This window comes from Opisthocomus hoazin, chromosome 22, assembly GCF_030867145.1.
Source record: "Opisthocomus hoazin isolate bOpiHoa1 chromosome 22, bOpiHoa1.hap1, whole genome shotgun sequence".
Taxonomy (NCBI): domain Eukaryota; kingdom Metazoa; phylum Chordata; class Aves; order Opisthocomiformes; family Opisthocomidae; genus Opisthocomus; species Opisthocomus hoazin.
Genome location: NC_134435.1, coordinates 1,511,770 through 1,650,874, shown reverse-complemented (window position 1 = coordinate 1,650,874; position 139,105 = coordinate 1,511,770). Strand labels below are relative to the sequence as shown.

Below are 139,105 nucleotides of genomic sequence, written 5' to 3'. Positions count from 1 at the left end.
CAGTGTTTCTCTTCATGACAAGAACAAAACCAGAACAGCCAAGTGAAACAGCACTTGCTGCAGTGAACCCCAAACATGAGCAGGGTACCCTGCCGGTCTCTTAGAACTGGTATAAAGAGCAAAACGTGTATTTCCCACCATTCCTGTTGCCTGTACGCTGCGTTTATGTGGTGGTTTTCTTGCCTTGTGCTGACTGGTGGATTTTAGTGAACCGGCCTCGTCACAGCGTGTTTTAGAACATCAGGGTAAGGAACTCCAGGTGAGATCCCATCTGTTGTGATATTTCAGATGACTTGCTTGTGAGAAGCAGAAATATGGGAATCCCTTCCTAGGCATCAAGCAAGGCAAAACTCAAAATCTCTCAGTTATGTTTCTCTGTCTCATAACTTCCCAGGCAAGACAGGTTCTCTCATTCCCTCTTCTATATTTTCCCTGCAGGATAAATTGCTGAATGTATTATGAGATTATATTTAGATGGTGAGAAGGGTCTCCTCCTCTAGCAAAGTCACAAAAAGTATTTGTTTCAGCTACTTCACAGGTAATGGAAGATCTGGCAAGATAAAAGTATTTATAAAATATATAAATTTAGTACCAGTACGGGTGTAGGTCTATTCTAGTAAAACCGACGCAGACACTCAATATTTATATCAGTAACTAAGAGCAGACCCTGGCTCTATGTATTAAAATTCCAAGCTTGCGTAATATCAGACTCCTTTGGTATCCACCATATAAACAGACAATTAGAGGATAGGACAGAAAGCTGAAAGAAAAAATATGGAAATGCCAGTTTGAAGTGTTACTTGGCATTCGCATGAAGGAAGCTTCCTGAGCCTCAAATCAGATCAGTCTTCATTAGGTCAGCTGCTGTAAAAATACACTGAAAGGGATAAGGCATCCCCAAAATCTGTAATCTATATGGATGCCCAGCCACAGTTCCCATTGAAATAAAAGGTAAAAAACAGGCTTTATTGTTAGAATGCTGTTAACTGAACTTAATTTATGATCTGTGAACTTGAGATGAGCACCCCTTTTCTAGGGGGGGCAGCACTGGTGTGGCGTTGCTATGGGACTGGTGGTGTTATTGGGACTGTACCCGCAGCGAGTGCCTGCCGGGTGACCGTTCCCTGCTCCAGCCTAGAAAACTCTGCCCTATTTTTAGATTCTCAGCTCACATTTCAGCAAACGCCAAGTATCTCCGTGTGTCAACAGATCCCGAATGTCTCCTGGTGGCGCGTCAAGCATGTCGACGTAGCGGGGACGTCATTTGTGCGTGCAGTTTGTGGAAGCTCACATCGTTAAATATGTCACTGGAACATATTCAGTTGATTTAGAACAAACTGGGATGTTTTCCTTTCCTGGGCAGCCAGCCAGCAGGCCGTAGCGTACAAAGGAGCCGCAGCGGCAGGCAGAGGGGCTGTGGGCTGATGGCTGGGTGCGGGACGGTGCAGTCCCCATGCCTGGCTCGCAGTCCGAAGCCAAACGGGATGAGAGGGGAAGGCTGTCACCTGCACCAACCGCGTGTGCACATCACACAGAATCCTGCAACTTTCAGGAGGATTGTGGGTAGTCTGGGTGGAGAAAATAGGGGCTGAGCTCCTGTCCGGTGCCGAGCCACAGCCCTTTGCCCTTCCAAGATGGGCTCCCGGGCCCAAACTCCTGGATCTGCCGACTACGAGTACAGGCACCGTGGGGAAGGGCATGATGAGGAGTGACTGTAGCCACAACCCTCAGTCTCTGCAGACTTTGGGATTTGCTTTGGGATTACAGAGTTCAAAGTTACCCACTGGGTACCGCTGCCACTTCCAGTTATCATGGGAGCCCTTTCACAGAATCCCATCTATACACTTATGCCGATTTGTCTTTAAAGCTGTCTGTTTTCTTCCTGCCAGCTCTCCTTAGCAGGCTTTCCAAAGCTTGATTGCTCCGGTTGCTCCAGGATCCCCTGATTTCTGAATTAATTTGTTAGTGATCAGCTGTTGTTTGGTTTCAGTACTAACTCCCATCCCCTCTGTGTTCACAGGCAGTGATTGTATCCCCTCCTGTATTCATTTTGCTCGTACGAGGTCGGTCTCCATCTCTAATACCGACTGTCCGTTCCCCCGACCATCCTCACAGCGTCCCTGCAGGGGGGCTCCTCAATGCTTCTCAATGTGCGTGACAAGAATTAAGCGTAGTATTATTCCACGTACGAATGGCACCAACACTTTCCTGTCTTAGCTGGAGATAGATACCTCTTGCGTTTTAAGACACTTTTTTCGTCATGTTTGCACGATGCCTTCCACCCACAGCCATCCTCTGATCAGCCAGGTTACGAGCAACTCACTCCCCTCTGCCATTGTTTCCTACCGAGCAGCTTCCAGTTTCCAACAGATTTTTTTTGCTCTTTGTTCGTGTGTGCATGAACTTAATCTTTGTACCATTGAATTTCATTCCAGTCTTACTACTCCTGTCACTGAGATCATACAGTTTTGCATGCATAATACCTCCTAATTTTGTTACATCAAAGAACCTAATTGCAGTTTTAAAATTTCTCTCCTAAAGCCTTGCATTCTATGAAGGGATGCACACTTGCATGTAGCATTTATAATTTTTTTTCATTAATATAGCCACTGTTTCATATTTTGAAATCATATGACACGATCCTTACTTTATTGATATGTTAAAAATTCTCTCTGATGGACTTGTGGCTCAGTTCAGTGCCTCCACAGTTCGGTGAGGAGGCTGACACAGTAATGACAACCTGTCTGAACAAAGCCTCTCGCATTTTGCTGCCACGTTTCATGGACCGACACGCCGAGAAGCATCTTACATGTTTAAAATCCGTTCACACAGGCAGGCTGCCCCGAGGCACGAATTTCCAGTGCTAGGAAGTGTGTGCAAAACAACAAACTAGCCTTAATTACGCAGCTATGATGTATGTGTAATACACGACATCCAGGAGCAAATCATTCTTTCAGGAAACATTTGTATATTCTTCAGACTTACACATTTGTTGCTGTCGTGCCCATCACTTCCCAATATTGTTTTTCCCATATCCGTTTTTCCTCCTTTTTTTCTATTTGCTTTTGTTATGTTTCTTTGGGAAATTTTCAGTTGGTTGTTTTGAGTTTTGTTTGCAGGGCAGTTATCCAGCTCTGATCCTTCAGTGGCTGTGATGGCTTAATTTGTAAACACATGAAATCTAATTATCTCTCAAGTTTGATGGAAAACTATGGAAACTAGAATAAGAGGGAAATTTAACTTTTCAACGTTTATTTCACTGCAAATTCTTGAGATCGCTGAGCTGGTGAAAACGCCTCCATTTCGTAGCACGGAGGGGTAGGATTTTCCGAGAACCGTGTTATCAGGGGTATGATTCACGTCAGAGTTCGGGGCAACACGATACTCTGGATGCCCTCGGCTGAGGAGATTGCAAAGCCCGTTTCTGTTTGAATATCCCAGAATAGCACTATGAACCATACATTAGATGACATGCACTGGCTATTTAGAGCAGCCCAAAGAATAGCCTGTGACAGACACCAGCTAGGACTTATTTTAAGCCCGTATTCATTTTCGTCTTTGGCCAGCATTGATGAATTGCAAGACACGCCACTGTAAACAGAGTCTGAGGATACTGGGCGTACACTGAGATACAGCGGAGCGGCAGATTTGCAGTGTGTGAGCACTTCCACTGAAATCCTGCATCTACTGAGCATACAGATAGTAGAAAAAGGAGGATGCTTGAAGTGCCAGGCAAGGGTTTATCTGCGCAGCTCCCCAGAGGAGTGAGTTTGGGGCAAGTCTGGAGGCTGCAGGCTGAGATCAGGACTGACGAAGGCACAGATCGAGTAAAAGACTGAATGAAATCAAGATGAGGACACTTTGAAGAACAGACACAATCACCCAGAGCATACAAATTAACACAGATGCACCAGCCTTTTCCCCATTTTCTTTCTACCCGTGGTGTTTGAGAATTAGGTATTTGTAGTGCCTGCCACGCTACAGCAGACCTGTTCGCAGCTCAGAGCAGTGAAACGGTATCAAGTGTATCGACAGCAAATAATTCCTTCTTCAAAACATAGCCAAGAGTTTTAGGCCACATATTATCATTACATTTTTAATACGTTCTCTGACTCATGTTTTCTTATATAGAGCAGTGGTGGGTCAAATATATAACCGAATTCTGGAAGTCTTGAGCATATGATGCGATTAAGGAACTTTAATGCTTTTGCAGTTTTGTTTACATTGTCTTCAAAAGTCTGAGAATTTCTGAAACGTTTTGTTCTTAGAATAGTTGCCAACCATTTTAAGAGACAAGCTGTATCTTTAACAGCCTTTTTTTGACGATTCTTCTTCTGGGTTTTTCTCCTTAATTTAAAATAAAATTAGCGATTATTGTGATAACAAAAGAGAATGAAAAGTATTTGACTATTTACCACTTTACTGATAAGCAACAGAGTAGCAACACACACAATGTTCAAAATGACAAACACAGTATGTTTAAATAAGAGATATTTATGTCTGATAGGGATTCACAGATTACGTATTTAAGTGCAAAGGAAAGAGGCAAGTTACTTGCTCAGAAGAAGCCAAAGTCTCCCTTGATGTAAGAAATGAAATTATTTCCTTAAATTAATATGGCCTGGTGCTGTGCTACCTCATAGCTGAATTTTGCCTCGATGTTTCTTAATGTACCGAGACATTTCTTCTAGTCATACATCTCTGTTAAAAGCAAAGGTATCAGTGCTGTAAACCCAATTTGAAAATGTGCTAGAAAGCTTGTGAAAAAAATGATAAACATGCAGATTTCTCCCCATAATTTCCAGCATGTAAAGTTTATTTATTCTTGATTTTCATGGTCCAGGCCTTCTGGAATAACTAGATCCCGTGACAGAATTTTAAAAATATAATGTGATAAATACCTCTGTTAATTAAAAGCTGAAAACCGCTGAACTTAAAATTCACAAGTTGTTGGCAATTCCAGACCAGTACTAACTCAATTTCAGAACCTAAAGGACAGTTTAACACAGAAAGCTCAATCAATGTAACGACTTCAGCGCACACCCGAGCAGAGGACGCATCTGTGGGACACCACGAAGCCAATTCCAGCTTTGAAGTTCCTTGGTATCTGCGTGCTCTCGGCACGCTTCCTAAGCATCCGCAGCACATCGCAGCGACGTTTTCTGCCTCGGTGCTGGATCTGTCTGTGGGTTCGTGCCAGCCCGGTGAGGGGAGGGAGAGCAGCAGAGCCCAGGGGGGTCCGGCAGCAGGACAGGCACACATCCCCGTCCCCCCAGGGACCGGGTCAGGCGTAGCCCCCAGTGAACACTGCAGTGGTGGGGGGGCCGGATATCAAACCATCCCACAGGGGATATAAAAGGTAACAAAACTTGTGTCTGTTCTTTCTTTAGGGCCTTACCATCGTACTGGGGAATGGACAGAGATGCAGTCGAAGAATGTGCTTTCAGATCAGGCTGCCCGTTATTCCAGACATTTTTTCTTCCCACTCTTTCTTTCTCCTTTTTTTTCCTCTCACTTTTCACATCTTCTCCTTCCTTCTCTACGCATTTTACCCACCATATTGGCATAGGCAGGCTTCATTTCCCAGTTTATTTATATTATCCATGCTAACATAAGCAATGAAGAACTTAAGTCTTACCTTTTGAGTATCATTTGTTTTTAGATCACTCCTCTGAGGGTAATTGTCACTCTCTAATAGCAATTGTTTCAGACTGTTACAAATTTAGCAGCCAGCAAACACTGGTTTATTCTGAACTCCCATCTGGAAGGATCATTGCCACAGCGAAGGCCAGAAATGTTGACCAGGGTCTGATCTCAGCGGGCGTATCTATATTGGAAACTGGATTTAGATAAGGCAAAGATGCTTCTGGCATTCCAATTCCTTTCCAAATGCAAAGCTTGTCAACTATGTATAGCTGGTCGAACAGAGAACCCTGATCCTGTGTGGGGAAGGGGGACCATATGGGAGCAGCAGAGCGGATGTTACCCGCAGTGCTCCCCAGGCTGCAAGGCACGGAGCTGAGAACGGCGCCCGGACCATCGGTGAGCAGGCTCCCAGCACCGCTCCCGAAACCATCTCTGTGCACGGCTTTGTTCAAGCTCAGGGTGCGATGCTGCTTCACCGTGCTGACACCCCAAGAGGGGCACACTCACCAAATTAAGGATAAATGCCTTGGTACTGGGTGATGTGCGCAGTTTTCTGTGGGATTCTCAGTGCCCTCAGCAACGACCGTGTTTTTGTAAGATACTGAAAGTGAAAAATCTGTGGCAAAAGGAACAGCCAGTCTGAATGCAAATAGGATTCATCAGAAGTTATAGGAGGGGGAAAAAATATCAAAAAAAGCCTATATAGAATTAAAAAAGGCATATATAGGATCAGCTACTTTTCATGCCTTCAAAAGTCAAGCGTGGTCAGACTGGCAGGTAAAATCCAGTAAGCTGAGTTACCCCAACTGGTGCTTGGCTGTTTCGTTTCACAGTCGCTCTCTCTACTGCAAGTCAGTCTTCACCAGGGAAGAAACGATAATGTCTTTTTAAAGAATACATATTCCAAGAGTTAAGGATAAGCAAAGTGTCTTTCAGCTGTCACCAAATCCTAATTATTTCTTAGAAATATTTATTACAGTCTTTTCATGTTTTGTACACTAGAAGTCTCACTTTTTACAAGACAAAACATTCATAAAGTAGAGGAGAGTGGGGAGAATCATGGAATCTGTTCTCCTTCAGACAACGACATCACAACACCTCAGGTTTTGAATTGATTGATTTATTTTTCCCCCAGCCGAGGGGTTGTATGTGGTGCCCAGAACCGTCGGTTTGGGCTGGTGGGGCCCCTCTCTTCCTGCTCCCTCCCACACCCATGGCAGGTCCCAGGGCCGTGTCCCAGCCCAGGGTTAGCACCCCCTCGACACTGACCCCCTCTGCCGCCAGGCTCTGGGCTCCCCGGCCCCACCACTGGCAGAGTCTCCCCTTCTGGAAATGAAAGTGAAAAAAAAGTTAAAAAAAAAGAGGAAACCAGGTGAAGTTCCTCCTCGCTGTTCATTCTGCCTTGGGGATGTGTTGTACAATGTTCTCCATGCAGAGCAGCGGGCTGGTTTCATTCCTTGGCACCTGGCTCTACGCTCAAGGACATGCGAGGTGAAACAGTTCATAATTATTCTGTCATTAGCAGTGTGATGCAATTCCCAGCCCACCGACAGCTGCCAGAGCGGCGTCACTCAGCGCGCTGCCAGGAACGGCAAACGCGCGGGGCTGAGGCTGCTCAACCGCCGCGGGGACCGGAGTCCTTCCTGCTTTAAATATTGAATTTCTCTGCCTTGTGTCTTCTGTATCATTAAAACAAGGAACAGTGATGTAAATATAGGGCTGGGAATTTGGAAACATTCTGTTTATAACACATTACATGGCCGTGTTTTAGGCACGTTTTCTCTCAGAATGAAAAGCGTTCCCAAACATTAAGTTTCACACCATCCATGAATGTCAGACAAGTGTCAGAACTAGGTTTGTGTTAGGACGAATCAGCCAATCCCTTGTGCTTTCTGCCCAAAACGCTCCCCTTGGCAGAAGCCTCCCTCCCCTCCTCCCTGCTGGGTCCCCGGCGCCATCCACCCGCAGCCCACTCCCATCCGCGCTGCGGCTACAGAACGTGCTGGGGCTTTGTGGGATTTTTTTGGTGTGGTTTGTTGGGGGTTTTTTTTGAGCTTTTTAGGGATTGCTGATCCCTGAAAAAGGCTTTTCTCCAGCAGGCTCACAAAGTGCTCGGTGGCCAAACGCTGCCCTGGAAAGCACGATGCAGCTATACAAATACATACTGCAGTGATAGCGGCCCAAGCCCTGAAGGTAAATAGACTAATATTCAAATTTTATGTGTTGATTAGAGAGCGATTGTACTGCAAATCCTACTGGATGTAGAGAAATCATATGCGATATTTTGTCAGTGTCATAGGTGGAACCAAACTGTCTTTTAATCATCTTCTCAAACTGTGAAATTATGAACCCAGCCTTGGATTTTCTTCTGTAATTCTGAAACAACCAGAACACGGGCTGGGTCACTCAGACCAGTCGTGTTGGAACCACGGAGGTCTCCCGTGTTTACCTGAAAATTCCCACATGGAGAAATGTTTAACGAGGACTAAATACCTCTGTGTGCACACACGGACGGTTTAGATGTGGCGGTTTTATCTCCTGGGTGTTGCAGAGGGCTAGGAAAATCCAGCAAATGGCAGTTTCCCTGCTTCTTGCTGTAAAAGCCGAACGATGAACGACACGGAGACGCTGTCGCCTTGGCCGCTGCCTCCCTCAGCAAGACCCTGCAGCACTCGGGGCCCTCAAAACAGAGGAAGGGATTTCATTGTCACTTGGGGAGGGACGAGGCAGAATCACCAGCGTGGCCCTCGTGAGTTGATCTGCCACAAAGCCACAATATCCTGACAGCAGATGTAATGACTTGGGAGGCGTTCATCGTTATTCAGGAGGCGTTTATAAATTGGGAGGCATTTACTTATTTTAACCAGGAGGCCTTTAGGCCCTTTCCTGCAAACCCTGCACGTTTTTCCCGAAAATCGTGATTTTTTTTTTTTTTTTTTTTTTTTTTTAATCTCACGGCGTGCAGTTTTCCTTCAAGCCCTACCGATTACAATGAGGTGATGACGTCGCGGGGGCGGGAAGGAAATCAATTCCACGAATCGGCCTTTCTCCGCGGAAAGCCGCCTCACAGCCCCCAACCCCGACGGCAACAACAACACAAAACGCTCGACAGTGTTAGCTTTGTGGCTTTTTTCTCTGGTTCTTCTCAAATGACGCCAGAAAACGAGCTTTTTCAGGAGGAAAAAAGCCAGTCGGCGATGGGGCGTGTGGGGGGCGCCTGCGCGGTGGCCGCCCGCCCCCTCAGCCGCTCCTGCGCGGTAGCGCCCAGCTGTAATCTCGCGAGAGTTCCCTCCCGTCACCCCGGGCTCGGCGGCGGCGCGACGGGATCTTTCGAGAAGTCCCCCCGCCCCGAGGAGGCAGCGCCCGCCGCCGCCGCCGCGCATTTAAACGGGGCCGAGCCGCCGCTGCTCCTCAGGCATCTCAACCTCTTTCTTCTCCCCCCCCTGCCCGGCTCCGTCGCAGCTATGTCGGTGGTGGGCATCGATCTGGGTTTCCAGAGCTGTTACGTGGCCGTGGCCCGCGCCGGTGGTATCGAGACGATCGCTAACGAGTACAGCGACCGGAGCACGCCGTGAGTGGGGTTCCGGGGGGGGGGGGCCGCGCCGCCTTCCCGCCTCCCGGCTGAGGCGCTGAGGGAAGGCGCTCGCGGGGCGCGGGCCGTGGCGGGCCTCGCTGGGCGGGGAAGCGAAGCGGAGGGAGCCGGGCTGGGGGGTTGTAGCGGGCTGCCCGCTGCGGTGGGTCGGGAGAAGGGGAGTTCTCTAATGGCTGCTTAAAGAAGGCAGCGGTATCGTGCGGCAAACACGCAGAGGGGTTCCAGGTGACCCTCCGTTCTCCTTGCCTTTTCGTGTGTTACGACCAGCTCGTCCTCCGTGAGGCAGGGCTGTTGTGATTGAAAGGACAGAAGTAAAAGCAGCCGTCTGTTTCACTGCTGGAAGTCACAAAGCTTAATTTCCTATGCATCTGATACCGCACAGAATCACAGAATGTTCGGGGCTGGAAGGGACCTCCGTGGGTCACACCACCGCGGTTTGTTCTCCTGCAGTACAAGTCCAGTTTTCCCTGGTGCAGCCGGACTGTGAAGGTGAATGCTGAGCTCAGTGCTTAGCTCCAACTGAGCTCGTTGGCCTGCGGTTGGGTCAAAGTTTAGAAAAGCTTCTTAGCAGCCTTCCCTTCAGCCTGTGAGTGTCTTTGTTTGGCAAGGGTTCTCCAAAAATCTGCGCTCGTTTTGAGGACGGGGTCATCTTTAAACTTTCCCTCCAAACCAGCCACCAGATTGACAAGTTACAGGAATGGGAGGTGGATTATGAATAGGCAGCACAGCATCAGACACCTGCTTTCCTGGGACGGCAGCTGACCAAGAGTGCAGTTACTGGTGAAGTTGGCCTTGAAGCACATTGCACTTTACAATGTTTATAGCATATTCTAACTTGGCTTATATATGTAGGCCTTCAAACACATTTCTCAAGAAGAGGAAGTTTTATTTTAATAGAAATTTTATTTTTTATAGATTTTAGCTTAATCAGAAGCTGCAAAGAAGGAGAGCGGGAATGGGGTAAGACTCTTCTAAGAGTGAATTGCGAAATAAAGATGGAGAAGGAACTGCCAGTGTATCGAACCTGGAGGGGAACCACTTGGAAAGCTGTCTTAAAAGTGTTTCTGCAGCTTGCTATATGTCGTAGTGCAGATTTATTTTAAGCGGATACTAAAATAAATAGCTGTCTTGGTGAGACATATCCGACACAATGCATCTTTCAGGAAATAATTCAGTTTTGAAAGGCTGAAGTGAAATGGGAAAAGAATTTGCGTAATGAAAATCAGTCTTTAACAGGTCTTAATCTCCAAGTACAATTCTGAGGGAGTGTGGAAAACCATTCTGTAAGCAAACATATATATTAAAAGAAATTCTTCATGACTTCTAAGTGTCTGTTTTGGAAGCAGAAAGCCTGATTCAATAAGTCGGTAATTAGCATTTCTGTACGGTGAGCTCTGGGGGGTGGTCATGCAAGGTGTTGTGATAGGTTTCCTCAGGAATCGGCTTGTGGTCAGGGTTAAACACTTTTATATTTTCTATGATAACATCCAAGTTTTGGGAAGCATTAGCAGCTATGTGTTACTGTAAGAATTTGTCTTCGTAAAGTAAATGCTACCGAGCACGTTGCACTTCGTTCAGTAGCACAGATGACATTTTCACTGAATGTGCTTTTGGCTCTGTACTTGGCGTCTTCCAGAACCCTGTGAAATTTGAACTTGTACTTCCAAAAGCAGTGCAAAACACGTTTGTCTTTGAATATGGAAAAGTGGTAGAGAGAAAGTTAGTGAAAAATGAAGGGAGGTGGGGGGGAATGTAAGGTATTTTCATTATCCACATTAGGATTAAGGGAGTTGGATAACTGATGTTATGAAGCTAGTGCTGATTTTCAGTATAGAGGCAGTGTGTGGACAGGGGATGCCTTCCAAGGAAGTGAGGGCAGGTGGGAGGGTGAAGGTGAAGTAGTGCCTGCAGGTGTGTTAAGGAAGTACAAAGCTCTGCTTAAATTGCTTCATTAGACCTCTGATGACCTTCACTGTGATTATATGTTTCTACTTAAAATGCTATGGTTAATTATTTCACTTCCAGTAAATTTGTGTAATAGTATAATTTGTATTTAATGAGTTAACCTGGTTCCTGTGGTGAACTCATTTGAGGAGTGAGACTGGATGAAACTTCTTTCCCTCCCTCTTGACAGTTGAACTTGCCTCTTTGCTGGGTCCCTGTGTGGCTCCCCAGGGCTGAGCCACGAGCCAGGGTTGGCTTGGGAGAACAGTCGGGATGGGCAGAGAGGGAAGGGGCAGAGTAGAACCCTCCTGTCTGTCCGCCTGCAGCTCCTTGGAGGAGCTTGCCTGTTTACAAAGCCAGGCAGGGGTAAGCATGTTTAAGAAGAATGTATGCACTTAAGGTCTTTATTCCCAGCATGTAATACAGAAGCCTGTATTTCTGATTACTGTGCTGTAACTTTCTCTTGATACAGACTTCTACATTGAGGTTTCAGTCTGGCAGGTTTAAAGGGTTCTATAAGTTAGTGGATTTGTGGTGTTTGGGGACTGATGGCTTGTGAATGTAGCAGTGAAGGAGCTGGGTGTTTTTTGTGTGTGTTTTCTTTTTTTTTTTTTTTTTTTTTCCAGGATTAAAGCAACAATTAATGTTCATGTCTTAATTCCTTTCTGGAGACCAGAGTAGATTAACAACTAACTTCCTGCTTGGAGCTCGTTAGATTTCTAGCTGTATGCTATGCAGTTCCTGTTCCCTCAGTATGAGCCTTAGGGTCTGCATAGCACAGAACTTCCTTGCTTTCTGTTAACTAATCCATTGAATAGTTGCTTCAAATCGTAAGATTTGTTCAGAAATGTTAATTCAGTTGCAGCATATGCTTTAGGGTGGGCCTTGTTTTCATTTGTTAAGTTACTAATAAATTGGAAGAAGATATAAAACCAATGCAACAGTATCACTCTGTTTTTCAGTTCTGGTTTTGACGGTTTCTGGAAGACCAATTCTAAACCTCAGGCTGAGTTGAAATTTGTTTCTTGTGGCAGCCCGATGGCATAACTCTGCTGTACAGCAGATTCTTGACCTGCTGCACAGAGAGCAGCTCAATGATGCTGTTAGTGTGTTGTGTGAATAGTAAAGATCTGCTTGACTAATAGCAGCTTTTTTTCCCCAGTACGTTTACCACAATGGTATGAGGAACTTGGATTAGAGGGCTGGATTTAATTTTCCTGGGTCTTGTACAGTTGGTTAAATATGCAAATCAAGAGGCTTAATAGGAATGGGACTTTTTGAATCTTATCTTTTCAAGAACTGTATGCTGTCACAAAGTGGTTTGGAGTAAAGTATGATTTTTTTTTTTTTTCTTTCTGTAATCTGTATTACTTCAGTGAGTACATAAAACTCATAAACACTGGCCTTTCTCTGGAGGTTTTGTCTTCCTGCTCTTGAAGGGTTTGATTTAAAACTGGAAAACTTAGTTAGCACTTTGTACACATGTGTAGGAATAATTTTCTTAACTCCTGATTTACGTCACACATTTCTTCTGAACAGTTCAGTGTTTCCTGTATTTTCAGCAAGCAATTTATCTTTGAGTGGCTTGGATGTATGGGTAATTATTGTGACAAAGGGTGTCTATCCAGTTATTGCGTAGATGTAAAACTTGAAGTAGCGTGGGTAGGCTTGGTTTTAGTGCTGCTCTGCAGTGAGGAACATTGCTGTTTTAACTGAACTTAGACTGCCTGTTTCTTTCTGGAGTTCACAGAATACTCCATGTGCATGTTGCAATGACCAACTTTCTTAATGGACCAAGTACTATTTAAAGTATCTGTGGTCTAAATACTATCAACATGTCTTAACAAAAAGATATGCAGTGCAGTTCTACTCATTTACTGACTAGAAATTGTTCTTCTCATTATAGATCATGTATAGCCTTTGGACCCAAGAATCGCTCAATTGGTGCTGCAGCTAAAAGCCAGGTGAGCGTATAGTTTGGGTAAAAGCAACTTCAGTAGTCAAGAATCAGAGTAGCACCGTATATTTTTTTATCACTGGAGATTACAAATGCCTCTGAGCTGGCTTCCTAGCGTCTCCAGAACGGTAATGAACAGCTGAGCTTAGTTCAGCTGTCAGTGTGTAATGCTGCTTTGTCATCTTGGACAGAAATCTAAGGGGTGATCATTGTACATAATGAAATGTAAAAAAAAAAAAAAAAAAATCTCTCAAATTGTGATAAATAGTAATTTTTTTAGGTTGCAAATGTGAATTCTAAAGCTAAGCAGTAGTGTTTCATCCTACCTTAGCTGGTTCCAGCTCATGTGCATTATGATAGCCTCTAATTATGTGGCTACGTTCTATAGAATCCCATTAAGTGCATAGTTTTAAGTGCATAGTTTTGGCAGAAAGGGGACATACCTGAGTGTAAACATCTATGGCTTTCTTGGCTCTTTTGGCAGAGTTACAACCTAAATATCTAAGGTGTTCTGGCTCATACTTTGAGTTTCTGTTGGTGTAGGTAGGTAAATGTGATTTAAGGACTGAGAAGAAGTTAAGCTGATTTGTCCTGCTCATGACATTTGGGTCCTGCTGTATCATATCTTGTGTTGCTGTAAAACCCCTATAAAACATGATCTTTTTTTTGAAGTCCTCTACAGGAAGTGACTATTCAAACACTTGGTTTTTCTTAGCCTAAAATACCTAGAGATGTGTGAAGATTCATTATCTAGAATACAAAAATGACTGGACACAACCATGTTATTCAAGAACAGAAGAACTGTACTAGAACTAAATACAGATGTTTTTTCTGGAATTGAGTGTCTGCTTAGCTTAAAGAAATGCATTGATACAGAGATCCAGTAGAGATGAGGTATGTCCTGCAGAAACTAAACTTACAGAAAATCAAAACCAGGTTACTTAGGAAATAGACACATGACTGAAACTGAATCACAGGTAAATGTTATATGGTACAGTGCTTGTCTGCCTTGTCAACTGCTGTGTTTTGTTTCAGTATGTCTTGCTCTAGTGTAAATGAAAGAATGAAACAAGTTAGCTTGTTTTCACATAGTGCAAGTGATCATGATTTTTCACTTCTCCATTTGCACTGATCTCTGCTATTAATAAAAGACAATCTACCTTTTGTCAGTTAAATCAAGTTGACAGTATCATCTTGGGGCCCTCCTGACTTTTTAAAGCTTCATGACAAGGTTCTTGAGCTGTTTTGTGAGAATATGTGTGCGTTGACTGTCACATGCATGTGATGAACCTGAACTGGATTTTATGTCAATGTGCTTGTTGTGTTTGCAAAATTACTGGCTGCAATGCAGCGGAAAGGTAGGGTGGTAGGAAACAGGTAAATGGGAAAGACACTTTGCTAACACACTTAAAGAGTGTCCTGCACAGGCACTATGAAAATTGAGTGCTATTTTAATCAATTTTTGATACAATCTTGGCTCAGTTTTTCTAGTGTACATTTTATTTTAAATCTCAAATTACTGTAGGTTACCTGAGCAGTCAGAGGGAAGTTGCCTTCTAAGCAACAGCCCTCGTACTATTAAGATACAAGTGATAAAAATATTCTGGTGAGGGAAGCATGAGAACAAAACTGTCTTTTGTTTGAAATTCAGATGTTCCCATGACATGTTGTATTAAAGATTTCTTTTCCTCTAGGTTATTTCAAATGCAAAGAATACAGTACAAAGTTTTAAAAGATTTCATGGTCGTGCATTCTCAGATCCCTTTGTTCAAGCTGAAAAAGCAAGCCTTGCGTATGAACTTGTCCAGCTGCCAACAGGCTCAACTGGCATCAAGGTAAGTCTGGCATATTTGAGAGGGAGTCAGAGGAGGAAACCGGTGGAGTTTCCTTTTTATCTCTTCATTTTCAATCTGCTTGCTGTAGTTTGTTCTCTTGTTAATGGAGAGTCTTAAACAGGCAATAAGACTAATAATGCCAATAGTCTCTTCAGGTGTTAGGTGATGCTGATCTTACACAGTTACACAATTTCTATGCCTTGCAAAGCCAGTCGCACACAAACTGTTTTAGCAGTGCTTTTTTTCCTTTGCTCTGTGGTAAATCTGGAAGATTGTGATTAATAAAAATCTATGTCCAGAGTAACTTTGTATATGTGAATTCTTCTTGCAATTTCTGTGCATGAGCTAGGCTGTCAGAGATGGTTGTCTAGAGCTGTGTTACTTTTTAAGCTTGCTTTTAATAAAGACTGTTTCTTGTAGGTGTTCCTTAGGTTTGTAGTAAGTGGTTTTTACTGTACTGTAATGTATGTACACAATTTCTATTTGAAGGCCATGTATATGGAGGAAGAAAGAAGCTTTACTATTGAACAGGTGACAGGAATGCTTCTTACCAAATTAAAAGAGACTGCTGAGAATGCGCTTAAGAAGCCTGTAGTTGACTGTGTTGTTTCTGTAAGTATGTGATAGTAAATAAGTCTTGCATGTTTTGTTGGTATCATAAACTGAAGACTGCAGCATTAAATTGCCCATTAAACTTGAAGATTTGGGTATTTGTCTTTTCTGTTTGAAACTGAATCTTAGACAAGTCCCCTCTTCAAAGCTAGTGTTAATCTGTTAATGGTAAAATGTCTTCAATTGCTGCTTATTAGCAGCATAAATGATACTTGATAGCTGTTTCTAGTTCTTTGCTCCTAAAATGAGTGGCTTTTGAGAGGAAATGGGAAAAGATTCACAAAAAGTAACTTTGTCTTCAGGTAATGTTTTCTTTGCCTTTTTCTCTGTTGCAACTGAAATGAACATTAGATTTGAAGAGTACCTGAGCTGTGCTCTGTACCAGCTCTCTGAACAGTTGTAACTATTGGCTAAAGATGGCTCTTCTAAATGTTAATGTGAGCTGTCTGATCTTCTGGCAGGTTCCTTGTTTCTACACAGATGCAGAAAGGAGGTCTGTGATGGATGCTACACAGATTGCTGGTCTCAACTGTCTGAGACTAATAAATGAAACAACTGCAGGTGATACCTTGATTTCTCTCCCTCACTTAGTATTGTACTTTTGTTAGATAAAAGGGCTTTTAATCTGTCACTGATCCTGTTTTAACGCATCTGTTAGGAGGGGCCAGTGCTGTTTAGTGTTTTTCTCTGTTCCTTTAGCATTGGGAATTTTGTTTTGATGAGAGAACCAATTTCTGTATCTTGAAAAGGAAGCTGAAATGCTAATGCTGTTTACTGATGTACTAATTTCTTAAGTAATTACAAAACTGGATGTCCCTAACTACTCTGACTCTTCTTTCTGTTTAGTGGCCCTTGCTTATGGAATCTATAAACAAGACCTGCCTGCCTTGGAAGAGAAGCCACGGAATGTTGTTTTTGTGGATATGGGGCATTCTGCGTATCAAGTTTCTGTTTGTGCATTCAACAAAGGAAAACTGAAAGTAAACAATCTGTTATGCGTTCTTTCTAATTACCGGTAGAAATACTCATCAGTTCATACGTGGACTGTAACAGGCAAGGTTGCCTGTCTCTACGTAAGCATGTCCAGACAGCTCAATTCGCATTGTTAAAACTGCGATTTGTCTGGAGTTACAAGTAGGGCAGGGAACTAGAGGGCTTCTGAGTGATATGTGGAGGAAGCAAACATGCCTTAATCAGCAGACTTTGGCAAAGAATAAAGAACCTGGAATAAATTACCTGTTCAGAAATTATCATATCTGACTGGATGCTGCTTTCAAAAAATACTGTAGTTCAGTTGTGAGATCCAGCATTAAAACAGGAATTCCTGGGATGGTGCAAATGACAAACATTTTTTTTTAACAGTCACTGTGGTGCACATGTAAAAGAGCAAAAGCATTCTTAGTTACTTGAAGCTGCAAATGGAAGCTAAGTGTAAGTTGCCAAAGCGTTACTATTTTCTAGCAAATACTAATGTTTTTTTAGTTGGCTCTTTTAAGATTGCAGTTTGGATTTTTGCAGTTGCAATAACTTTCTCTTAATTGGCTAGAGAAACAAACACAAACTTTAAAGCACGGGGTAGTGAAATGAAGAGAAGGCCAGGGTTCTGAAAACACTAGTCTTGTTGTAGTTCCGCTTCCTTTATCAAAAATGGGCACCTATTTGCAAGAGTTAGTAACACTTGCTCTCTTCATGTTTTATTTTTAGCTTGACGTAAGCATGTTCCACCCTTATGAGGCATCAAATATTAAACTGGGATATGATTCAAACTGACAGTGGCTAAGCAGAGTTTGGAAGCTCTGGTCTGCTTACAATATGAGTTACTGCACAGATTGTGTTGCTAAGCCTTGCCCTATCTTCCTGAATGTCTTTTAGCAGATGTGTTATTCTCCTGGAGTTTTTAGCTGCTGTATGTAGGCACTGCAATTCTTGTGCGAATTACCAGTCGTGAAGAGGTCTAATATTCGTGTAGCTGCCAGAATTCGTGGTAATGGTGGTTCTTTCTCCAACAGCATTTTGACTGTAACTAGTATCAGCTACAAAAGGTGTAGGATAATAATTGTTTAGACTTTGCTAGGCTTTAAAAAAAAAAAATCTCATGGTGTGTATACAACTATTACAGCAGTTGCAGTCAGCATAAACTATCAGATGTTAGTGATGCAGTTGCTACTTAAATTGCCCTGAAGTATAAGAGTAGCTTAATTGTTGCCAGCTGTGTCACAGACATGTGAAAGATGAGTATGGGACATAGCTTTATCATTTGGGATAGGTTAGACTTGTGGAAAAGGCTTGTTGAAAGAAACTCCTCACTGGTGATGGCAAGGGCAGAGTAAAAATGAACTGTACTGGATTTCTTCTGTTGTGGTTGCACCACTACAACTCTTCCTCCATAGTAATGTTGTGATACTTGCTTTGATTTAAAGCTGGACTGTATTTGAAACCAAGAAATGCTTTGACATTAACTGCTAATTGGTTTCACTGAGGTGATGAGAAATTATACTGTTACTGAAGAGTTCAATTCTTTTAAGGTTCTTGCCACATCATTTGATACAACACTTGGAGGCAGGAAGTTTGATGAGATGCTAGTTGAATACTTTTGTGAAGAATTCGGAAAGAAATATAAACTAGACATAAAGTCAAAGATTCGTGCGTTGTTGAGGCTGTACCAGGAATGTGAAAAACTGAAGAAACTGATGAGTGCTAATGCCTCTGATCTCCCAATGAACATAGAATGCTTCATGAATGACATAGATGTCTCTGGAACAATGAACAGGTAACACACTTTTACAAAGCTAAACTTTATATAGAGTGCCCTTCACTCAAGCTGCTTCAGTCGAGAAAGAAACTTGGTATACCAGATCTTAGGACTGGAGGGAGGTGGGAAGTGTAAGAACAAGGTGTGCAGGGGTGCTGCTCTAAGTTACAATGTTTAGAGACCGGTCAATGACCTTGAGTTGGGAGGGAGGGCTCTGAATGTTGCAAGCATGCCTAGATTGCTAGAACCAACTTTGGCTGGGGAATCTACTAAATGAGTTTAAAAGTAGGACTGGGGAGAGAAAACCTTGGAGTATGTAGTTAAAATGCCATTTTTTCAATTTTGGCATCTTGTATTTGCAGTATTAACTTGCTTATGGTGTGCTATAGCTTTATTTATGGCTTCTTCCAACAGAAGCAAATTTTTAGAGATGTGTGATGGGCTCCTTGCAAGAGTAGAACCACCCCTTCGCAGTGTGCTGGAGCAAGCCAGTAAGTGTACGCGCATTCTGTATCCGGCATGCAGAAGAGACATCCATAATGCAAGCTTCCCTTGGGTGTTGGCAGAACTTGGGCAGATCAGTTTAGCACAGCTAACAACTTCTTGCTTAGCAGTTACGGGCTTCTTGAAACACTTTCACACAAGCCAAGATCTGAAATTCTTACTGCTTAGAAACTTGGAGAACAAACTTAAAATAATGGTTGGTCTAGTAAAAGTTCTAGCTTACAATGTCAGCATATTTCTGTAAAGCAGAAACATTTATTCTAAAAACTAATGTCTGCCTCTTTTCTAGAGTTAAAGAAGGAAGATATTTATGCAGTAGAGATAGTTGGTGGTGCCACAAGAATCCCTGCTGTGAAAGAGAAGATCAGTAAATTTTTTGGCAAAGAAGTCAGTACAACTTTGAATGCAGATGAAGCCGTTGCACGAGGTTGTGCACTGCAGGTAAAAAGTGCTGTTTGTTTTAGCTGTGAGTATTTTAATTGAAATTCGTAAATACTTGAACCATAGTCCACAGGTAATGTGAAAGGTAATTCATGTGTATGCTAGAATGGATTCAAACGAGCTTCAGGAAAGCGGTTGGAAGAATGAGGATACCAGCTTTAAGTGGTTCCTTTGTGCTGTCTGAGCCAAATCAGTGGATCAGTGTAGCTTGTTGGAGTGAAACATAGACTCTGCTTCTGCTGTGCCTGGAAGCTGGGAGTCTGATAGAGCTCACAGGGTGATGTTTTTCCCTCCAGGCTCCTTTGGGGGCCTAGGTTAAATGGGGAAAAATTTTTTACAGCACTAATGATAGACTTGTGATATGGCAATTGATTAACAGCATGGATGGAAATGAAAGCTTAGGTTGTTGCTAATGGAAATATGTCCTTAGCTGGAATTGGTTGCTCTTAAATGGCTTAAGCAGTAGTAAATACTCTGTAGGTACTAGTGCTACCATCTCTTGAAGACACTTTAATTTTGCTCTCATCACCTAGTTTCTCTAAATGTTGATATGTGCCTACAGCTCTTCCATCAGTGATACAGACTAGCTGTTGGAATCTACTTAAAAAGAGATTTTTGTGTTACAGTAAGCAAAAAGCCTGTATAATACCACTCTAAAAAGGACCTTTAATTGAGGTTTTCCAATTTCTTATGTTGGCACTAAAACCAGTTCAGTAGCCTAACCATAGCAAGCCAAACATGATGGCTCTAAATTAAAACTTGTGTATTTCCCTTTTTAGAGGGAGAAGATTGTGACAGCTTCCTGAAAAGGAAGGGTACATATGAGCTTCTAGTGCAGGTCCTCAGTCCATCAGTATTAGTCTCCCTTGACCTAGAGTAAATCTACATATTAAGCAGCATAAATAGGTACTTGCTGAATTAAATTACTGTTCACCTGAGGTATGAATGTTTGTAATATGGCTCTTGTGCTCTTTCAGTGTGCTATTTTATCCCCGGCTTTCAAAGTGAGAGAATTTTCTATCACAGATTTGATACCATATCCTATTTCTTTACGATGGAACTCACCAGCAGAGGAAGGGTTAAGGTAAAAAAAATTGGGTGTTCAATCTTCTTGCATGATTACATACAGCTTCAAACTAACTGATTACAGCTACAGTAAACAACACTTTTAGAACAATGCCTACTTAACAATTCAACCTTTGATACTTTTTCTGAAGTTAATGAGAGTAGAAAACAAAACTAAGGATGGGTGGCAACTTAGCATTTCCTACATGGCTATTATTTTAACCTGGGAGGTTAGGAGACTCTTTTGTCACTTTTTAAGCTTTTTCTTAAGGTGTTAGAGTATCTGGAAGAGTTTTGTTAACTATCAGATGCCTCATTCCACATGCTGAACAAGTGCTCTGTTTTCTCTTGCAGTGACTGTGAGGTGTTTCCCAAGAACCATGCCGCTCCATTTTCTAAGGTCCTCACATTCTACAGAAAGGAACCTTTTACTCTTGAGGCGTACTACAGTTCTCCTAAGGAGCTGCCCTACCCAGATCCTGCTATAGGTTAAGACCATTCTGTAGCTTCAAGCTGTATCAGTAGTCTTTTATACATGTTTCAGGACTTCTTTCTATGTAATTATATGGTCTGGAAAGTGCAGTGCACTACAAGTGCTGTAGGGATAGGTTTCCAAAGTTGTGGATCTGTAGTAAAATGAGTGGAGTAGCATGAAGTTTATGGACAAATAGGATGCTCTTCATTTAGCCTAATGTTGGAGCAAACCCGAAAGGGGCATACTGAGAGTTGTGCAGTCTCTTACTATGATACAAGTTACGCCAGCTCTTCCAGCACACAGTAGAGATTTCCTAATTGCTGTGTATCCTAGCATTGGCAAAGAATAGAATTGTTTGGTTTGAGCAGGATTTGCTGTCCTCTGAGTGCATCAGTGATCTGTTGTCAGCAACAGGCAGGTTTTACTTTACATTCAGTGATTAAGTTAATCAAGTGGTATGTGTTTTTCTTTTTTGGGATTGTTTAGCTCACTTCTTGGTTCAGAAGGTCACTCCTCAAACAGATGGATCCAGTTCAAAAGTGAAGGTCAAAGTTAGAGTAAATATCCATGGCATCTTCAGTGTTTCAAGTGCGTCTTTAGTGGAAGTTCATAAATCTGATGAGAATGAAGAGCCTATGGAAACAGATCAGCATGCAAAAGATGAAGAGGTAATTGCTCTTAGCTACTTAAAAAACTGATGAAGCACAATTGGCCGAGTTCTGGAAAGGTTTTAAGCCTTGTGTAAGGATTTAGTAGATGTGTCCAACTAAAATAGGATGATGTGATTAAATACTAATTGAAGTATGGTTACACCAGTGTCAGATCTCTTGAAACCAGGAGTGTGAGGTATAAGTGAAATCCTTAGCCGTGCTAGGAGTGTTGCTTGCTTCAGCGAAGACTAGAAGCTTATAATTTTTGCAGTGAGGTTCTGTTTCAGTTTTATCCTTTCTTTTGCCTAAAGAACACTAGGTGTAAGTGAAGTGATCAGCCTAAGAGCTGGAGCAATGATCTGTGTATGCATTGTTTAATATGTCAAACTGGATCTCTATGAATTGCAGAAGATGCAAGTAGACCAGGAAGAGCAACAAAAGACTGAAGAACAACAGCAGCCCCAACCCGAAAATAAGGCAGAGTCTGAAGAAATGGAGGTAATGTGAATATCTGAGAACTCTGTTTTCTGACAGGATGCTTCTGGAAGATTCATGAGAATATGTAGTGTGTGAGTGTGCCTGCTGCCTTTGTCTGTAGCTCTGGAAGCTGAACTTTTATTGGAGTATGTTGGTAGTGTGTGTTGTGATTAGAGCTTTAGAAATACGTAAATGGCATGGGTGACTGCAGACCTGTCAAGTGACCTAGTACTGATAAAATGGGTGAACTTTTCTCTTCATGGAAGATGTAGTTTATTTTTCAAGAACTTAAATACTAGAAAAGTGTTCTACTGTCAGCACCATCACCCTGTGAATGTAGTTGGTGTGCCCAGGAAAGGTCGGTAGTTGCATACATTATCTCTGACTCTAGCAGCTGAAGTGTCAGAATGAGATAATGCACCTCAGCATCAGAAGTACACACTAACTCAATACTTTTTCTGTTATAAGTCTTAAATACTCAACTGAACTGACTGGTGATGCTGTGTTTACTTTGATTATATTTCTTTAATGCAGACTTCTCAGGCTGACTCAAAAGACAAGAAAGTGGATCAGCCACCTCAAGCCAAGAAGGCTAAAGTAAAGACTACTACCGTGGACCTTCCCATTGAGAATCAGTTGGTGTGGCAGATAGGGAAAGATATGCTGAACTTATTCATTGAGAACGAGGTAAACTCTTACTTGCCCAAGCTGAAAATTTCATTAGCTCATCTCTGGAAATGTTGCTGTTTGTTAAACATGGTTAATGGTTCAGGGTGACCAAGGAAAGATGAAAAGGGTGGGGGGAAATGCAGGTTTTTTTTCAGGTGAACAACAGGGCCCCATGGAGCCAAAATATTATTCCTGTTAGGTGAATGCTGTAACTCTTCCTGAAGAGGTGTTCTGCAGGAAAGCTAGTTCACAGCTAGTTCCAGAACCACTGCAGTTACAGGGCACCTGATGGCTGCTGCCATTGGGGTGCAGGTTCCTCGACTGTAACAGGATTGTTCTGTACTGTATTGGATATCCCACCAAAACAGAAGTTAGTTTTTATTCATGGTTTGTGTTTAGAACAGTTCTGTAAACCACAGGATTTCAACTGCTTGAGTCAAATGTAAGCCTTTGCTAACAAGGTATCCTGGCAATAAATGTTAACTAGCTTTTCAGCCAACTAATGTGACAACTTGTTCACAGGGTAAAATGATAATGCAGGATAAGCTTGAGAAAGAGAGGAATGATGCCAAGAACGCGGTGGAAGAATATGTGTATGACATGAGAGACAAACTCTGCAGTGTTTATGAGAAATTTGTTAGTGAAGATGTAAGTAGTTCTTGCTTGATTGTCTTCCAGTATATTTCATTGCAATGAACAGTTGTATTTTAGTGACCCTTGACCTGTATCAGATACTATGTTTCCTTAGACTGTATTTTCAGACTTTACATTTGGAGAAACAGCTTTTAACTATTCTGGCTGTGGAGATAACCTTCTAAATGTGGCCCAAGTACAAGCAGATGCTGCCTAGGATACATTGGGTGTTCTTTTCCAAAACAGTTGCAGTAATTAGGACACTATCAGAGCATGTGTTTTCAGACAATCAGACTAGGAGCGCTTGCACAGTCATTTTGAGGCAACCTATTCTATTTTGGCGCTCTGTCAGTGTTTAGGAATAGTTTAAGATTAAAAAAAATATCACACTGCTACCCTACCTAGGAACCTGATAGGTGGGATTAGTCTGACTAAATATGGGCACCTGTGTCTGAACAGGTTGCCTAAAAGTCTCTTGGTGTTATTAATTGGCTTTCCCTGGTGCATTGAAGGACCTTGGTGTGTAATCAATACAATTCTAAGCTAGATGACTAAACTAGTCAGATGAATCCCTCAAAACTCTTGATGAGATCTCCATTGATAATAAAGGGAGCCTTGCCAGCACGGTGTCGGCAGAGCCTGGATGCCCCAGTTTCAGCTCTGATGTAGGGAATTGGAGTGAGGTTGATGGCACCTTTGCTGAAGATGAATTTCCCTCTGCTCTGAGTTGCTTATATAGTGATGGAGGGGGAAACAGGCGTTAATGTGACAGTATTGATCTAAACTGTGGGTGTCATAAATGGCCCAGCCTCCACCACAGAGCCATATGGAAGAATATTGTGCTTCCTATTCTTCACTAAAATCGAATAAAGAGGTTCAGACAGAGTTCTCTAGGTTTTGAAGATGTAACCCTTCCAGAAAGGTTTCAAGCATTGGTTAATGCCATCTGCCATCTAACAGAATTCTCACCTATTTTGTATGGATTGCTTCAGGATCGGAATAGTTTCACACTGAAGCTGGAAGATACTGAAAATTGGCTTTATGAGGATGGTGAAGACCAACCCAAACAAATTTACATTGATAAATTGACAGAGCTGAAGGTAAGTGGTTCTTGCATTCCCACTGGAACTTACTGATTCTGGAGAACCTGGTTCCAGCAGGGAGCTGCCCCAGGTCTTCTGCTCAGAGATCAGCACTGGTGACAAACGGCTTAGCTTGCTTGTTGAGCGTGTGAGGAGCAGATCTCCAGTAGGCCCATAATGATACGGGGTTGGGGGAGACTCTGCCTTCCCTGTACATGGAGTGAGGAGCAGGAGTTCCAGGGAGTTCGGAAGTGTGGATGTACCCTGCTGAGTCTCATGGGATTGTATTGTGATGCTGCATGGTTTTTGATATCTGTTGTACTTTGTTTCAGACTCTGGGTCAACCGATTCAGGCAAGATTTCAAGAGTCGGAGGAAAGACCAAAAGCATTTGAGGACTTGGGGAAGCAAATTCAACAGTACATGAAAACTGTTCATGCATTCAAAGCAAAGGTATTTCCATACTTAATTTCTGGCAAATGCAAGGAAGTGGTGTGAGTCTCTTCTGCAGGAGCTTACTTAAAGTACAGACAAAAAGCTGCTGTGACCTGCTGGCTGGCTTCTGGGTTCCTGATATGTGCCATATTTTCAGAAGTAGCTGTTGGCTTGAAAATCTGTCAGTCTCTTTTCACTGGGTGTTGATCTCCTCATGGAGGGATAATGCCAGCAGCAGTAGAGCTGTGGGTGATCAGTGTAATTGCTCTGCTAACTGGAACAGCCTTCTGGCTCCATGGTCTTTCCAGTATTTTGAAGCTAAAACTCTGAAGAAATAAGCATGCAGTTGACATGTTCGAAATGAGTATTTGCACAGCTGCTGCTGCTTTGGCTGTTCCAGGATGAACAGTACGACCACCTCGATGAAGCGGATGTAGCGAAAGTGGAGAAGAGTGCAAATGAAGCGATGGAGTGGATGAACAACAAACTTAATCTTCAGAACAAGAGAAGTCTTACTTTGGACCCGGTTATAAAAGCTAAAGACATACAAGCTAAAACTAAAGTAAGTCTTTATGTAATTCACTGAATTTCTGTGAATCGTTCTGTTCCTTGGTCTCACTGTTTGTGCTTGGTTGAAAACTCTTGTTGGCTTGAAAGTGAATTGGAACAACAGGCTCAAGTGCAACTGCTGGTAGACAAAAACATTTCTAACTTTTTATTTCTGTGTTTTTTTCTAGGAGTTGACAAGTGTTTGCAACCCTATAGTCACCAGACCCAAACCGAAGGTGGAACTGCCGAAGGAGGAGCAGAAGCCAGCAGAACCCAATGGACCAGTGGAGGGGCAGGGTGAGGCTGGCAGTGCACCCCAGGATGCTGAGCAGAGTGCGGCCCCTCCAGCCCCCCCGGAGAAGAAGCTGCCTGAGATGGACATTGACTGAAGGGCAGCACTTGCTGATGTTACTGCAGACTACAATAAAGCTTTAAGTTGTCAACTGTGTATGTTCTGGATACAGAGGGGAGCAAGTGACTGCCTCAGCCCTCCCAGTCGCTCTGGGACAGGGTGGGTCAGTGCAGGGCAGAACATGCAGGTAGTTACTGCTCCTAGGAGTAGCTCTTTCTTCCTGTTACTGTGTTTAGATTTTTGGTATTTGTCTTAAACCTACAGAAACAAAAAGCTGATTCTTCCTGTTACTGTCCAGGGTGAGTCAGTCCAGAGTAGCGAGACGGCACCTGCTGAAGCTTGCTTTCTGTTGTGGATCACAGCAGTGCCTGGTAACGCTGGGGCTGCTCCTCCTGCAGCTTCACTCAGTGTCGGCTCACCGGGGTTTAGTGCCGCAGTCCTGCTTCCAGGCTGCGGGTTGCAGAGCAGGGGCTCTACGTCTGCTCTAGAGCAGCTCTGTGCCCTTCCTTGGGGGGATGCTTGCTTCCACGAGGCCTTCATAGGAATGCTTGGGCTTTTGTTTAGAGCATTCCTTTCTTTTTTTCTCCCTTGGAAGAGAGACGTGACACACTTGGTGTTTTGTTTGTTTTTCTATGACCTTTCTAGAATGATTTGCTTCTCGTACTGATGTTGCTGAGCTCGCTGCTGTTAGTCTGTACGTGTCAAACCCACTGCTGAAACACCCCTTGTGCTCTTCCAAGAAATAAAGGCACTAGGTTCTCCTGGGTCCCCTTCTCCAGCTGGTGATTGCGGGCGGGGTGGCAGCGAGGGCTGCGTCCTTGGCGCTGAAGTTGTGCTTTCCAGACCTTCGTCCCGACCCGCCTTAATGAAGTAGGGCTAATGAGCGCGGGGGGGGCCCGGTGCGTGGCGGCGAGCGGAGGGACGGCCGTTCCTCCCGGCCGCCGGGGGCGCTGCGGCTTCGTGGAGCGGTGCTTCCGGCCGGCAGCTTCTCTGCTCTCCGCGCCGCGGCGCCGGCCGGGCCGCGCCGTGAGAGGCTGAGCTGGGCCCGGCCGCGCCTCGCCCTCCCCGGGCCCGCGGTGACCGGTGAGGCGGGCAGGCCGCGGCGGGGGGTCGGGCCGGGCGGAGGAGCGGGGACGCGGGCTGGCGGCCGGCGGCGCTGGGCGTGCGGGCCTTAGAGCCGCGGGCGGGGTGGGAGAGCGAGCGTGGGGCAGCGGGGCCTGGAGCTTGGCGTTGAATTCTCGCCGCTGCTCCCCGCAGGGCCTCGCTCGGGATTTTCCCTCCCCGAGCGCGGCGGGGGGGTGTTGGCCTGGGCGGGCCCGCAGCGGGGGCCGGACTCGGCGCGGGGGCCCCCGGCAGCGCTGCCCTCGGCAGGCCCCGCACCCTGTTCCCCTTCCAAACGTTAAGGAAATGCCCCTCTGTCACTTGCCGTCGGCGCGTTTCACTGTTTTTCCCCCTTACAGCTGTCTTTAGCCGCTAACACTTTGCTTTTTGACTTTCCACACTCTGTTAGGGTGTTTTTTTATTTCATAAAGCTACCAATATTTTCCCAACCTGCAAAAAAGCTTAATTAAATGCAATTATATATAACTATATAATATTATTTAATTATGTAATTACACATTGTTTTCTGTCAGTTACTCGCATTTCTAAATCTTCCTACAGTAGTATAACACAACTACCTCAAACTAATAATTTGAATAGGAAGCGTTAACGTGATTGATCTCGTAGAGTGCTGTTAACTCCGCAGAAAATTTAAATGTCTTCAGAAGACAAAGAAGCTCAGGAGGACGAGCTGCTGGCTTTGGCTAGCATCTACGATGAAGATGAGTTTAAGAGAGCCGAGTCTGCCCAAGGAGGAGAAACAAGAATTTGTCTGGAGTTGCCCCAAAACTTCAAAGTTTTTGTGAGTGGTGAGTTGAGGTGCTTTGCGTTATCCTGAAATTGGTTTTTACCCAGGTAATTTTCAGGTAGGTGCTGAGGTGGTCTCTGCTCCGGCGAGCTGTGGGAGTGCTAAAGCCGTGGCTGCCCCGGTGCCTGGGGCAGTGCTGGGGTTTGCGTCTGAGGGGGTGATTGCATCCTCATACACGTAACCTCCTCAGTGAACTTTAAAATTAGAGGTGAGTAATAGTATTGCTTTGGAATAATTAAATTCTTTTTTCTTTTTCTTTTTCCCCTCTTGAGGGTATGTCCTCCAGGTTCTTGGTTTGTGCAGGGTCTGGTATTCCACAGCAGTGGCGCTCACTGATGTAACCGCATGCATACAACCCCGTGACATTTTACTGCACTGAAGAGTTTTGTTGTTTAGAGTTGAATAAATTGTTTTAAGCCCAGAAGTCTATCAGATGAAAAGAGCTATCTGTCATAAACAGTTACAGTTCATTAGTTTTCATTTTCTTGTTGTTTCTCAGACTGTCTCAATTCCCTTCGATTCAGGCAGTTCCACGGAGAGCCTCCAGAGCAACGGCTTTGAATACACCGTTTGCTTCCTGCCTCCCCTGGTGCTGAATTTCGAGCTGCCACCAGACTACCCGTCCACCTCCCCGCCGGCGTTTACCCTCAGTGGGAAATGGCTCTCCCAAGCCCAGGTTTGCAGAGTAGTTTTAGTGTTTTAGCAGAGCTTTTGTGATCACAAGTAAGTTTGTCACTAATGGTGCTCTGGGGGATGTGAAGGCCATAGACAAAAGTAAAATTAAGACCTAAACGATTACATTGCTCTTTCAGTTGGCTCTTCTCCTGTCACATATTTGTTCTTATTTGGTCGCCATTCTGAGGAGTGAAAGCTTGCACCTGCAACCATTACTTTGATACGTGTTTTATCTATATATAAATCCTCCAGAGTCTGAAATCTAAGTATGCACTGAGGAGGACCACGGGGGAGGAAAACGGTAACGAGTCATCACAACTTATTGAAACCTGGAATTGTCTTTCTTTTCCAGCTCAGTGCTCTTTGCAAACATTTAGACAACGTGTGGGAAGAGAATCGAGGCTGCGTGGTCTTATTTGCCTGGATGCAGTTTCTGAAGGAAGAAACGCTGAGTTACCTGAATATTTCCTCCCCATATGAGCTAAAAATGTGCTGTCAAGGGAGTGGGCAGAGCAGGACGCCTTTGATCCCTCCCGATGCTGAGAAGGATTGTGACGGTGCAGCAGGCTCTGCCGCAGCTGAAGAAGAAGTCATCGACGCGAGGGCTGTGCAGGATGTGGAATCGTTGTCGAGTCTGATCAGGGAGATCTTGGACTTTGATCAGGCTCAGAGGAGGAAGTGCTTTAACAGTAAGATGTACTTGTGCAATATCTGCTTCTGTGAGAAGCTGGGCAGTGAGTGTATGTACTTCACCGAGTGCAGCCACGTGTACTGCAAAGCGTGCCTGAAGGACTACTTCGAAATACAGATCAGGGATGGCCAGGTCCACTGTCTCAACTGCCCAGAGCCGAAGTGTTCTTCTGTTGCCACTCCTGGCCAGGTAATACGAGTGTGCGAGCAGTGATGGTAGAGTTCTGCTGACTTACCGATAACTGCAGAAGACAAGGCGTGGCTCTTTCTGGTGAGCACTGGGAATAGGCCTGCAGAAGGTTTTTTCATACCCCGAGCCACGCAGAGGCATCAGAGCTAAAGGTGGGCCAGAAGGCACGTGCGTTGCCAGCTCTCCTGGTACTGGCGTTGGTCAGAGGCCTGAATCAGGGTCCCATTGCGTTTGACACCGCATGCTTTTCGTTTGATGAATTACTATTAAAATAGCATTTCTAGGAGTATTTTCATGAGCTGCTGGAGAATAGAAAGTGGATTCATCCCAGCCATAGGTACTTTTCCATTGACTTGCTGTTTTTTGCTGAAGCTGGCAGGCTCAGAACGTCAGATGCATGTGATCTGTCTTTGACCTTGGTTTAGGTTAAAGAGTTGGTTGGAGAGCAGCTGTTTGCGCGTTACGACCGCCTGCTTCTGCAGTCTAGCTTGGACCTGATGGCGGATGTCGTGTATTGCCCTCGCCCGGGCTGTCAGACGCCAGTCATGCAAGAACCAGGCTGCACCATGGGCATATGTTCCTGCTGCAACTATGCTTTCTGTACTCTCTGTAAAATGACTTACCATGGGGTCTCTCCATGTAAAGTCACCGCAGGTGAGTCGTCGTCTTTCAGAACTGCGTCAGGAAGCAATTAGGTTTTGTGTGAAAAAAAAAAAAGAAAGTCAGAAATTAAGCCAGGAAGCTCATCACCACGTGAGCTTTCCAAAAGATCAGACAGATTCATTGGGAGTAGGTCTGTTGCCAGCTATTAAAAATTAGTCCTTTGATGACCTTGCACAGCTCAGGAGGCCCCTAAACTGCTGACTGCCAAATGCTGAGAGGCCACAGCAGGGGAAGAGTAATTTTGTGTGCGCCTTTTTTTACCTTTTCCTATGAATCCACTACTTTCTGTTGTCAGAGTTGACACAGGAGTCAGGTGGATGCTCCTCTGACTGCTTGGCCTCAAAATCCCGTGACGAAGATTCATTAAATGTATTCTTAGAAAAAATATTTCAATTTTTCAATTTATTTGACATGGTAGACCTGTTCGAATTCCATCAACTGGTCTCTTTTATAATGAAACAGTCTAAAGCCGTTGAATTTTGAGGTAGGGGGATTTAACACTGTCAGCTTTTGCTTATGTATTCTAATGTTTTACTTGCTTTTTAATTAACGCTTGTCAATTCATTAATTAACGTTTGTTTCTTTTGAGAATACTTTATGCTGTTATTAGCTGGACTTCTTTATATAATACATTACAAAAGCTCTTTTGTTTTGTTTTGTTTGGGTTTTTTGTTTTGTTTTGTTCCCCAGAGAAATTAATGGATTTGCGAAATGAATATTTAGAAGCAGATGAGGCAACTAAAAGATTTTTGGAACAACGCTATGGCAAACGAGTGATTCAGAAAGCCCTTGAGGAGATGGAGAGTAAAGAGTGGCTAGAAAAGAACTCCAAGTCTTGTCCTTGCTGTGGTACTCATATAGAGGTAAGCGTGGAGGGGAAAGGCTGAAGTAACTCTTGACAGAAGCAAACACAAGTTAAGTCAGTATTTAGGCGGGAACAGAGATTTACTTGTAGCCACCAAGTCCACCAGGGAAGGTAAATTTCTAGGAAATGGTAAGAGAACTCTCCATTTCTATGTGTGGTGTGTAGGAAAGGAGGTGGTGTTTCTGGAGCTCAGGGACTTGAATAAATCCAGCAGCTGGTGTTGTTCGGACTCCAGCACTAAAAAGGTCCAGGCTGACTGTGAGTCCGCAGAACCCCTTTGTTTCCCACGTGTTTCAGGCTGCCGCTGTTTCAGACTGCAGCCAGGAGATAAAACTAGCTTCAGAAAAATGTTAATTTCCAGTATTATTGCAGGTAATTTACAGTTGTGTGATTCTAGCTCCTAGGTCTTTTGAACAGCGAACAATATCGGTGTTGTGACAGAGTCGGGGTTGATGGGTTTTTGGGGACTGTTAGCGTATTGAGGCAGGCCTGAAGACTGACACGGCAAGATTTTGTTACTGCTGTTTCTTGTTTTCTTCCCCTCAGAAACTAGATGGTTGTAACAAAATGACGTGTACGGGCTGCATGCAGTACTTCTGCTGGCTTTGTATGGGTTCTTTGTCAAGGGTGAACCCGTACCGGCACTTCAATGATCCATCTTCCCCGTGCTTTAACAGGTGTGTAGTTCCAGGTATTTCTTCCAGTGCCCTGCCACTTATTTTTCTGCTTTTTCTTAGTCTCTCCCAGATTATTCTTACCTTGAAATTTGTAGCTATACAGTTCAAGACACAATTTCTTCTCTCAAATATTTACACTTACAAGGACCCGACACTAACAATAAAAAAATCAGGAGTGATTCAGGGTATGGTTTTGCTTTTTAAGAAATTTTAGTTTAAAAATCTGGAGAAGTCTTCTGGGCCTGTTCCTGGTGCTCTATTTGCCACCTCTGACTGAGAGACAGCCTGTAGTGAAACGTTTCCTTGCAGATGTTCAGGTGCAACACGAGGTTTTGGGTAAGTAAAGCTCCTTCTGCAAAGCTGCCAACTTGCCTTACGTCGTCACTCTTAGGGGTGTATCGAGAGGCAAAGGATGCCGCTGCTCTCTGGACAAATGAAACGCTGGCAGGTCAGAGAGGGGTAATAATGGCAGCCTCTAAGCTTGTGTGTATCCTGCTGGGTTACGTGCCCATCGCTGTGATGCAGAGTGCCTGGCTACGGAAGTCGAAATACCAGTAGTTGACTCAATCCTCCACCGTCGTTCTGCTTTAAGAGATGTGGCTGGCAGGATTTTTTTTTTTTCTTTCTTTGGTCTTCTTTTCAGCATTCCCTCTTCCCCCAACAGTGGGTTTTTTCACTTCCTACCCTGGTTTCCTTTCTATTTTTCTAGTGTTGTTTTTTCTTTCAGTTCAGCTTAACCTCTACCTATCTTGACTAAGCTCATCTGTTTTATTAAAAAAACATTTTCTTCCCCATCGTTCCCCCCTACCGTTTATGTTAGGGTTGTTTGCCCTGCTCCGTATCGTCCGATTAGACTGCAAGCGGTTTGGAGCAGGCAGGCGGGGCTGCTGATTATGTACTGCCTGAGGACCAACTAGGAATGGCAGCATGCTGGGTGCCTTTTCATACGTTTTGGATTATGAATATTTTCAGGGGTTTCTTGAATCATCGTGTTTATAAGGTACTGTAAAACCCTCTGGTGTAACGTGCCAGAGAAGTGCAGAGTAGCTTATTTTAGTCGACTTTGAGGACTGCGGTGTGGGTGTGGTTTATGATACTGGAAAAAATTGCAAAACTTGCTGGTTTTGTATTTTCTGTCACATTTATATTGTTGTTTGGTGTTTTTTTTTTGTACGTATTTTACTTTTCTTACATCCTGATGTGAATTACTGGCTGTCTTGCAGATTGTTTCAAGCCATGCATGTTGATGGTGGGTTCTGGGAAGATGAAGATGAAGACTAGTAGCTTTCTCTAGCAACAGAAGCTGAACAAACCAGAGACGGATGCTTTCCAGTTTTTTTGTCATTTGTTTGCTTTTCACTTCCATTCTGTGACAGAAGAATGATAACTGCGTTGCTCTGCAGGATGCTCACACTTCAGAGGCTGTTGCCAAAACCAAAAGAGAACACTTTACCCATCCTGTGGTCAGGATCACCACTGAAGGCCCTAAAAACCATACCCATTGCTAAAGATAGGTACCACCAGTCAGAAGTTGGAAAATTACTGGGAAAATGTATACTAAGAGGTGCCCCTTTTTGAAAAGCAGACACAAAACTGAAGCCCCAAAGCAGAGACATTTGGGGGTTTCCATGAGGGAGACTGACCTTTCGAGGATCTTGGCGTATCCACTGCGGGTTTTAGGGCAGTTTTGTTTCAGCTGTAGCGCTCTTTGTGGAGCTCTTAGCAATGCTGCTTGGACAGGGAGAGTTTCTGGTACAATACAGAAAATTTCTGCAGTATTCAGCAACCGAGGCTATTGTTTCTGTAGCATTTCCTGACCTGTTTCTCAGAAGAGCAGCTCATTGCTCTGTCACTGGTACTTCTAATGATGATTGATTATCCCTAGCCTCCTCCTTCCTGGCTGCAGTGCCTGGGTCTTTGCGCTGCTGTGTGCTTTGGCAGAAAATGACCAATGACCATTTCCAGGAATCTGAATCCGTGTGATCGCTCATCTCGGTGTTGCTGTTGTATTCACTCACGTTGCCTCTCCTTGTTTTGACAGTGATGAGTGCTAAGGCGACGAGCTGAGTATGTGGCCAGTGAGAGGACGAAAAGTATCAGTCAGATATTGAAACGCATTTTTATGGATACATAGTTGAGATTCACATGAATTCTTCAAGATGGGGAAAATTACCTCGACTTTTCAGATCATGAAGTAACTTATTTTTTACTAATTCTTCATGTAAGAGATTTGATCAGTTGACAGTTTTGCTTCTGGACTAGATACCTGATGTCCACCGCTCTTGCACTTCACAATATTTCAAAAACCATATTGTTTCCCCCAAAAGCTCGGTAAGTAGTTTTTTGAGCATGAAAGTAATTACTGGAAGGAACCACTAATTTTTTAGAAGTTTTTCCACTTGCAGAATGGTCTAAAAGTGTATTTTGAAATTAAAACTGCATGTGCTGCATTCAAAACAACTAGCAGGGTCCAGATGGATAGCTCAGGAGCTGGAAGGCTTCAGAAATTCAAGGTGAAAACCTCTCGCTCAATTTTGACTCTTAGTAAATGAATTTGTACTCTGATATCTGTCCCCAGTCAGTGCCAATTTAGTTGCATTCACAGAGGATAGAAGTCTGTGCTATTAGAATTGGCAGTGATTAAAAAGATAGGAGATGGTAAGAGCAGATCTCTTGTCTTGGCTTAGGCTATAGGACAGCGTGTAGGGAAAGGTTCCATTGTGTATGGTTTAAATTGTGTTTCCTGCACCTTTCACATGCACTAAATTCACTTTAAGACAGTAAATGCAGTTGTCTCCCTGGTTGTCTTCATTACGGCGTGTCTGTGGCCGCGCAGGTCGGCCGTGGGCCGGAGCTCAGTTCGGCGTCTGGGCGGCGATCGCCCAGTGCCTGTGTGCCGCGGGGCCGAGGCGCCCGCTGGCGTGGTCTGCAGGGTGACACAGACCGGACCCGCGCAGAGCTCGCGCGCGAGGCTGGCACAGGACGTGTTCTGCTGATGGACGTCTGGACGGTTACGTACGCGAAGGGCCCTCACGCCCCAAGGGCGCTGGTTTGCCCTGGGCGATGCAAGCCCCTGCCTGGCAGATGGTGGCCGTGGTGACACCACTGTGGGAGCACTGTGCTGGATGTGGCGGCCAGCTTTCAGCTGCAATCCCCACGGCGGTTTCCACTCTGGCCACAATTTTTAACTCCACAGGCCGAGTCCAGAGGCTTCCTGCTTTGAGAAGGGCCTTTCCTCCCGCTAAGCTGCATGTGTGGGCAGATGGGGAACATTTGTGAGAAGTGGGTGTGCTTCAACCCTGTTTTCCTGCCTGGATGGAGGAGCTGGTGTTGGATCCCTTAAACCTGCCGGAGGCTGGCCAGGTCCCTTCTGCCAGGACAGAGGTGGGCTGAGCATGGGGTCTGCACACCAAAGGGTACGTTGGGATGAGAAGCCGTGGCTGGGGATGTCTGCCAGAGCACAGGCGCTGTGGTGAGGTATTTCAAGATGTGGCAGTGAACCACCCCTGCTTTCAAGAGCTTTGTGTGGACAGAGGAGGAACAGCGACGTAGTCGCCACCACGTCTGTGAGTTCCAGGCACGTGGGGACCTGTGGGCAGGAGCTCCCGCACTCTGTGGTGAGGGAGAGGAGGACAAACCTTCTGAGGAGGGGACAAGGAAGGACTGTGCTCGTGGGATAGTCAGCTGGAAAGGTAGTACAGCTAACACCAGAACCTGTCTTCACGGACAGAGCAAGGCAGGCAGCTCCGGTAACATGGCACAGATTTTTCCTCTGTGCATACTTTCTCCTATTGTAGACCTCACTTTCTCCATTTCTCTGCAGACACAGAACGAGCCCTAGATTATTTGGAGACACTTTGTGGTAAAAGAGAGTGAGCTGTGACCTTTTTTCTCCTTTAAAGATCCCCACTTTTTTATATGACATGGCTGCTGCCTGGCAGGACAGCCCCTCTGCCGGTGTTTGGTGCAAAGCCGCCAGCAGTTACGAGACAAGGGGGGAAGCTCCTGACGCAGGGAGCCGCAGCAGCTATTTCTACCAAACTGCTTTCACTACAGCTTTGGTTCTAGGTGATAGAGAAGTCTTGTGCAAAGTAACAGGGCTTTCTCATTCTTCAGAGGTTGTGGTGCTGCTGTTCAAAGATGGCATCGCGCTTAGCCTCATGAACAGTGCCAGGTTGGACTGGCACAGTGAGTCTGAGCACCAGACACAGGCAGTGTGACCATTCAGAAAAAAATTGAGACATTACAGATCAACAGCTTACAAAATTTCTGCACAAAGAAAATAAATGCTTGCCAGCTTGTCTTGCCCCTCACTCGACAGCGTTTGATAGGAAACCCAGGAATGACCTGGGTGGGTCTTCCCCGTACAGGCTGTTGACCACTGCTGTGGGGCTTCTGTGACTAAACACAGGCTGAGGCCAGAGGGAGCAGACTGCTCCCTTTGAGGCTTACTGGGCATTTCCTTGTAGCAAGGCAAAGCACGGGAAGGAGGGAGAGAGAACTTTCAGGCTCTGCGCTGACACAAATAACAGTGCTGAGCAGCAGAGAGAGAGGTCATTTACGCTTAATCTGAACAAGTCTGCCCTCCTGTAGTACTTCATGAAGCACCAGGGCATACAAAATTCTACCCTGAGGCTGAATAGGTAAGGCTTCTTGCGTGACAACAAATAAGATCACGCAGATGCATAAACTGCATTGTTAATACAGCGCTGGCAGATGCTCCTTGTAGCCTCTCGTTTGCTGAGATGGTCTCGGGTCCAACATCCAGCTCAAAGTGGGGTTCAGCCAGGGCTTTATCCAGCCAGGTCTTCAAAACCTCTTGAGGACAGATTGCAGCTCCCTGGGGAACCTGCCCCGCTGCTTGACTGTCCTCACGGGTGGGTTTTTTTCCTTCTATCCAGTCTGAGCATCTTGTCTCAACTCCAGCTCCCGTTGTCTCTTCTCATCTTCCCCCCATGCGCTGCGTCATCTCGATGACCTCCTCGTAGCTGTGAAGCACAGTGCTATGAGGTCATGCTGAAGCCTTCCCCTCCTCAGGCTTAACAGGCTCAGTTCCCATTTTCAATGACTATAAAGTAAGAGTGTGTAAAAATGACTATAATGCAGAAGGCACTTGTCCTAATTGCAAGGAAGACATCCCAAAGCAATTACTGGCTCGGTTTCTACAAAATTGTACTTCCGTATATCTTCACCTTTACCTTTTGGGGCCTTCAGTCCACGTGATTCCAGTTGCTTCATAGATTAAAAACTCACTCGCCGTTGACTTTACCTTCAGAGAGTAAGTTAGTGGCAGAAGTTTGTGGAACAGAGTGCACTGGATCCCATCCTCATTTGGTTAATTAAGGCAGGTGTTTGGCATCTGTCTTTTTAATGGAAAGAAGCAAGCACATAATCGTTTTGCTAATTTAAGAACACATACGAGTTTCTGCAGCAATTCCCTTTCTTCACAGCTGGCTGTCACCAGAACAGCTGGTTCAGCACTCCTCAGAGCAGCAGAGGTTCATCGCTGTGCGGCTGCTTAGGCTGGCGGCTTTCTGCTCCCATCTCCTTCATGCTCCACAAGGGCTCCACAAGCTTGTTGTGGACCAGCGTTAAACCTAATGTAGCGAGTAAAAAGATGACTTCAGTAGACATAATAAAGCAAAATTCTCATTCTTTGGATGCTAATGAAATTAGGCATTACTAGCGTCCTTGTTCCTCTGCTCCCATGCCCGCACAGTCAAGCGTTGCCTTTGCGCTGTTATGGTGGTTGTGCGCCTCAGCCGTTACAGAACGTGCTCCTTTGGGAGCTGATCAAACAGAAACAGACATGCAAAGCGTGGCTTGTGCCACCTGAAAACTGAGCACAGCAGCCGCCCGGCCTGGTCAAACACTCACCTTGAAAGTACTTCATGGTCTTAACTTTGAGTTCCAGCGTGGTGTCCTCACCGCACACAAACACCGCGTTGGGGTGCTGCTGGAAAGCAGATGCTGTCCACGTGTGGTTGACGCCTTCCTCGATGGCTTTGTACAAAGCAAAGGCTTTGTGGGCTCCTGCGATAAGAATCATCACCTGGGCTCGGAGACACAGAGGGTGGCAGTTAGGGTGTAGACGGCGCGTTCAGAGAGAGCACACCCGCGCCCTGCTGAACCAAGGGAGAGCCGCCCCGGTCCCTAGCAGGGGGATCTGTCATCCTCTGCAGGGGCACTGTGTGACAATTGGTTGCTCTGGCTGCATTATATTTGCCAATTAAATCATAGCCTGGTGGGTTATGTTAATGACCTGGATCCTTTGAGCTCCCCTGTTAGGCACCTGTATGCTGAGACTTGGCAAGTTCAGTCGAGGTATAGACGCAATTAAAGCCATCCCACACAGTTTTCATGATCTGCTGGTGTAGCGTCAAGTGATCCAGTGATTCTTGCAGTTCTTTCCCCAGATGAGATTCTTAACCAAAGGCATCCTCCCAAGCCTCTCTAGCTCCCTGTGGATCACAGCTGTACTGCAGCGTTCCACAAACGTAGGTGTTAGCAGAGTGAAAAAGGAAGACGGAGCACGAGCCCTTCCGCAGCGCTGCAGGAGAGCAGGAGGAGCAGGTGTTCAGCTGCCTGTGGCAGGAGAAGCACACGCTGGCCTGCACCAGCAGGGTGCAATGCTGCTCTGAGGCTGGGTGACCTGCAGCTGCGCTGGGAAGCCCTGCTCAAGAGCCACCGAGTCACTGCTTTTCTCCTAACCTCTCTGGCATCCATGACAGTGCCTACTCCGACCGTCAAAGCCATTGTGGGGACTTTGGAGAGGTCACCATCAAAGAACCTGGCGTTAGCCAATATGGTGTCCATAGCCAAGGTCTTCACTCGCGTCCTGGACACCAAACTTGACCCGGGCTCCTTGAAGGCGATGTGACCGTCTGGGCCAATACCTGTGACAGAGACAGTTTGAGAAGCAGCTCCGTGGCTGTAGCGGTTGCTGTAGGAGGCAGAGCCAGCAGCACTCCTATCAGAGGGACATTCAATGCTTCAGGAATAGATACAGATCTAAGAAAAACACTTGCAATTTTTCTGCTCAAGCTTAAATTTGCTTCTGGTAGGAATGACAGCAAAAGCCCCCTCTGAAGTCAACAAGGACTCTTCCCTAATTGCGCTGGGACAGCAAGCAGATGGCGGAATGGTCAGGCAAACCGACAGGAAGAGCTTGCGCTGAGCTCCTGCTGGCTCAGAGGACTCTGACTGCTCCTAGCAATTTCCTGTTAGCACTGGCAACTGCAGTACGATTTGTGTTCGGTGCAGTTCTAGCCCTGCCTGTGTCTCCTGCTAAGCGTTTCCTGAGCAATTCGCTTACTGGATTGCCATGCTGAAAACTGGGGGAGCGCTGCACTGGAAGACAAGGCTGCCAGCACCCGGGGCGATGGAGTGTGGTTGGCTTTCCCTGCACATCCGCTGCACTGCGCTGAAAACGAGCTCTCCTGACAATAAATGAGAGAGCTGGTGGAGGAACGGCAGTGCTGCCTGCCAGTCCTTCGGGTTTTCACCTCCAACAGAGTTCAGTTCCTCCAGCTGCTTTGGTTTTATCCTCAAATGCATCACACTCTGCCTGTAGATCCGGTGCATTTCCATCCAAAATGTGAACGTTTTCTGCTGAGATGTCAAGATGCTTAAAGAAGTCATTCCACAAGAAGGAATGGTAGCTTTCCGGGTGATCCCGTGGGAGACCTGGTAACAGAGCACGCACGGGACTAAGACCAGCAGAAAGAATATCACGCAGAACAGAAACCACCTGTACGCGCTTGCCGTGGCGGTGATGGAGCACTGCCTTCTCTGTCATTTGTGACTCCCTCAACTCACCCAAGTTGTTTTTATTTCCCTAAATAGCAAAATTAAATCAATCACAACAGCTCCTATGAGATGCACGCTCATACTAACATGCAACAGATGTTCCAGAAAAGCAGGCACACGCTGTGCCTCAGCTCTTCCTGCCTTTTCAGCGTTCCGCCAGCTCGCGTTAGCAAGAACGATTAAAAAACTGTGCCGAAGCCTGGGAAATAACTTGCTGCATAATTTTTTCCCCTTGACTGCTACGAATCCACACTGGACTGCCTATTCCCTAATGCTGCTCGATTAGGATTGTTCACAGAAAAACTTCTTGGCCAGAGTAAAATTAGCATTAGCAAATATTTGTCTTGTACGTTTTTTCACCTTTGGAGCTTTAGGTTTGCCCACTAATCTGTGCTCTTTCTTCTGAAGGGGCTATTTCATCACCGCTTCAGAAACGGACCGGTCCCTCGATAGCCCTCTGCAGCTCCCTGACAGGAGGTTGTGGTGAGGCGGGGGTTGGTCTCTGCTCCCAAGTAACCAGCGACAGGACAAGAGGAAACGGCCTCAAGTTGCACCAGGGGAGGTTCAGATCGGATATCAGGAAAAATTTCTTCACCGAAAGAGTTGTGAAGCACTGGACCAGGCTGCCCAGGGCAGTGGTGGGCTCCCCATCCCTGGAGGGGTTCAAAAACCGTGTAGACGTGGCACTTGGGGACATGGTTTAGCAGGCGTGGGGGTGGATGGTTGGACTTGGTGATCTTAGAGGTCCTTTCCAGCCTTAATGATTCTGTGATTACAACAGTGAACAGAGCGTGACCTGCTGACATTTGTGAGGTTCCTGACGGCAGTGGCATCCCCAAAAGCCCTTCCTCCTCTTGCCCCGGCTGCCTTCAAGCTGTGACGGAAACATTCCCGACCTCTGCTTGCAAAGTCTTGTTTCGCTGTTGAGATGCAAAGCTCTTACTTCAAAGTTAGACAGCTTTTCACTTTCATTAGAAGAAAGAGCAATATACAAATTGCTTTGCTAGGATCCAGCCTGTGCAGTTCCTTCTTATTTTAATAATTTAAACGACTGAGTGCTCCTGATACTGTCTCATCGCGGATGCTGAGAAGTCCTGGCTTGGTCTGCATTCGGATGGGGAAGGATGGGTGTGACGGGCCGTAGCCAGATGGCTGTGGTCAGACACGGGAAGAGTTTTAGGCCACAGAGACGAAATAAATGGCAAGCACCATGTGTTCCATCAGCCGTGGTTACCAGCAGGCAGGAAGGTACTCCCGTGGCTGCAGTGCTGGGTGGAGGGCTGACAGCGGCGGCATCCTCGGCTCTCCCGCTGTGCGGGGCAGCCCGGGCTTCGGTTCTGCGTGAAACGGCTTTGCCGCTCCTCCCATCGGGGTCGTATCGGTGCGATAGCCCCATCGGTCCCCAGGGCACCGAGCGCCCGTGGGTTCGTAGGCGCAGGACAGAGGCGCTGGCGAACGGGGGGCTGCGCCTCGCTGGGATGGAGGGGCGGCGGGGACCTGGCTGAGGGCTGAACGCTTCCCGGCCTGGGGCTGCCTCGGTCCCTTCGCCAGGCGCGGCCGGCACGAAGGGAATGCGCTGAGCCTTCCTCCGGACCTGCACGCCCGACGCGGGAGTCGCGGTGAAGAGAACGTCACCGTTACTGCGGCGCACCCGCGGGTTCTGGTGTGCAAAGCCAGAACTGCTGCAGCCCCTCAGCTCTGCAGACAGCCCACATCGCATGGCTCAGCGTTACCACGGAAACGCGGCCAGGGCTCGAAGATCTCTGAAAAGCAAATACTGCAGGCACAGACCGCGTAGGAATCGATCGCGAGAGACACCACGGGCTGCCCACAGCGGAGGGCTGCAGGGCAACAGGCGCGTCCCTGCCTGGGGTGCCATGCGGGCTGTCGGGTTTGCCTGCCATCGGGGCGGCCCGTGGACAGGCGTCACCCATCCCTGCCACCAGCCTGGCCTTCTTTGCGGCACTTTGTCCCCTCCGAGGCACGGAGAGCTGCTGCGATTTGGGATCGGCCTTACAGCACCCTAACACGCTGCTCAGGCAGCCCCGGCGTCGCGGCTGGATTTGGTTTAAACCCCAGTGCTGTGGGGACTGCAGAGGGTCTGGCTCTCGCTTTAATCTCCCGTGCAAGTGGCTCTGGCAGATGCGGTGCACAAAGACGCAGGAGGCAGCCGGCGGCTCCCAGTAAAAGCAAAACGTGTTTTGATGCGAGGAACAAACTGCAACGGTGCAGGAGAGCCAGGCACGTGCATCTGCCCTGTGCCGCCCACATCCCGTGTATCTGCAGACTTTATGCAGTCTTAATGTTGCTTAGGAGTTGCTCCAGGGCTGGGTTTTATGTGTGCCTGGCATGCTGGGTATTTTTAGGTATGATAATTTATGCGTGTTATTGTTTCTGTGTTTCCAGCTAGCTGTTCAAATGTTGAAGAACTTCCTGGTGTCTGAACAGGCTGATTTTCCTTCCTTGCAAAGGCAGCAGATGGAAGGAAACAAACACTTCTCTGCAGAAGAAGCTGAAGTTTAACCACGGGGTTCTAACAAGCACAGCATTTTCTTTTTCTCTCTGTTGAAGTGATTAGAGCCAACAGCGCTCAGAGACTGGGGCTTTTGCTGCTGGGAGCTGCTTGGGAGCACTGGGATTTTTCTCCTCAAAAAAGCAACAATTAAAAAATTATCTGCATAAATGACCCACTCTCCAAATCCTGTAATTAAAGAGTCTTTTTAACATCCACCATCTGTCACCTCTTCCTGCTCCAGCATGTTCCACTTACCTTCTCACCACTGTTAGTAATAAAAGGAGAAACGAGGTTGCCTGTTGGATAGATCTGGAGGGGAGCTGCTCTTTTCTGCAAGCCCTGCTCATGGCTCAGCTCTCCCAGCAGCACCCAAATCCCAGTTAGGAGTTTGCTGGGGGGTCGCAGCGAGCCGATGCACTAAGGCAGCTCCAGAGAGCACATGTGCCAGTCCCTGCCCGTTTTTGCAGATGAGGCTCCCATGGGAAAGCTGGCAGAGCCTCGCTCCTCACCGGGTCAGAAACTGCTGGTCTATGCAGTATGGGATTTAATTAACCATTGGTTAATTGTGATTTCTCCAGGAGGCTGAGGAAATAATGGAGAGACAGAGATCACTGGTGAAGTCAGTGCGTTAGGGCTGCAAAACCCCAGCTCCAACAGAGGCAGCTACGCTCGGCGAAGGCAGTTCGGAGCTCAGCTGCCCGCCTTGCCCCGCTCACAGCCCGAACTCGGCTTGGTCAGTCAGCGTCCGAACCTCGGTTCTGCAGGAGAGGAGCAGTCCTGCTGGGAGAGTCTTCCACCTCAGGGCTGCTGATGTCTTCATTCCCCTTCCTTACAACACTTATGGCTTCCTGGGGCGTAGTTTTGTGCGCCGGTAACCAAGGCGCTGCTTGCCGAGAGCTCTGCCTGGGCTGTGAGAGCGCGGGTGGTTGTGCTCGCTGTGGAGGTACTCGTTGTTGCAGCGGAGCCGACGCGACCGAGCAGCTTTTGTTGTTACGACAAACAGCCGCGGCAAACGGCAGCTGCGTTCGCGTTCAAAGCCGCGCACAGAGATCCACGCCCGCGTCTGCCGGGGCTGGCCGAGGCGTGGGGCTGGCCGAGGCGTGGGGCTGGCCGAGGCGTGGGGCAGCTTGGCCAGGGCCCCCCGGGGCTTTTAGAGGCCGTGTCCGAGCGCGCTTGGCCGGGCGGCATGAAGGCAGGTGCATCGGGGGCTGCGAAGCCATGCTGCCTGTGAAACACGCGCTCGCACAGCGCTGTGGCCGTCGCCGATTCCGTTTCTCTGAAGAGGTGGCGAAAGAAAGACCCAGCAAGGCTCTGACTGTGCAGGACTGGACTGCAGATACATCAGTAACGTGGCTTTAAACCAACCTGAGACGAGAATAATACTACACCGTACCGATAAAGCTTTCAGCTAGCAAAAAGCTAGAAGAAGATTCAAATACAAAATGGTTCAAAGTATAAAATATTAAGAACCTGAAGAACATCAAGGTATACAGTGGTGTCTCGAAGTATGCCTAAAGACTGTTTTCATACCAGTAAATTGCTAGAAACCATGGACAGCTGTATCAAAGATAACTGCAGATAAGAGACCCATCTCCCACTTCTTGCCCTTTCTGTACATTTTCACAGAAATCTGCCGCGATGTTTTGGGGAGGAACAAGTTCGACAGCATTTATTAATCATTAACAAATCACTTCAGCCTAATTATGCAACTCGAATTCAGGATGTTATTCCACAGTGTGAAAACAAGGCATGACGTATACGTGTATCCAAACCGCACAGTTCCACTTCTTGCATGTTAAGTACGTAAGCCTCTGGGGGCACGGGAATGCCGCTCACTTTGTGACTGATAGTTGATGACAAAGAAATTCTTTCAGTAAGAGTGTAAGTATGCCGACAACCAGTGAACGCTACAAACGGTGAGTGGGACGGAAGGAGCCGAGCGGACAGCGGCAGCTCAGCTCCCGGCCAGGCCGGCAGCGCTCCGTTGAGGTTTTCAGGGCAGCCCGGTGAAGTTTGTGTTGATACCAGACAGGGATCACACTCATAATGAAGTTTCCATCTTCCGTGAGCCCAGCACGGCGACTGGGAGGATAATCCAGCCCTTTAGTGAACCACACTTCACCGTCACTTCGACTTTTTGTTAACCTGCCGGTTGCAGCCTGCTTCCATGCGATTAGGCTGTTAAGCTCCGGAGAGCTTCGGAGGTGCAGTCTGACCCATTAGCTCGTGTGAACGTTTTGTCTTTGCTTTCTTCTTAATTGGGCCATTTGTCACTAGAAGATTAGAAGAAATATCCAGTTTAAACGTCCTGCCTATTTCTTACTAGTCCAGCTTTAAAACGCCCTGCCTTTGAGGTTTATTATTCAGCTTTTAGAGTTCAATATTTATTACAAAGTGTAGATTAAAAATGTTCCCTTTATTGCCCAGTCATCCCCAGTAATTAAAGGAGCACTAGCACAGCACTAGGATTTCAGGAGACTCACTGTGCTGCGGGTCTGTAATACTTTCAATTACTTTCAAATACTTTTGCAGCACATCCCATGCGGAAGTCACTAAAAAGCAATGACTTCAAGCTTCAGAACGTCTCTTGGGAGAAAAGACATTCTGCACGGGGGGAAAAGGCGAAAAACACAGAGGCGTGAAGTGATTTGCCTAAAACCATGTGGGAAATGAAAGCAGAACCAGTCCTGTGCTGTAACCACAGCATCGTCTTTCTACGGAGCTTCCCCACCTACCAGAACAAAGTAAACACGCAGAAAGCAGCTGGACCAGACTGCCGTCACCCCGCTGAATTCGGGGTGCCCGGACTAGCTGGCCTGGTCAGGCAGCCCCAAAACGGCTTCGACACAAACTCTTGCTCCGTTTCGGCAGGATACATCCCAGCACCCTTTCTGAGGACACGTACAGGTTGCTGCTTATTTTAGTCGCTACGATGTCCAAGTCAATCAGCGTACAGCTAATTCCCGCTGTGGCTACAGCCTTACTTAGGGCTATAATCCCACCTCAACGGCAAGTAAATCCGTGCATGTCACCAGGACAGCTGCTCACTGCGGAGAGGTTCTCAGTGTAGAATCTCGTGGAAGGGTGAAACCAGAGCCTGCCAGTGGCTGCAGCTCTCGCTCCAGCTCCTTCCAAGGCAGCTGTGCGTTCTCCTCGTGTCCCCAGCGTTTCTTAGGAGTCGCTTTTTGAGGTTTTACCTGGCTGAAATCCTTGACCATTCCCACCTCTCCTAATGAGCTGCGGTGTTCATTCATCTCACTAAGACGTCGGTGAACGACCTGTTCCTGCCCAGGCAAAATACAGAAACCCCCCAACCTGATCACGGTACTGAGTAACGAGCACTAAGGCGCGTGTTTATGGCGGAGCACGCAGCTCAAACCCATGTCCCCAGGTTTAATCGCTTGTGCCTGCATTTGCAGCTTGGAATCCCAGCGGGGCTGATTCAGCCCTCCTCATCCCAAAGCTGATCGGTGTAAGTCTCATCAGCCTTAGGGACTGATGTGGGCGCTTCTGTGCAAGCCCGACTGGAGCGGAGCTGCGCACGTCGGAAAGAAAGGTTACGCAAGGCGGGGAGTCTCTCAGCAGATGTAACATCCGACGCGAAGAACCTCTGAATAAACAAACTTCTGTCTCCACATGGTTTCCTACGCGGGCTTCTGTCGGGGCGAGATCCTGGATCGGCGACGCCGTCTGCTCTATGCGGATACGAAGGGCCTGACGGCGCTGCCGGGGGACTCGGCCAACACCTCGTGTTCGCTTCGGCTGCGGCGCGGCGCCGGCCTCTTCCCTGCCCGCGCGGCTACGTGCCGGCGCGATGCCGGCGATGGCTGCATGCGACCAAGGCTTGGTCACTGGGCTTGGGGCAGCGCCGGTTTCTGCCAGCAGAAGCCTCGCCGAGGTGGCGTTGGTTTTCAACGTGGGTTTACATTTTTTTTTTTTGGGTGTGTAGTGATAGGACAAGGGGGAACAGCTCTAAACTAAAAGAGGGCAGATTGAGATGAGATATTGGGAAGAAATTCTTCCCCATGAGGGTGGTGAAACACTGGAACAGGCTGCCCAGAGGAGCTGTGGCTGCCCCCTCCCTGGCAGGGCTCAAGGCCAGGTTGGACAAAGGAGGTTCTCTTCCCCCTCTACTCAGCCCTAGTGAGGCCCCATCTGCAGTGCTGCGTCCAGTGCTGGGCTCCCCAGTTCAAGAAAGATGAGGAGCTACTGGAGAGAGTCCAGCGGAGGGCTGCGAGGATGAGGAGGGCACTGGAGCATCTCTGCTACGAGGAGAGGCTGAGGGAGCTGGGCTTGTGCAGCCTGGAGAAGAGAAGGCTGAGAGGGGACCTTAGAAATGCCTCTAAATATCTGCAGGGTGGGGGTCAGGAGGATGGGGCCAGACTCTGTTCAGTGGTGCCCAGCGACAGGACAAGGGGCAACGGGCACAAACTGAAGCAGAGGAAGCTCCAGCTGAACCCGAGGAAGAACTTCTTCCCTCTGAGGGTGACGGAGCCCTGGCCCAGGCTGCCCAGGGAGGCTGTGGAGTCTCCTTCTCTGGAGATGTTCCAGCCCCGCCTGGCCGCGGTGCTGTGCAGCCTGCTCTGGGTGACCCTGCTTGGGCAGGGGCTGGGCTGGGTGACCCACAGAGGGCCCTGCCAACCCCTGCCATGCTGGGATTCTGGGATTCTGTGGACGGGGCTGGGAGAACCCTGGGCTGGTGGAGGGGTCCCTGCCCGTGGCAGGGGGGTGGAACTGGGTGGTCTGTGAGGTCCCTGCCAACCCCAACCATTCCACGGTTCTATGGTCCTGCCTCCCTGGGTTTCCTTAACGCCTTCTGTGGAACGTAATTATAAATAATACATAATTAAACACGGAGTTTTGTCATACCCACGCGGTGCGGAGAGGCCTCCTCAGCTCCCCCGCGGAAACGGCTGCACCGAGAACCCCCCCCGCGCCCTGCCCCGCTCTGGGGGGGTTCGGCGGCCCCCGCCCGCCTGCAGGCCGCGGCCCGGGCCCGTCCCCCCGGGCGGGGCGGGAGGCGGGAGGCGGGGGGCGGGCGGGAGCGGAGCCCGCAGCGCCCGTCGGGAGGCGGCCGGGCAGCGCCGCCGCCGAGCCCCGCCCGAGCCCCGCCGAGCGCCATGGCGGCCGCCGAGCCCGGCAGCGGCCGCTACCAGCAGGTGAGGCGGGCGCGGGGCTCCCTGCGCCGCGACCGGGGCGGGGGGACGGAGCCCGGGGCCGGGCGGGGACCCGCCGCCCCCCGCTGCCCCCGCCGCCGTGCCCGGGGAGCCGGGCGGGGCCTGCGCCTGGGCCTGGGCCTGGGGCGGTGCCGGGCCCGCGGCTGCCCCCGGCCTCTCCGCGGGGCCCGGCTGGGCGGGGGGCCCGCAGCGGCCGCGGGGTGCTGGGTCCCGCCGGGCCGCGTCCGCTGGAGCCCGGCGCGGGGTTTATCCCGTCCTCCCGGGCGCTCTCCGTCGGGAGGGAACCGCGGTCTCGTCGCGGCAGCCGGCGGGCTCGGTGTTTGCTGCGCTGGAGGTGTGAACGCCGACGAAAACTCGGGTGTTTTTCGATTTTGTTCTGCGCAAAACAGAGGTGTCGGCTTAGGAAGGCGAATCTCTTTGTTGTTGTGCTCGGAAATGGCAGGTAAGGTAGCCAGGCTCCTCGCTGATCCCAGAGTCACAGCATGGCAGGGGTTGGCAGGGCCCTCTGTGGGTCCCCCAGCCCAACCCCCTGCCCAAGCAGGGTCACCCAGAGCAGGCTGCACAGCACCGCGGCCAGGCGGGGCTGGAATATCTCCAGAGAAGGAGACTCCACAGCCTCCCTGGGCAGCCTGGGCCAGGGCTCCGTCATCCTCAGAGGGAAGAAGTTCTTCCTCGGGTTCAGCTGGAGCTTCCTCTGCTTCAGTTTGTGCCCGTTGCCCCTTGTCCTGTCGCTGGGCACCACTGAACAGAGTCTGGCCCCGTCCTCCTGACCCCCACCCTGCAGATATTTAGAGGCATTTCGAAGGTCCCCTCTCAGCCTTCTCTTCTCCAGGCTGAACAAGCCCAGCTCCCTCAGCCTCTCCTCGTAGGAGAGATGCTCCACACATGTCTGTTACAAAGGGCTCCGGTTTCATGCCCCGTCGCCTTGACCCCGTGGAGATCGGCGACAAAATGTGTGGAGGATGCTGTGGTGTTGCCCCGCGGTGACTCGGTACCGGACCGACCAGCACAGTCCCGGTTTCCTTCCAGAGAGACGCGTGAAGCCGCCGTTTCATGGCTCCCACTCACCCATCCGGCAGACGCGGGGCAGCGCCGGCCGTCGCTGGGGAACGTAGTTCGGCGCGGGGCTGTGAGGGCTGGGGGGGCCACCTGCGCCCCAAAGAATTGACATCGCGGAGGGCGGATAGTGGAGGCCCTGTGAAGCGAGTGTTGTAACTGGGGCGTGGGGTCGCAGACTCACACATAAATACATTTAGTTTTGTGTAGCTGTTCAGAAGCTGCCGTTTCGCCTCGCCTGCTGCCAGCAGCCCGGTGCGCGTGGCGTTGCGCAGTGCATTACGGCTGAACGGGCTCCTGCGCGTGTCTGGCTCCAAAACCCCCCGCAAGCTCTGGAGGTAGAGCTGCGGGGTCGGCGTTCGGCCGGAGAGGAGGGGAGAGGGTGGGAGAGGCTCTCCAGCAGCGAATGTGCCAAGGTTTGTTCCATCCGTTGAGACTTTCTGTGTGTGTGAATGCCCAGTTAAGGAGCGCGCCGTGTGCCAGCGGAGGAGGCCTTGTACGGATAACCGTAAGGGCTGAGCCGAATGTGGGATCCGGTAAGCGGAGGTAGCCTGTGGAGATGCAGAACAAGCTCCTTTAACCTGTTAAGTTGTTGGGTTATGAGGCGGTGGAGGAGAACGGAGAATTTTGGAGCTTGGTCGTTGTGGGGGGGTGATGGAAGTGCCGCCTTTCTGGAGCGTGGTTCGTGGTGGTTCCCCTGCCGCCGAAGGCGACACGGCGTCCGAGCGTGCCGGGGCGGGCGGACCCTGCTCCTGGAGCGTCGGCCGTGTGGTGTGTGGCGAGGGTGGGCACTGTCCGAGCGTGTGAAGTGTGGGCAGGGTTCCCTGAGCGTGTGCATTTTCTGGAAAAAGGATGAAAGTTAATGAGGATGATCCGAGGCCGGCAGGAATCGATAGCTGAGTTTGAAGCCTGAACCAACCCCGCTTCCGCCCTGCTGCCCACGGACGAGGACGGGTGGGCCGGGCACCCCTGGCAGCTAGATGACCCACAGAGGTCCCTTCCAACCCCGACCATTCTGTGATTCTGTGAAAGTCACGCCCTGCGTCTGTTTGCCTGGCGTTACAGGGGCGTGCAGTGGCGGATGCTGCGTTCCCTAAAGCTAACTTCCTAGCCCTTGTGCTTTGTGCTGGCCTTGGATAATCTGATAAAAAATAGCCTGCGGTGACGCCTTTGGATGATGTGGCCGTCTGATCTGACACACCACGGAAGGGCAGCGCGATGAAGTACGAAGCTAGAGCTGCAGAGGAAGGCTCTCTGCGTCCCCTGGCCCCGCTGGGTCGGGAGCAGGGGCTGGGGCCGCGAGCGGGAGCCGCGCAGGGTGACCGGGGCAGGGTGACCGGGGCAGGGTGACCGGAGCAGGGCGCTGGGCTGGTTCCTCCTCCGCGGGCCTGGTGACAGGGCTGTGCTGGCGGGAGGTGGGCACGGGAGGTGGCGGGGGGGAAGGCGGGCTGCGGCCGTTATCCCGGGCAGTGCTGCGTCCCAGCAAGGGGCACTGGGAGGCCGTTGTCCTTTAGAGCTGCCTTTGGGAACGTTACACGGGGACGTTGTGAGGATTAGGTGGCTTAAAGCCTGGTGAGCATTACCCCTGGATTGTGCGTCCGGTGGCGGTGCTGTTTCTCATCCTAAGAATAGAAACTAGCCTCCATTCTGGAAAAAACAGCCAGGCTTTTCAGAAGTTCATTTTCACTGTGTGCTAACCGAGGCATGCTCTTTACTTCAAGCATTTGAAAATATCTGTGGTGTGTAAAAGTGGTGTGAACCCCCCCCGAAAGCGGTGGGTGTGTGAAACGATGAAGACGTGTTCCTTTTTAAGCGAGATTTCTTCCAGTTCCACTTGTTGAAGGCTCACGTGCATCGTGAATCATTTCACAAGGGGAGGTGTCTATGGGAAGCATAAGGAAGAAAGATTTTCTGCATTTGTTTGGTTTTCTTTCAGCGAAAATGTGGAAGAAATAATGTTGCTGAAGATACAATGTGAACGCAGTTCAAATCCGTGGAGGAGCGCGGTGCTGACGTAGTGTCTGGGAAGGCTGGAGCGCAGCGGGGAGGCAGGCACAGTTCCACCTTGTGCTTACCTTAGGCTTGTTTTCAATTTTTCAGTTGAAATGGGCCCGCAGATCGAAACTAAAAGATGAGAATATACCCTGTTTTTTCATGTCAGCAATTAGAATCAGTGATGTCAGTGGCTGTTGGTTTCCTTGGCGAGGCGCTGGCGGTGTGCGGAACATGCGCTCGCTGAAGATCCGGGCGGCTGATAAGAACAGTAAGGAAATTTCCAGGGTAGGTTGTTTTCGCATTTTATTTATTTTTTTTCTTTTTTATATTCAGACAAGCAGAATAGAGGTGTTGCTGGACATAAAAACAGTAAAGATTTTTTAAAAAAAGTTGCCGAGTGAGGTCGGGTGCCTTGCACCGCCGCTGCCCTTGGGGCACGCATGGCCGAAGCTGCCCGGTGCCCAGCCCGCTCGGTGCCCGCCTGCCGGACGCCTCCCTGCTTTGCTCCTGGAGGCAGCAGTACCCAGCGGGTGGGTTTGCAAGGTGCGAGTGATTCTGGGTGAAAAAGTAACTACAGAGTTAAAACACGTTTCCTTTCTGAAACTCAAAGGACTAGGGAAAGGCGATGAAGCAGTAGTAGTCTGGTGTCATCACGCAGCTGGTGTACCAGGAGAAAAGACCTGAGATGGTATTTGTAAAAAAAAGTCTGCCCAGCGACAGGACAAGGGGCAACGGGCACAAACTGAAGCAGAGGAAGCTCCAGCTGAAGATGAGGAAGAACTTCTTCCCTCTGAGGGTGACGGAGCCCTGGCCCAGGCTGCCCAGGGAGGCTGTGGAGTCTCCTTCTCTGGAGATATTCAAGACCCGTCTGGACAAGGTCCTCTACAGCCTACTGTAGGTGACCCTGCTTCAGCAGGAGGGTTGGGCTGGGTGACCCACAGAGGTCCCTTCCAACCCCGACCATTCTGTGATTCTGTGCGGGTGCATTTTTTGGGAGGGGGACTGGAGACGCGCTTTGCAGTCCGTTATTAAAAAGCAGGAGTAGCTCAGGTTGGCAGAGGCCTCGAGAGGTCGCTCCCCGGAGCAGGGTCCCGGGGAGAATCGGTTCCACAGTGCGAGGCGTGGGCAGGAGCGTCAGCATCTCCCGGGGCAGGGCTTGCTGCCACGCGTGTTGCCACGCGCCGTGCCGTGCCGGGTTAACAGCTCTGCCGTTAAACGAGCTGGGAGTGCCTGCGGGAGAAAACAGTTATTTGCTCATCAAGGAGAGGGCTGGTGCGCGTGGGTTGACTTGTCTAATAGCTGCTCGTTATTCCTGCTGATTAATAAGCTGATACTCAGTCCTAGGAATCTGCAAAAGTCGGGATTTCAAATCAGCGGATGTTTCAAGCGAAGCGTACGTCAATAAAAATCGTTCTCTTCTCCTTCAGAGCTGGCAGAAACTTTGGAAAGGCCAGGGATAGGGAAGGGGAGAAGTGAGGGATGCGGGAGCTGAGTGTAGTTGGTCTGTGGGCAGGCTGTCGCCTTGCTGGGGTACTCTCCAGTTTAGTAGTGATACACTGTTTTTTTTGTTTTTTTTTTTTTTTTTACATTTGGCTTGCAAAAGTTACGATTTCATTGTGCTGAAAAAATCAGTCCTGTCACCTCCTAAAAAAAATATCGATTCTCTTCCTAAATATCTGTCGTTAGCCTAAATATCTGCCTTTTTGAAAACTCACCGAAACCATAGTAACAGCAGCAATGGGATCTGGTTGGGGTTATCCGAATGCTAGGATTCCTCGGGGGCTTCTGTGCAGCTCTGCCTTGCGTGCCAGAACAGAAAATAAGAACTGAAATGCAGTAAACATGCGTGATGTGCTGCTGAACTAATGCACTGCTGACGGGACGTGGCTGAGGTGAAGCTCGTGGTAATTCTGGTTTAGTTGAAAGAATGTTTGCCTGCAGCCTAAGGACCGGGGGCAAGGGGAGGTTAAAAGCAGAGATGGAAAGCTGTCAGCAGCCCGCGTGCTGCGTTTAGAAAATCTGGGAGAACCAACAAAGGTGTTTCTTGGAAGTGCTTTCTTCAAAGTTTACGTGGAAATACTTCGAACCATTGTGTAGGTTTTGAACTTGAAGGCTGCTGCGCGGGGTGGGATCCACCCGTGACACGTCTCGGGCCGGGGAGGTGGCGGGCAGAGGGGATGCCTCGCTCGGAGCCGGGCTGCCGATGGCGTTTCTTGGAACGTCCATGTCCCAGGCCCTTACCCTCTTCTGCTAGGCGACTTTCTGTTGTGCCAGCGACCCGGCGGAAAAACCACAGCCAAACGTTTGCTTTGATAACTGCAGGCGTTGCTGTGAAGACTCTTTTAATGCCACAAAGGCAAGAGTCAGGCTTTACACACCGAAACCCCCCAGCGAATCAAAGAAAGAAGGGCCCGCAGCCTCAGCAAGCCGGGCTTTGGTCAAAGACGGCTCGAATCGTGTTCTGTGGGTGCGGGGGAATCGCCCGCAGCCCCGCGCGGCACAGCCTTCCTCGTGGCCCGCGCCCGGCGGAGGGAGCGGGCACGGCCGGGGTCTGCTGACTCACTCGTCCCATCACGTGAGCCCGTACTGCTGTGCTAATAAGCACTTAGCTGAGTTTTAGATGCCTGGAAGCATTAGAAAGGCTGGAAGGCATTTGTGTGCCGTGTCTATTAGAGGGAAAATCTGCTGTCTGTGACTGTACACCTTCCACAGGCTCTAGCTCAGCTGGAGAAAGCGGCTCCGTCTGTGGTGTCGCTCCGAGTTGCAGTGGTTTGAGGCCAGCAGCAAGTTCAGCTTGCTTTCGCCCACACGACGCTGTGTGAGAACACGTCTTTCTCTTTGCCATCGAAGGAAGAACCTCAAAAGAATTCCAGTGGTGGGAAATGATATTGCACTCAACTATCCGTGTCCTCTTCTGTTTCATCTCTTGCAGTGTTGAAGATTCTATTCTACTACTCACAGCTAGTGCTTTCCTTTCCCCCTCCGTGGTGACTGGACTTTTAGGCTGTGTGTGTTCTCTTTCTGACAAATGTGAGGGGTTGAAGTTCTGCCACCCCCTCGCTGGGAGAGCAGGGAAGGCCGGGCGTGCGGTGTCCAGTGTCCCCGGCGTGTCGGAGCCTTTCCTCCTGCGGTAGCAGCCTGGGTCCTGCACAGGCAGAAGGAAAAAAGGGGAGGATTACTGCATTTTCATGGGTAGACTGAAAATAAGCATGGTGGAGCGTTTTCTGAGAATTCGTAGACTGCAGAGCTGGGAGAGACCGAATCAACTGGTTTGAGTCTGCGTTTTGTGGGATTATCCCTTCGGTTGCCCCTCGTGCTGCGTGCAGGCTGCTCCTGAATTTCTGCAGCACTGCTCTCTCTATTTTTTTTTTTTTTGTAATCTTGTTTTAATAGGCAATTACTTCACCGGTTAGTTTGCATTTTCTTCTAATGACTGAACTCCATGGGGTTTATAAAATAAGGCATTTTTGTTCCTTGGTAAGGGCTCACGCTGAGTTAGCTGGTTTGAAAAAGATGAAGATGCATGGCTGTCGTAGGAGTTGCAGCAGCTTATCTTGTTAATTGCTTGGCGCCCTGAGGCTAATTAAAGCTGCAGCCTTGGAGGTAGGTCCCTGCCACCTCCGCCCTGCGTGCCCTGCGTGCCCCACGGCCCCGCGCCCGGGGTGCAGGGACGGCTTGGGGTGCTGGGATGGCTTGGGGTGCTGTGGGCTCGCAGCTGGCCGGGGACCAGCGTTTCGGGTGTCTCCTGCTGACAGCCCCAGCAGCTGTGCTAGGAGATGCTCTTGCTGTAGTACAGATTACATTTTCATCCGGATGATTTAATTAATTCCTCCTTCTTCAAGGAAGCGGCTCAGCTCGGTGCCGTGTGGGGTGTTCTTACCCCGAAAGCTTGGGGCTGACCAGCTCTCTCTGTGTTCCACCTCCCCTGTCTGGAAGGGGTGACTGGGGAGAGGGTGGAGGCTCGCTGTTAGGTGATCTTCATCTGGTGGGGAGCGTCCTGTTTCTGTGACGTGCCGTTGTTCTGGTACAGCTGGAGTGGGTGACAGCGCTGCTGAATTTTTTCCAGCGCTTCCCAGTGTCGTTCCTTCCCCTTTCCCCGTCTTGGCTGACCCCGTGGACCTGCCAGCAGAACTCCTTGTGTCACTGCCTCCTAACCCACGCCAGTTCAACCTCGCCGAGTTGGACTCCTTTAACAGTGGGTGTGTTTAAAGCCGCTTTGATGCAGCCGGAGTAGGGAGCTGTGAGCCGTGCCGGGGAGCACGGCGTCTCCGCGCCGAGGAGGTGACGGCCAGCGGACGGGGGGCTGCGGAGAGCCGTGGGGCTGCCGAGAGCCGTGGGGCTGCCGTCACTGCTGTGCCTGCTGGCCACGTTATGGCAGAGAAGAGGAACCGGGCCACGCTTCCCTGGGCGTCGGACCCGGGTGTCGAACGGTTCGGACACGCAGCAGTGGTTTGGATGCAAACGTTCAATGAATTGCACTCCAACATCCCAACAAGTCTTGGCTTTGACCTCCACAGAGGACAGGGATGTCGTCTGGTCTTTGGTCTGAGGCAGCAAAAAGAATAAAAACTCGAGGCGCAGAACAGTTCTGTATCAATTAGAAGTGTGAGCTGATTTGTTTGGGGTTTTTTTCTTGATAAGACAGAGAAGTAAAATGAGAACATATCCCCACCCCCTCACCCCTCTGCATGAAATGCTTGGGAAGGACTGGAACGGCAACGTGTCTCTCCAAAGAAAAGAAAGCAGAATATCACGGATGGCTTCAGGAGTGTCAGCAGGGGTGTGCAGGAGGGGCGGTTCGGGAAGACTCTAAGGAAGAAGCTGCAGGGTTGCTGCTGTTCCATGGTGATTCCAAAAGAGGGTACGGAAGTACCGCTCTGCTCAGGCGAGTGGGTCGGTCCCAAGGTGCTTGTTGCAGGTCGAGGGAGGTTCTCCTTCCTCTCTACACTGCCCTAGTGAGGCCCCATGGGCAGTGCTGTGTCCAGTTCTGGGCTCCCCAGTTCAAGAAGGATGAGGAGCTACTGGAGAGAGTCCAGCAGAGGGCTGCGAGGATGAGGAGGGGACTGGAGCATCTCTCCTGCGAGGAGAGGCTGAGGGAGCTGGGCTTGTTCAGCCTGGAGAAGAGAAGGCTGAGAGGGGACCTTAGAAATGCCTCTAAATATCTGCAGGGTGGGGGTCAGGAGGACGGGGCCAGACTCTGTTCAGTGGTGCCCAGCGACAGGACAAGGGGCAATGGGCACAAACTGAAGCAGAGGAAGCTCCAGCTGAAGATGAGGAAGAACTTCTTCCCTCTGAGGGTGCCGGAGCCCTGGCCCAGGCTGCCCAGGGAGGCTGTGGAGTCTCCTTCTCTGGAGATATTCCAGCCCCGCCTGGACAAGGTCCTGTGCAGCCTGCTCTGGGTGACCCTGCTTGGGCAGGGGGTTGGGCTGGGGGATCCCAGAGGTCTCTTCCAACCCCTGCCATGCTGGGATTCTGTGATTCTGTGAAAGGAGTTGTCTTTCTGCAGAAAACCTCAGCTGCTTTGTTGATGAGATGGTGAGAAATGAAAAGAAGGAAAGAAATCAGATGGCAGCTGATTTTCTAAATTCCTTTCTGGTGCGTTTGCTCGTGACGCCCCTGGCCTGGCGCTGCGAAGCCTGCGCTGGCACGGCTGCTGCAAGCAAGCCACGCTGTGTGTTTGAGAAGCTGTGTGGGTATTTATGTAGAGCCCGTGGGAAGCACCGTGCACAAAATAAACTGTCTCCTTTTCAGCCATGCAATGTGAAAGGTTGAAGGGAAATGGCAAGATTCATACTTATATGTGTCGTTACGTAAGGTATCCATGAAAAACCCCTCCCTTAGCGAAGCCACAGGCAGCGATGGAGGCTGGTGGGCATCCTGCCATTTCCCTGACTCCACCCGACGCAGCTGCAGCTCCGAAGCAGCGTGAGCTGAGGCACCTGAGGAGGTGCCAGGGAGATGGAGAGGTACGGAAGAGATGTATGCGGTGCTTTGTTGAAGTCCAGGTGTGTGAGGATACGATGTAAGAGCACGTTAAAAGTGAGATGGCATATCGATCATTTCAAGGGGGAGTCTCCTTCTCTGGAGATATTCAAGACCCGCCTGGACAAGGTCCTGTGCAGCCTGCTCTGGGTGACCCTGCTTCGGCAGGGGGGTTGGACTAGATGACCCACAGAGGTCCCTTCCAACCCCTACTATTCTGTGATTCTGTGAGTGCTTCGGGGGGACGCCGGGCAGCGGCTCGAATGTCCCCTGGTGCCGTAGAACAGTCTTCTTCTGGAAGACTCGGTTGTGTGCAATTAGAAGGACAGGGGTAATTTCCCAGAACTCAAGAAACCCCTCTAACCTCTTTCGTGTGTGGGTCTGCTCAGCTGCAGAATGAAGAGGAGCCAGGCGAGACGGCAGCGGTGGTGAGTGATGCCCCTCCGCCGTACAGCAGCATTTCTGCGGAGAACACAGGTAAGCGTAGCCGCAAGGGAAGAGCTAGGTTTGCTCTCGTCTTCTTTCTGACCTCCTTAATTGTTCTCCGTGTTGACGGGTGGCGTTGCAGCATCCCCGCTACGGCTGCAAAGCCTCGGGGCTGATCCAGAGAGGCCGTTGTTACTTGCGGCTTAGGAGATGCATTTTGGCTGCGTTCGCCTGATGTCATCCCATCGAGTGGCGTTCAGGTTACAGTTCGCAGGGTTCTTAGTAGATTGGAGACCGAAGGCTGTTAAAGTGCTGTGAGGATTTGTGGTTCCCCTGTCATTATTTGGCGTCTGGATGATGCTGTGCTCTTTCCAAAAAGGACTTGTTACTTAAAAGGGATTAAAGGATTCACTCTTTCTGCAGTTTTCACTAAGGGCTTGGTCGTAAGGATTATGCTGCTGCTGAATCGTCACACTGTCGTGACACTAATAGCTTTCAGCAAAGCAGCTTGCTCTGTGTTGGTTGTTATCAGAGTGTTTTGGCTTAGGTAAATCTTTGAACTTTTTCCCTTCCAGAACTTTTGTAGTCGATAATTCAGATAGGATTGGTGAATCAAATGCAACATAGCGTCAGTCCCTCGCCCAGCCAGCCAGCTTTGGCTGGAAGTTTGGATGTGGTGTTTCTGAAGCTGCCTGTTGTCCTGCCTTGGCACACTGACCCTGAAGATGTCCCGTTAGGTCTGGTTCCTTAGGGCGTCTCAGCGACCGGAGCTCAGAAATGCTGCGTTTGATTTGTGTTCCAGTCCCTTTCCCCTCCGTCAGAAAGCAATTTGGAGTCTCTCTCTGGAAATATTGATCGCCAGTGGCCTGAGGCCTGCGGTGACACTGCTTTGACTCGCTGGGGATTCCAAAATATGACTACTTCAGTTCGTTGAAGTCGGGACAGGCACAGCATGTGTCATGGCTGTGAAAAGAAGTACAGCCAGACGTGTTAAAGAAGTGCTCAGCGTATCACTTTATATTAGAGAAGGTGCTCCCATGTTTCTCATGTTCTGTTTTGGGATGGCAAGAGGCTGGAAGGGTGGGGAGGGGGCGGGAGGGCAGGCTGCGACAGTCGGGGATGCTGGGCTCTTCTGAAGTCATCTGAAACGCTTCTTACTCCCAACACAAGGAGCTGACAGGTTACCTTCCATGTGACTCTTTTTTTCTGCAGCTTATTTCGACTACAAGGATGAGTCAGGATTTCCTAAGCCTCCATCTTACAACGTGGCGACAACGCTGCCTAGTTACGATGAGGCAGAGAGAACCAAGGCTGAAGCCACAATTCCCTTGGTTCCTGGAAGAGTGAGTACGCTTGGCTGGCTGCGCGTCCTCCGCGTCTCTGCTGGAGGATTTCTGCTCTAACTCCTGCTGATCAAGTATCACGGCGTGCTTTTTTTCTTTTCTTTTTTTTAAAGCTTTCTGGGGCGGTGATATTTCACACTCCCAAGAATTCTGTGGGTAATTTTGTTGTTTTTTTGTAATTTTCCTCTGGGCGGCTGTGATGAAGTAAGGCATCTCAGTGATGCCAGCGTGTGCTCTCCGGCTTCGTTTGGCAAGCTGACAGAGGAACAGTACTGCATCCGTGTGCGCTGTCACTGTTTGTTTTTTGTTCTTTAAAAAAAGGTTTCGGATTACTTGTTCAGACATCTAGCATATCTGCCCTTGATACTCCTGCCGCTTACTTAGTTGACTTCTCCAGAGGTCGGTTTAGCTGATGCAAGGATGATAAAACCATTCTGTCAGAATAATTATCTTTTCATTTTTTATTTCCTTTTGTTTTTTTCAACATCATCTCTTGTTCAACCTCTTCCTCCCCCCCTGCTAGCATTAGACGTCTACTGCTCGTTATAGTTCTTCACAGAAGCCAAATTCCTTGCTGAGATAAGTTTAATTTTTCTGATGAGTAGGGGAATTCTTTACAGTAAGAACAGGAACACGCCCAATCTTGACTATTTAAAAAGAAATAGAATACTGCCAGTGACTTAATATTTCATGCCCAGCATCATCTCGGGCTGAGAAGCAGGAATTTTTCCTGCTTGCATTTGGAGCCTTTTGAGATTTGAGATTCCCCCTGCCCCCATGGGGGGCTTTCCTTAAACGTAAGTGAAGCATTTTGTACCCCTCCATCGTACGCCGCTTTTTGAGGGCTACCCGATTTGCTGGCCCTTTCTTGAAGAGCCGAGATCGCTGTGTGGACTGCATTGACCTGAATCCACCCACGTCTTGTCGCCCTTTGATCTGCAGGATGACGACTTTGTGACACGGGATGACTTTGACGACACCGACCAGCTGAGGATAGGAAATGATGGCATTTTCATGCTAACGTTCTTCAGTAAGTACATGGTGGAACTTAGTATTTTTCAGGCAGCAAGCCAAAATAGCTAGAGTTATTTTCATGCTTATGTTTATGTAAAAATTGTGTGCAGGGGTTTTATGTTTGGGTTTTTTTTTCCGTTGGAATATGAAGAGGGCCTGACCTGCTGCTTCTCTCCTGCTTTCTCAGTGGCATTCCTCTTCAACTGGATTGGATTTTTCCTGTCTTTCTGTCTGACTACTTCAGCTGCGGGACGGTACGGGGCCATTTCTGGGTTTGGTCTGTCTCTTATTAAGTGGATCCTGATTGTCAGGGTAAGTTGCCTAGCGCAAAACCACGGACATAGACACTGCTGCTCTCTCTCCCTAGCTCGTTTTTTCGCACTTCTGCTGAAGTTAGTTATAAATTTAGCTCGTTATAATGAAACAGATTTTGAGCTCCGTATTTGCTGACAGCAGAGCTTTTTCATCATTCTCTTCATACGCTGGAGTTATTATTGTAGTAACAGAGAACAAGGATTGCACACCCAAGTGTGGGTCCCTCTGACAGAGCCGCGGTGTGGGGTCAGAGTGCGTGTGCCAAGCGATGGCAGCGACCTGACCTTTGTAAAACATTTCTCCGGGCGCAGCCAGCCCTGCCGTCAGCACGGGGCTCGCTCTCTCCAGCGCCACGTTCCTTGGGCGCTCCTCCAAAAAACGAATAATCCTGCACAATGCGGGATAACCTCGGGCACGGCTGCTGAGGAGGGGGACAGGGACCTGAAAATGGGGAGGTGTGAGGTGGGCTTCTCTCTGGAGGAGGAGGAGGAAGAGGAGAAAGAGGAGGAGGAGGAAGAGGAGAAAAAGGAGGGGGGAGGAAGGGGAGGGGGGAGGAGGGGGGAGGAAGGGGAGGGGGGAGGAGGGGGGGAGGAGGAAGAGGAGAAGGAGGAGGAGGAGGGAGGAGGAGGAAGAGGAGAAAGAGGAGGGGGGAGGAGGGGGAGGGGGGAGGAGGAAGAGGAGAAAGAGGAGGAGGAGGGGGAGGAGGAGGAAGAGGAGAAAGAGGGGAGGAGAAAGAGGGGAAGGGGGAGGAGGAAGAGGAGGAGGAGGCGGCCGCCGGCCGGGAGAAGGCGGCGGGTGCCCTCTGGCGCGGGGTCCCTGCGGCACAGGCAACGGGGGAGGGGGGCTGCGGGGGGAGAGAGAGGAACCTTTGGTGGGGGGGGAATACAATAAAAAAGTAAAACTCTTTTTTGGAGTGACTGCGAGAAAAGATGAGAAGAGCTTTGTTTGGAGCGCACGAAAATGGCCCACAGGCATCCCAAGGCAAATTTTGAATTTCAAGCAAAAAAAAATAATCTCGTTAGCTGTGCAGAAGTAGCGAGCGTGAGTGTCAGGGCTGTCACTTCATACCTCATCTCCTTGGGCTAGAAGTTTCAGTTTGTAAAGACAGCAGCTGTTACCTTTCTCTGTAGAAAGTTAAGATTTTGGGGTCATCTCGTAACAGTGGTGTGCAGGGCCGTTTGCTGGATGAAGAGGTGTGACAGAAACGGGTGACCTGAACTGTGGGTTTGATTTAAACTTTGATAACCTTTTGTTAGGTTTTTAAACTTGAATAGAACAAAAACAAAACAGATACTGTATTTACCAGCGACATAGCGAACTGCGGCACTCGGGCAGTGTTGGTGCCCTTCACTCAGTCGCCGGTCATCTGCCCAGTAGAAGGTCTCGTTAGGGGGTCCCACAGGTCTGGGAGTTGTTTCCCCGCTGTCCTTGGCTGCCCTGGCCAGCCTCCCAGCGCAGTTAGCGGGATGCGCTGCCGCGGGCCTGGCCTGCCCTGTCAGGGGCTGCAGCTGTGCCTTGGAAGCATCGGGGAACATAGGAGCATTTGCACAGGGGTGTCTTTCTGCTCCACTGATGGCAGGAGCTGGTGGCTGGGTGTTGAATCTGCTCCCTGCCCCTCGGTTAGGGTGGCTCTGACATGCACAGGAACACCCTCAGTGAAGGTTCGGGGGGGCAGCTTGTGCCCCGCAGCCGGGGCAGTTGATGAAGTGCAGCGTTCCGTGAGCTCTCTGGTGCGCAGCGGGCGTGATCTGGGTACTGCTGACGTTGGTGGGAGTGGATTTGGGTTCACAAACTGCCATGTGCTCTGACGTCTTTCTTTTTTTTTAGTGCTCTGACTTCTTTCTTTTTCAGTTGCTCTGACTTATTTCTTTTTTTTTTTTTAGTTCTCCACCTATTTTCCTGGTTACTTTGACGGCCAGTATTGGCTTTGGTGGGTCTTCCTTGTGCTAGGTGAGTGTTTCTTCTGGGGGGAAGAGGGAATGCCTGCTTAAAACCCTGTAACGTGCAATTAGGGCTTTTGTGAGCATGGCTTTACTGGCTGTTAAAGTATGTGCATATAGATGGAAAACTGAAATGGGACCCTGAGAGTACTCCTCCTCTTACTGAGTGCCTTCTGGGTTTTAAAGGTGCACATAAACGCTGTCCTTGTGTTGTCATTTCTTGGTGGCAGCATCCTATTTGTCATCCAGAAGGACTACAGAAGAGAACGGTGCTTGTCTTCATAGTAACTAATCTTGTAGCCGTTCTTAAAACAAAAAAAATAAGGAAGAGTGGGTTGTGGTCTTTCTTTTTCTTCCTCACCCCCCCTCCTTCCTTTGGAAGTGACTGGATCTCATTTGGAGTCAAAAGTATTGTAATTGCCTGAAACTGAAAGATTAGGTGTCACTGACACCAGAGAAATCTTGCATTTAATCAGCTATTGTGCATCCCAGCGGCCAAGGTCCCTCCGTACGAGCTATGGTGAGCTGAACTGCTCCTTTTCTGGCTGAAGAAGCAAAAGCTGTGTTAACTGGGCAAATGTGTTTCTTCCATCCAGGTTTTCTGCTGTTTCTCAGAGGCTTTATTAATTATGCAAAGGTTAGGAAGATGCCAGATACTTTTTCCACTCTCCCCAGAACCAGAGTTCTCTTTATTTACTAAAGGTAAACTTTCTGCTTTCCTGAATTTGTTCTGTTTTGCTTTTAATTCTATTAAGTGACTCTGTTAGGCGACACTTTGCTTGAATATTTTTAGAACAGAAGAGTTGTTCCTTGGTGTCCTGTACGCAGCTCCTGTTTGTACAGAGTCCAGTCCGGCTTGGTGGGGAGCAGAGGAATAGTTGCCGTTTCCTCCCGAGTCTTTCCTTGAGGAATTGTATGTTCGTTAGATTGCGTAGCTCGAATGGCAAGGAGGAAGGCTTTGCCCCGTGCTGTCGCGCTGGACGTGGCGGGTGCGCCTTGCAGGACAAAGAGCACGCGGTGGGTCCGCGGCGCGAGTAAAGGTCCCGCAGCGTTGGGAGAGGATGGTGCGGGTGGCTTTGGCTTGTGTCCCAGACAGAGCAGTTTGTCTGAATTTTGCGTGCCGTTCGCATTTTCTGCCAAGTTGCGGAAGCAGTCGGACTCCTGCACACCTTTGCCCTCTGAAACCCCCGCCCACGTACTTTGGCCTGGTGTCCTGCCTGAACGTCTTTCAGAAACCTGGCTGCCTCGCAGTCTTGCCCTTCCAGGCTGAACCTTAAGGTTGCTGCCCGCTTAATGGGGCTTTAAAGGAGGAGGCTGAAGCAGCAGAACCCTTCTGGTGTAATTTCCTGCTCGCAGCAGATAATGGCCTGGCATTAACTGTCCCTCCCGGAGGGGAAGGAAATCCTGTAATAGGTGGCTTCCCAGATGGCGAGCGCAACGTGATGCTCCCTTTAGGAACATCGTAATAATGCTAGATTTCCCCGAGACGGGGTTGAAGCAGTTGCAGCTGGGGCAGCGGCGTAGAGACACCAACCCCCCCCTCAGCTTTGCGCTGGGGGTCGTGCAGTTGTTCAGCTTTGAAAACCGAGGCTCGGTGTTTCCAGACGCGCTTTCCTTTTATTAGGAACTGCAAATTGCGCAAGGTTCTGCTCCGCTCCTGGTCTCTAATGAGAACACGCCACACAAAACGGCCATTGTGCAGTGTTTTCCAGCTTGAGTTTTCCACTGGTGATAGTGTGTAAAAATAGTTCAGTCAATTTATTTAAGTGTTTCAGTACTGTTTAACGAAGTTACGGTTTATGGCCTCCTCCAGGACTTGTAATATCCTCTCCAGTTCCTGCTGAATCACCAGAGGGTTGATTTCCCCCGCTTGTATGGTCCCGTCGTGTGAGTGTTCAGGCATCAGCTTTATCATCTGCAGCTTGTGCTCACTGAACAATTTTTTAAATTTTGCTTCTTTACTGAAACTTCATTTATTAAAGGAACTCTGTGGTTTCTTGTTGCACCAGCTTTTCCTATGCTTGGAGTTTGAAATTACAATTTCAGAGACCTTGCTTGACTCCTTGCTAATGAGGATGGAGGTGTAAAAGTTTTTCAAATTTTTATTTTTGTGTTTATTTTTTGTCATTTTGGAGCTTTCAAAAAGCACTCTCTCTTTTAGGTATACTGAGATAAATGTCCAGGATAATTTCCAAATAGTACACCTTTCACACTCCCCCTGAAACGAAATCTTTAATCCTAAATTATGAGCAGGGAAACCACGGAAGACTTGGATTTTCGGTGTGTTACTGTTCTTAAGATTAGATTTCCTCTCTAGGGCGTAATGAAAAGGGCATGGGGAATGATCGTTTTCATTTGAGGGCAGGGATAGTTTTTAGAAAATTAGGAGGGGATGAGGAGAGGAATAACCAGTGCAAACCAGAAAAGAACAGCTGGTGACAGTGGAGGTCTAATGGAGAGCCTGGTGTCTGCAGTCCAGCCGGCGCGGGCTGGCGGTGGGCGTTCTCCCCGGAGCCGCCCGGCCCGAGCTGGACGATGGGTGCTGGTGGGTTGCGTGGGTCTCGGGCTGCGCCAGGGCTGGGCAGCGTGGCTGGAGCAGAGAACTCGGGAGAGCTGCTGTCTCCTTCCTGCCAAGCGCTGCAGGAGGAGAGAAAAGTCGGGGTCACCCGGGGGGGTGCAGCAGCCAGCGACCGAGTCAAATCTTGGTCTCGGGGCGCAAATGCAGTGTGATTTCGTGCACCTGTATGGTTTCACGCCGGTGTTTCTAGGAGCGTTGTCTGGTTTAGTGCCTGTTTTCCCCTAAGGAATTTTCACTCTTCAGAACTGTAAAAGATGCACAAAACGACTGAGCGCTGAGCTAGAGTCGCGTCGCTGTGTGCTGAGGCACTGCGTAAGCCCCGAGACATCCTGCGCTTTGTGAGCTGCATCCTTCTGTTACCCGGAATAACAGCCTAACCGTAGTGTCCGTGTTCAATATCCTTCTCCGACAGATGTTTTCTGGCAAGTGTCTTCCTGCGTTAGTGAATTCTCCCTCAAGAAGCGACAGGACACCTGCAGGAAGTGAATCATGACCCTGGAGCAGAAGAAAAAATAAGCACCTGCTTTAAAATAAATAAATAAAAGTACTGTTAAAAAAAAAAGAGGAGAAGCATTTCTTTCTATTTGTTTCTAGGTGTAAAATATTAATAATTAATGCAGAATTCTGTAACCATTGACTCATTAGTGGCTAATGTTTGAAAAAGCTGTTGCAGTCGAGTCCGTGGCGTGCTGATGAAGCCTTCTGTCGGTAGCTGCTGTGTGCGGTGGGTGGCACGGCGGGGCCCGGCGCGCTCGATCTCCTCCTCGGCGCGGGCGGTGGGTGCTGTGGGTGCTGTGGGCGCCCACCCTCTGCCGTGCCCTTTCCGAGAGGAGACGGGGGGCCGTGCGCTGCGGAGTCTTGGGGTGTGATGGGCGCAGAGGAGGATTTTGAAGGTGGCACAAGCATTCATTTTTTTAATAGCCTGTATCCTCAGTGTTGCAGTGTACTTAACTTTCACGCTACCTACTTTCGGACTAGATAGGGATTTTCACGGTACACGTTGGTAGTGTAAAAACAAAAGATCGCGTCGCAAGTTTGTATAAAAAATGACATCCCCCCCCCCTTGGCTTGGGACTTAGGAGACCATTCCTAACATCCCTGTGATTCTTGCTTTTATAACTTGTGTTAGCAGAGACTATGATGCGTTATAAATGTAGATTTGATGTGCACTCTGTGCTTTCTGCCAGGTGGTAATTCACTTCGGAGTTTTACTATGTTAAAACTGTAAATAGAGCAGAACATTAATAAATGTCACTTATGTAGCAATTTTTGCTGTAGCTTAGTGTTTACTTTCGTTTCAGTGCTTTGTTGCGCCTGGTTATTGGTTACAAACGCAGGATATCGGTGGGAATTCCATCACTTTTCCATGGAAGGTGTAACACACATCTCCACTTCGAGGTGTCCGTCCTCCCGTGTGTAACCGGGCGTTCAAACCCGCCCCGTCCGCGGTGCCAGCCTGGCAGCCCAGGGAACGGCCATTCCCTGCGTGTTGGCGGGTGCTGGATTTTTGCAGGGTTCCACGTATAGAACTTCCCTGCCTCGTGGCTTGTTTGTGGCTTTGGTCCGTGGCTGAGCTTCCCGTGTCGCCCTTGCAAACAAGCCGTGGGGCTGACACAGGCAGATGGAGGTTAGCCGCTTTCTAAGCAAGAAGTGGTGTAAATCGAAGAATTATGGGGTTTATCCTGCAAGGCAAAATCTGTAGCATTAGGGAACTCTGAATCACATTTGCCCAAACTTGGTAGATCAGCCTTGTGTTTACTCTCGTGGCATCTGGGCCTTATTTGGTCTTGTGCATTCAGGGAACGGGAATATTTGGCATTCCTCGTTCTCTGTGCTGGGGGCTGGAAGCTGCAGAGCCCTCCTGCTCCGCCGCTCCTCTGCCGGCAGCGGTGCCGGGAGCCAGGGATGCGCTGCCGGCAGCGGGTGGGGGACGGCGTCGGAAGAAGCCCTCGGTTGTGTTCTGCGGGGGTCATGGCCAACTCCAAGCTCAAATAATTATTTTGGGTCCGTGACAGCTCTGCCACTTCATACCACGTAAGTGGCCGGTCCGTGGTCATCTGCGGTGACCAGGTAAAGCCCTCTGGCCTTCCTGCCTGCCTGCTGTCAGCCGGGTTGTCTGCTCCTTCCAGCGTTGTAAACCTCCAGGCAGGTTCAGGCAGGATTCAGGCTTAATCCCCCTGAGACCTGTTTCATCTCTGGCTTGTGGAGAGCAGCACGCTCCATCCTTCCCCGGAGAGGGGACTTGGCTGTGCTGGCTCGGCCCTGATGATGGGCAAGGCTCGTGACTTCCATGGAGCTTTTAAAATGCGCTGCCGCGCGCGCTGACCTTTGCGGAAGACCTGGCGATGCGGTTTTTCCGGAAGCTCGCTTGGATGGGATGGTTTGCATCTCTGGAACGTCAGCGTCGCATCGCTGCTCCCCCTCACCACCCCGCTTTTCGCCTGGCTCACATTCTGGTAACCCCAGGGGTTCCTGGGCTGTGGCTACCCATCCGAGTCTCGCTCCGGCCAGGCTGGGATCAGCGCGTGGAAAAGCTGGGATGCAGCCTCGGAGCGAGGGAGCGATGCCAGCAAACAGGGGAGCTCTCCTTTGGCCGTTGGCCTTGGAGGGGAGAACAAGAAATGATCACAGAGATCGAGATTCTATAACAAATCACCCTAAATTTAATAATCTCACCATTCCTGTGCAAGAAGCACCAAGCTCTCCAGTGTCCTTGTAGCAAGCTGTGCCTGGGAGAGGGATGGAGGCTTCGCGTGCTGCTGAGCACAGGCGCAGGCAGCGGAGCAGCTGTGCGGGGGAGAGAGCTCCGACGGGCACGGGCATCGCTCCCCGCTGCCCTTGGGCTTGCGCTTGGCCTGGCCCAGCGCTCGCTGGTCCTTCCGAAGCCGGTGCCGAGGTGCTGCGGGGCTGCCAGGTCTCCCAGAGTCACAGAGTCACAGAATGTTTGGGGTTGCAAGGGACCTCTGTGGGTCCCCCAGCCCAACCCCCTGCCCAAGCAGGGTCACCCAGAGCAGGCTGCACAGCACCGCGTCCAGGCGGGGCTGGAATATCTCCAGAGAAGGAGACTCCACAGCCTCCCTGGGCAGCCTGGGCCAGGGCTCCATCACCCTCAGAGGGAAGAAGTTCTTCCTCGGGTTCAGCTGGAGCTTCCTGTGCCTCAGTTTGTGCCCGTTGCCCCTTGTCCTGTCGCTGGGCACCACTGAACAGAGTCTGGCCCCGTCCTCCTGACCCCCACCCACCCTTCAGATATTTGTAAGTCTATATTAGGTCCCCTCACAGCCTTTTCTTCAGGCTGAACAAGCCCTGGGGTGGTGGGGAGCGGGCTCCTCTGCAGAAACACTGGGTGTTCCCCACGGAGGCGGCGGCTGGGAGGACGGGGAGCTGCCGGCCGGGACGCCGTGGCTGCTGGCGCAGGGTGTTCCGTGGTAAGTCTCAAAATGCTGGAACTATTTTGCATCCGTAACAGCCTTACGCGGAGAAGCTCGTCTGTGTTACAGGGGAGTCGCTTCTTTTTTTTGTTCCAAACACCAGAATTGTTTGTACGATTCATAGAATGGTGATTTTTGATTTTTAAAAATAGTAAAATTGATTTTTAAAAATACTTTGCAATCATTTGAAAGTTGCTCTAAGGTTATTTTTCCAGGTATTGCAGGAAGCTCATCTTGGGGTCCGATTTCCAGTGTCCATGAGAGAAGGCAAAGCGGCCCAAGGGGAGCAGGGTCAGGTAAAGGGAGAGCAGCGCAGGCTGGAGGAGAGCGGAGAAGGTGGGACGGCCACGGAGAAAGCGACTGGGATCTGCCCGTTGTCCCTGCTCTTCCGCCTGCTCCACTGGGAGCTCGGCCTCCGGTGGAAGGATTGGTGCTAATTGTCCATGGCATCCATGTGAAATAGAGGATTAAGCTGAGGAAGAAAACCACTGATTGGCAGACCTCCTACTTTCTTAAAAAAGACTTTTTTCCCCATTCCTCTTGCTCAAGCTGATATGCAATTATATTTCCAAGAAGTTGATAAGTATTGTTAGTTTTGGGGTGACTTCTACAAACGTTTTTGCTTTACTGCAGAAGTCCGTCCTCACAAGAAAGCCGCTGCAGTAAATTCATCAAGCCGAGGACCGAGGCATTTTGGGTGGCTTCGTTAGTGGCAATGATTCGCAGGCGGGATTACCGGCGCCCTTCCTCCGGGCTCTCCTCTCTGACCTGCCTGTGATGGCGGAGGGGGTGCCCAGAGACCCTGGAGCAGGGGGTGGTGGGGAGCACCTGAGGCAGCCCAAAGCTGCCACCCGGCTCTGGTGAGGCCTCATCTGCAGTACTCTGCCCAGTTCTGGGCTCCCCAGTTCCAGAAAGATGAGGAGCTGCTGGAGAGAGTCCAGCGCAGGGCTGCGAGGATGAGGAGGGGACTGGAGCATCTCTCCTACAAGGAGAGGCTGAGGGAGCTGGGCTTGTTCAGCCTGGAGAAGAGAAGGCTGAGAGGGGACCTTAGAAATGCCTCTAAATATCTGCAGGGTGGGGGTCAGGAGGACGGGGCCAGACTCTTTCCAGTGGTGCCCAGCGACAGGACAAGGGGCAACGGGCACAAACTGAAGCAGAGGAAGCTCCAGCTGAAGATGAGGAAGAACTTCTTCCCTCTGAGGGTGACGGAGCCCTGGCCCAGGCTGCCCAGGGAGGCTGTGGAGTCTCCTTCTCTGGAGATATTCCAGCCCCGCCTGGCCGCGGTGCTGTGCAGCCTGCTCTGGGTGACCCTGCTTGGGCAGGGGGTTGGGCTGGGTGACCCACAGAGGGCCCTTCCATCCCCTGCCATGCTGGGATTCTGTACCGGCGGGGTCGTTAGGCTCCCCCAGCCCCGTCCTGGTGACGGCCGAGTCCCTGCGCTGCTCCGGCCGGTGACCTGACAGCAGTTCAGCATCTCTTGCTCAGCACTGGCTCTGTGAGGCTGCCGGGGTTTTCGTGTTGGGCATCTCCTTTGTCCAAGGGGTTGTATCAGGAGTCATCCGTACCGTGGGGATCGCTGAGAAAATACTACGCTGGGAGTCACCGTGGCCTTGGACGATGAGGAGTTTCTCCCTCCTGCGAACGGCTCTCCCCTGGTTTCCTTGCCAGGTAACCGTGTGTCGATTTTTGGGTAATCTCTTGCCTGTAAACACCAAGGAACTTTTTGGTGTGGGTTTGGTTTTTTTTTTCAGATTCAAGCCAGCAGAAGTCATGCTCAAAGTGTCAGCTGGGTGTGTGATTTTTGCACCTTACCCCGTCGGGTACGTCGGCGGAGCTCCTCCGGAGCGAGGAGCGGACGTCAGCGTTGTCCCTGCGGCAGAGCGTGCTGACCTCGTCCGAGTGTCCCAGCCTCGTGCCCCAGTGCCCTCTGGATATGTGCTCTGTGACAAAACGCACTTTAATTTTCCGTCTGAACATGAGGAGGAACTTCTTCTCTCTGAGGGTGACGGAGCACTGGCCCAGGCTGCCCAGGGAGGTTGTGGAGTCTCCTTCTCTGGAGATATTCAAGACCCGCCTGGACAAGGTCCTGTGCAGCCTGCTGTAGGTGACCCTGCTTCGGCAGGGGGGTTGGACTAGATGACCCACAGAGGTCCCTTCAAACCCCTACTATTCTGTGATTCTGTGATTCTGTGATTCTGTAATTAGCGTCCTAGGCTTGCTTTACCTTCACGAGTCTCAGAAATGTGTGAAAATGCAGGAGAAATGAATAGGAAAGTCCATGTTTTTCCCTTTTTTTCATTAACCGTTGGATCCCTGTAGCAAGTGCCCGTTCAGGTGAGGTCCAGGACTTCCCGAGCCGCGTCGAGCTCCGGTGGGGACGTGTCCGTCAGTGTTCCCGCGGGAAGGCAAAGTGACTCCCCGCCGATCCCTGCCTCCCCAGGAGAAGCAGCTCGGGGCTGGAGCGGCTCTCTCCGCGCCTGGGCTTTGCCCACCGCAGAAATGGGGGTCGGCTGGCTGCGAAGAGGCGGCTCCGGGCATAGAACTGGGCTCTCAGAGTTTGGGTGACGGAAGAGAGATGCAGGAAACGGTGGCCCGGAGGCTCCGCCGTACGACGGCGTTCCCAGCGCGTGGCTCCCGGAGGCGATCCGGCTGAGCAGAAGGGTCGGGCTTTGCTGAGGCGTTGGGATATCCCCCCATCCCACAGCCGCGGCGGGGCCACGGAGCCATTCCCGCAGCGGGACTCCCCTTCCCGGCTCCATCCCTGCTAGAAAGTTCCTGTGACAGCAGCTGGGGAGGGGAATGGGGTGCCGGAACGTAGCCCCAATCCCCAAGCAGCGATGTAACCCACTCTCCCAGTAACTGGGACTCAGACCATGGTGAGAAAACCGTACCCAGCAGCCGGAAAATTTCTCCAGGCTTTTAAATACAAAATAGAGCCGGTGCCTTTGGCTGTGCTTCGGGTTTTTCTCCACCTCGCTGAACTGCAGCTGCCCAGGAGCAGGGGCTCGGGTCGAGCTGCTGCTTCTGGGCACCCGCGGGCAAGGGCGATGGCGAGGTGAAGGGAAGCGCCTTGGGGCAGCGCAAGCGAGGTGCTGCTGGAGAGGGGCCACGGCCGCTCGGTCCCTGCGCGGCCGCCCTGCTCCCGGAGGGGTGGGCAGGGAGCAGCCCGCGGGACCCCTGCACTCGCCGGGCCGTCGCCCCGCTTCAGCCGCTCGCTCAGCTCAAAGAGTTCCTTTTTGCTTTTTTTCTGAAATTTTTGGGGAACGGACAAAAGCCGGTCAGGGAAAGAAAATATCAGAGCGCAAGGGTTTAGTTATTGTTTAACGTAAAGAATTGGTCCCAGGATGTGTCCTAGAAACTATTTTTAAGGTGTAGGACTTACACAGACACAAGCCCTGTTTTGCTAAGTTTAAAATACGTTGATAAAACCTAATAGCAGTGGATATAAGAAATGAAGCAAAAGGCGAGGATCCCTGCCCGGGGTCTGGCGTGTCAGAAGGAATCCGTGCCAGGAGACAAATGATGCTCTGTCCCAGGCCGAGGGGATGCAGCAACATCCGCGTCCCAGGGCCAAGTGGGGTGAAGTACGAGAGCACTCCGGGCTGCTTTTTAAAAAATCGAATTACTCAGCAGAAGTTATGCTGAGTAAGAAATCGGTGTTTCCAAATTCCATACCCATCGTGTCTCGGTCAGCTCGAATGGGCTCCCGAGCCCTGACCTCGGGTGTTTGTCGGCTGAAGCCAGCTGGGCACCAGGAGATGGTCCTGGGAGCATCCCTCGGGCAGCGCGGGGTGCCGGGGAGGGGTGCTGGGGTGGTGGGCGAGGGCTGCAGGCCTCCTGCCCACGGGCATCACCCCGGAGCGGTGTCACCTGTGGCAGCTCCCGGGGCTGGAGGGGCTTCATGGGCCAAAAAGCCCTGCGCCCGCAGCCACGCAGACAACACAGGCAGCGGCTCGGAGGACCATGAGCAGAAAATCCCATCTTCGAGCAGATTTTGTGTTTGTTTTTGTTGTTGCTTCAACCGAAGCGGCTGGAGCGCAGCAATTAAAGGCTCAGTGGCTCTAATTGGAATAGGTTTAAACTCGAGGTCAAAATCCCTTCTGGCGCTTCCTCTGCCTAATAACCATCAACAGAAATCAAACAGATCCCACCGGCTCCAGCCCCTGATCTGCACCCAGCAAAGGTCGCGGGGCGATAAGGGAGCGAGCAGCGCTGCGGGGGGACGCCCGCCCGAGGGGTGCAGCGCCCGGGGCTGCCGGGGACGGCTCGATGGCCAAGCACCGGTGCTGGGGACGCGCGACGGCGGGGCAGTCCCGGGGCTGGGGGATGGAGAGGGGACGGGGCATCTCGTGCGCGAGCGAGCGGTGCCAGCTCGTGGGACGGGGCTGGGGTGGGTGCTCAGCGTCGCCCAGCCCGGCCGTTTCACCGACGCCGGTTTCCTTTGCGCGGACGAAGAAGCCGAGGCCGAGATGGGGGTTGGAGAAGGAGCGTTCACAACCCAGCGCTCATTCCCGGGCGCTGGGCGCAGTGCGGGTGCGGGGCTGCACCCCCAGCCCACCCACAGCTGCGGCTTCCTGCCACCCCCGAAGGTCACTGCCCTCGCCAGCTCCCCGCTTTAACTGCTTTTCTAATTATGCCCTAATCTGGACCTTTAAAGTGATCTGGGAGGAGGAAAAAAAAAAAGAAAAAAGAGAAGAAAAGGGGTTGCAGATGTGCAGCGGTCAAGCACGGCGAGGCTGGGGTGCAGCCGGGTGCGTGGGGGGCCATCCCTGCCGGCTGCAGCTCTGCCCGTCCGCACCGGGATGCCTCCAGAAACTTGTCACAGCATCCCAGAATCCCAGCATGGCAGGGGTTGGAAAGGACCTCTGGCATCACCCAGCCCAACCCCCTGCCGAAGCAGGGTCACCCAGAGCAGGCTGCACAGCACCGCGTCCAGGCAGGGCTGGAATATCTCCAGAGAAGGAGACTCCACAGCCTCCCTGGGCAGCCTGGGCCAGGGCTCCGGCACCCTCAGAGGGAAGAAGTTCTTCCTCGGGTTCAGCTGGAGCTTCCTCTGCTTCAGTTTGTGCCCGTTGCCCCTTGTCCTGTCGCTGGGTACCACTGAACAGAGTCTGGCCCCGTCCTCCTGACCCCCACCCTGCAGATATTTAGAGGCATTTCTAAGGTCCCCTCTCAGCCTTCTCTTCTCCAGGCTGAACAAGCCCAGCTCCCTCAGCCTTTCCTCGTAGGAGAGATGCTCCAGTCCCCTCCTCATCCTCGTAGCCCTCCGCTGGACTCTCTCCAGTAGCTCCTCATCTTTCTTGAACTGGGGAGCCCAGAACTTTTGCCTACAGATCACATCATTTTCATGTTTTCAGGCCCTTTGCTGCTGCTCCCCTCTCTGCCAGCCCACCACACGCCTGGTGCCGGCTCGGTTCAGGGGATCTGGTGGTGAGTTACCGCGCTGTGCCCTGGGCTGAGTTTGGAGGGTCTGCTTTCCGGGCAAAGACAGCCCCTGCACTGCGGCCGGCTGCAAGCCGTGGCTGCCCCGAGCTTGCCGCAGTGGCCGTTCACCAAACGCGCTCCAGCGTGGGATGGAAACACGAGGTCCTGGGCCAGGAGGACGGCAGCGGCTGCTCGTCGGGGCTGCGGCACGTGGCTCACCCGTGCAGCATCGTCCTGCCCCGAAAGCAGCTGCTCCCGCTGCGGGTGCCGGGACGGGGAAGCTGGGGCTGCCCTCCCGCTGCCGCCGGCAGAGACCCTGGCAGCAAGAGGAGCACGCTGTGGTGCGGTGCCAGGGCTGGGGCTGGTGGGCACTGCTGTGGTCGCAGACACTGCTGCTGCCGCTGGCTTCGCGCTGCTGCCGGGGGCGTGGAGCAGCCGAAACACGGAAACCGAGCAAGAGCGGTGCTGCCGTGTGCTGCCGTCCGAGGCCGTGCAGTGCCATGCCGTGCCGTGGAGACTGTGCCGCGCTGTCGGCTGCCTTGCAGGGCTGTGCCGTGTTGCAGGATGCCGTACAACGCTGTGCCATGCTGCAAGATGCCATGCGAGGCCGTGCCATGCTGCAGGATGCCGTACAGTGCCATGCCATGCTGCGGGATGATGTACCAGGCCATGCCATGCTGCAGGATGCCATGTGAGCCCATGCCGTGCTGCAGGATGCCATGTGAGGTCATGCTGTGCTGCAGGATGCTATGTGAGCCCATGCCATGCTGCAGGATGCTATGTGAGGCCGTGCTGTGCTGTGGGATGCCATGTGAGGCCGTGCCATGCCAGGATGCTGTACCATGCTGCAGGATGCTGTACAAGGCCATGCCATGCCATGCCATGCTGCAGGATGCCACGTGAGCCCGTGCTGTGCTGCAGGATGCCGTGTGAGGTCATGCTGTGCTGCAGGATGCTGTACCAGGCCGTGCCGTGCCGCAGGAAGCCATGTGAGGCTGTGCCATGCCATGCTGCAGGATGCCACGTGAGCCCATGCCGTGCTGCAGGATGCTATGTGAGGCCATGCTGTGCTGCAGGACACCGTACAATGCTGTGCTGTGCTGCAGGATGCTGTACCAGGCCATGCCATGCCATGCCATGCTGCAGGATGCCACGTGAGCCCATGCCGTGCTGCAGGATGCCATGTGAGGCCGTGCTGTGCTGTGGGATGCCGTGTGAGGCTGTGCCATGCCATGCTTCAGGATGCTGTACCAGGCCATGCCATGCCATGCCATGCTGCAGGATGCCGTACAATGCCATGCCATGCTGCAGGATGCTGTACCAGGCCATGCCATGCCATGCCATGCTGCAGGATGCCACGTGAGCCCATGCCGTGCTGCGGGATGCCATGCGAGGCCGTGCCGTGCCCTGGCTGGAAGGCAGCAGCCGCAGCCGCCCCGGCTGAGCCCCGCAGCGTTCCCGGGGCAGCAGCCCCAGCCCGGGGCAGGCTGCGACACAGCTGCAATCGCTGCCGACTCCCTCCCACAGCTGCGCCCGGGGTGGGAGCACACAAAAGCCCCGGCTGTGTGTGGGTGCTGCTTGCTCAGGGGCTGCCGTGCCTGCAGTGGGTGGTGGGGAGCCCTGCGTGGGGGAAAGCAGCTCCCCTGTGCCCCAGCCCTGTGCTGGGTTCCCCGAAGAGGCTGTCACCTGCAGCAGCACCATCCCTTGCTGTGGGGCGTGCTCCTTATTTCTGCAAGGTCATGGCCTGAGATACTGCTTTATTTCTCCAAGCTGCAGACAGGTAAGTGGGACCAGCACAAAATCTGACTGCTAACGTGGAGAATTGTTAGAATTGGGAGCTGGTTTGGGTGGTGGGGCTGTTGCTGGGCTGGGTGCTGGCTGGGGGGAGTGGCTGGTGGCAGCACGCTGCGGCTCCAGGGCAGGACAGCAGAAGCGCATTCACTGAACGCTACCCAAAGCCCTAACCTGGACTTCACAAAAAACCCAAGACCAAAACCCCAGAAAACCCCACCCACCGATGCCCAGCAAAGCCAAAGCTTGGTTGAAGTCTCCAGGTGCGATCAATAATGCAGGGAATAACACAGAGCTTATTCAAAGTAAATTCAAACCTCTGAGACAGCTGTGTGTTGAAACATAAGGTACAGGACACCAGTGGTGACAGAACTGGGGTTGGCTTTGGAGTGATTAGCTGATGTAGACAGGAGTTGGTTCTCCTGAGCGTGGCTGGGAGCAATTTGTGCCAGCGCTCTGGGTTGCAGCTGGGACTGGTCTCTCCTCAGACCAGCCCCTGGTTTCAGGATCAGGCCAGGGGCTGGGCACAGGGGGCTGTGGAGCCTGGAAGGGTAAATTCTCTTCCCGATGCCAGAGGAGAGCGATGAGGGGTGGGATCTTGCACTGGCCAGTGCTTGGTGTGGGCTACCAGCGCAGAGCTGGTGCTCTGACAGCCTCCTCTGGCTCTTCCCAGTGCCGTCGTTGCAGGATGCTGCCAGCGATTTCACCGGTTCTTCATTTCCAGGTGTCTCCGCGGCTCCGTGCGAGGCGATGGCTCAGGTCCCGGCGGTGGAGGCTGCAGAGCCGCCTGGCTTTGCCCAACCCTGCAGAGCTGGTGGAGGTGAGCACAGCACCGGCGCGGAGGGACCCAGGGGTCCGGTTCGTGGCAGCAGCTGCTTCTGCTGACGCCTCCATCGAGGTGGACCAGGCTTGGCGTTGGGGCTGGGGTTTGGGAGCAGCAGAGCGGCAGACGCTGCGGTGCTCTGCGGGTGCCTGGGGTGAGCGAGGACCGGCTGCTGGGGTGCCGTGATGGATCCGTGGTTTCTAGCCGGGTGCAGGACCTGCTGCCTGCAGCTCGGAGCTGCTCCTCGGGTCCTTTGTGAAGATCCTTTTGTCTGCTCTGTCGTGGCTGGGTAGCACAAGTTTGGACCTAAGTATTCCTGACTAGGTAAAGTGGTTTGGACCGTTGTAGTGGAGCGCTTTTATCAGGGAACTGGGAAGCGCATTCAGGTCAATTGTATTTCTGGGCTTGTTCAGCCTGAAGAAGGGAAGGCTGTGAGTGGACCTAATATATACTTATAAATATCTCAAAGGTGGGTGTCAGGAAGATGGGGCCAAGCTCTTTTCAGTGGTGTCCAGCGATAGGGCAAGGGGCAACGGGCACAAACTGAAGCTGAGGAAGCTCCAGCTGAACCCGAGGAAGAACTTCTTCCCTCTGAGGGTGACGGAGCCCTGGCCCAGGCTGCCCAGGGAGGCTGTGGAGTCTCCTTCTCTGGAGATATTCCAGCCCCGCCTGGCCGCGGTGCTGTGCAGCCTGCTCTGGGTGACCCTGCTTGGGCAGGGGGTTGGGCTGGGTGACCCACAGAGGGCCCTGCCAACCCCGACCATTCTGTGATTCTGTGATTCTGTGATGATTTACCCGAGGCGCAAGTGGGAGCACCTGGAGCGGCGAGGCAGGGACAGTCCCCATCGCCTCATCCAGCCACTGCTTCCTTGGCCCAGCACCCGCAGGGCATCAGTGTCGAAAAGCAATGGTCCCGGTGCGGGGGTGGTTCGATGGGTGGACTGGCAGCGAGCCCCCAGGGCAGGGTCTGCCCTGCTGCCCTATCCAAAAGGAGCTGCTGCTCGGCACGGGCGGGAGTTCCAGTTTCGAATGGTTTTCCTGCGGCGTGGGGTGCAGAGCGCTGTGCCTGGGCTTCAGGCTGAGCTGCTTGTGCTTCATTCCTGCAGTGTGTTCTCGTCGGTGTCCTCCTCTCTTGCTGGTTTTAGTTTGTTTGGAGCAAAATCCCCTAAATTCTCGGGGGATTTCACTGCCCTCTCAAGCTCTAAGGACGTAAAGGGGCTCCAAAGCGCTCGGGGTAAACCCGGTGCCGAGTTCTGGCGCCGGGCAGGGACGTGGAGAGCGGACGTGTCAGGTGCCAGCAGCCCCTTGTCCTTTGGCCCCTACCTCACGGCCGGCTCTGTGGAAAGGCTTTTATGCGACAATCCAGATTTTTCCCAAGTTTCCCCAAACTCTCCATCTGGAAACAGGCAGGAAGAAGCCCTTTCTGGGCCCAAACTCCCCACAGCTGCTGGGGATACTCCAAGCAGAGCCTGCACCAGCTGACAGCAGGCGAGAGCAGTGAGAGGAGGAGGAGGAGGCAGAGGAAGGCTTTGCCTGCTGCCTTTCCCCCCGGCGATCCCCTCGTTGTCCCAACGTGTGTCCTTCTCACCCGGGCCCGGCTTGGCTCTCCCCAGAGCAGCGTGCCCGTGTCACCCCGGTGCAGGGGGCTTGGGCAGCGGGCAGGACTGGCTGGCCACCGGCGGGCTGCTGCAGCCCGTCTCTCATGGAACGGGCTCTGAGAGTCCAGCACGCGCCGAGTGGACAGACGCAGGCAGGAGAGCTTGATTTTTCGGAGCTGCAACACTTCTGCTAAGCAAGAGCTCTGTTTATGACCCTGCTAATTGAAGTAAATTGCTTTCTGCAATCAAATTGGGAAGTTCCCCTTCCGATCGTGATGCGAGCTGTGCTTTAGTACATGATTTCCAGTATTTAGTCTGCTTTTAGTGCTCTCCCTTTAATTAATTTCGTGTATTCAGTTGATCTCTGCGAGCGTGCAGCGGCGATGTTTGAAGGGCTCTGTTGCTTTTGAGAACGGAAGGTGGACAGGAGGGATTTCTGTGTCTCGCGTTTCTTTTTCCTGTCCCCCAGCCTGTGTCCCTCGGTGCGTTGCTGAGGTAGAGCTCGGATAACTCCACGCCTGCTTCTCTCAGCCACGAAACCCAAGCCGTGGCCGGTGCTCTGAGCGTGGGCTGCCGGATCCCTCCGGGCTGCGGGCTCAGCAGGAGGAGGAATCTCTTTAATCCGGTCCAGCAGAAAATTACTATTCCAGATTAGAGATTAAGACCATCAAGTGGGCATGAGTCATTCTGTTTGCTGTGGTCACAGTTTCTCCTGTCATTAATCTTACGGCCTGTTTTCACTGCTGTGCTGTGAACGGGAGAGAAGATGGTTGGCCATCCTGTAGATGCCGTCTCCCCGGTCCAGTAGCTCTCGCCCGCTGCTCCTCGGGCCGTGCACAATCGTCAGTACCCTTTTTAAATTATTTTTTTTAAATTCTTTCTGTTCTGTAGAATATATCAATGTTGTTCCCAAGTGTTTTGCAATAGCTGTGTTGAAGAACAAGACCTTATCTACAAGCAAACATATACTGTTAAAATTTAAGTAATGCAGAGCCCTGTTTAGTACCAGTTTCTTTTGGTGAAGTTTAAATCAATTTTGAGTTGGCATAGAACTTGAAGGAAAAAAGCCCTCGTGAACTGAAAGAAGAAAATGGACAAAATACTCCACACATACACAACAAAACCAGCTGCTTTTGATGCTGAAGATGGAGCAGTGTTGGTGTCTGTGGGTGCGAACCCCGAGGCAGAGGGACTTGCCTGGGCGAAGCGGCTCTGGGGACGCTGCGGCCCCGAGGCAGGAGCTGCATCTCTGGGTGCCATCGGGGTGACTGGAGGTGCTGGGGGGCTGACGGGTGACCCTGGCAGCATCCCCAAAGCCACAGGGGATGCGGGTATGGCTGTCTGCGGAGGGACCCAGCCCCGCGCCGACCCAGTAACTGGCAGGCAGTCACCCGTGTGTCCCCAAGCAGCTCTTCCCGGAGCATTTGCACTTGGAGAAATCGGAAGAGGGGTGGTGGGGTTTGCTGGGCTGGGGTCGGTTCTGCAGCCAGCGCCGGCTTTGTGGCTCTCCTCAGGCTCTTAGCTCAGGGCTTGCGGGACCACGCGAGCTCTTGGTCCACCTTACGAGCAGGTTGTGTGAAGAGAGTAGCTCCGTTTCGTCCTGCGATTTCAAGGTCTGAAGCCAAATCCACCCCTGGGGCAATCCCTCTGTAGGCACTGACGCCCAGCAGGCACTTCCCAGCCTTTCGCTCTCGCTCGCAGTAAGAGCAGATTTGGGTTGCTCGTGGAGACTTGAATTACTGTCGCTGTGGCCAGGAGTCAAGAGAGGGGCCGGTTGCATTCTGGACCGCAACGGCTCTGTACTGTGATGACATGATCAAAACGTTAAGGATCCTTCTTCTCGGGGAAACGCAAGAATCCACAACATCTGGGAAGTTTGTTTGTGCTTGTGTTGCCTTCCTTCGTGCCTTTGTTCGTCCCTTCCAATTACTGCTTCTAAGTATAAACTTGAAACGGAGACAAGGCCGAGTTTGTGGGGAGCATATGGACAAATGGAAAATAAACAGCATGAGGAATTCCTGGCTAATGAGCTCTTGGATGATAAGATACCACCAAAAAAAAAAAAAGGAAAAAGAGAGAGGTCTGAGCTTCAGCTCTAGTATCACGAGAAGAAAATGTCACTAACGATACCCACAGCAGCAGATCTCTCTCGGGGTCTGCTCGGACCCCAGCCTGCAGAACATGTCGCTGGTGGCACTGGGCTGGTACCGGACACCCGTCCCAGACTCCAGGGCCAGCAGCCAGATTCAGGGCATGGCGATGGTCTTCAGCCACCGGCTCTGCTGGGCCACGGCCCCGGAGCCGCGTGCTGGGGCGATGGAGCAGTCGCGTCCTCCCCGAGGCCGGCCGGGCAGTGCTGGCCAGTGGCACCGGCTCCGTGCTGGCTGTCCCCGCACGGCACGCAGCTGCCCCTCGGCCTCTCCCGATGCGTGTGCAATTAATTACTCCAGCTGAACAACAGGAACCCAGTCCTTCCTCCTGGAGTTCAAGGTTCGGGTCTCTCGTTCTTCCTGGCAGAAGAATAGATGTTTCCTTACACTCGAGGCAAGAGCCCCCCTGCTAGCTTCGCTATTTATTTGCGGTTAGGCGGCTGCTTGGAGTATTTTTGGTGGTGGGGTTTCTGATTAGCAATTACCCTCGCTGCAAGGCGAAGTGTCCATCTCTGCTCAGCTTAGGCGCCCGGATCTGACCCTCGGTGCTTCTGAAACTCCCTCGGCTTTCGCTAATGACCATTAAAACCCCCGGAGCAAACGGAAGGCCAGCGCTTCACACCCCAGCGTGTGCCTTGTCCTTCAGCGCGGTGACTTGCACGGACAGACCCTTTGTAAGGCAGGGGGTCGTGCTGGGGGACCAACGGGCAGAGAACATGCCCAGGGCTGCGAGGGATCGGAGCAGGCGGTGCAGCGGGTGGAACAGGGAGGCAAAAGGAGGAAACTCCTGAAAATAAAGAGAATAGAGACGTTTTCCAGGAGTGTGTGTGAGCGTCGAGGAGCTTCTGCCCCGGCAGCCGGTGCAGGACCGTGGGGCTGTGCTGGGCACTGGCTGTGGTTTGGGGGGGGTGGGGTAGTTTTCAGGCTGCTTCTGCGACCCAAAACGGCCGCTGTTCAATAAACGCAGCACTAGACCGTTCCCTTCCAGAGGGCAGGAATGCAGTACAAATACCTCCATCACTCTCTTCTCTCTGGCCAAAACATTATTTGGGCATTAAACCACGCTGACCAGGATGAGGTGGCAGCTTTTCACCCAACTCAAGGACAATTAGTTAAAAATCAAAGAAGCAAGCGCATTGTTTGTTACCGGTTTCTGCTTTTTTCCAGGGGAAACTGGGATTCTTTAATTGGCTCAGCTGGAGAAAAAACCCCAGATCAAACAGCAAGTGAGCTGGAACAACAAAGGAATGTCCTGGTATTTCTTTTTCCAAGTTTAGCAATGGAAGTCAGGGCAGCCTTGGGATTTGTGGAAATTCCTCCGTGCATTGTTAGGAGGCAGAGGAAGTGGTTTAAAGTTTAGCTACTGGTTTCTGCGTTGCAAAGTGGGGGCCGGTTTCCACTCACCCCGCTCGGGCTGTCCGTGGCGTGGCTGGCGAGGCTGCGAGCGGCTGCCTGCCGCTGTGCAGCGAGAAGCCTTCGACGTCTACCTCCTGCCCACGGCGACTGTGCAAACACCTGGGGGGGGTCTTGCTGGGCCCCCCACCCCGCTCCCGGGGCTCTGTGGTGGCTGGCAGCCTAGGAAAATAAGTGGAAACGTTTTTCCGTTCCTGCTGGTATTTCTTTCTTGCAGCTGCTTGGCACAAGGGGAGTTGGAGAAGGTTGCTTTCAGTCCGCTATCAGCTTCTCGAAGAACTTTTCCCATTTCCGCACGAAGCGGTTCATGTCACTATAGATCACACTGTTACATTTTCACCACTTGTTTTCCAAAGCCATTAGGGTCGTTGGATAACAAAAAACCCTACGAGACCCCCATGTAGATTATAAATACATAAAGGGGAGGAAGAGAAGAGAGATCCTGGTTTAAAGCACGTATGCTGCTTGTTTTCCCTGTTACAGTGCAGATGCTGCTTTGGTGTCTTTTGGCAGTGTTTCCTTTTTTTTTTTTCCCCTTTATTTTATTTGGTTTTTTGGACAGCATGCCCCTGTGACTGGAGGGCAGGGGCTGTTCTCCGCCGGCCGTGATGGAGCTGAGTGAGGCCGGGAGGCAGGAGATGAGACGGGCCATGCCGGGGGATGTCCCCCCGCCGGGCTGGAAGCAAGAGCCCCGTCGGCTCCTGCCAAGAGAAACCTCTCCAGAGCCTCCTCTCTGCTCTGCGGAGACCGGATGATTTTCACTCTGCCGTGGCCCCGCTCTGCCCTGTGGGACGGGTGTCCCCAGGCTGGGGACATGGGTGGCTCCTGCGCCCCAGGGCCACGCTGCTGCGCTGGTGTCGGGGGGCTGTATGGCTGCTGCCCCTTGCTGCTGGCAGGGAGTGGGGCTCCGAAGGCAGGGGCAGATCTGGGACCTGCTGCGGGCTCTGGCAGCTGCCCGCACCCAGCCGGCACCACATCGTCCTTCCCGCACGCAGACGCTGCATCCCACGCCGGGGCTGAGCGTGTTTCCCCCCCAGCCCCAGCGTGGGCTCTCGTGCCCAGACCCGCAGGGATCCTCCGGCCCCGTCCGCTCCCCGGAGCATCTCCAGCCCTGGAGCTGCCCCGACCTTCCAGCCGCCGAGCGCAGCAGGGGTGGCCCAAGAGCCCGGATCCTCTGGGCACACATCCTCTTGATGGATGAGCAAGAGGGTTTTTTTCTTCTTTTTCTTGCTTCCTACAGCCAGTGAAGTGCTTTAGAAGTTAATATGAAACAGTATTACATTTTTGTGTGTTTGGGGTTATTTTTCTAGGCTTTTCTTAGGCTTGTCATGCAAGTCATCATGCAAAAATGTAAAAGAAAAAATTGTATGTGTGTGTGTTGGTACTGCGGACAAAACCCAAGACCCTTCAGTACATGCTGCAGGGAATTGTTCCTTGTTTTTCAGGGAAATTGAGTCCCGGTATGGGGAAGCCCTCCGGGCGCTGAGTGGTTTTATTCCTGCTGTCTCTCAGCCCTGCCTTTCCCAGTGCCAGCCACATGCTCTGCCCTACGGAGGTCCTGAAACTGGGATGTGTCCGATGCCATGCCAGAGAGCAGCTTTGAGACAGCAGCAGATCCCCGGCGACCCACACCAGGGTTTTTCTCTACAGGGTTATGTATAAATCTGGGACTGTGGGCATGACTGTGACTTCAGGCTGGCCCAATGGGGCAGACAGCACAAGCTCGATGCCTTGAGCGAGAGTCTCCAGCAATGCCACCCTCGTGTCTGCATCGCGTGGGGAATGCCGTCCTCTTGCTTGGTGAAGTAGCAGGAGATGGGTTTTCAGGTGGAGGAGTTTCCCGGCAGTTTTGCTGCACGATGACCCACAGAGGTCCCTTCCAACCCCTAACATTCTGTGATTCTGTGATTAACGCATGGTCAGCTTTGTAGGAAACAGGAAAAAGGCAAATAAAAACTAGAAGAGGAGGAGGCTTGTCTTGTGCATGAGTAGTTCTTCGGCTTCCCTACCTCTGGCTGAGGTGGAAAAGAGAATTATTGAGTTCTGACAGCTTAAAAGTAGGTGGAAAAGGCAGGAGCGACTGGCGAGGCGGATGCTCGGTGCCCGGCAGCGGAGCCCCTGTCCCAGCGCTGCGCCCACATCTGCTGCTGGTGGCCAGCGCTGGGCCCGTGAGTGTGGCAGCTCCCCGCAGGTGTGGGCTCGCTGGTCGCTTCGGTGGCGGTTTGGGCTGCAGGGACCCCACAGGATTGGGCTCCCGGGCTCTATTCTCAGCTGTCACACAAGCGATCGTATGTTGAAAGAACGTGATACTGAAAGAACACCCGTTGCAACACCCCAGAGACTGGAACTCGTGTAGATGCTGAAAAAATTTACCTTATTTTGGTTTTATTTTAATGTATCTAATGCTAATGGAATGGAGAGGTTTCTGCAACATCTCCCAGCAGCTGACAGCCTGTTTCCCAGCAGCGCTGCGGACTCCTTGCTGAATGCGCGCCCGCAGCTGCGGCCCCGCTCGCTTCGTTGCAGCACCGGGCTGGGTGCTGAGGCTGCTGCCGCGGCGCCTCGTACCCCCCAGGAGCTCGCCAGCTGAGGCACAGGTTTTTACAGCGCGCGTATGAGTGAAAGAGACTTTCTCAACATCAAGGGTGCAACTTTCTGAATGGTTCAACCTGAAAGAAGAACCCAGCTCCAGGCACCCAGCTCACGGAGGCACTGTCCTGGCTTTGGGTGCAGTGGGTTCGCTGCCCACGAGATGCTCTGCTCCTTCTGCAGCCGTTTGCAGCGGTGCAAAATAGCTGTCAAAATCCTGTTTTGGTTCCACTCCGTGTCTCACACGGTTAGGACTGAAAGCTCTTTTTTTTTGTCAACGCTTTTAGCCTCGTTGGCCACGGGGTCCCTGCCTCCCCTGCACCCGCTGCCCTGGGCACGGGGCTCCTCTGGCAGGGAGGCGAGGGAGATGCGATCGGTGATGAAAGGGGCTGCTGCAGCTCGTCCTCCAGCTAGTGCAAACATGAAATTATAACACTTACGGCTGACAATTCAGGGTTTTTTAACTCCCTTGTTTCTTCCAAAGTATGTAATTTTGGGGGTAGCCTTTTTGTTGTAGCGTAATCATTATTATAATAATTTTATTTCCAACGCTTGTGGCATGGTAACCAAGAAATCCAGAGGGAGCAGGAAAACTGTTTTGTGAGCTGACGGAAGGAATCGTGTGAACCAAAGGGAAATCCCAGTGGAGGTGTGTTGCTGAGAGCTCCCGACTCACGGGACCTGCTCTGGGCTGAGGAAGCAGCACAGCTCCTGCTCCTGCCTGGCCTGCCATTAAAGCTCTAGAAACCACCGAACCGGTCAGCGGCCGGTGGTGTTTCCCCAGGAAAAAGGCAAGGAGAGAATTTTGGCAGGAAACCCACAAGATTTTGTCTCCCTTGCGCTTTCGGCCGTGCTCAACGCCGTCGTGCCAAGGCGCCGCGTCGGGCTGCGTACCGTCCTCCCAAAGGCTGGGAACTGCGTCCTGCTGTCAAATGTCATCTTATAATTTTTATTTTGACACACAAAGTTGGTACTGCCAGTCCCTAAATACACAAATCTGTTTAGCCAATGTTTTACTTGCAGCCTGGATGAGCTCTTCACAGCCGGTCTGAGTGAGCCTGGGTGGCTTCTCTTGAAGCCATCTGAGATCCTCTGTTGCATGAGGTTTTCACATAAAAATCCAAGAAAGCTCGCTGTTCCTGGTTCTACTTTGTGCATTCCAGTCTTAGCCAGGAAGCATGGGCTGAGCAGCCCTCCCTTGGATTAAAGGAAGCCTTTGCAAGGCTCTGCCTGACCAAGGGGGGATGGTCTTTGCTCCTGGGAGTACCTGGGTGCTGGAGCAGCGTCTGCCCTGCCCGAGGAGGGACCACGCTGTCCTGCAAACCCTCCAGCAGCCTGGGGGGGAAACCTGGGCTCCCGGGTCGGAGCACAGCGCGGGGTGGTGGCGGTGGTGCCGGCAGGCGTGACGCAGCGGTTGGCTTCCCAACGTCCCAGCATGGCAGGGCACCCTGGTGGGAGCAGGACAGGCACGTTGGGACAGGTTAAAAATGCTAAGCATTAGAAAAGAATATATATTCAAGATGAAAATCCTCATTTGCTGAAGGGAGAAAGGAAGGAGGATGGGGAGAAGTTGTTTGTTAGTAATAAAGAATGAGCTTTTACAAAGCCCTCATGTCCAAAGCTCTTTAACTTTTCCTGGCATTTCCCATCCATTCCATTGTTAAGCCCTCCGCTGTCGGAAAACAGCGCCGGGCCAAGGCGCTCGGTGATCTCATCGCGAAGGCTTCTGCAGTCGCCTCTGTTTGCGTTCCTCGCAGCATTTGCCCCTCAGATTTGGTTTCCTACTTTGAAGAAAAAAAAAGAAAAAGGAAAAAAAAAAAAAAAATCTTTCATTTGTGCAGTGGCTCCCCCCACCCCGGGCGCTGGGGCTGTGAGGAAAATAGCACCTTGGTGGCTTTCACGGAGAGGATGGACCGCAGCGGATTCCCACAGTTTATAAGGGAGACAGGAAGGCCTGAGTGACTCATAAACACTAACAGATTCTGTGTATGAGTCTCTCTTTGTTGTTTGTTATCCTTAATTTCATGGTTTCCCTTCTTTTGAGCGCGTTTGTGTATTTTAGACGATGCCATCGTTTTGTCAGGACGCTTTGTGTGTGGTTCCCACACAGGAGCAGCGCTGGCTGCCTGGCAGCTGTGCTCAGAAGAATAAAAAAAGCAGCCAGTGGAAGCCCTCGAGGGCTCCATTTGGTGCCACATCCTGACACGCGGCTCAAGGGACTGCAGAGAAGGACCTGGGTGTCCTGGTGGATGACAAGTTGACCATAAGCCAGCAGTGCGCCCTGGTTGCCAAGGTGGCCAATGGGATCCTGGGGTGCATTAGGAGGAGAGTGGCCAGGCCAGCAGGTCGAGGGAGGTTCTCCTCCCCATCTGCTCTGCCCTGGTGAGGCCCCATCTGGAGTGCTGTGTCCAGTGCTGGGCTCCCCAGTTCCAGAAAGATGAGGAGCTACTGGAGAGAGTCCAGCGGAGGGCTGCGAGGATGAGGAGGGGACTGGAACATCTCTCCTACGAGGAGAGGCTGAGGGAGCTGGGCTTGTTCAGCCTGAAGAAGAGAAGGCTGAGAGGGGACCTTAGAAATGCCCATAAATATCTGCAGGGTGGGGGTCGGGAGGATGGGGCCAGACTCGTTCCAGTGGTGCCCAGTGACAGGACAAGGGGCAATGGGCACAAACTGAAGCAGAGGAAGCTCCAGCTGAACCCGAGGAAGAACTTCTTCCCTCTGAGGGTGACGGAGCCCTGGCCCAGGCTGCCCAGGGAGGCTGTGGAGTCTCCTTCTCTGGAGATATTCCAGCTCCGCCTGGACGCGGTGCTGTGCAGCCTGCTGTGGGTGACCCTGCTTGGGCAGGGGGTTGGGCTGGGTGACCCACAGAGGGTCCTTCCAACCCTGCCATGCTGGGATTCTGGGATTCTGTGAGAAGCAGCAGGAGGGATGCTTTCCTGGCGTGTGTAAGCCGATGCCTCGCACCGGGTGGTTTGGGACCTCACAGAAGGGAGCAGCTCAGAGGCTGGCACTCAGAGCTCCCCAGGACAACCCCAGAGCTGTCACTCCTTGGTCATTCTCACAGCTCTGGGAGGGTGAGGGCACGATGGCCAGCGTCACCTGGGCATCTCCCCGCCCCTCCTGCAGCCCCGGTTTCTCTGGCAGCACGTGCACGTTGGGTGCGTCTCCGTGTGCTGCCCAAGGCCCGATGGGGAGGCGGTTGTCTCAGAAAAGGCCGTGGAGTTTTCTGATTTATTTAAAATACAATTATTTGTCAGAGCGATGGTGTGAGTTTCCCTTGAGAAAGGAGGTCTTGGCTGCTTTGTATGGATGTTGCTGGGCGCATCCTGCCTCACATGGGTGCCCCTTCTTTTCGCCCTGCCCTCCCACCAAAATCTCCCCCTCCTCTGCTCTTGTGACGCGCATGAGTTGATACCCGTGCTTGGTCTCGGAGCCGGAGATGGTTTCACCCCGCTGGGAAGCCGGGGTGCCATAAGGCACGTGGAAGGCCCTTTTCGGACGGGGCGTCCTGCTGATGGAAGACAGTCTTTAGTAAAGCAACATAGCTGTCGGCTGTTGGGGTGGTGGAACTGCGGTGGTCAGATCCCGGCGTGCTGGGAGCAGCTCTCGGCTGTCCGTCTGAAAGACCTTTTCGTGCTCTCCTCTGGACTTGTGGACAATAACAGCGCAGCTGTTTAAATACGCTGGAAATTTCAGAAACACACAAGTAAGCACTAAACTTTCCCAAGGTGGCTGAGTAATCTTGTTTGCTTTAGCATTTGAGTCCCCCAATTACCCAAGTGGAGGATATTGCCTCTTTAAACAGAGTTCAAAAAGCCCAAGAATTTTTTATAAATAGCTCACATCCTCTTGATAACAACCAGGCTGCTATTTATTGCCCACTTCCCCCCAGACAGACAGGTCGGAGTATTTAAAATCGCACTTCCCATGAAATCCAGAGGAACTTGGTTTCTCAGGTTCCTACCATTGTTTGTCGTTCTGGGTTTCCTTTGCAGTTTGCAGCATTTGGCCAGGCTGACCCTGAGCGGGAGCCGGCCGAGGGAGCGTGCAGATCCGCTGCTGCCTCGCTCGAGTCCCAGCCCGCCTTTTCCACTCGCTCCTTGGGAATGGCAGAAAAGCCCGGCGCTTCCCAGCAGCATGGGGTCTTTCCAATGCCTTTCTTTAAAAATCTCTGGACCTCAGCAAGCACTCTCTGGCCTGATTTGACATCCTTATGTCTTATTCCTTCAGAAACAGCGTGGCCGAATCTCTCTCTCCCGACTGAGAACAGGCGGGTGCTGCTCCCCGATGCTCCCCCGGCTCCGGCGAGGGGGGTGCCGTGGGTGGCAGGGCCCTTGCCAGGGGCTCCGTGGCTGCGAGGTCACCCTTGCTTTTGTCAGAGCTTTAGGCAGACCACTGCTGGTGAGCTGGGATTTGTGCTGTCCGTAACTCACAGTAACGGAGTCCCGCTCGGCTGGGTGCGAGCCCTTTGCTGCCCTTCAGTCACTCTGGAACGCAGCTGGGGGTTTCTTAGCGCTGGATACGGACCCCCACGTAAAGGAAAAAATGGATTTGGTAGTTGTCTTTACAAGGATTATGGACAGGAATGTCAGGAGAGCTGGTTCGTGGCAGCCTTGAAGCTCTTGGTGATAGTGCAGCAGTGCTGCGGAGGGAAGGGGCAGCTGGTGAAACCGGAACCGTAACTCCTCATCCTCGAACAAGAGGGGTGAGAAAAATTTGGGCGTGGTGCAGCCCTAGGCGCTTTCGACCACAGACCCACATGGGGTCTGAAGTGGAGAATCTGTCCTAATAGCTCACTCTCTTCATGAGAAGTAATTAAATACTGTATCAGCAATAATGGATTGTTTTATTCATACGTTCGTGCTTCAGCATCTCTGTGGGCAAGACGGCTCCACTGAAGAGGCAACGCCAACCCAGCTCAGAGCAGGACATTTCTTGGATTTTGCTGCTCCGCACACGGTCAGAGGCTCCAGGGCAGTAACTGGAGCTAAGGGACGTGGTGCAGAGCGTCCCAGTTTCATGCTCCGAGAATGTCGTGCTTCTGATTAGGAAAACCCAGTTACACAACTGCATCACAGAACCTCAAACGTACCTGGTGTTGAGCGGAATTTGGTTTTATGATTTATTCATAAGATTTTCTTCATGCATAAATTTCTATTTATTCCCACTTGTAAGGGGAGACAAACGTCAACGAAAGCTGCAGTGCTACTGAGCAAATGGGTAGCGCATTCCGATCTCCCCTCTGTTCAGGTATACAGAAAAGTAGATTATTTCACATTTTCGCTTGAGAAATTCCTGGGCATTTGTGCTTGGGAGCACAAACCCCGCTCTGGTGTGAGGAGCCCACTTGGGCTGGGGAGGGAGTGGGAGATGCTGGGTGGATGCGCGCCGTGCCCGCTGCCACGCTGGGGCTGCGCCCCGGGGACGCTGCCGGTGCAGGCTGGTGGGACGACAGTCTGGCAGGAGGGGACAGAAACCTCAGAGACTTGGAATCCTGGCTGGTTCGTTCAGAAACTCCCCGTGGGGTCCTTTGCTGTTTTCTGGGCTTAACGGGGTCTGCTGGGTGGGGGTGAGTGGGAGTCCTGCGCCGTCCTTCAGCCCAAGCTGCAGCGGAGCGACTGCTGAGCTGGCGTGAGACAGGCACGGCTGCCTTCACACCAGGGAGACCCAAAAGATTCGGGGTTTCTGTTATTTTTTTTTTTAATTAAAAAAAAACCCCAACCTTATGAAGAATATCTCCTCCAGTCATGCCTTTGACTGCTGTGTCTCAGCTTGCTGGTTGTTATTTTACCCGCCATAACAGCCCCTGAGGAAGCAGCAGAAGCCTCGGTGTGCCTGGGTTGGGACACTTTCCCCAGGACCATGATGGGCTCCAGTGGCCTGGGCATGACCAGCAGCTTCTGTGAACCCCCTTCACCCCCCTTCTGCCTCAAAACCTGGGACCTGGCACCCCACTCAGGCCCCTGGGGTCAGTTCTTGGCTCTTTGAGGAGATCCCTGCAGTTTTACGGCGCTCGGTGGGGGTCGGCGCGGGCAGCCCGGTGATTCACTGTCTCACACAGGAGGTTATTATCATTAGGAAGTAAAACAAAACGGGAAGGTAATTTATCTTTATCCCAGCCATTTGTCTGCCGCTCACGAAAGGCCAGACTTCATCCGTGGGTGACGTGTGCCGGTGTGTGGATCCCCTGCGAGGAGCCAGCTCCTCGTCCGGCCGGGGCACGGGGCTCTCCCTCCTGGCACAGCTGGCATCGTGCCCGTTCACACACCGCTGGCATCTAATCCCAGCCACAGAAATTATTTATTCCTGGGAAATAAGCACCGTGGGAGGGGGGAGCAGCACAGCCCTCCCATGCCGCAGCTGGGCTCGTGCCTGCCGTGCTTGGGCCAGCACCACACCTGGAAACTCCAAAAAGGGCAGGAGAGCCCTGTATCAGCAGCACGATCATGGATGTGGATTGCTGACTCTTATTAACTTTTTTGTTTTTAAAGGCAGACCAGATCTTGAACCCCTTATCTAGTTTCCATGTAAACAGAGCAGAAGTGCTCACTAAGGGGAATGGCACCAAATAATCCCACTCTGGCTCCGTGCGCGCGTGCGTCTCTGTGCGCCTGCAGGCCTGTGTACACGTGGTGTGAAAACATTTGTGTCATTGCAAAGAATTTAAAAAAAATGCCTTACTGGAGAAGCTTGGGTGGGTTGGTGTTATGGCCCCCGACGAGCTGTGCATGGGTGATGGGTTCTGCCTTGGTCATAGAATCATAGACTGGTTTGCGTGGGAAGGGACTTGTGAAGACCATCTGTTCACCCCCCAGCAGTGAGCAGGGACTTCTCCAGCCAGACCAGGGTGCTCAGAGCCCCGTCCAACCTGGCCTGGAACGCTCCCAGGGATGGGGCATCGACCACCCCTCTAGGCAACCCGTGCCAGGGTTCCACCACCCTCAAATTTCTTCCTTGTATCCAGTCTGGATCTGCCTTCTTGTTGTTCCCTGGCGCTGGCAGAAGCGTCTCACCACGGAGCAACGCGCCGTGCTCCCCTGCCAAAAAAAACCACCTCAGAGCGGCCGGGGAACGGAAAGCCCCGTCTTCAGGGCATTATTTAGTTTATTATTTAGTATTATTTAATATTTAGTATTATTTTTTATGTGGAGCTGTGTGATCGCCGTGTTTGTCTTTGGGGATGGACCCAACTTTTGCCGAACGTCGCTTGTTTGCTCTCCCTGTCCCCTCCTCCCGCCGCTGGCATCGCTGACAAATCTCACATCTCATCAAGGGTGCTTCTGTCAGCCCTTGGAAAAACCTCAACCTGTTTATTAGGTACATATTTTAGCAAAACAGCTTTAAAGGAAATTTCAAAATTAGCGTTTTGTCTTATATCTAGAAGTTTCGGCCCATCCACTCAGAATGAAAGCGTGGCTTCATGGGTGTTTTGGATGCTTTGATTCAGTAGAAATTTCTGGGCTGCCCTCCGAGAGCTGTGGCTGCTCTTTGGACCTGGTAGCGAACTGGGAAGTCTGTTATTCTTTTAGCTCTGTATCTCTCTCTGCCACTTTATAACCTGCGCTTGTGGTTTCCTTCAACGGCCAATTATTGAAAACGGTGTAAAAAATGATATAAAAATAGGTGATAATTCTGACTGAAAAAGCATTACTTTAACATCTACTAGTCAAATTAACAAGAGTGCGCTGGTTCGCTTCCAGCAGAGAGACGTGAGCGCCGAGCTGAGATTTTTAAAGCTTTATGTGCAAGACATCAGTCAGTGTTGCCAAACTCAGATTTAAATTTATACATCCTGGCTCAGTCTGTTTGTTTTAAAAAAAAACCCAGAACACCAGCGTAACAAATTCAGCATCTTTTCCTTGTTGCGAATTTCTTTGGCATCCGTTGTCATGATCCGTGCGGTGTCGTTGTTGCCTCTGTAGCGGACCCAGTGACGAACTCGGCGTGGTTGTTTCGGTGATATTATTTCGGGCGAGGTAAAGCGCTCGGGTTACCGCTGCGGATGACACAGAACGTGGCACGTCTTTTAATGAGTCATAGCTCCATAGCGTGCAAATAAATAACGGGAATGGTGAAAAATAACCTGGATAATTTATTTTTAGCCGTCTAACGTGATGCTGGTGACGCGCGGGGCAGCAGCCGAGGCCGGGGAGAGGCAGGGTGGTGTGTGCCGGTGGATGGGAGCCGCGGGTGCTCGGAGTCCAGCCCCGGCCCCGCGGTGCCCGTGGCCGCTGTTGGCAGCACAGCTCGGCTCGGTGAGTTACGCCGTAGGAACAGCTCCGACTTTTCGTCTCTAAAAATAACTAACCTGAAGGAAGCGATGCCCGGCTCTTTGGCAAGGTGGCTGTGGGCCTGGGGACTCATAACTGATGAAAATTACACCTGCCTGAGGCCATGTACTTATTGTTTTATTAACGTTTGGATGAGCGCGAGGGGAGGCGGCAGCGGGAGGGGAGAGCCCTCCTGGCCTTTTCCTCTGACCTCCATCCCTGTCCGCGCCGTCCGTCCATGCTCACCCCGTCAGTGTGGCTGCGGTGTCCGGGCAGACCCCGTCTATAACTGTGTGGTCTACAAAAGGCGAAGATTCTGCTCCTAGAAACGAGAAGCCTGACAGCAGGGAGTGGGTCTGAAGCGTCGAGGGAGGCTCTGTGGGACGTGGCCCTCTGCAAAATCCCCCTGTGCGCTGGGTGCCACTGACTTTGGGCTTTCTTTTTTTTTTAATCTCTATCCAAATTTTCCTGCCAAGTATTGAGCTTTAGCTCTGCGGGAGAAGCGGCCTGACTTCAATGCAAGTCTCGCTGTGTATTTTAGAGGTGGAGGGAAGGGGAGAATTGCTCCTACAAATGGGCAGAACTGGGTATTCTCCTCACGGAGCAGCCAGCTCTTCCTGCTGCAGGAGAACTGCAGGATATAGAAATGACGAGCACCCCGATGAGCCAGGCTGTAGGGCAGGACAGCCCCAGCATCGCCCCAGCTCCTCCACCGGAGTACATCCGTGGGGCTGGGAAGCACCCGGCGAGGGGCTGGGGAGCATCCTGGACGGGGGGCTGGGGAGCATCCCAGTGAGGGGCTGGGGAGCATCCCGGTGAGGGGCCGCACGCTCTTGGGGCTCCCCTCGCTGTGGCTCTGCCTGTTGGTGCCGGAGCTCCCCGCTGTGCCGGGGGCTTGGGGGTGCCCCTTCCCCCGGGAAGCTCTGCCCCGGCTTTCTGGTGTGTGTAGTATCAAATAAGTGATTTTGGGCTACTCTCCACGTGTATTTTTAGAATAATTGGTGTAAACATTCTTTGGGATTTTTTTTTTTAAAAACCACAACAGCCATTTATATATTTAACAATATATATTTATATATATATAATTTCTAGATCAGTACATTCATCAGTACTTGTTTTTCTTCACAAACAGAAGAACTCTTACAATAGTAGACTTTCTAAAATAAATACTATTAAAATAGAGCTTCAAAATAAATATTCTATACAAAGAAAACCTTCTGTGGTAACTTTTCAGGGTGTATATGTGGTGGGGTGGTAACAGGAGAAGGGGGAAACCTTTATCAGTGTGTCCGAGTGCGGGAGGGGAGGAGGAATACCCAGCGCTGAGAAAGGGCGAGGGCTCGTCCGGGTGAGAAAGCCGGTGCCCGGGGAGCAGCGGTGTGAATTCAGCAGCCGCTCCTCGTGCCCAGCGGGCCCTGGGACAGACGGTGCAGTGACGGTACACTCGGCTCTCGAAGCCGCTCTGCTGACGGCGAGCCCCAGCCGGGGACGCGGTGTGACATCGCCAGCGCGTCGAAAATTCACGCCTTCGCCTCTGTGCGCGGGCGGAGGACGAAGCCTGGCAATGAACCCGCTGCGGCGATGAGCGGTTCAGAGCGGCGAAGCCCAGGTGCCCGCCATCCTCCTCCTCCTCCTCCTCCTCCTCCAGAGCAGCTCTGCGGTGGCACAGCGCTGGTCCCAGGAGAACCGGCCCTCCCCTCCCCTCCTGCCTTCGTGGTCCCAGCCCATCGCGCCGACGCGGCCAGAGAGCAAACGCCGCGCCCCAGGTTTGTGCTAATTAGCAGCCGTTCGTCAGTTTGCGAGGGGGGACCCGACCTGCAGGAGGATGGCCAGAGCTGCCGGCTCCGAGCCCTCGCCGGGGCTGAGCTGACACAGCGCCGTGCCCGTCGCGTGTCTCGGGGGTGGCAGGAGACCCAAGTACCTTCAAATGGGATGGGGGAATGGAGGTGTTGGGGTGGGGGAAGAGAGGGGAGTAGAGACATTATTGACCGGAGACGTACCCTCCGCCAGCCCCGCGTCGGCTGACCCCGAGCCTTTCTGGGCGCTCTGCAGAGAGCTCAGCGCCTTGCTGGCCCTGCCTGGGGCCAGGAGCTGACGGAGCAGCGTCCGACCGCTGTGCCAGGAGGCTGAGGAGCAGAGGGAGGGACGCGCTGCTACATTTACCACTGCTCTAACACATCCACTAACGCTTTACAGTCTTCCAGCACGGGACCGGCTTACACCATAGCAGGAGATATATATATATATATATATTAAAAGAAACCAACAGAGAAATAGTTTACAACTATGTACAATGACAGGAAATCCGTACGGGATGGCTGGGTGTATATACATGAGTGTAGATTGGCACAGTGGCGACCACTCCAGCGTCGTGTTTGCTTGCAAGGACCATGCGTCTAAACCACGGGCTTTGCTATTGCAGATTTGCAGCACAGATCCCCCAGGAACAGCCAAGGACAGAGGGTCGAAAAGGCAAAACAACCCTAGGTGGAGGCCATTTGGATACGCATGGTCCCAGCAGAGGAGGGCAGCAGGCAAATGTCTCTCCTGCTGCGTTTTCTAGCCTGTTTGCATCTTAGGAAAAAGGTTTCTCGTATTAAATACAATACCTTATACATTCAGCCAGCAGTTCAGCTACTTGGGGCTTGGTTTTCCTTTTACCCTTTCCCCTCTCATTTGTGCAAGATAAGATATACAGCTCTGGATCCTCACCTGCTTCCTTCTTTCTGGTGTCCCCATATGGTCAACACGAGGATAAACGATAGGAATTGGTATCTGGTGACAGACGTAGTATCCCTTTTCCTATGGTTTACCATATACAAGCTAGCAAACGTTATAAATATAGATTTGTTATTTTTTCAAATTCCTCATTCAATAAATATCTACAATTAAGCTTAACTAAACGCCAAGTCATCCGGGTTCAACGAATTCTTCAAACAAAAGACACCAGAACTCCCGTCAGTACGCGCCTGCCAACCCCTACGCAGCAACTGTATTGCAACCGAGCAAAGGGGATTCCTGGAAGTGCTACAGGAGCTCTGCCTATTGCTTATCTAATTAGAGATGACATTTCACTGTCACTGCTGTGCATTTACTGAGGAAATTTCCTCTAATTAAAAATAAAAGAGACTAGATCAGTTTTCTGCATGCAACAAGTACCTACCTACTTATTACAGTGTTGCATGTTTGGACAGAGATTTTTGTTTAGCACCTTGCAGTTGTCAAGGGAAGGGGGTTACTGCGTCCGCAGGGAATGCGGAACCGGCCCCAGGATGAGTGCACGGACAAAGCCCACGATAGCCACTTACCGAAACCCACGGGCAAATTTCTTAAACACGCTCTCTTCCTCCCCTGGCTTTCCCTAGCATTTGCTAACAATAAAATAAACATTAAGAGCATTCTTTACATTTAAAAAGACCCACTTCTGCACAGAGGAGGCAAAAGTCGAACAGCAGCAATAGAGATGGAGGAATGGGCTGTGCTTCAAGCAAATGCCATTCTTCTCCAAGACTAAAAAAAAAATTAAAAAAAAAATCTCAGTATTCAATGAGCAAAGAAGAGCTTGTTCCAGGAAAGGAGGTACTGGATTGATATCCCTATAAAAATACACCTATGTGTATCCCACACTTAGGTTTTTGTGACTTCTTAACAGAGCTTGAGAGGTTTAGAGAAACAAACACTGAATGTCTGAACTCTGTGGGGCGAGTTAAGGTCCCTTCGCTGCAGGACTGGGGGAGCCAGCACGCGCTGGGGAGACGGGACTGGGCCAACATCCTTCTGAAGCGGGCTTGCACTGGTGGTGTGAAATTAATATCCCACTGAGTGAAACCTGACGCTACGGATCAGCTTACGGCCCCAACGACGTGCTGTCGGTGCAACTGCCTGAATGCCTCCTGCCGCTGCTCCTCCCGGGGAGGGAGCAGCCCCGCTACTGTCTCGCTTTAAAAACGAGGGTCCAAATCAGCGTGGCCAGGTGGGTTCAAAGAAAGCGACATGCCTTAATGTTAAGGGACCCTTAAAGAAGTGAACTTGATCTTTACTTCTGGCTCAAAATTTCTGAGGGACGCAGAAGGCTTCTCAGAAACACGTATTTTGTGTGCAGCTGGCCCTTCTACCGGTGTGCGGGTGGGGAAGGCGGGAGGTAACCCGTCCCCTTCAGCAGGCTGCGGGTAGCAAACCGGAGTCTGGAAGCAAAGCGAAAACAAGAAGCCCACCCTGAATGCGAGGAATCCGATGCAGCTCTGCAGCCGGGAACGGGCATTGCTTGTGCGGCCGTGCCTGCCAAGCGAGCGGTTAACGGTTCTCGTGGTATGCAGGCATGGTGAGCAGCCGTCCGTCCGTCCAAACCAGTTTTTACGCAGCTGTACTTCATGGTATACATAGGTTTTCAGCCTTCACTCTACAGTATTAAGATTCCTCCTTTGGCCCCATCTATTTAAATTCTGACCAGTTCCAAAACCCTGAATAACCCAAAGTGCTTCAGTTTGTGGAAACAGTTGCTTCTGCTTTCTCCGAAGGCAAAAGGCGAACGTTATCCTCGGAACACAGGTTATCAAAAGGGGCCAACGCCCCCCCCGCTCCGTGGAGCGTCCTCCCACTCCCCGTCCCCCCAAACTATCAAAAGGGCTTTTCTGCCCTGCTCCCCTTGCTCTCCGGCAGCGCCTTGCAGATGACGCTGTTTGTGTTTTTGCATCTGCATCCGGGCCGGCTCACTTGGTCGTAGCATCTCTGGGACAGCTTGACGCAGCCGGTGGCGGGCAGGTAGCAGAGCAAGCACGGGAGCACCAGGGAGAGGGCACTCATGAAGGACCAGCGGGCGCAGCAGTTTGAGTGGGAGCAGGAGCAGGGGTGGTCGGCACACGTGCCCTCGTCGTCCTCGTTGGTGCAGTGGTAGAAGATACCCTTGACGAGACACATGCAGGTGGAGTAGTTGACCAGGTTCTGTGCCGAGCAGAGGCACTCTTGGTTGCACACCCAGCACGACGGCAGAGTCCGGGGCAGCGCGCACTCCTTACACTTGCATTTCCCGCAGGCTTCGCACAGCAGAAAGTGCTTGTCCAGTTCCTGAGACACGGGGCCCTTCAGGTCCAGGGGCTTGCAGTTAATCGCCTTGGGCTGGATGCGAACCGCTCTGGGGGACGACTGCTCCGCCACGGGCGCCGGGGCCATGTGGTCCAAGAGCCTTTGGTCTGAAGACGTGCTGCTGCTGCTGCTGATGGAGCTGGGGCGCCCGCTGAAGGAGATCCAGGGGTGGGTGACATCCTGCTCGCAGCGCTGCAGGTGCTGGTTGGTCAAGACCAGTTCGTGGGGGCCTCGGGGACGCTTCTGGGCTGCCAGCTGGGAAGCGGTGGGGTTGTCGGTGTAGTCGTTCTCTATGTGAGTTGTCTTCATCTGGTCGATCGGCAGGATGGTGAGTGGATGCTGCAGGCGCCCATAGGGGATCCGACTGTCCAGCAAGGGCTGGACCATCACAGAGTTGGGGACGACGGTGATGTTGTGGGGAATCCGGGGCTCCATTGATAAAGCAATCTGATTAATGGTGAACAATCTGCTCTTAAGTATCCTGGGGGAAGGAAAGGAGAAAGAAAAGGGGCGGGGGAGAGAAGGAGCGCGTGTTATTGAGTTACCCTGCAATCCCAGCCCAAAGAGGGCTCTTTGCTGAGGCAGGTCAGAAGGGCTTACGATGTGAACTTGTGTCCAAAGGAGTCAGAGCACTTGCTCTGGTATAAAGTGCATCAGTCCTCCTTTGCTACTACGTTCCTCCCCCAACCTTGGCCATATATAGCTCCTCCGGTCCTGGGAGGGCTATCGTCACTGCAGGCTCCCACAGCGCCCGTTCATCATTTTTACGGAGGGAAAGCACATCTTAGGGTTACTGGTGTATATTCACATGCGTTTTTGTCAACAAACTGGCTAAAATAGCTCATCTAAGGTTTGGGGGTTGACCCTGATCCGTAAAAAACCTGATGCAAAATCGTGGCTTCCTGCAGGAGCGTTGCCTGCTACAGAGATGCTCGGGGCTGAGCGCTCCTCCTTGCTAACCCAGACGGTGCCTGCGGGAGGGTGGCTCGGCTTCGGCGGGGAAGCGTCCCGTCTCGGTGGGAGCCGCTGGTCGCCGAGGCTGCTCTCAGCCCTCCCGCGGGAGGTGGAAGCTCTCGCTCCGCAGCTCGGCCAGGTGCAGACCAGCGTGGGAACGGACGGGCAGGGCTCGCGGGGAGAGCGCACGCACGGGTCAGACCCAACAGGTCACCTCGCGCCGGTAATTAGGCACTCTTCGTCAAAACACTAAGTGGACTAATATTTAGTTAAAGTGCTGTTTACTAGCTCTTCCAGCTAAGCTGCCTCTTGCCGCAGTTTCTAATTTCATTGAAAGAGTGCAATTTATCCTGGAGTCAATCCAGAGATTCAGCGGCGGCGTAGGACAAGAAACCACAGGAAGTAACTAAACTTAAATCAAAGAACGGAAACGACTTGGTTCAAATTTAGAAAGTGCACATTGTTTTCTGGTAGATGTGCCATTTCCTCACGGGGTGACCTTTATTCATAAATAATATAACGTTGGAGATCAGTTTAAAGAAGCGGTGAGTAAAGCTTCAGAGCAAGTTACAGGAGGGGAAAAGCTTCTGGTATCAAGAAAAAGGAAACCGTGAACAGCTTAAGGCACTGCCAGCTGTTTGTGTTCAGACAAATTAATCTTTTCCAACAGCATGCAAGATTTTAATATTACAGCAATCCAAAAAAAAATCAGGAAAAACTGCACCCAGCTACAGCCAAGTCACAGAGGAGAAGCGTGTGCGGGAGAGTCAATGCATGCACTTCTGCGAGAGCATCTCCTCCCCACCCCCCCCGCTTAACACAGCGCTACAAAAATCAGAGCAGGAACTAACTGCGCATTTTTGGAAGGAGAAAGGGAAGCGCGTTATTGCCCACTGAAAAAATGTTACTAGAGTCCACTATTGTATTTGTAAATCGTTGCTTTGATAGATCACTTGGCATCTGAGGAGCTGAAGATCTGCCAGTTCTCCGGAGATCAATGGGAGAGGGGGGCCGCCGGCCGGGGGCCAGCGCAGCCGCGCGTGGTCAGCACGGCCCATGCCGGCACCGCGTCCCGCCTGCCGCGCTCGGCTCGACCCTGCGCAAGGCCAGCGGGCAGAAGTGCTTCATCCAGCAGCGATGATGACTATTGCAATGCAGTCCTCACGCTGTTGCTCTTCACTAGTTAAAATTCTCTGCTGGGTCTTAGCCAGTCATGCAAAATTTTTTTTTTTCATTATTCATAGCTCATTGACAACCTGACTCGAGAAACAAGAGAGTTTTTAAAGCATCTATTCCTATTTACTGTATTTTAAAAAAAGAAGCAATGATTCTGACAACCACGGGGTATGCAAAGGGAAGAAAAAATAATCAGTTTTCTTCTGTGCATCAGAATCCAGTGCGGTGATACAAAAAGTACTTGCCGCGAGCCAGAGTTTGGCAAAATAGCCAGTTCTGTATGGCCAGGGGCTGTGCCTGCAGGAAGACTTTGATTTTGCAGTTGTTTGGTTTTTTGAAGGAGAGAGATGCAGCCGCTGGCTGCCAGGGTCAGCGCGGCAGCGCTGCTGTTGGGTGGGAGGCAGCTGGAGGAGCCGACGGCACGCTGAGCGATGGCACGGGCCTCGCCGTCCGCTCCTGCACGTCGCTGCCAGCGTTGCCTCTCCGGAATTCTGAAATAACCTCTAGCGCGGGGCTCTGCTCTGGCCCGAGCTCAGCCCCGCTTGCTACCGAGTCTCCGGAGTTCGGTCCGTTCGCTGTCGGTTTACCCTGGAGCTCTGGATCACGATTTCTTCTGAGGCGCACGGCGCGCCAGCAGCCGACGCAGGGAGGCTGGGCTGACGCTGGCTGTCCCCAATGTGGCAGCCCTGGGCCCGGGTGGCACATCGAGGGCGATCGGCACCGCCGGCGGCTCCGCACGGGGAGCCCCTGGCCCCGGCGAGCAGCGAGCGGGGGACAGGGGCTGCACACAGGAGCTGGCTTTGAGGCTTCACGTGAACTCTGTAGCTGCACGGTCTGCAACGGTCCAGGACTGCTGATGACATCACACGGGAGCTATGTCATCGGGTTAATCTGGAGACGGATTACAGCCACAGGCACTCCTAAAACACCCAGAGCCCCGCTACACAGACACGGCCATATGCAGGCAGATGTTAAAAGATGGCTTAACTGAGATAATTAACTCTGAAATCCTGATTACCATTATCACAGAAAGGAGATGAGCCCTGGACTAAACTCCACACTTTGGAATAATTAATGCTGAAAATTATTCATCATCTATTTTTCTTATGATACTGTTTCAAATTGCCTAGCACACAAACTACTGCAGAGCAAGGGGAATGGAAGCCCTGGCATGGTGAACTCCAGCACCCTGCAGATATTTGGGCACAAGATCTACTTGGGTCAAACCTCTGGGGCGAAAACAGCCAAATAAGACTCAGCTCTCCTAATTCCCAGATCCCTGCTCCGGACACAACATCTCTCTTGCTGAAGACCGCCTTTAAAACACTATAGATACACACCACAACAGTCTCTGGGGCTAGTGCTACACATGGTCCCTCATTTTTTGCCCTGCCTTCTCACTCCTGAGCAGAGAGCTGCCACAGTTAACTGCCCTCACGTTCAGAGCTATGCTTAAGCGATGTAAATTTCTGAGATTTATGGAATTTTCCGAGGACCGTGACTACATTGCTGCTGATGGGCTTGTCGCCGGAAGTTTCAGCAGCGAGTTAAGATTGCTGGTGACAGATCCAGGTCAAACATCTCGAGTGCTGAACTAGAGAGTGAGCCGGGTGGCGTTCGTTCTGCAGGGAGGTTCTCTTCGGTTGGGATCTACCCAGATGACAACAATGACAATGTTTCATGGTGTGGCTGTTTCAGTTTGTGTCTGTGTGCTTCCACAGGTACGTGCCTTGAGCACATCTTTCCCCCAGCTGTTTCTGCTTTAAGTCTGCATCCCATGGAAAGAAAGTCTTCAGCAAAGGGTACTAAGTCGCTGTGTTCGCACACAGCACACCATCTCTCACAGAAGAGAAGAGGAACGCAGGGAAGTTCCCAGGTTAAGGTCTTGTGCCGGCTCAGAAGCAAGTCAAGAAGCCAGACTGCTCCCGTGAAGTCTTGCAGGCTGACGTGTGCCTGCCTGGGTACATGGATGGATCCTGGTGACTTCCCTGGATGATCCCAAAGGCATCAGAACTTGACCTTTTCTGGTTGGTGTGTTCCCCAGAGGGAGATATGCAGCTGCAACCAGTCTGAAACTGTTCCAGGATGACGAGAACAATACAAGCAGGTCATCCTTTGAAACACAGTCGGTTTGCAGGCAGATGTAAGGATACCAGCTATTGCCGTAAACAATCATGAGGTAAGATGTCCGTTCAGCAGCAGGAAAGCTCGTTCTCAGTGCAGAAGCAGGACACCATGCCCTTCTTCACTTCCTCTTCTCCCTCTCCACCAGGAACCCATCATGCATGCAGGAGCCAGCAAGGATGACATTGCCTTGAGCAGCAGCATCGGGATCATTGAAGCTGCACCTCCTGTTCCAGCCACGTGTCCCATCAAAATTAGGGTTTGGGGTGACCTGGCAGAACTGAAGACCTTGCAAAAGGACAAGAGCTGAAGAGGTGTAACCGTGGGACTCTTGCATTGCCTCTGCAGGCCTGTGCAGGTGAGCAAGGTGGGGTTCACAGCGGGCAACTGCATCTTGCAGTTGCTGCATTCGCTCAGATGTTGACGTGACCTAATTCAGCATAGGGCATGTGGAACTGGCCACTGTGGGTCTGGAGAAGCCCTGAGTAGCAGTGGTCAGAAACGTGAGCCACTTCGGTCGGGAAGGAAGGCCAGAAAGAACAGGCTGAGCTGTCCATCTCCCCTTGCCCCCCTCCCCGCTTTAACCAGAGCGCCTGAAGCCGCCTGCAGCAGCCAGCCTGCCCGGCCAAGAAGGGGATGGCTACTAGAGGTGAGCTGCAAATGTCACACCCCCTAAGGAAGAACGTTTCTGCTTGTAGGGCTCATCTGCTGTGGTAAGAAAGGACTGCAGCTCGCCATGCCGGTGTTGTGAGCAGATCTGCTCTTAATGGCAATGGCAGGTGGGCACTGCTTGCAGATGCTGAATGAACTGCTCAGACTGGCAGCTTTAATACAACAAGATCTGTCGTTTAAAGAAAATTGTATATTTAAAAAAAAAGAAAAATAGAAGAAGAGATAAAGCAGAATAGGAGATGTAAGATACTTGAGCACCACAACTTTGCAAAAGCTACAAAACTTTATGTAATGCCTTTGTTGTCCACTGCACTAATCCAGTCTGAGTGCAGATTGCATTTTGAGAAAAAATGCCATACAGAATACTTGTGAACAAAATTAGTTAATCTTTGATCATCAGTAATTACAGACGTATTATAGCATTAATGTAGGCACAAATTCACTGGTTGCAATTGTCTACTTTCAGAAAATTGCCTGTACAACAGGAAGTAAAAATCATGAGTATGTTCTTACATTGGGATTTATTCATTCTTTAGAGTTAGCTAAAACAATGCAGTTCTTTTCAAAGCAGAAATGTCAACAAACTCCCATGTAGAGAAAATTTCTCTTCCCCCCATGCCATCCTGGGACTGTATGGTTGCTCACCACATACAATTTTCAAGTCAAAATATACTTCCTTCCAAGGGAGTAAAATTGGATTTGAAAGCCAGGTTCACAAATGCGCTGCAGTGTTTGTTTCAGCTCTTCATCGAGATATTGCCAATTTAAAATTACTATTGTACTAGATAATTACAAGCCCTAGAGTTGTAGGAAACCAACTGTTAAAGTGTTTTGGTATTATTTCCGACTTGAAAGTTTTGTAAGATTCTTTAGTCATATGAAATTAAAACAAAAGTGATCTTATGTTTAAGCAGGACTTTGGACTTGCTTACATCATGTTAGCGAAAGCTACATCCTTGCAGGCAATTCCATGATAAAATCACAGAAACCCCAGGAAAGCTCATTCTGATTAATGTCTCCAGAACAATTTTTGAAGCAATAAGGTTCTAGTATCTTTATTTTCAAATTGGAGCCGGACAACTTGTCTTCCAGTTACTGAAAAACAAAATGGATCTTGACTTAAAACACCTAATGAGTGCAGACATATATAATGTTTATAGTCATCTCAGTTACCTGTTAATTTATAATTTTAAGAAGTTGTTTCTCATGTGCTTAATAACATTCTAGATGTATGTGGTAACAAAAGAATAATGAAAATAAGAGACTTAGAGTCCAGAATGGGGTCCTGCACGGAAGCAGTCCTGCAAATCCTGGCCCTGGGAAGCACTGGCGTGACTCTGACACATCCCCAGTGCCCACGGTTCTGGTGAAGTCAACAGGAAAATGGGAAACCATGCTCCCACGACCCACCTGCTGTCCACCCGGCTCCAGGTACAAGGTACCACAGTTTTGCCCAATTCCCTTTGGAAAGATGGAGAAAATTTCAACACGAGATGCTGCTGTGCAAGCGTCAGAGCCCAGTCTGACATGTCATAGGAAAGAAAAGCCCCAAACACAGTGCTTGGAGTGTGTTTGCTAATAGAAAGACCACCCGTGTGATCAGAAAAGTAATGTAGCCACCGACAGCTCTTGCTAGCAGTTGTAAGCTGCAAGTACCAGATCAGGGGTCACTTTACCTCCTCCTAGTGAAGGAACTTCCTGACTGGTGCCAGTGGGAGCCGTGCACTGGGGCTGTGCAAGGCCCAGGCTACTCGCCTGGAGTTTTGCTGTGGGTCAGTGGTGGTGAGGGGATGGACCAGAGGCCTCCAGATCTTGTCACCTAGCAGCTGGACCACACCTTCCCTTGGTTACGTGGTACTAGACCTGTTCTTAGCCATGCAAAAGCCGAATTACAGCCTCTGAAAGGGATGTAGCAATCGCCTCAATGAGATGAACATATTTGTAGCAATAGCCGCAGTAAATGTACTGTAGAAATTTGCCCATTTTCTTTGCTATATGGGACACGTGAATTTCCGAGACCATTGGGCAACAGGAAGAAAATTAAAAGAGCAACAGAATCTTTACAGATAAATCTGAATACAAAGAAATTATCATCATTGAAAACAATGTACTTTGAAGTTATGTGAAGGGAGGCCATATATATATATATATTTTTTTTTTTTTCTATATTCCAAGGCCTGTGCAAGTCAACATCGTTCAGAGCCAATAATGACCAGTGCAAAATTCCTCCGATTTACCACTGCTTTCAGAACAGCCGTGACTAATCTCTCTCCTCTGGTGGTTTGGGTACACAGTCTAGAAAACCTTCTCCAGAAAGCGTTGGTCACAGCTGCACCCCGCGCCCTGGGGACGCGCACAACCCTGCCTTGCTGGCTCTGAAGGCCAGGGCTCACCAGCGACTTCCAGCTCCTCCCTGCAGCCGTTTGGAAAAGAGGGAAATACCTGGGACGTGCACTGAAAACGAAGCCCGAGTATCTGGCACGAGAGGTATCCTTGGGCAAAGCGCAGATTTATGGGGCTTCATGGAGTCCATGCACCAAGCGGGGCCGGCACGGCGGAGCAGGGACCTGGGGAGGAACCTGGCGCCAGGCAGGGGCTCGCTTCCACCCCAGCAACGAGAGGGATCCCCAGCGGACTCGCTTCCCCAAGCCCCGGTGCAGCAGGAGCTGATGATAAGGCACAAATCCTGGCGTTGCCTGTGTCTGGCATTAAGGACATCCTCTTGTCCAGCCCTTCCCGGAGCGACAAGGGACACGCTGCCACTGATGGAAGTCAAAAGGTTCCATAAAAGCTTTTAATGAGAGAAGACTACACTTGAAGTTAAAGGAGACCTTTCAGTAAGCACACGTTTCTAATGTGTGATTAGGAATAATATATAATGTTGGAGTTCATTAAGACTGAGTTAGGCTGTCTGAATCTTGAGTCAAGTTGTAAATGCTTTCAAACAGAAAAAAAATCCCTTCTTTTCCATGAAGTGTGTATTAATATTAACAAAATATTGATATTAATTCTTTTTGTTCCCCTTTTCAGCAGCCTTATCTATGCAAGGGCAGCTAGAATTTTCCCTACGAGTAACAAGCAAAAAAAAATTAGAAAGCTCAGGGAAACCTGCCATTTTTAAAACGAGACACTAAATTCTTGCCAGAGCGTGGAAATTCAGAATCTGGGAAATGAGACCTGTAGACTTCCAAGAAGTTGTCTCTGTCCAGCCGAAGTCTGTTCCTATGGTGCGAGTGAATGAAGCACATTTTGGCCCACTAAGGCTCAGATCTCTAGGGACTCGGATTTCTTAGTCAAGGCTTTTTATTGGATAAGAACATTTATTTTAAGGCCAGAAAACTAAGCTCAGATATGATCTATTAAGGTAATGGTACCAAATGATAACCGTATTAGAAGGATTTTGTATTTTCTTAAGGAAATACATTGTATTGCATTTAAAAATAATTAAAAAGAAACAATATTTGTGCCACCGTGCCTATGAAAAGGCAGTTTTAACCACTGGGCTGAATCTGGAAAATTGTATAGCAATGCAGTTAATGAATTTGTTGTTTTTATGGTTGATATTTGGAAGACTGTCAGGACTGTGAATTAATTATTGCTGTAGTGTTGCAAGGGTTGTGAATTTCATTTCACTGAAGTGAAATTTCACTGAAGAACAGAATTTTTGGGGAAGAGGGAGGGGATTGCTTTTTGAGATGTTGCATTTCCCAGGATGATTTGGGAGTTAGTCATGCTTCCATGAAAACAGCTTTTGTTTTGCTGTTTCAGGACAAGAACAAATAATTTCTCCCCTGCACATACCTCATGGAGAATTTCTAAAGGACTGCAGTATTCCAAAATAGTCCTTTTAATTTTGTAATACCAATGTAGAGTCCCTTCTCGCAACAGAAAACACAGTAGCCCATGGAAAATGGCACATTTATCAATGAGACATCCCCAGTGGGGTTCCAATAACTGAGAACAACCCCTCCTCCTGCTATCATTCATTTTTATATGGAGAAGGGGGAAGCGAGTCATCAGGATCATTGTGATTCAGTGCACAAATTGTAGCTTTACTCTTTAACCCAAAATAAAGAGAGAGGGGGGAAAGCTGGGTTTCTCTTTACCTAATTAAGCAGCAATTCTGGAGCTGATTTTTGACATACTGTACCCTCAGCATGGTACAGAAGAAGGGCAGCAGCTGAAGAAGTTTTACAGAATCTCGAACGTGCCTTTTCTACTCTGGATAATTCAGGGATGCTTTTCCTTTTCTCTTTCTTCCTCTCCTTCACCCTTTAAGGAAGAACTTGGGGCTATAGAAGATTTAAATCAAGAACTCAGCCCCTTGGGCCACTTGAAGAAAAAGAGTGAAGCCTTTCCCTCCTGTGATTAATGCTGATATTCATTTGCACTGCCATTTCGAAGGTCTGCATTTCCAGTCCTGCTTTCCTCCAAGACCTTTGTGCCTTTTATATGCCCCTTTCTGTTTTTTCCATTCCCGTTCTGATAATGAATTTTCAGAACATGTCGTCTCTAGGCTTGTCTTTCTCCTGTGACGCCAGGACTGGTACCAGAAAATAAAATCCTGGCTTATCTTTGCTACGCAGTTGGTAGAGAAGAGCAGCCAGGACAGGCTTTTCCTCCATACATAACACATTCATATACCTTTATGAAATGATTCACATTTTTATGACTTATCTAGCCTTTAAAATATATAATCCATCCAGATTTAAAACTGAAGCAATCAAGTGTACAGCAAGACAGGGAACAGAACAGTGATGGAATAAGGCACCGAGGCCAAAAAAAAAAAAAAAAAAGACAGACAGTTGTATGAAATAAAATGCTGAAGAGCAAAGGTCGTGCAGGAAAGATCTGACACACCAGCGGCTGATCTCTGAAGTGTCCTATTATGGAGACAGCTCAGAACTACTTGACGCTAACAAGACATAGGGCTTTGGAAAAGAGAGGAAATGCGTATGATCAGCTTTCATATTCCAAAGCAAGAAATAACCAGTTCTTATTTGTCAGCCCAGGTGACCATACATTTATGCTCCTTTTTGGGGAAGGAAGAAGGGATGAAGCAGAGGACACCCCATCAACAGAGAGAAGAGCCTTATTCTGCTGTAAAAGCCCTGCAAACAAACCCAACGCAAGCATCGTGAGACCTGCCTGCCATATACACACACCAAATGCAGATGTTGATGGAAGAACGCAGAAAAGAGGTATAGATATGAAACACAGGAACAGAAATGCAAATTCTGCAAGAAACAGATTTCTTCAGAATGCAAAGTCCCCTTTAGGTTGCAAAGCACCAGCAGCTATCCACTATACGTAATTACAGATAACTGCTGTTGGAGAAGTCACAGTCAGAAATCTGCCGGTGATCAGCGATCTTTAAGGGACTAGACAAATGCAGCTAGGAAGAGCGCAAGCTCTTCCCCCGGGGAGCAGGGTTTATCTTTTCTCCCTACTCAAAAAAAGATTTAACATTCTCTCGCAAACGCGGATCTCGTACTTACTCTGAATAACTGGGCTAAGACCATCTCTCCACAGGCGCCTTAATCCCGGGGGCGAGACGGGGCAGAGCCGGGAGCGGGGCTGGGGCTGCGGGCAGGGACCTGCGAGCGCGGCGCTGTCAGCGCCCGCCGCGATGCTGCAACCGCCGCTGCCTGGGAAAATGGCTATTTTATGAATGGGAGGGCAGCCGCCCCTTCTGCGCCTGCGCGGCCTCCCGGCTCTATGAATGGGTGGGCACCGAGGCGCCAGAGCGCATGCTCGGCTGCCTTTTATGAATGGGGGGCTGGAGAGGAACTGACTGGGAGCTGCGGAGGACGGATACGGCTCGCGCTTTTTTTTTTCTCTCTCTCTCCTTTTCTATTTTTTCCTTCTTCTCCCCCTTTTTTTTTTTTAATGAATGGAGGGCAGGCGGTAGCTGCGCATGCACCGCGCCCCCCTCGTCTGGGGCTGGAGGTAACGGTGGCCGCTGGGGGGGAGGGGAAAGCGGAGGCGGGGGGCGCATGGGGGGGCACTGGGCAGCCCCTCCCGCCCCGGCCGCCCCCTCCCCGGCTCCCCGACCGCGGTTGTTGGGGAGAGCAGCCCCTGCCCCCCTCCGCCAGACACCCCCTCCCCCCTCACCCCAAGCTCTGCGGGCCGGGGCGGGGGGCGGCGGCGGCGGCGACTCTCTCGCCCGGTGCCGGGGGGAGCGGGGCCGCGTTGGGCTGGAGGGGCTGGCAGTCCCCGGCGTTGGGGTGCGCGTCGTGGACCCGGCGTGTGGAGCTGTGCCATGACCGCTGCCCCTGGGGAAGGTGGGGCGGGTGGGGCAGGGCTGCGCGACGCCCCGAGAGCGGGAGGGGGGGTCTCGCAGGAGGCGATTGATGCGCTGTCCTCGGCTCCGCGATGTTTTTTTCCACGTTTAGCTCTCTGTGAAGTCCTGTTGGGCCTCATCCCTAGGGCTCCGCAGGGAGCGTGAGGCAGACCCTCGGGGCCGGGTTTTCAGGTGGTCGCTGGCGAAGAGCTGCCGTTCCGCTGCGTGGTGTTGAGCTCCCCTGAAAACCTTCCTGTAACTGTGTGCTGAGAGCTCTGAAATGTCCTGACTGCTCCAGTCCCACTCAGCAAATGGAGAATCTCTCCCAGTTCTCGGCTGGTGCGGCAGCAGCTGCGGGCTGGGTCTCTGTGCGCAGTGCTGCGGGGTCTTCGGGGGCAGGTTGCTGTGCACTGACAATGCATTAACAATAACGGTGTGTCTTTAATATGTGTGAAGAGTGATCTTCAGTGTGCAAACCGAGCCCCTTCTCACTTCCTGCCATGTTTGTGGCACATATATTTAAAAGCTAGCGCAGCACTGAAACAATGTCTGCGTTATTTATTTGTTTAGTGCTAATATGAGCGTTGTATGTTATTGCACTTACGCCCCACAGGAAAGATTTCTCCCTCTGAGAGCGTGTGCTCCAAGACTGTTTGGTTCTGTTTGTGTGTGTCTCTGAGGGCAGATACCTCTCCACGCGGGAGCAGTGTTCATGGGTCACGGGCAAATGCAGTTTAACAGGGAAAGGACAGAAGAAGGAGACTCGCCAAGAACAGCTTATCGGAGCGGTACATGAAATATTATAGACTTCAAACATGTAAGGCTGATGTTTGCTTTTGAGAATAAATAGAATGTGGTTGCTAGAAGTGTTGCTTTGTTGTTGCTCGTGTTCTTTACAATATAATACTGCTTGAAGGACAGGCCACTGTAGAAATTCTGTGTCTATGATTTTGAAAGCTGCTAAATAAATGCATAACGGATGAAAATGCAATTTAAAAAAGGCTTATACAGAGGAAAAAGTAGAATAACATCAATGTATTTAGTGCTGGAAAGCAGCTCAAAGCGGACCCAAATGCCTGGGAAAAAAAATCTGCTCTGATCCCACCATTTTTCAACATTGACATGTGCAGAAATTCTGAACCTTAATGGGAGTTTTGCAAGTGTGCTGTGACAGTGCAGTAGTGTGAGAGTCGCATATCTCTGAAATAAAGGCTTTTATATATGAACACTGAGTTCTGTATGGCAGGGCCGCATGGACGATGCGGATGGGGAACTCCTTTGTCGCAGTACAGTGAGCGTCGGCCCCCGAGAGCCCCGGCTGCCTGTGCGGCGACTGCCAACTGCTGTGTCGTAGCAGAGGTGGCTGGCACTGTAATTACGCAGCAGTTACAGGCAAGCCCCACTAGACCATGCGCTCTTGACAAGAGGCCTAGCAATAAAACTGAAAAGAGGAAATAAAAATTTAGTTGTGTGTGTTGGGAGGGGCAAGGAGGAAACAGGGTCTGGCCATGTGGCTCTGCGGAGAGAAAACTTGGAGTGAGAAAACTCCGAATATTTCTAGTATCACTGCAAATTGTATCAAGCCCTTTTAAGCATAGAATTCTGAAATGGTAAATCTCAATTAATTTCTTCTTCCTTCTGCCTCTGTCCCTAACACATATTTAAAACCTGTTTGAGTAATTCTCCCCTGTGGACAGAGGTGTTTCTTGCCAGAGCTTATCATGTTTGCTACGCTCAGGCAGGTACGGCTGCTTCGGACCGGAGCTGCCCGTGGGTTCTTGCAAGCTGCCCTTCCCGTTTGTACCAGTGGGTCCTGGTTTGGGTCGGGATTCAGAAGCTGGAGATTGTGTTACTGCCTGCGAGGACGAGACTGGCCTTGTAGCGAGGGCTCTGTGGGGTTGCTAAAGAGTGCCAGGGAGGAGCGTCATGTTATCTGTGGGATTCTGGAGCTGAGGCTTTAGGAGAAATACCACTTGTCCCGAGACGTGTAATATGTTTATATGTGTCGGCAGTACCAGTGATACAGAACTCTGCACTCCTTTCTTGTGCAGGAAATTAATTGCTTATTAATTTCATGCACATTTAAACCCTGAAATGTCTGCAGATTTTTGAATGTGGTTTCTCCACTGGAATGAATTGTGGCACTGCCACAATTGCATTGCCTGCAAAGTAAATACTTTGATTTCATTCTTGCATATCCTTGGAAAAGCCGAGAAGTTGCCCGTGCTTTGTGACAGAGGCTACATCCTTCTGTAGGGCTCTGTGTTGCTGTAACTGTCAGGTTCAGCTCATGTTATTTGTTTTACTGAAACAGTAAGTAGCAGCAAAATATTTATCCAGCTAATACTGCCTGTTCCTGGAACCTCCAATATCTGCCTGTCTTATTTTCCTTCCCAATGAGGACAGAAAACATGCCTCCTCCTCGTTACCTAGCTAAACACTTCGCGGTCAACTTCTGTGTGTCCTGCGGTTGGTAGCAGAGCAATGCTTCTGTGAACAGACTGCAGTGAGACGACATCTGAGATGGCTGTTGCGTGCCCCACTCTGCTAACCACTGGTGATTCCACAGGGTGCATGTTGCTACTTACTGTTTGTAAAGTCCTGGGAGTCTTTGGCGCTTACCCTGCTGAAATCCTGGTGCCTGGTGAAGGCACATTTTCTGACAGGCCGTCTCGGCATCACCCGGCAGTGCTGAGCAGGCACCTTCGCTTCTGCTCGTCACCTGTGCGAGTGCTACAAGGGTGTCCGGATGTCAGAAGCCCATCTGGTCATGTCCCTTAAACACGTTGTGCCCTGCAAGGCCACAGTGGACCCACCAAACTGTGCAAATGTGGGTCAGATAGCCCAGTGGTGTGCGTGCCTGGGAGCGGGGGCCGCTTTGGAGGACGGGGTTTGTCAGCGTCCCGCACCTGGGGACAGCTGGAGTGCAGTTTTCTTCCCGACTGACAGCAGCAGGAGGTGACATTGCATGAAGAAGCCGTGTGTGTAAGTGAGCGCTGAACAGGCAGTGTGAAAGCCCCATAAATATTGCATATCTATGGCTAAGGCTACACAGCCCACTCTGGGCAGCGTACGCCTAACCTGCCTCTGAAGGCACACAGCGGTTTCAAGGCTCAGAAGTTGGGTCTGCCTTAGAGGAATGGGTGTTACTACCCGTGTTTTTAAGGTTATGTTCCTCTTTCCCTACCTTTAAAAGAAAAAAAGAAGTTCCCCTCACAAGCAGAATGTTAAATGGAACATACGCTGCTTCCTCTGGGCTTCAGATTTGCACTTTTCACTGTCACAAAAATTATTGTAGAAAGATTTAACAGAATGCCATAGGCTGAACCCAGGGCCTTGCTCAGAGGAGCCAGGCGACCCGGCCAAGCTTCCCCTGCCCCAACTGCGCTCCCCCCTGCCCGGCCTGAGAGCTGGGTCCGTGGTGAGTGCCTGGCGGTCTCCAGCAGCCGGCTCCTGGGCTCGCCGTGGAGCGGCTGGCGTCGGAACGTGGCTCTCCAGCTCTGCCTCGGCTGCGAGTGTGGGCTGGCAGGTCTCCAGGCAGGGTGTGTGTGTCTTGGCCAAAAGCTGGCGGTTTAAGGAAATGCACGGTTCCTAATCTGCCATCAGAAAAAAGCAAATATGCAGGCAATTTAGTAAAGTGAAAGTGCAACCCCCTGGGGAACGTGTAGCTTGTGCTTCTGAGAGGTTTTGAATGTGTAGCCATGTTCTGTCTTAAATCTTTGGTCGCTTGGCATTTGACTATCTTTAAGTTGGATCAAGAGCATATGTGTAGACTTTATCTGCTGAGGTTTTCATGTACCTCCAAATCCTTTCTGGCTGGCGTTCGTAGGCTTACGGTAAGTCAGCGTGCAAGCAGCGCTCCTGCCTCAAGAAGTAGCTGACTCCCTGTCTAAACTGATACTGCATGTGGAATTTTCCAGTTTGCTTGCAGTGGGTTCAGGTCATTACAGAAGAGGTGGTTTTTAAACTTGGCCTTGCCTCTTGAAACCCAAGGATGCCCTTATGGGTGGGTTTGCCACGTGTCGGTGATAAAGGAGGAAAATTTTTTCCTTCTCGTTATTTACTTATTTACCACTTTATGTTGTAAGGATGGAAACTGTAGATGAAAATTTCCTATGAGAGAAGGGAATTTAAGCTTTTATATTGCCTAACTCTTAGATATAGTTCATAAAACCTGGATAACTGGAGCTTTGTCTTTTAATTCACTGGGATTATATGCCCCATGCATGGAAATGCCTTGCTACAAAATCCTTCTAGGGCAGCATCATATGTTTCTGATGTGTTTGATGCTTGTGATGCTTCTAGCCACGGGCAGAGTAGGAAAAATGAGGCATACTGATAAATTTACTGATGTATAGTGCTAAATATTTGTCATATATGTGTCAGATGAATTGTTTGGATGTTGCTATAGGAATTCTTGTCCCCTTTGCATTGCTAACAGCAGTTACTGTGCTAGTCTATCACGCCTGGAAACAAATAAGAGAGAGTAGGTGTGGAATGACAAAAATGTTGGCAAAATGGTGACCGCTACGTTGGCAGCGGCATCGTGGGCTCTCGGTCGCAGCCTGAGCTGGGTTCTGCCAAACAGAGCTCAGGTGCCACAGAGCAGAAGTGCCTGCTTAGACACAGAGAGGTGAGGCTTGGGTGCAAATCTCGCAGGGCTCCGTTCGCGAGCTTATGAGATCAGCAGAGCCTGGGAGGACTGGAAATGATTGAGCCTGTTGCTCTCCTGGCAGATGCCACTTCTCAAGAGCTCCCTTTTCGGATCCTTCTGGATCGCAACCACCCAGCCTCCGTGGGAAGCGAGAGCAGCCCACCGTTGTAACCCAGAAAGGGACGGGTGGATGGATGTTGACGCAGACCCTGTATTTCTGGTGGGTAGAAGGCAGTACTGGGCCTGTCCAGGCATCGATACATCATGAAAGAGTGTTCCTGAGCGTTATCTGGCTGCCTTGAAGTGCCCCGGCACGCAGCGGGGGCATCTCCCGGCAGCCAGGCTCCCTGATGCGGGGGCAGCGCATCCCCTCCTCTTGTTGTGGAATTACTTCACCGTCTTTGTAATCCACCCTGGAGGTGACCAAGTATCGTTATCTCTGTTATAAAGGAGGCTATCACAGTTGTCCACTGCTGCGGCACGGATGAAAGGTCTGGGTTTCCTCCTCCCTTATCAGGCACCTGTTGCTTGTATCCAGACATTACTCACATCCTTTAAGTCACATCTTGTTTTGAATAATTAACACCAACTGTGCTTCATTTCCTTCCTTCCCTCGCAGTTTTGCTCTGTGGCCTTACCTGGCTATGGAAACATTCAGTGTTATTTTTGGGTATGAACACAGGGAATGGAAATCAGCTTCGCCTTCGGGGGGCATCTGAGAAGGCCAACAGGAGCTCTCTTTCCTTTGCCTCTTGCTGGCCTGTTTCTTCCTTCATTTTCACTTGGATTTGGTAAAAGCAAGAAACAAAATGTAATTCTTGTAGCTATCAAGTTGAAAATCAACATCAGAACTGACCCTTCTTCACTCAGGGGCATTGCTTCACAGAATTGCAAGCTCTTGCTAAAGAGCTTCCCTTGCAAAGGGGCTCCCACGAGCTGTGGTTTGACCCATATCACTGCTCAATGGCAAAAACGATTCTTCTGGTTTTTCTTAGGCACTTAAATCTGTAGACATAATATTCATCTTAGGCTTCAGCATAATGTGTTAGGTGTCTGCCACAGGACTGAGCAGACCCACGTTATCTGACCTGCAATCCCAGGGAGTATCCAGCCCCGCAGTCTGACAGCAGCAGCACGATGCTGGCGCTTCCGGATCTCTGGACACCTGCAGTTCACTGGCACTGATGCAATCAAATTCCCAGCTGGGAATTACTGGGCTTATTGAGCTGTAGGTTTGTATATATATATTTTTTTTTTTGAGGATCGGGTATTATATTTCTTTATTTTTTTGCAGTTATATCTGACTTGTCTGGCAACTTCAATTCCACTGGAGTGCACTGTGTTTTGCACTTACCTTTCAAAGTTCTGCTGCTTTGAAGATGTTTTCTGATTAATGTTTGCTGACTGCTGGCTGTCTCAGGCTCAAAACCTGAACTCGGTATATCAGAGCAATCTGCCATTCGCTGGGATAAAAAATTCCATTGAGGTAAATGCAAATTCTGAAGCCGGTACCTTACCGGAATGCAGATTTTAGACTGGCTGTTCTGCGTAACTGCGGTTTGCACAGGTAGAAATCCTTGGGGTAGAGAGCAGATGTGGCCTGGCTGTAATGAATAAACAGGATTCTGAAGCTGCTCTGATCGTTCCTGCTGGCCAACTGGCAGAATAACAGTGCTTGTTATCGGGCAGAGACTCTGTAAATCTCAGATATGGATTTTCCCATCATAGGCTCCAGGTCTGAAACTGGATCCAGTCAGCCTCCGTGGAAGGGCTGTGGCTTATTTAGCAATCTACAGGACTCGGCCACTTGATAGTAGATTGGTGAGGGCCCTGTGGGAAACATTTCCAGCTGTTTCTGGTTGAATAGATCATCTCAAGGACCATAAATTGTGAATCTTTCTATTTTTTCCTGAATATGTGTTTACGGTTCAGGTCAATAATCTCCAGAAACACAATTCTGCTTACAAATGAAATTCCTGGGCTGCATTCCCAGGCGTTCCCATGTGACTCGAGCATTTTTAGCAACTAAGAGAACAAATGCAAACATATCTTCAGGGCAGTGGAAGCGCTGCTCTCTGCACTCTCCCCAAGTGCCTGGAAGCCCCGGCCTCAGGTCTCCTGAGCGGTGATGAGGAGAGGTCCCTTCTGCAGAGCATTCTGTGTCCAAGGGACCTTGGCCAGCCTGCAGCTTCTCGGGCAGGCTCAGGCTGTCGTGGCTTTGCTCTTCTGCCCCTTTGGGCGAATCTGCCCAGCTGCTGCCAGATGTGGCCGAGGCCCCCGACGGAGGGGGGTGCTCCCCCGGCACGGCACAGCCGCTGTCTCCGTCGGGTCTGCGACAGCTGGGGGTTGTCTTTCCAAACGGATTGACACGCTTGTGATGGTTGGTGGATGGATATTTTTTTAAATGCAAAGGAAGAGCTGATGCTGGCAGCCCGTTACCTGCTGGCACCCCTTCCTCAAATGCCTAGCACTGGCCTGGTGACTAAGAACATGAATTTTCATATGGAGGAAATTGTGTTCCCTGGCAGACAAAGAGACATTGTGGAAAAGCACTGACGTTAAAAGTCATGGTGACTATAAAGCAGTGCTTTACAGGCCTTTTGGTGTTCATATTGCTATAGCAGGCCAGTTTGATCCTGAAAAATCCAACTCTTGGGATTGTTCTTGCTTCTCCATAAAGAGAGCTACAAATTATTGACAGAAGCCTGAAAAAATGTTGCACCCTTCCCGGAAACCCTCGCTAATACTCAATTGTATTTTGAATAAAAAAAAAAACTATACCTCTTTCCTAAAAAGCCACATAATATTTCGCTGCAAGGCTCCATTTAGAAAAGATGTGTAATTAATGAACAGCAAAAGAAACACATAAATTTCAAGGTTTTTTTTTAACATATGTTACAAGGAAGTGATCCAAAGCAGACAGCAAATCCGTCTTCTTTTTGGCAGGAGTAAGATCTCTACCTTCCACCTGATAGAGACAGGGACACTGATCGCTGATAGCCACACTGAATGAATTGTATCACCATAAACGCTCAAGTAAGTTACTGCTATATTCTTCTTATTTTTCCTTGTCTAGAATTGAGCATTACTTGAAAAAAAGGCTACAGGAAAATGAACTTTGAGGTCTCTTCAGTTAAATAATCTGTTTTCAGCTTTAAAATATTTTTTGTGGGCAACGTAGAAATCATTGGTGCCTACAACTGATTGCCTGTTGCATTTCTGGACTTCAGTTTATGAAACTTCTAGCAAAAAGGAACATATTTAATTCCAACTTAGCTACTGGAGTAGTTAACGGTGTTTCTGCTAATGAATTTGTGTGATTTCCGAGGTGAAGGTTTGAAATGCAAACACTTTGCTGGAGATGGTGCCTGGACGCTGCGGCTGGCGAGGTGGCTGCGCTGGTGGCAGCGACTGGGGGGTCTGTGTGCCAGAAAACCCTTCCGCAGTGTAGATCTTTGCGTCTCCCCGGGATTGGTGATGATTAACTGCGTGTTTTAACCACTGCTCCTTTGTGTCCTGTAACACCAGTATGGTTTGATGTGGCTCCTATTTCCATCCCCATGCAGTAATTTTTAGCTGGTTTTGATTTTGATGTGATGTGTTTATAGAACACATATTACAGTAGAAAAGGAAGAAATGTAACATTTCATTAATGATTTATAACTTCTGAAATAAGCTGCAAGCTAGAATATTCCTCCAAGTTAAAGTTCCTTCAGGAAAGGAACATCGCCCAAGCCACGGGTGCAAATTTGCTCCTGATCCATGTTTAGTGGGAGCTTCCAAGCCAGTTGGGGGGTAGGGGTTCCCCTCCAGATCGCCCTGGCTGGGCGATGGGCAGCTTTGCTGCTGCACCCTGCTGAAGGAACGCCTCAGACCGCTCAGAAATCAAAACACCTCCTTACAAAGAGGTGCCAAGCGCGTGTTCTGCTTCTCCCTCCCCGTCCCGTGCGAACGGCTGGGGTGGGATGTCTGCGCCCGTCCGGCTTCGCTCGCCCACTGAAGGCCCTGCCTTCCCCAGAGCTTCTTCCAGCTGTGTCTGCTGGTCTGATAAATTATCTCACTCTCCCAGCCAAGCTCGCTTTAGCACACAGTAGCTTTATAAAACGAAGCCCGGCAGCTCACTGCTGTCCTTCAGAGAGTTCTGGTAGCTCAGCATCCGACCTTCGACGGCTGGAGGGAGCCGAGCTGAGTCGGGGCGGGTCCTGATGTAACTTGGCAAGGGAATTCAAAAACAAGAAAGCAAAATAAAGCAACCAAGGCACTTTGTCTTCCGCTGGTGGCTCTGCTTCCTTCTCCTCAGGGCTGGTGCAGGGGCAGCCTGGCCTGGGGGCTCACACCTTGACCAGGACCCGGGCAGGTGAGGGGGCTTGGCCCTCCCACGGGACCAGGTCACATCCCCTGTGCCTTTGCTCTTCCAAGGGGTACGGCAGTGGAATAAAATTAACTCAGCCCTTCCCTCTTTGAAGTATTGCTGGGTATTAGAGAGTCACCTACTTGTATATAATTACCATATTCTAACACTTAAATATTTTCCTGACTAATTTCCTCCTGTCTCTGCTTTGAAAAGACCCAGATTATATCCATTAATAAGTTATAGACTGAAAAATACATGATTTCAAAGGAAATTTTTTTTAGCACTTAAACCCCACTTTTCTTTACGGCCTTAACCTGTTACCTTTCACAGAATTGCTGGGATTTAGTGTTTTTATATTTTTTTTCTCTATAAAAAACGACAAACCCACAGCACCTCTAATGTTGTATATCAAAATGTTATGACAGTTCTGCCTGGCCAAGCGCAGTGGTCTATGCTCTGTCAAAATACCCATCAGTTCCTGTAGTTTTGCCTAATTAATGGTACAGTAATGTGGAAACTTAAAACAGCAACAAGAAGAAAATGTTAAATGATTTGCCTTTAATGGATCTCAAAAAGCTTTTTTTCTTGCTTTGTTACCATGAGATCTCTTTCTGGGCACCTTGGTGTTCTCTGCTGTTACTGGTTCTCTTCAGAGCTTTTCTTTCTTGGTGTGAGTCGGAGATCTTACTGGGGTCAGAGACTGGCAGCCTAAAGACGAGCAGTCTGGGCAACAACTTTTCAGGCAATGTGGTTCCTCAGCGTAGCAATTAGCCCCAGCCACTGATGAACAAAAGTAGGTAGCATCTGAAATTCGTAGGAGTTTGCTTTTGCAAGACCTGCGCTGCTGATCTGGCGGAAGGGAGGTGGGGAAGCACCGCGTCGGCAGGAGGGTTGGAGCTCAGGACCTCGACTGCGTTTGGAGAAACCCGAACGTGGCAGAGAGGGATGCGCGTGAAGCCCTGGGGCAAGCTGGTACCGGCCGGGGAAGGGAAGCGGTCATCACCTCTCCGCAGGCTGCGGTGGCTTCTCAGCCCTTCCCAGCATCTGTGTCCCCAGGCCAGCCTCGGGCAGCCCTGATGGCGCCTGCCCTGCCTGCTGCTCTCGCTGCCACCCCGTTTGGAGTCATCAGGGTTTGCCCCCACCTCGAAACCGCTCCTCTGCTGCTGCTCTGTTACATCTTGTTCAGTTCCCGCTTGCTAATTAATGTGATTAATTCATGTTCGGTTGATAGTATCCGTTTGTTTCTGTCCCTCCTTAGATTTCTGTTCTTTGGGTAGAATATGGGCGGTTTGCGTACAGCGTTTTCCTGCTGGGGTGGGGAGCTGAAGTGAGGCTGTAGAGTTTGGAGCACGAAGAAAGGTAAGCTTCTCTTTCGTTTCTTTTAAAATGGTAAATTAAATGATACAGTGGACAATGAATGGGATCAGATTGATTAAGAAAAGGCCTGTACAGACCCCGATTCAAAGAGGGTTTCTCTCCCAGGGCACCCTGCAGAGCTGCATTGGCAGCAGGGAGAGCCTCTACCAGCCCCAGGTCAAGGGCACCGGCTCCGTGGCTGCAGCCCGGGGCTGTGATGCTGGTGCTGTTTTGCTCGGGAGGATGCGGGGATGAGCGAGTGGAGTTTGCTGATCCGGTTTTACGGTGTTTTGATTAGCTTAAAAATATTTTGTTGTGAGAAACTCCAGATGGATGTGAATGTTCTCAGGGTGGAGGGAACAAGTGAAGGGAGAAAGTTAGTCATCGGCCTGGCAGGCGAGAGCCGATGAGGGCAAGAGCTGAATGATGCACACAGGCAAAAATAGCCCAAATTTCACGTCTAATGGGATGTGATGGTCAAGTTCCTCCAAGGGAAAATACTCTGAAGTCCCTGTGCATGCCTCAAAGTTTTTGGTGCACAGCGCAGTGTAGGAGCTTTTCGCGTCTGTGGGACAAACAGAAAATGTTTGGGAAATGGAAAACTAGAGAAGAGAAACTGATGTGAAAATATGTCAGGGCTTATTGGCCCAGACTTATAGGAATGATGAGATTTGTATTTCGGTCCAATCTAAACCCCTACTTTTTCAATTTGAAAGCTAAGTCTTCTGTCCATCTAATCACAGACTCCTGGAACGGTTGGGGTTGGCAGGGACCTCACAGACCATCCGGTTCCACCCCCCTGCCCTGGGCAGGGACCCCTTCCACCAGCCCAGGGTGCTCCCAGCCCCGTCCAGCCTGGCCTTGAGCCCTGCCAGGGAGGGGGCAGCCACAGCTCCTCTGGGCAGCCTGGGCCAGGGCCTCGCCACCCTCACGGGGAAGAATTTCTTATATCTAATCGAAACCCACCCTCTTTCAGTTTGAAGCCATCACCCCTTGTCCTATCACTAATGTATGCTAACACTTTCCAAGACTCTTGAGTTATGTTCGATGTTCTCTGGAAGGTTTGATGTTACAAGGCAGAAGTTGTTTGTAGAGATTTTGACCTGCTTATTCATTGGGTTTGCAAACTCCTTTTCATTGAAGTACGTTTTGAGAGACTTGAGATTTCAACTCAAAACTTGTCTTAGTTATCAAAGCCATTAGAAATGCAAGTTACAGTCTGGAAATTACCCTGAATTTTCATAATCGAATCAAATTTTGGCCCCCAGAATTGTCAGGAATGTTAAATTCTGGTATTTGACCTGCTATTTGATATCTCTGACAGAGAGCTTGGCAGCCGAAGGGGCAGAGAGCCCTCATAATTTTTTATCTCGACAAAGTCAGTAAGACGATTCATAAAATGATGTGGATTCATCCTACTGATAAAATCGCTGGGATGTTTCAGACAGGAGCCCTTGTCCAGCTGCTGTGGGCTTGGCTGAAGGGCTCTGAGCTTGGCAGCTCCAAAGGGTGCAGGGAAGGTTTTGCTGTTGCTCTTCAATAGTTTAAAGTCAGATTTGTAGAGCAGTGAAACCAGAGGTTGAACGGAAACCACCACCTTATTCCACTTCTCCTGTTTTCTGCACGCCAAGCAGGACTTTTGCACTGAGCTACTTCTTTCCTAAAAATATATGCTGTAGGGGGATGTCCCAGGTTCTCTTACTAAGCCTGAAATGACTTGTCAAAGATGCTAATGTGACTTTGTCCAGCAGGAATCTTGTAAAATTGTTTAAGCAAACCCCTAACTAGGGCCTGTCTCGCACGCCCTGCTAATTCCTGCAATGTGTCTGTGTTAGTAACAGAGTTTCTTTAATTACTCTGTACTTGATGATCTTAGTGGTTGCAAACTGAAATTACTCAAGTGAACGCTGCAGTATCCCAACAAGAACTGCATGTTTTGTCAGTAGGATCTTTGTGATCGGCGTGTTTGGGCCACGGTTTATCCCCATTTAAGGCTGACATGGCTTGGGGACTGGGTTGGCTGTTTTAGTGGAACAGCGTGTATCTCCAGTGGAAGTGTTTTTGTTTTCAAAGTCAAACAGCACATTGTGGACACATGGAAGTGTGTGGCTTTCAAAAAACAAACCACTATTTATGGATGCTTAGACAGCTAGCGTAGGCCAGTTTGGTGTATTTTTAGCAGTAAAGTAGGAAGTTCGCCATTTTATGGGGGGAATTAGGATTTGATGAACCTAAGGTTGCAGATTTCAGTTTCAGGTTATGTCATTTGTTACTTGGAGATGGAAGAGCCCTGGACTATTAAACTACTGGCTCTCTAGCCCTGGAATGGCAAGTTAAAATCTCCCAGGAGACGTCAGGATCTGCTGCCGCTCAGTAGACAGGCTCAAGGCATTGCGTAGTAGGAGAATCCTGAGCTTGATCTTAGCCCAAAACAAAGTCAAGTCCTGGTCTTTGGCCCCGTTAGTCGCCTGTAGACCATGAAACAGGATTGTTATGGCTGAAAACAAGTCTAATAAAAACTATTTTTATTATTAAAATAAAGTAATATTACGAAGACAAGTAATATTGTTATTCCTTCAAAAAGGATGCATGCCGATGTGAATGCTTCATCTGTTGCTTTCTGGAGGACGTGATGACACTCCTGTTTAAAATGTTATTGTTCACAGGCAGAAGTGTAGTCAGCGCATGACAATAGCCTTGGATTTAATGTCTGCACGGGTTAAATTAATGAATAATTTTCAGGAGAGCAGTGCCTCAGTATCACAAGGTGGGGAGATGGCTTGCTACGTGCTGTTGTACTTCGGTTTGGGACAGAGCGTTGGTTCTGCAGCTGTGTGAACTGCCAGTCGCCGTAAGCCCGACGCTGTGTGTGACAATGGAATTGCTGTACAAACAGGGCTGGTTTCTTAACGTAAAAAAAATGCAGCAAGGAATTTTTAGCACGTTGTCATGCAGCACTCTGTTTCCTGGCTTGTACATTCAAGCTGTGTAATAATATTTATATACAAATGCTGACTGTGATTTTCCACCCCGGAAAAAGGAGATGTCATTTAAAAGTGCTGTGCGTGATGTAAAGCAGAGATTTTTGACTTGCGTACTTGCATATGGTGTGGGTGTGTATTTTAATTGTTTGAAAAGAGATCATTAAAAAAAGTATAACATTCTTGCTACATAAGCACATTCTCCTGAAGTAAAGGTCATTTTGCTCTTTAAAAGTTGCTCTTGGAAGGGAGGAGAGGTGCCTGATGTTGTCTTTTCCCTGTTCCTACCTTTTGAAATTCTCTGAAAACAGTAGGTAATTAATTGTTGGGCTGAAACAGCTCTTAGACCACATTGGAGCTGGGATCCAGTAACATGAGAGCGGCAGTCATGACCACATGGCATTGGCACATGGGAGAGCATTTTTCCCCCTGAAGAACCGCGCTATTCGATCTCCCCGGAGCCGACACCTGCGTCCTGCAAACACGCAGACTCCTCTTACTGTCTGAATGACCACACTGAGTCTCTTCAGCTTTGCTGGAGCCGGGACCTGTAAACAGTTCCAAGGCAAAATTGCTGCTTTTCGGTTCCAGCCAAGGAAACAGTTCTGACATCTTGCCAGTTACCAGCACATTTCTGATCCCGGTATCCTGGGGCCTTCGCTTTCCTGTTGAAATCTCTGCTCCGAACAATCTCGTAGCAGACTGTGCGTATAGAAAATAACGACATGCCAAGCTGAGACACATACGTTCATCATCTGATCCACGCTTGACCAAAGAAGGTTGGATCACAGCTTTGTTTTATCCTGCTACAATGACAGAACCCAGATGTGAAGGTCCTAAATCTTTAAAGTTCCTGTTTTTCCTCCTTCGTAAACTCTTGGAGGCCAGGGTTGTCGTTCTGGCTGTGCAGCCGCTGGTGCAGGGTCCTACACCTCAATGGCTCTGCAGTAACAGGGTCACTGGGCTATAGGCGTACCTCTGCCAAGCTGCATTTCTGGATAATCCCTCAACAAAGACTGATGCTCTTTGTTGGCAGCAAAACACAGGGGCCCAGAGAATAATAAGGTATTGGAATAAACAAAGGGTGGCGTAAAAGCCCATCTGCCGACCTGCTGAGAGACCTGCAGGTAAGCCCGTGCGTTCTCCGCACCCAGGCAGCACCGCTCTGACCAGCGTTCCTGCTGCATCTCTGTCCTCCTGGTCTGAAATATGGGTATTCTCATCTTGGGCATCTTTAATCCTGGAAGAGCTCTGCTGTGCAAACACTGCTGCAGCGCACAGCTGGGGTATGTCCATGTGTGTGCATAGGCACAGCCCAACTCCCCTGCTAAGCTAGAGCAAGGCCAGTGCTTCTGGGCGGGCTCTCTGTGCTTTAAACCTCGTTAACTCTGCCCTAAGTGGTGAAGCTTTGTAGAAACACAGGTCTTTCTAGAGCAGTAATCTTTAGCCTCTGATCTCCTGGGAGGTGGGAGTTGAAGTTGGATCTGGAGATGTCAGAGGGTGCTTTGCTGTGGTGCTGCACCTGCAAGGGGTCAGTGGCGAGTGCCAGCTCCTGATGCTGGTGGCTTTTGGCTGGTCCCGTGGATGCCTGAGGGAGGTATGGGTTATCCAGGGCAGCTGGAACATACTTCAGACATTTGTGGGGTTTTTTAATTGTACATTTAAATTATAGCTACTGTGTGATACAGAGTAAGGGGGATCCCATTTCCTCCCTCTCCCTTCCCAAAAGAAAGGAAGCACCGTGCGTACCATTTGAGGGAACGCAGTCAAGCTTGCCCTGGCCCCAAGCGTGGCTCATTTCGACAGTACTTTTGCTTCTCTTCTTTAAAAGGAATTCTGCATTCTGGTAGTTTGTGTGGCTAGATGTGGGACTTTGTCACACTAACAATAACAGTGTTTGTGCCCCCGCTCCATGGCAGGCATGCCGCTTGTGTTTTCCTTGGCTTGCCTGCGGACATCTTACAAATTTTCCATTTTGTGAAGAATAAGGACACTTTGTGCTCTCCAAGCAACTTCACTCATTAGGCTTTGCAGTGCACTGTCTGTACGTTAAAAGCCTGCCCCGGGCTCAGACCTGCAGTGAAACGAGCGTCTCTGGTCACTCCCTGCTCCTTGTGCCTCTGTGTTTTCCCGGGTCTCAGAGTACCTAGCCAGCACTTCGCCTCGGAGTGAGCCGCCAAAGCCTTTTGGACGGGCGTGCTGGTACCCCAGCGCTGCCGAGGGTCCGGGTGGGACCCCCTGCAGAGGTGCCGGGAGGGCGGGTGGGTTGTGGCATCGTGTTTTCCCAAGGACAGGTTGTCTTCCTCTGTCAACACAGGGAAGCGGAGTTTGGTCAGCAAAGTTGTGTTAGTTTTTTGCAGATTGCTTGATACTGATACCCTTTGGAATGGTATTTTTAAAAGAAAAAAGTAGAAATAGTTTTATGTGCTAAGTTTAACATACGTTAAGAAAGAAATGAAAAAATACTCCTCCGGATCCACACCGCAGCAAGAGCTGCCCGTGGCTGTCGGGGTGGCCGCGAGCAGGGTCGTGTTGTCCGCGGGGCTCACGCAGTGGAGCCAGGCCTGCCCCGGCGGGACCCAGGGCCGTGCGCAGGGGGAGCGCTCGTTTGGCGGCTCTGGTCCCCGCTGCGGCACGTTACGTGGGTCGCGCTGGCGCTGGGGTTTGCGTGCCGTGACCCAAGGCGCGTGTCCACGCGCTGCCTGCGTTTCCTGGTGTGTCAGTGGAAGACCCACGTGCTCAGCAGCTCTCCCACTCGGCAGGATTTTCAAGTCTTTGCTGGTGACTGCCAGCAAAAGTTTTGTGCTTTTGCTTAAACTGTGCTCCTCGCTGTGTGCAGGTGAGAGCTGAGTTACCGGGGAGCCGTGCAGAGCTCCAGCAGCTCGTTAATTAGCCAGCAATGGAAACTGGCCGGTGCTGTGGTATGGCCGACACTGGTGTTCTGCTCTCCTTCAAGGAGGGAGGTGGAGGTGGCAAACGCTGGGTGCCCCAGCCCAGAGGATGCTCCCAGGGGTTGCCTGTCCTGCTTGACTGGGGAGATGTGGAATGCAGCAAGGGATTCGGGGAGCCGGGCAGAGGCCAGCCGGGCTGGCGGGGGGCCAGTGAGGGGACCCCTGCTCTTGCCATCGCACCCCAACACGGCATGCTGTTACTTTTGCTGAGGAAATGAGTCTTTCTGCCTGAGTACCCTTTTGCTCCGTGAAAAGAGATGTGTTAACTGTCCGTTTTGAAAAAGCTTCATCTCCAAGTGGGTGCTCTTGGCCGAAGCAACAGCTGCCAGGGAGGGGGATGCTGGTTGTGCACAAGCAGAGTAACACGGCTTTAAAAACCTGGGCTGGACGGGACAGCGAGAGCCAGCACTTCCTCCCCTAACATGTTCAAAAGCAGTTTTAAATCGGATTAGGATTATAACAAATGTTTCATGGTTTACTCTTTGCAGGGAGGATCAAAGGCCAGGGAGGACTCTTCAGCTGTTTGCTTTTCCTTTATGTAGAAAGATTCACTGTGACTGCCTTAAAAAAACCTAACCCACTAAATACAATAAAAAAATAAAAATCCTTGCTCAGAAAAGCAAATTACTTGACCACAACCTAAAATAAGGTGTTCATTATCTGCTGACTTTTTTTTTTCTCCATTTGCTGCTTTACTGAGCTCCATTCAGAGGCAGTGCAGGGAGCAGGTCTGCATCCCCAGCTCCAGCTGAACTGGTCCCGAAACGGGACTATGTATCTGCCTTAATGTGCTCCATCATCGCAGCTTCTGGGCAAAGAATGAGATTCAGACTCGACTCCGTTGAAAAATACAATAGTGTGGTGTCTTGCTAAAGAACTGCTGCAATATTGCCTGGATTTGTGCAGAGACTTTCTTTTGCTGTTTGGTGGAAATGTTTTAAAATGAGAGCAGTTTGTGTGCGTATTCCTGTTCAAGATGACCAGGAGCTTATCCTGCTGGGAGGAGGCCCACAGACCCAAGCAGCAAGGTTTAATAAAAATAGTAGTAACAGGAGAGGATAAAGCTTTGTGGTTAAAATAGAGCACCACGTCTGGCCTGCTGGCTTCTCCCTATTATTGTCCCGCAGATTTTTCTGAGAGAAATCAGTCAGGACTGGCCAAGCTGGAAATCTGGAGCAGAGGTGCTGTGGGGACATGTGCCGGGGGGTCCCTGGGCTGGGGGGGCTGTGTGGGCAGCAGGCGAGCTCCTCCCGTTTGCGCCTCATCATAGATGGAGTTTGCTGTGAAACCCATTTCTTGTTGTTGGCAGGGAAAATGTGGTATTGACTGAGGAAGGGTCTGCTTGTGCCTGTGGATTCCCAGGGCTTTGAGTCGAGAGAGCAGGTTGAAATGAGGAGAAGGACTTGGGGGTACTGGTGGATGAGAAGCTCAACATGAGCCGGCAATGTGCGCTTGCAGCCCAGAAAGCCAACCGTACCCTGGGCTGCATCAAGAGACGCGTGGCCAGCAGGGCGAGGGAGGGGATTCTGCCCCTTTACTCTGCTCTCATGAGACCCCACCTGGAGTCCTGCATCCAGCTCTGGAGCCCCCAACATCAGAAGGACATGGATGTGTTGGAGCGGTCCAGAGGAGGCCGTGAAGATGATCAGAGAGCTGGAGTACCTCCCCTACGAGGACAGGCTGAGGGAGCTGGGGCTGTTCAGCCTGGAGAAAACAAGGCTCCGGGGTGACCTTAGAGCAGCTGCCAGTGCCTGAAGGGGCTGCAGGAAGGATGGAGAGGGGCTTTTCACAAGGGTGTGTAGTGATAGGACAAGGGGGAACGGCTCTAAACTAAAAGGGGACAGATTTAGATTAGATGTTAGGAAGAAATTCTTCCCCATGAGGGAGGTGAGGCCCTGACCCAGGTTGCCCTGAGAAGCTGTGGCTGCCCCCTCCCTGGCAGGGCTCAAGGCCAGGTTGGATGGAGCTCTGAGCACCCTGGGCTGGTGGAAGATGTCCCTGCTGATGGCAGGGGGGTTAGAACCAGATGAGCTTTAAGGTCCCTTCTAACCCTTACCCTTCTATGATTCTATGAAATTAAACCCTGTGTCTGATAGCCCCAAATCCGCTCGCAGTGTGTGAGGCCAGATGTTCTCCCTCTCTTGGGGTCTCGCAGACGGCATCTCGCAGAGCTGTGCCCCGGGCTGGTGAGCTGGCTTTGGTCCGGGCTCTGCGGGCTGTTGCCAGCCCTGCCGAGGACCTGCCAGCCTTCCCGGGCTTCGTGGGAGGGTGCCTCAGAGCAGGATCGCAGATGGCTGAGCCGTGCCAACGGGCTGAGGAATGTTTGCAAGGTCGATGGGCTACAATAGCCACCATTTGTTTGTAGACTGATGCCTGTTTTCTCCTCCCCATGTAATGTGGTTTAGTTCAGAATGTGAACTAAATGCAGAATGAGGACTTAAACTGTGTCAGCACTGATGGATGTTTTGTAGGTGATGCTTTGCAGAAAATCATTAATTTGAAATGTTGGGATAGCAAAGAACATTTTTCAGGCTTTTCAGACAGAACATATTGTGGAAAAGAGGCTTGGAACAGATGCACTCATAGTTTATTGCATTTATCATATTAGAAATAAAGAAAAGACAATTTCGGCTCATTTACTGCTATATTAGTTCAAATAAACAGCTTTTCTAATCAATGCGTATGGCAAACACAATGCGTTCGTAATTGGCAGTAGTGGCTCCAAAATTAATGAGACTGTCCTTGTTTGTTGTCTGGTAACAAGTCAGACAGATAATGCATTGGTCTAATCTTATCCTTCTCTTGTATTCTTTTTAGTATAGCCAAACTTATGGTCTTATTTTCAAAATTTAAAACGTTTGAGGGTTTTTTTCCCCTCTCTATTTGAGAAAACGCAGCTAGGGATGAGAGGGTGTACAGGAAGCGCTCGTGAAGGCAGGCATCTCAACTACATCTAAGGGAGTCTTTTGCTCTTAGTTATCTAGAGGTATTTATTGATCTTTTTTGCTTCCTTTTCAAAAATACTGATTTAATTTATGAGGTGATAGAAGAGGCTGGGAGAATAATTTTACCTATGAGAGTGCAGCTTTGTCCAACTAATTGTCCAGGAAACACAGAAAAGATCTGCTGATCTAGCCCTGCAGATGTTTCTCATCTGGAATACAGACCATTTCTAGCCTTTTTTAATTTCTGTTTATTTTGATGCTTTATTATACTGCCATTACCAGGAAGGAAACAGTGCACAGAAATCTGGCAAGATGCTATTTGTACTTTGGTAACGTTTATTCAGTAACAATTTGGGGATTAACCCCTTTCTCTCCTTTTTCTCTCTGTGTTTGTGAGCCCTCACTTCCATTCTTTCATTGGGAACAATAAAACGTGCTGATGGGCATCTGGGTGGATACCCAACACGGTTGTTATTAAACTACTTGAAATTTTATAGATACATTAATTTTCCAGAGTGGAACTAATAAGAACCTGTTGGCTTTTTTTGCCACCTAGTGCTTCGGTCCCTGCATTACTGTGGAAGGTTGGTGTGCGCGCGGAGGAAGGACCCATCTGCTGCAGCCTGCTCCGCCAACGCGTGTTTGATTTGTCAGAGAAGTTTCCTTGAGCGTGTGGAATAAACTTCAACCTTCTGCGTTTTGCTAGAGAGCTACCAAGGGCTGTAGCAAGCCCTTCGTGTACCAAAGGAGCAGGCTTATACGGTACCTCTTGCTTTCAGAGCCTTTGTGATCTGGATTTTAACCGGGCAAATCCTTCTTTCTGAAAGATGCTGGTATTTTCTGTGTTTCTTAGAGTGATGCATGTTCCCACTGTGGACAGAGCTGAAGATCCCAGCAAGCACACAGAGCATCTTTGTCGTCTGGATTGGTAGCCAGCGATGCTCTGACACAGCTAAGCTATCCTTCCATGCGATAGCTGAAAAATTAAATATGGGCAGAGGCAACAATCCCGTGCCACTTTATTTCTCCAAATCTCTGCTGTAGACGTGAACGTGTGAGGTGAGTGTGCCTACCTCTGTCGCACGTGCTTGCATTGACGCCTGCAGACACACACGTAATCTGAGGCAACGCTGTGCCTTGTAGCTGCAGATGGCCAGGAGGACGTCTGTATCTGAACCGGGTGGCTGCAGGGAACCCACTCCGCTTGGAGCTCTGTGTGTGTTCGTGCTGAGGGACGGTGGAAGCCCTCCTTTCCCCGCGCAGGTTCTGGCTTCAGCAGACCCTGCGGTATAATGGAGCTGTTCTGCTCCAAAGGGGAGCAGGAAGGTGGGTGGATTAGGAAAAATTTAGTATTAGGAATTTTTTTCCACCAGGCCATGTCACACTGAAACCCCGCCATGGCTCTACGGCTTACCAGGCTGCTCGCCGTCCCTCCCGTGAGCACTGGGCCTGCTGCTGTCCTGTCCATCCATCTGCGGCCGTGGGTCCCGGGCAGCGCTCGGGGGCTGTGTGGGTCAGTGCTCTGCGAAGCTGTACGGTGGCGATGGCAGTGGGTTAGAGCAGCACCGACAGACTCCTGCAGTGGGTAATATATTACCTTTTGGTACCTGGCTATGGCGTCCAGACCTCCCAACATTTCATAATCCACAAATGGAAAAGTGGCACTTAAAGTGAATTTATTCAGGTGGCAGCACTGTAAAACATGAAAATAAGGCTTTTCAATTGCTGCACATACGTTTGAGTGTCAATGAAAAGCTTTTTATTTGATTTTAGAGCCAGACTTTCAGAAACCAATGTGCCTTGTGGTCTGGAACCGAAGGTTATGGGTAGCAGATCGGAACGGGGCACTGCGCAGCGAGCAAGGGATTGCCAGTGAAGCTGCATGGCAGAAAGGCAAGAAAACAGTTGGGCAGCTCATAGCAGAAATGGGAGGGGGAGAGATGGGAGAGGCAGAATGCAAACCGAAATTGCTATGGGGTTAATATGTAAGTTTTAATTTGCATGCCATCAATTTTTTCACTTTTCTTGCCGACGCGTGGTGCACGCCTGCCCGCCCGCTCGGTGCAGCCGTAGCGTGCCATGCGGCGAGACCGCCCAGCGCGGGGGTATCTGCTTCGGGAGCTTTTCAGCTCCATTCAGCTGGAGAAGCTGCCTGTGCCCTGAAGACAAAGCAGGGAAGAACTGTAAAACAACGGTGAAGATGCAGGGACAGTGAGCAGGAGTGGTTTTCCTTTGCCTGCTTATTTTACTTGACGCTGTCCTTAAACATAAGGTCATTTTATAGCCTGCCCGAGGGCTGCCAGGCGGAGGAAGTTACCTTGCGAAGGAAGGAACTAGCCCATACTGTCTAAATATTGTCGATTGTGTACTGAATGGAGGCCATGGCTTGAGGAATCTCAATAGTAGCTCTTTGTGCCCCTGGCCGCCTCCTGCCAAAGTACTTTCCATAATTAGGCATAAAACATATTTACATTCCTGTTGTCTTTGGTCCCAGACACACACCTGTGTGTGTGCGTATGTACATGTATGAGGTGCAAGCATATATATTCCTATGCATTTAGAATATATGAACCTGCCCAGCGATCCTGAGAGTGGCTGCAGCAACCGATGGAGGTAACGGGGATGCGTGCTTTGGGACAGCTGGGTCGTAACTGCAAGAGGCAGAAGAAATCCCTCGGATTCCTCCCTCTGCCAAGCAGGAGTACAATCCCCATAGAGAGGGATACTGTATTTTCTCTGAATCGGAAGGTCCAAACTGAATGCTCCCTTTTAAAGTTCATTGATGTTTGCATGGAAACCAGAAAAATGGGCTTAAGTCAAGAATGCAATAACCTTGCTTAAAACTGCTCTCCATGGCAGAGACTCTTCCGCTTACAGCCGTTCTGCTTGCGTGAAGATCAATGGCGGGGTACAACACTGTGTGTAGCTGTATCACTAGCATATTTATAATACAGTGGTTGATGTACAACAGCTTTTCCATGCGCGTTTCTCCCCCCCCCTCCATGATAACTAGCAGCCAGGCATTGATTAGTCCAGTTTTGGAGGAAAAAAGTCGTGCAGGACAACTGGATACTTCAGCGAAGAGATTCCTGAAACGGGTCCAAGGGAGAATGGAGCAGTCACGTGGTGCTGGCTCTGTGCCTGCTTCCAGCTGCCGAGTTTCATTAGAAGACAGCCAAAATACATTAATTAGTCTTCTAACATAACTTCCCTGTGCAGGCAGTGGTACAGCTTTCGCAGCCATGCCATCAGGACAGAGGAGATGGTCTGTACAAGGTGTGAGTAATGGCCATCTCTGTGTCAAGATGCAGCCCCTTCCTGAGGCTCCCAGGAGCACACCTTGGTGGGGGTCCATGCTGGGAGGCAGCCTGGTCCGGATTTGGGCTTTCCCAAAGCTCAGCCTTGCTCCAGATCTGGGGCTGTTTCCAACCTACCTCTGTATGAAGACTCATCTGCTGCATCTTTCCGACAATGATTTGAGACAGGTACTCTCTGTCAGCTAAATGTGTGTTACACTCAAATGTACAGGGTAATCCTCATTCCTATTGCAAAACTACTTGTAATAATTCTGCAGAAATTCAAGCAAAAATTAATGCTTCGTCTAATAATGACTTTACTTTTTCTCCGGATGCTTTCTGAGCTTTCAGGCACTTAATGGAAACACCAGTGCTCACACTTGGAGGGCAGGCCGGAAAGCTTGCGTGGGCTTGTGTGTGTGCCAGGGAGTCAGTTTTTTTGTCTGTCGGAAGCCTATTTCCATTATGCTTTTGTCAGACTTTGCCTCTGAAGAGGAGAATTTGGACTTTCCATGTCACAGCGCTCTGCAGATGTGATCCAAGCCCTTTACATCTAGGCAGTGCTGTAGTTAGGAGAACACCTACCAGCGCTTGACCAGGAGCGGGGAAGGCAGGGCCAGTGCTCTTGCCCTTTGAGGGAAACGTCTGATGGTTTGTTGTTTTGATTCTTTGCTCCCTCTGCGTTCACCATTTTAGATGCATGCTCACGCATGTGCTCTTTAGCAGCCTGTTTTTCCTCTAACCACTTCCAACTCCAAAACCTCTCCGCATCTTCTCAATGTAAATAGATTTCAGCTTGCCCAGTGCGGGCTGGGGAGACAGTAGTGACCTTCAGCTGAGAGCAAAGCATTTGAATTTGACCTAGTTTGCTGAAGAGTGGTTTGGCGGTGGCAGGGCAGCTGCCGAGCTCTCTCCTCCCCTGCCCTCCTCCTGGGGAAGGTTCTCGGGAAGCCCTGGGGCAAAGGGGCAACAAGGGGGAGATGCCCTGTGCAAGTGGGAGAGCTGGGGTGAAGGAGGATGAAAACCTCAGGGCTTGAGTTTTGAGTGGTGTTTGGGCAGCTAAGATGCAAGCAGGCTGGGCTCTGGGTTTCTCCATAGAGCCAGCTTTTATGTTTGCAGCTTTAGGTGTTTGAACATGTCTTCAAAAATCTGCTGTAGGTTAGTAACACAAAATGCCCTTCACAAAATACTTGTTTTTCATTTATTACATTTTTTCTCCTTGGTCGCTTTCCTTGAGCCTGCTTGCGGGAAGGTGGATGCTGTGGGCAGAACCAGGCTGCCATGGTGCTTCCCAATGCTAATTGGCTGCTCCGAGAAGAGCCGTGGCTGCTTTGCCATCTCTCACTTGTCCTCCGCAAGATCTTCTGGCAGTACAGCCAGTGGTTTGCTTGGGTGTTGATACCGCGTGGCACCACAAAGGGCCTGGCCTTGCTTCTGGACGCTTCGAGAGGACAATCCTAAGCCTGGAGGGGCTGTCGCCCCCTGAATCTCATTCTCCTTTGAGTGTGTGTGTGTGTATATATCCGTGACTTCTGAGATCTGTAGGGTTGTGTGTCTGCATGACTTTGGACAAGTAATTTCTCTTTGTGGATTGAAAGTTTGGTCCCAGTCATGATGGTCGGGACAGGAACTTCTAAAAGGCTGTGTGGGGATTCACCAGAACTCAGCTGTCAATGGCTGGAGCTAATGCAATATAATCCAATAGTTCAGGTTTTATCTACATAAAATGTTGACCAGTTACTGATATAAATGCAGGCAACTTTGCAGTGGTTTATACAGGGTTTGAGGAAGCTGGCTTAAAAACACGTCTTCGAGCAGTGCAAGCTGGCCTGTAGTGAAGTTCGTTGTCACCCATGAAGCACTTTGAAAAACTCCAATCCATTCTCTTAGACAAAATCAAAAGAAATATTTTTCACGTGGCTATTTGAGTGGTTTTTCTCTTTTTTTAAAGACGAAGCAGGGAGGGGTGTATTAAGTGGGGTAATTAAAGAAATACACACTATAATCATAGTAGCTCTTAAGATTTTGCTGTTTTCTGCAGTACTGGTTTCTCAGGAGCTCTGCGGGGTGGCCCCTCTGGGAGTATATTTGCCTCTTGTTAGGGGACGTGTGTCTTTAAGATGAAGATCTCTCCTTATCTCAAGTTTAAAGTGCAAAATTCCCAGGTTGGAAGCAAGTTAGAATTTCCTGTTCCAGCTGCATCTGCAGTTGGTCTCAGGAGCAGATACTTGGCTGTAATATAAAAACAAAAATAAAAGCAAGCTAGAAGTCGATATTGCAGGTAAAAAGGAGCAACTGAGGAAAAACCTTGTTTTAAAAGCCCCTCAAGCAGTTTTCAGGACAATTTTTACTTATTTCTGAATAACTCCTACCACTGGTCAGCCTTTAAAAATAACGAAACCAACCCCACCTCCCCGCTGATAAACACCACGGACTTGCTTGCAGCTTATCTCGTGCCTGGACATCTGTTCCTCCCTCGCCGAGAGGTTCTGCTGCGATGCGTTCATGCAATTCCCTGCGCAAAGGTTAAACAAAGTTGAGAGGCTCCGGCCGGTGGCGTCGTGCCACGGAGGCCTGCGCTGCAAAAACAGCGTCGGCGTGGAAACGTCCAGTTCTAATTCGGAAAGAAACTCAGGAGGGGGGAAAAAAAGTCACCCAACCTAAGCCTGGGCTGCAGCTCCCGGCTTTCTAGTCTGAGGGGAAGGTATTTGTGTGGACAGGGTGCTCTGAACCACGCGGTTCTCCTGGGTCTGAGGAGCTGGTGCTGGTGGTGAGCTCAGCATCCGCTTCCTTCTGCTGCCGCAGCTTCGGCCTCTTCCAGCGTGATGGACTTGGGAGCTCAATACGCGGTTTTCATGAGCGTGTAGTAGGTGTGCACAGGGTGGTTTCATACCTTTTGGCTTTTTCATACTATTTTGCATGTTTGACAGCAGCCTTTTACGACTGATCAGGCATTGGACCAGGCTGCCCAAGGAGGTGGTGGAGTCACCATCCCTGGAGGTGTTTAAAAAACGTGTAGATGTGGCACTTCGGGATGTAGTCTAGTAGGAGTGGTGGTGTTGGGTGGATGGTTGGACTTGATGAGCTTAGAGGTCTTTTCCAACCTATGATTCTATGACTGGAGCAGCTGGAGGTGGGAAGGGATGCGGGGTGGTCCCACCACCACTGAGCCCTGGAGCTGATGGGCTGATCTGTGGGTGCTGGATGCCAGAGATGATCAGTGCAGCATGAACATAGCTGTCCTCTGTTGGGACATCACATGTGCACGTGGGGGGACGTCATACATCTGCAACCTGGCAGCAGTGCAGGACCACCGTACCGGGAGCAGCTTCTCAGGAGTCTGCGGGGAGCTCACGTGGTGGGAGCACAGCACGGGTTCATCCCTTCCTGACCTTCTGAAGAAGGAAAGGGAAATAAGGGATAGCTTGGACCTTGGCATTTGGTTCTCCAAGTCTTGTCCCGCTTTTCTGCCTGTCAATAATTGTCAGCTTACACGTAGTGTTAGGTTTTTGTGGTATCGGCACTGACTTCTTGCTCATACAACTCTTTGTGGCACAGAGCCAAACAAATTTGGGTCTTAAATGAAGGCCCTTTCCTTAACTTTAGTTCTGCTCAGAAACTTACAGTTCTGCTACGAAATGTTGCATAAATTAAGGTGATACATGTCTTTCCAGCTCATCCTTGTTTTCTTATTCCCAGCGTCCCCTCCATTCCTTGCTCTCCACGCTGTGCCGCTGTGATGCCCTTGGATGCAAGGTCGTGCTCGTTTGCAGCCTGTGGTGACCTCTCACACAAGCAGAGAGTCCTGGTACGGACAAACCAGCCCCTTCCTTGCCCCGCGACGCTGCGATGACGGGTGCCTGCAGTGCCTTCGCGAGCCCAGCAAGCAGGAGGGCACTGGCAAGGCGTGTTTTTGGCTAGAGAGCTGGAAATGTTTGGTGTTGTGACTCCCCAAAGCTTGTGATGCCATTGCCGTGGCGTTGGCTGCAACTGCTGCCGGGACAAGTGTCGCGTTAGGAGCAGGCTCGGGGCAGCCCGGTGGCAGGGGCGCGGGGGCTGGGGACGTACGAAGGTTTCTGCTGTGGGACAGAGACCTTCGTGCATCCAGCAGCCTCTGGAGATGACGGGGCCTTCCCTGTCCTTGAGGAAGCAGCAAGGCAGGAGGGCACCTGTGACAGCATCCTTTTCCCCTGCCTCCGGATGAGCTGCAAACCAGTTTGTAGCCTCTCCTGCTTTCGTGGTGTTCCTCCCGTCATCAAGCCAGGGCTCTGTTTCCACTCCACCGTCTCAGCGAGCGGCAGGCAGGGCTGTTATCCCAGGCAGCTCCCCGCGCCGCTGCTTTCAGCTTCGGTGGCAAGTGCCGTGGTCTCCTGTTGGAATTTCGCTTTCCACTGGAGTGTGACTTGGCCCTGTGAGCGGAGGTGCCTCTGACGGGACCCGGGCAGGGATGCGCGAGCGGGCGGTGCAGCTGGGGTTGCTCTGCTCTCCCACCCTTTCCCACGTCCCGCGCAGGGACAGCCCCGCGCTCTGTGGACGGGTGCAGTGAGAGTCGATGGCAGCGGTGGGTGCTGTGACCGTGACTTTGGTTTGTAAGTGGTGAAGGGAGACTGCTTGATGCCAGGAGAGACAGAGTGCGATTCGGTGAAATGAACCCTGCTTGCTGGCAGAGTTATTTTGAAGGTGCAGGGTTTTTTTGTTTGTTTGTTTTGTTTTTTTAAAGTAAAAGACCTCCTTGTAACTTTGATCATGACGAATCACACAGTCTGCTTGATCCAGGAAACAGCGAATGTATGTAATCCTGTAGCACTGATTTGAATATTTAAGGAGCTGTACGTGCAGAATTATACGGTTGCATGTAATCCTTTCTTTGATCTTTCTGCCTTTCTCTGACAGACAGATCCAACAACGTACTGTCATGATCCCAAAGCACGTGGCAAATAGTTGGCATCGTGGTTGAACCATCCCTCTTTGGAAGAAAAAGCCTCTTCCTTGCATGATGGAGTGGGGGTTTCATGTCCCCATCCTGCCTGGCTGCTGTCAGCCAGGGACTTGGTTTTCTGTAAGAGAAACCCCCCTGTGGGGACCCTTGGGGCTCAGCTCGGTAGCGGGGAGGGCCTGGCTGGTGGCAAGAACTTCCAGCGCAGCTTGGGGTGGTGTTTCAGTACCAAAAAGCTCAAATACTGTCAGTTGGGGCATATCTCCATATCAGAGGGTTGGGTTAGAGTTCATAATACTTAAATCTGCAATATGTTTCCGTTTACCTGCATTAATTAATGATTATTATTTTTAATTGGTTTTTGGTTGTTTAGGATTGTTTGTTTCCAGTTGTTCTGCCCTAACCATTGAGCTTAGAAACCGTTTTAACCGTTAAACCGAGGTTTTGTCCATACCAAAGGATCCTAGCTTTCGGGATTTTAAGAACATCTCCATCTCCTGAGATTCAACATAAATTTATGACAGAGGGCACCAGGATTTATTTAAATGCAAGTGATGCAGATTTCAAATAGAAAACCAGTGAATAGAGTTAATAATACAGTAAATCTTGCATCTGGCAACTACTTCAAAATAGCCACGTGTCCTCTCTCGTTAGAATAATTGCATAATCTGCCGAAGACCGGTTCTTGCAATAGGACTGATCTGGGGCAGGCAGTTGCCTTTGGCCAACCCAAACAAATTGGCTGCGTTGTGGCTTTGGGTGCAGAGAGGCCAAATTCAACCCCCCAGGTGGGAGTCAGGTAGTCAGGAGCAGGGACAGGACCTGGGCATGGGTTGCTCACCCCTTCTCGCTCCCCAGGGTAGGCTGCCTCTTCTGGCATTATATTCTTAAATCTCAGGTTTTGGGATTACGTGGGAGATGAGGATGGCCTTTGGGATGAAGGACTTCCCAGCCAGCCGCTCCTCTCCTTCATCCCCATCGCTTCTCTCCTCGGGCTTTGCCAGCCCTCGGAGGACCAAGTCTGTGCAGGATTACACCACGTCCCTGTAGAGTTACACCAGGTCCGTACAGCCCAGAAGTCAACGCATGCGGCAAGAGTAAGGGCTGCTGCCTGTGTCGCCTGCGTGTCCCCAGCGAGTTATTGACAAACACCGCGTCCACACTTTTACTTTCCTGCCCTTTCCTTTCCGTCTCAGCTTTCGGCTCCTCCGGCTCCCACATCCTGGAGGCTGCACTTCACACGCGGCAGCAGGAGCATCAAAGAGGAGACCATGAATAAAAACACTGCTTTATGACATGTCTTCAAAGTGCCTTTTTAAGAGTTCAAAGGACACGAGGAAAGGAGAGGATCAAAATCAAAGGAAGATTGGGGGGAGGGAAATTAAAGCCTCGGAGGAACTTTATGGCATGTTTTCTGTAACACTTTCAACGCCAAAATCACAAGTGTTCCCAGCACCGGCTCTGCTCTTTCCGTCAGACCCCTCACTCGCTTCCAGTAGCTTCTCCCTCGCACGCAACTACAGGGCACGAATTACTTCACTTTCTGTGATGAATTTTGTGTAAGACCAAACGTCCTGTTCTGTTGCCTCCAGACCAAGGGGGAGCTGCTTGTTCTGCACCGGCTGGGAGGTCCTGGGGCTGACGGCAGAGCTGCTCCGCTCTTGGGGCAGGACAGCAGTGATGGCCGTATGTGTGTCTGCTGATCGTTCAACAGGTTGGAGAGGATTTCTTCTTTTGCCCGCACTCCCCGTGCCTGCCGCCGACAGCCCCTGGGCAGGGAGTTGAATCGCCATCGTTGGCAGCCTACAAGGGAACTGGGCTCGCCTTTAATGAAAACAGTTTTTTTTCTTTTTCTTCCAGAAATGCATCTCTTTCTCTCTTTTACTACAGGGCCAAATTATTTAGTCCATGTTTGGGAGATTTGCGTTGCTGAAAAGGGACTTTTCCTCCTGAGCAAAGGCTGACTGTAAGCAAGAAAAGAGAAGCAAAGCGCACGCCTCTGTGTGAACACCCCAGGTACCACCTGAGGACTCTGCTTTACTTATAAAGACAGGGAATAAACCCAAAGAAATGACATATATACCCTGTAATATTCAGTTAGCTCCGACAGTTTAATAGTTTTCCTGCTTTTCTCTGTCTGTTTTTAAACAGTATAGAGAAAAGTGCTGTATGAGGCAAGGGAAAGAAATCAGGCTGATTTTGACCCGGGATCAAACCCTCTTTATCGACGGGCACGTGCCCACTGCGGTGACCTGGAACCGCTTCACTGCTGCGGGGAGCAGAGTGGCCCGGGGCTGGAGCTGCAAAGGGCAGGGGGATGCGCTGCTTAGCAGCCTTCCCAGGCTGTGCTGCTGTTTTGGGAGCTTTCAGACTTGTGGGTTTAAATGGAAGTGGAAAGACCGAGAAGGCAAATGAATGATCTGGGAAAAGAAAGTGGATGTCTGTGGAGGGGTGAAAGGCTCCTGCTCCAAGGAGCCCTGGAGAGTTTCCTCAGGGTTCCGCGAGCTGCGGAGGAGCAGCCTGTGGATCCGTTTTATTGCTAACCACGTCTAAGCCACCAGCCAACAAACGCGTTTCCTGCGTAGGGGTGATGGTGTTTCCTCATCCGACCGCTTTTCCAGAGTTCTCGGAGCCCACGTGTGCGTGCTGTCCCTGCAGCAATGCTCGATCCTCATCCCGCCCAGGTAAGCTCACCTAAACGAAGCACTTGTCCCACAGATGCTTTCCAGGGCTGCTGTGCAGAGCACGTTGCTGAACACCCTTCTCATGAACTCATTCTCCCTTTTTTAAAATACCGATCTCTGCACCGTGCGCTGTGCTCTCTGGTTTAGGCACTCATCCAGAAACGGGAGATAAAATTCAGTGTGTGCTGCGCTGTTCTGGAGGTCTTGAACTGCGGTGCGTGGGTGGTGGTCTGGAAAACGAGTGCAAAGAAACGAGTTAAAGGGCTTATCTTTCACCCAGAGAGGTCCCAGCTTCGCTAAGGAGCGCTGAAAAGGGCACCTCAAGGTGAAATCCAGGGGGTGTGTGATATATCTCAGCAAAAAGGTAGAATTTGCAGTTTTATTCATTGGTAACTATAGGGGGGAATTTAAGGCATGTGGAGTAATTAATCAGACTGGAATTTGTCTCAGGCTGGGGCTGAGACCTGTAAGGTTTATTTACAAGAGGGGATTTGCATCTAAGTGAGATCCTTTGATATAAGCTCTTTACATTAATTGGTATGAAGCAGGCATGTCTCGATGAACCGCTGGCTTTATTTCCCCCCGCGGTCGTCGCGGCCACGTGGGAGGATTTCCTTTCCAAACACGCCGTCGGCGCTGGGGACAGCGGCACAAAGTCACGCCTTGTGCCATGGCTGGGGCGCGGTGGCACCGTCCGGCAGGGCCTGGTGGGCAGCAGGGGGGGGAAGGAGCCCCTCATGCTTACCAACCCCACGGCCTCTCCCAGCATCCTGTGACAGCAGGCACGTTGAAGGATGTGACAGTGTTTAGGAGGTTATTAATGGCTTCCCACGGGAACCGGGAGCCTTGTGATTTCCATCCACCTCACCCAGGGTCCAGAAATAGGAAGGGGCCCTTCTGTATTCCCAGGGGCTGCTCTGTGTGACAGGGGTCTGTCAACAGCAACGTGGGCTGCGGTGGGAAAAGCTCATGGTGCCCGGACGTGTTTTCCTTGCTGGGGGAAAAAGCAATGAGTCAGCAGAGCTAAAGACGTCTGCCGGTGATGTCAGCGCTTCCTCCTGACTCCGACACACAGCTCCTCTCGTCATCGCAGCCGCTGCAGCCTCACGCTAGGCATTAGGGTCGTAGGAGAGAGCCGTTTGCTCTCGGGGCGGTAACGAAGACCTGGTGCTCGATGACAGGACAGTGGGGCTTTCAGAAATGGAGAGGCAGATAGACATTAATTGGATGGACTTACACTGGTTGGGTACTGCTCTATGGTGTCTGCCAGAGCGAGGGGGAGAGGCTCACCAGCCTGCAAACGGAGGTTCAGACCCTTCAGAGTCATTGGAACCCCGCTTTGAAGAGGCAAGAGGACACCATCTGAAGCGTTTAGTGCGTCCCCTCTGTGGGGAAAGGACACAATCAGTTCAAATAAGGGAATTTCTTGGTTCTGAGGTCTTGCTGTGGTCAGCTCTGGGGTCCCCGTCCTCTTGGCAGGGCTTGCTGCGCAGGTCACAGGCTGACAGCAGAAAGTGAAGCTCCCGTATAAGCAAACAGGACATGACTTTGTCCTTAGAGCCCAGCAAGGACAAACTGTTGCCAAACGTCAACCTCAGGACCTCTGAAATCATTCTGACTTGTGCCAGTTTTGGGGGTGTTGAGCTTAACCGGGTATGGGACACTGAACAGTGTTTGGGTTGA

The 139,105-nt window shown here is 50.4% G+C and overlaps 4 protein-coding genes across 8 annotated transcripts; 3 read left to right on the top strand and 1 right to left on the bottom strand.

Annotated features, from left to right (window-relative positions):
- Window positions 1-8,940: 8,940 nt before the first annotated feature.
- HSPA4 (heat shock protein family A (Hsp70) member 4) lies at window positions 8,941-25,760 on the top strand. 2 transcript variants are annotated; one of them, XM_075441376.1, is made up of 19 exons: window positions 8,941-9,217; window positions 13,089-13,146; window positions 14,834-14,974; window positions 15,464-15,586; window positions 16,048-16,147; window positions 16,433-16,566; window positions 18,112-18,356; window positions 18,753-18,829; window positions 19,132-19,283; window positions 20,261-20,367; window positions 20,703-20,836; window positions 21,310-21,491; window positions 21,882-21,971; window positions 22,485-22,637; window positions 23,142-23,267; window positions 24,245-24,352; window positions 24,667-24,786; window positions 25,169-25,330; window positions 25,506-25,760. In XM_075441376.1, the coding sequence occupies exons 1-19, from the start codon at window positions 9,111-9,113 to the stop codon at window positions 25,704-25,706; spliced, it is 2,520 nt and encodes an 839-aa protein (XP_075297491.1). In that variant the 5' UTR covers window positions 8,941-9,110; the 3' UTR covers window positions 25,707-25,760. The 2 variants fall into 2 exon arrangements, with proteins under 2 accessions (XP_075297491.1, XP_075297492.1); XM_075441377.1 differs by lacking the exon at window positions 8,941-9,217 and adding an exon at window positions 13,855-14,033 and having other exon boundaries at window positions 13,091-13,146.
- An 896-nt stretch (window positions 25,761-26,656) lies between these two features.
- On the top strand, window positions 26,657-41,898 carry RNF14 (ring finger protein 14). 2 transcript variants are annotated; one of them, XM_075441447.1, is made up of 8 exons: window positions 26,657-26,752; window positions 27,417-27,579; window positions 28,103-28,254; window positions 28,606-29,133; window positions 29,559-29,787; window positions 30,487-30,659; window positions 31,208-31,338; window positions 32,562-41,898. In XM_075441447.1, the coding sequence occupies exons 2-8, from the start codon at window positions 27,426-27,428 to the stop codon at window positions 32,617-32,619; spliced, it is 1,425 nt and encodes a 474-aa protein (XP_075297562.1). In that variant the 5' UTR covers window positions 26,657-26,752; window positions 27,417-27,425; the 3' UTR covers window positions 32,620-41,898. The 2 variants fall into 2 exon arrangements, with proteins under 2 accessions (XP_075297562.1, XP_075297563.1); XM_075441448.1 differs by having other exon boundaries at window positions 26,660-26,752; window positions 27,398-27,579.
- Window positions 41,899-46,732: 4,834 nt separating this feature from the next.
- NDFIP1 (Nedd4 family interacting protein 1) lies at window positions 46,733-113,309 on the top strand. 3 transcript variants are annotated; one of them, XM_075441847.1, is made up of 8 exons: window positions 46,733-46,821; window positions 56,262-56,349; window positions 57,511-57,641; window positions 58,584-58,671; window positions 58,843-58,967; window positions 60,854-60,920; window positions 61,507-61,612; window positions 63,901-64,754. In XM_075441847.1, the coding sequence occupies exons 1-7, from the start codon at window positions 46,783-46,785 to the stop codon at window positions 61,608-61,610; spliced, it is 642 nt and encodes a 213-aa protein (XP_075297962.1). In that variant the 5' UTR covers window positions 46,733-46,782; the 3' UTR covers window positions 61,611-61,612; window positions 63,901-64,754. The 3 variants fall into 3 exon arrangements, with proteins under 3 accessions (XP_075297962.1, XP_075297961.1, XP_075297960.1); XM_075441846.1 differs by lacking the exons at window positions 46,733-46,821; window positions 63,901-64,754 and adding exons at window positions 50,107-50,175; window positions 113,299-113,309; XM_075441845.1 differs by lacking the exon at window positions 46,733-46,821 and adding an exon at window positions 50,107-50,175.
- On the bottom strand, window positions 92,092-106,619 carry SPRY4 (sprouty RTK signaling antagonist 4). The gene is made up of 2 exons (XM_075441803.1): window positions 106,481-106,619; window positions 92,092-96,537 (listed from the first exon to the last, which is right to left on the bottom strand). The coding sequence occupies exon 2, from the start codon at window positions 96,489-96,491 to the stop codon at window positions 95,592-95,594; it is 900 nt and encodes a 299-aa protein (XP_075297918.1). The 5' UTR covers window positions 96,492-96,537; window positions 106,481-106,619; the 3' UTR covers window positions 92,092-95,591.
- Window positions 113,310-139,105: the final 25,796 nt, after the last annotated feature.

Bases quoted from the DNA above. Each gene is read 5' to 3' on its own strand.
- HSPA4 (XM_075441376.1), top strand. From the start codon at position 9,111: ATGTCGGTGGTGGGCATCGATCTGGGTTTCCAGAGCTGTTACGTGGCC. The intron at 13,147-14,833 runs GTGAGCGTATAG...CTTTTCCTCTAG, and splicing joins GTGCTGCAGCTAAAAGCCAG to GTTATTTCAAATGCAAAGAA. The intron at 22,638-23,141 runs GTAAACTCTTAC...ACTTGTTCACAG, and splicing joins ACTTATTCATTGAGAACGAG to GGTAAAATGATAATGCAGGA.
- RNF14 (XM_075441447.1), top strand. From the start codon at position 27,426: ATGTCTTCAGAAGACAAAGAAGCTCAGGAGGACGAGCTGCTGGCTTTG. The intron at 27,580-28,102 runs GTGAGTTGAGGT...CCTTCGATTCAG, and splicing joins CTTCAAAGTTTTTGTGAGTG to GCAGTTCCACGGAGAGCCTC. The intron at 28,255-28,605 runs GTTTGCAGAGTA...TTTCTTTTCCAG, and splicing joins AATGGCTCTCCCAAGCCCAG to CTCAGTGCTCTTTGCAAACA.
- NDFIP1 (XM_075441846.1), top strand. From the start codon at position 50,122: ATGCGCTCGCTGAAGATCCGGGCGGCTGATAAGAACAGTAAGGAAATT. The intron at 50,176-56,261 runs GTAGGTTGTTTT...GGGTCTGCTCAG, and splicing joins ACAGTAAGGAAATTTCCAGG to CTGCAGAATGAAGAGGAGCC. The intron at 58,672-58,842 runs GTAAGTACATGG...CTGCTTTCTCAG, and splicing joins TTTCATGCTAACGTTCTTCA to TGGCATTCCTCTTCAACTGG.
- SPRY4 (XM_075441803.1), bottom strand. From the start codon at position 96,491: ATGGAGCCCCGGATTCCCCACAACATCACCGTCGTCCCCAACTCTGTG.